The 115,711-nt window shown below is 39.0% G+C and overlaps 1 protein-coding gene across 1 annotated transcript; it reads left to right on the forward strand.

Annotated features, from left to right (window-relative positions):
* The first annotated feature begins 24,495 nt into the window (after positions 1–24,495).
* ENTPD1 (ectonucleoside triphosphate diphosphohydrolase 1) lies at positions 24,496–114,960 on the forward strand. Its single transcript, XM_069460510.1, has 10 exons — positions 24,496–24,543; positions 69,292–69,419; positions 86,248–86,365; positions 88,989–89,139; positions 91,145–91,304; positions 91,975–92,214; positions 93,679–93,939; positions 108,024–108,137; positions 111,917–112,054; positions 114,212–114,960. Exons 1-10 carry the CDS (start codon positions 24,528–24,530, stop codon positions 114,416–114,418), a joined length of 1,533 nt encoding a protein of 510 aa, XP_069316611.1. The 5' UTR covers positions 24,496–24,527; the 3' UTR covers positions 114,419–114,960.
* Positions 114,961–115,711: the final 751 nt, after the last annotated feature.

Below are 115,711 nucleotides of genomic sequence, written 5' to 3' on the forward strand. Positions count from 1 at the left end.
TGGATAGAGTCACTATTGGAATATGTACACCATTGCAAATTCTAATTATCAGTGGCCAAAAGATGGATCCTTTTAAACTAGAAATAAACCTAAATTTAAAAAACAAAAGATTTTAGAGATCTCTCATTTTAAACAATTGCCTTATTTATATTTATAGGAAGATAAAATTATAAGAAAGACACATAATGGCTAGCTTTAGAAATTATCTTAACAAAGTTAAAGAGCAAAATCTGATCCAAAATAAAATTAAAATCCTTTGTATACTCAAACTGTCTGCTTTGAACTCCCTGTGGGATTTATGAAGGAGGCATTCCACCTTGTGGTCTAGTGGCTAAGATTCTGTGCTTTCACAACTGTGGCCTTGGTTTGATTCTATGCCAGGGAACAAGTCCCTGCAAATGTAAGCTCTTAAACTCAAGAGAAGAAACATTATACAAATTGGTTTGATATTTATGTGACTCTCGACTTTTCAGGGTACCCATTTGTTATTGATGGGCAAATGTCAAGAAAAACAGACAGCTTTTGACTTCTTATCTTCTTCCATCTGTGAGGCCTGTTAAGTATTTATTCCCATCACTGTTCATTGATTAGAGCATCCCAAACCTGAGGATCAAGTCTTTTGCTAACAATGATTATCTTGACCTTTATTCAGAGACAGGCTTTCTTTATCTTGAAGTATGACCAATCACATTTGTATGAGTATCTTAAATACATTAACCTAAAATGGCACTTGTTTTTATGAAGAAATAAATTGAAATACTTTTTTCCTTTTGAATACCATTATAAACTTATGATTTTTACAGACTTAAACTGTTCCAATTAATTGTAATTAAAAATTTTTTTGTGTTGTATTTTGAATTGACAAAAGTTTAGGCTGACTTCTTTGTCTTTTTAATGGTACCCTATATGTTTTGAAAGCATCCTAATGCCCATGTTTTTTCTCCTACATTAACCACTCCTCTTTTACTAACTTTAATAATCATATTATATACAATTATACAAAATGATGTTTAAATTATAACAATACAAACTTAAGAAGAAGATAATTTTAAATGTATTAAAATTTTTTTAGTGAGATAATTTCTATAATATATTAATATTAGTCCTTTATAGTTCATTAGGTCTTTAGGAAAAGCCAATATAGTTTATTTTTAGAAGACTATAGCACTCACACAGGAGGAATTGTGTGGTGACAGTATATCTTTCAATTTATTTTTGTTTCAGCTGACTTTAGTGCTGAGTCTTAATTTTTAAAGGACTTTAGTTAAATATAAGCATTTTTGACCTCTACAGCTTAATAATCTAAGTTCCAAAAGTCACTTAAGAATTTCAGAAAATATAACCATATTTATTTGGAACATAATACAATTAAGAATTATTATAGAAATAGTATCCTCATAAATTTTAAGTGGAACATTTTTATAGGATATTTTGATTTTACAGTATTAACTCTCTAGTCTGGCTTATTGTTTGACACTGTTTGTAAAAGACACAAGTTACTTCAATTATAACATTTTAGTAGTTTATCCATTATTACATCACAATTAAAACTGTCAATTACCAATTCACATGGTTAGTTTAAATATGTTATGTATTTAAACCATAATTTTGAAGAATCACTGGAGTCTATGTGTGGACTAGATTGAGAATGTGAAGCTCTTGGGTGTCACAGTTGTAGAAGGGTTCCTACCCATTTGCAGACATTTTGTTTCTAGGAACCCCACAAGTGTCTAGGGAGGAAGGGAGAATCTGGAGAAAGCTCTCTCACCCCTTCCCTGGGTGCTGCCTGAAGGAGGGAAATAGCAGCCACAGTGAAATCTTCCCAAATACGTTTCCCTCGAAGAACGCAGAACGTAAGGCTTTTAATCTTCAAGATGGGGGTAGATAGGGGCTGAGGGCACATTTAAAGTATCATAGGGGGTAAGGAACTCCACCTAGACCTATCCCCATATTCTCACCTAAATTAAACTCCAAAAGCCTTAATCTGTCCTGGGAAAGTCTTCAAGGTCATAGACTGAGATGAGAACACCAGAACAGTGGTGGATAGGACACCTGCTGCAGCAGGAGAAAGAGCAGCAAAGTGAGGGGTGGGTTAGCTCCACCCTGGAGCAGGAGCAGAAAGAAAAAAAATCTATCAACTATCTTTATATCCATCCATCCAGTTAAATAATTTCAGCTATTTTTGCTTTAGGGCATAAATCCAAATTTTTGTATGAATTGAGTTGTAGTAAGTCTATAATTTTTTATAGTCTATAATAATGGCACCATTATCACAGAGGTGAAATATACATATTTTTTTTGAGATGGGGTCTTGCTGTATTACCCAGGCTGGTCTCAAACTATTGAGCTGAAGTCGTCTTTCTACCTCAGCCTGCCCAGTAAGTGGGACTACAGGCAGAAGCCAGCATGCCCAGCTAATTCTTAAAAAGCTGTTTGGAGCTGGGGTCTTGCAATATTGCCCAGGCTAGTCTTGAACTTCTGGGCTCAGTGATCCTCCTGCCTCAGCCACCTGAGTATCTGGCACTACAGGCATGTACCACCATGCCCAGCTAATTAAAAAAAATTTCTTTTTGAGACAGGGTCTCGCTATATTGCCCAGTTTGGTCTCAAACTCCTGGCCTCAGGCAATCCTTCTGCTTCAGCCTCCCAAATAGCTGGGATTACAGGTGCAAGCCACTACTATGTTTGACTGAAACATACATTTTTATTAAAAAGTTAAAGTTTGAAAACCTAATTTACCAGTTTTTAAATTTAATTAGTAAGACATTCCCAAATTAACAATATTAAAATTTGCCTCCCTTAATGACATATTTTATTATTTAATATTAAGTTATATGAATTTTAAATTAAAATATTAATTTTAGAATCACAAAACCGATATTATGTTAAAGAAGAGGCAGTGATTTATACCCTTCTTTTCAGCTTGGAAACAAGTCATAAGCTAATTTTAAAACAGAACAAAACATTTTTTTTTCAGGACTCAGTTTTTGATTATGACTAGTCATTGTTCTCTTTTGGAGGCATATTGCCTTGATAAATGTACTATCCCATGTGTTGCCAATTTGCAGTCTAGCAGCAAAGAAGCTTTTTTTCTTACAAAACATTAAAGGGGTACAAACGTTTTGTTACATGGATATACTCTATAATTCTGAAGTCAGGGCTTTCAGTGTGCGCATCGCCAGGACAGTGTTTAAGTTTTTATCCCTCACCCCCCTCCCACCATCCCCCCTTCTTCGTTTCCAATGTCCTTTATGTGTTTTTGTGCCCATGTGCACTCATTTAGTTCTCACTTAGTGAGAACATGTGTTGTTTGTTTTTCCATTCCTTATTAGATACTTCACTTAGGATAATAGTCTCCAGCTCCATCCCAGTTGCTGCAAATAACATTGTTTCATTCCTTTTTATGGCTGAGTAGTATTCCATGGTGAGTGTGTTCACGTGTGTGTGTGTGTGTGTGTGTATACACACCACATTTTCTTTTTCTGCTCATGTATTGATGGGCACTTAGGTTGATTCCATATCTTTGCAATTGTGAATTATACTGTGATAAACATTCGAGTACATACGTCTTTTTGATAGAATGATTTCTTTGCCTTTGAGTAGAAACCCAGTAGGTCTACTTTTAGCTCTTTGGGTAATCTCCATACTGTTTTCCATAGAGGTTGTACTAATTTGCAGCCCCACGAACAGGGTATTAACATACCTTTCTCTCTGCACCCATACCAGCATCTGTTGTTTTTTGACTTTTTAATGGCCATTCTGACAGGAGAAGGTGGTATCTCATTGTGGTTATAATTTACATTTCCCTGAAGATTTGTGATATTGAACATTTTTTCATTTGTCTTTTGGCCATTTATCTTCTTTGGAAAAATTATGTTCATTTCTTTTGCCCACTTTTGATGGTGTTTTTTGTTTCTTGCTGATTTGAATTCTTTGTAGATTTTAGAAATTAGTACTTTGTTGGATATATAGTTTGTGAATATTTTCTCCCATTCTGTAGGTTGCCTGTTTACTCTATTAATTATTTCCTGTGCAGAAGATTTTTAATTTAATTAAGTTCCATTTATTTGTTTTTATTGATGTATTTGCCTTTGGGGTCTCAGTCACAAATTCTTTGCCTAGGCTTATGTGTAGAAGAGTTTTTCCCGTGTTTTCTTCTAGAATTTATATGGTTACATGCCTTACATTTAAATCTTTAATCCATTTGAATTATTTTTTGTATATGGCCAGAGATATGGGTCTTGTTTCATTCTTCTACCTTTGGCTATCCAATTTTCCCAGCACTATTTATTGAATAGGGTATCCTTTCTCCACTGTATGTTTTTGTCTGCTTTGTCAAAAATCAGTTGCTTGTAGGTGGATGGTTTTATTTCTGGGTTCTCTATTCTGTTCCATTGGTTTATATCTCTACTTTCATACCAGTACCATGCTGTTTTGGTTACTATAGCCTTGTAGTATAATTTGACTCAGGTAATGTGATGCCTCTAGATTTGATCTTTTTGCTTAAGACTGAAGAAGCTATTTTTTTCAGAGCTTAAGATTATGTTGAAAAATAGAATGAATAGTTTAAAATACTTTATGGTATTTTATATGTTATACCTAATGGAACCCATCTTGAAACTAAGTTTACAGTCTCTTAATCTTTGCACTAACATTTTAATTAATTTATTCATTTGTGTATTACTTTACTTCAGGGCAGTAATATATTTATCATTTATTTTTAAAAGAAAAATTTTAAAATTATTTTTTAAGAACATTCAGTCTTTGTAAAACTAAAACAGCAGCAACAGTTTAAGAAATAGATTGACTCATACATTATCAAAAGAATATTTTCAAATCTACTTTCTTATACCTATAAGAATGTACATTCTGAGTACTACCTTACTGTTTCAGTAAGCCTTGGGACTGTTTCCCAAAAGGAGGAAGGGAAAAAGATGAAAAGAATTACTTAGTTTTCATTGGCGACAGTTATTCCACTAGCCTATCCCTGGAATCTGAAAACATTATAGTTTTTATATTTGTGTCAACATTGAAATTATGAAATTTATGACCATGTGTAAATAAAAGGTTTATGCAATCATTCTTGTTATAACTGTTTGATTTCTCCTGGAACTTCACAATATTTATTTTTTGTGTGCATTACTTAAGCAAGAGTCTTTTCAGATGAATGAGTCATACCCTTTGTCTATTTCTCCTTTTAATTCTGTCAGTATTTGCTTCATGTATTTTGGGGCTCTGTTGATAGGTGTTATATGTTTGTAATTGTTATATTTTCCAGATATATTAACCCTTTCATTATTATTAGATGTCCTTCCTTTTATCTGTTAATATTCCTTGTTGTAAAGTCTATTTTGTCTGATATTTGTATAGCCATTCCAACTGTTTCATGGAGGCTGTTTGCATGGTATTCAACCTATTTGTATATTTGAATCTAATGTAACAAATATGTTAGATCTTGTTATTTCTTATACAGCCTGACAATTTTTGTCTTTTGCTTGAAATGTTTGTTTAGTGCATTCACATTCAATATAATTATTGGTATATTTGGATTTGTCTATTTTTCTATTTGTTTTCTATGTCTTATGCCTTGTTTTGTTCCTCTGTCCTTTTTTATTGCCTTCTTTTGTTTTAAATCAATATTTTAATTCATTTATTGAGATATAATTCACATACCATAAAATTCACCCTTTTAAAATGTATAATTTAGTGGTTTTTAGTATATTTACAAAGTTGCATAATCATTACTATCATATTTCAGAGCATTTTAATAACTCCAAAAAGAAATCCTATATTCATAAGCAGTCACTCCCTATTCCCCTCTTCCCTGACAACCAATAAATTTTAAAGTATATTTTTAAAGTTAATTTTTCCATAGGTGCTCTAGAGATTATGATATGCATCTTTAATTTATCAAATCTGCTTCAGGTTCATGGTGATTTACACGTGATAAAATAGAACAACTCTGTACCACTATGGCTTCCTTTGCTTTTGTGTTGGGAGAAGCAGTCCTCAGGGTTCCTAATTGTTCCTGCATTGCTATGGTTTGTCTTCACCAAAACTCATGTTGAGGCTTGGCCCCCAATGTAACGGTTGTGAGAAGTGGTGAGTCAGGAGGGATCTGCTCTCATGAAGGGATTAATGTTGTCTTTTGGGAATGAATTTATTCATCTTCTGATACTGAGCAGTTTCTGTAGTTAGTCATAGTCAACTAAGTTGGTCAAGGTGACCATAATGTGATACTGTGTTACTGTTCACTGCCTGGGGAGAGAGAGAAGAAAAGTGGTTTTGCTGCTTGCTCAAGAAGTGTTGGGCCCTTTGCCCTGGGTTCCTGTCCTATAAAGCAACTTATAAAACAATGGATTTCATTTAACCAAGACTTTAATTTTTGAACATGTTTACAATAACTTCTTGAAATCCCTCCTAAATCTAATATTTGGCCCTTGTCACAGTCTTATACTGACTTCTATGTAAATTAAATTATTTAAGTATCCTTCCCATACAAAAAATTACTTTAGTCCTAATACAAGTTTATTGTGGTTTTAGTTACAAATTGGAGCACTCTTTAACACGCTTGGGACTATAGCTTACTTAGGTTATCTAACTATTGAATTTATTTCATATCACAGTTGACCCTTGAACAATACGGGCATTAGGGGAGCCATCCCCTTTTGCAGTCAAAAATTTGCATGTAACTATTGGCTTCCCTCAAACTTAACTATTGTAGTTTACTGTTGACTAGAGTCCTTACCAATAACATAAACAGTTAATTAACACCTATTTTGTATGTTATATGTATTATATACTGTATTCTTACAATAAGGTAAGCTAGAGAAAAAGAAAATATTACTATTGTCAACAGAAAAGAAGCCAAACTCTGTAAAATAATTTTAGAGGTTTATTCTGAGCCAAATTTGAGGAACATGACCCAAAGTCACGCCCAAGAAGCCTTGAGCAAGTGGACTCACTGTGGTTGGGTTACAGTTTGGTTTTATATAATACATTTCAGGGACAGGGATTATAGGTAAAGTCATAAATCAATAAATGGAAGGCATACATTGGTTTGGCCTAAAAAGGTGAGCCATCTCGAAGTGGGGGCTTACAGGTTATAGGTACGTGTAAAGACTCTTTTGACTTGTAATTGGTTAATTACATGAAGCTTTTGTCTAAAGGCTTGGAATGTCTTAAGATAAGGAGGTCTGTTAATCAGAGACAAGCTACTGGACATATTTGTTGTATAAATTGAAGACCTGCATATTTTTCTTGCATAGCCTTAGGGCTGCTAATGAGTTACAAAGGATATCTCCAAGAAGGGAGGGGAGCATGATGAGACATGTATGATGTCCTTCCTCCTCCTGGCAGGCAATTTAGTTTTAGGATATCCCCTTAGCCAGGAGGGGGTCCATTCAGTCAGCTGGTGAGGGGGAAGGCTTAAGATTTTATTTTAGTTCATACTAAGAAAATGAGGAAGACAAATACATTTACAGCAGTACACTGTATTTATTGATACTGTAAGTTTACATTGTCTGTTTATAAGATGAATCATCTATCTGAAATGGCAGGCAATCACAGCTGCAGACCTCAATCTATGGTACATATCAAGCAATTCACCTTTTTCTTATAATGTCATGAATTTTCTCTGCTTCTTGGGAGCACTTCTAGTATCAACCAGTGGCACTTTGTATGTCCCATAATGTTATTGAAGGTTTACAGTATTGCACTAAACACGATGAAAAATATGTGAGAACCATGAGAAATCACTTTTTACTGTGACACAATTTACTGGAGAGATGAACTATTCATGCAGAGATTAGCATTTCACAGTGTTTTAAGCAGATACTCATAACACTTTTGAGTTCATCACAATAGCTACAGGAGGTGGCTATGAAATTATTACAGTAATACAGTATGTTCTACAGTTAATTTAATGAAGTTATGATTTAATACTGTATCTTTACATTTGTTTACATTTCTATTGACTGCAAATGGCACCATGTATGGTCTATAAGTGTTTATGTGCATAAATCTTAATAAATTTTAACTTTTTATAATAGATTTGTATATATTTTATGGTAGCACATGATAGTATACCATACCAAATAAACTAGTATCTACAGAAATTTTATGCCTTCATGACATATCTTTTTCTGTTTTTTGGATATTTCTAGGCTATATGATGTGTCTGTAAGTTTTTTCAAATGGTCACAAATCTCCAAAAATTTTTTTCAATATATTCATTTTTAAAAGTCTGCAAATAAGTGGACTCTCAAAGTACAAATCCGTGTTATTTAAGGGTCAACTGTACTTGAATTCTCTCCAATCTTTTTCCTTCTTTTTAAACACATCAAATATTCCAGCATTTTAAATGGAGTTTCTACAACAATTACGTCCGGAGAAACACTGTATAAACCATGAAAATTACCTTATGGAAAATGGCTTATCACTTCATAGCGTTACCAAAAACTCAGCCACTTGTCCATAAGGCCGAATCAGAAGAACGAGGACAAGCAGTTTGGGAAAGAAGGAAAGAGTTTACTTTGCAAAAGAGGAAAAACAGTAGACCTTCTCTTCTCAAAATCCCAAATTTCCTGAACATAGGCAGAAATACAGAGCTTTTAAAGGGAGGATCTTAGCTTCAGGAAATTACGGCAGTTAACTATTCTAATCTCTCATCTCTGCCAAAGACAAAGCATGTGAACTCCCCAGCAGCCCACCTGGGGGGGAGCTGGCGCCACCTGGGAGTTTTAACAAAAGACTTAACTTGCTTCAGGGATGCAGGCCTGGCTGCAGTTCCCAAAAAGAGTGGGGGAAGTTTTAAAGAGACAGAAAATCTTTTTTTTTTTTTTTCCCCCCAGGCTATTCCCTATTACAATAGAGATTTTTAAAAAGTAGTTTCCTTTAACCTTACTGGCAAGGGGGCTTATGCAAAAGCTTTCTTTCCTGGAGTAGTCAGTCCTGAGCTGCCATATCTGTTATGCTTCTTACCAAAGTTCAGGAGGGCAACGTCTGTTTCCTCAAGATGGTATGATAATGGGGTGTTTCAGTATTCCTGATGTGAAGCAAAGAAATAACAACTAGGAAACTAATTAAAATAGAGTAGACTTGCTTTAAGGAAAAGGGCAAAGCCCTTTCCTTCCCTGAACTTTTAAATCTTCCTGCTCCCACCCACTGCAAAATCTCAAAACAATAGAGGCAGCAATAAGAATGGCATTCTTTATGTTCACTCTTATGAAATTTCTTATTTTGTTTCTTTAATGACTTTAAATCCCCACCTCTCTCTACCTTGTTGTGGGTGAGTAAGAACTAACAAATGCCTATTTTACCAGTAGTGGTACATTTAAAAACAATCTCCCCTCCCCTAAACTTCCTTTTTGAAAACTTTATTCCAGCCAAATGAATGACTTTACACTTGGTGGGATCTTAAGGCAATAACAGTGTGATAGCCTTAAAGGATATATTGCCTTTTGCTTCATGAATTTCTCTAGATTGGTGATATCCTGATTCCTGATTTTTAACAAGTCAGAAACATTGAAATCTCTAATTAGGAACAATATTAATAATTTTACTAATTGACTGGATTTGGTTATTGCACACAGAAGATATTCTTCCTAGTATTTCTTACTATAATCTAATGATGCCTCCACCATTTGGCTTATATTTCTACATTAAAAGGGAAGTGAAAAGAAAAAGGACAAAGAATCATGGCATAATTACTGAGTCATCAGAAATGTTAAAGCATATAAGCACAAAAGAGGAAGTGGTTGAATGAGTAAAGCACACTGAAAAATAAAAGGAAACAGCTAGAGAAAAAGAAACTGACTATTTATTAGAAACTGATACATAATTAGAATGTGGGGGGTTTTTTTGGTGGGGGATTAGTGGAAAGTAAATAATTGTAAATGATTTGCAATTATAAATACATGTTATTTGTTTATGCCCATTCTTATTTAGAAAAACATATGTGGTGGTAAATATTTATGTAAATGTCTCCTAATTGAAAAACACGGTGAAACAAAATAGTGATATTTCTTTTCTGAATATGTTTAACGATAGGATTGTTTCTTATCTGTCTGGATCAGTGAAGGCATACTAACACTCCACACCTGGATAACCTTTGTAATTATATAGCATTTTCCCATTCTTTCAATTTTCATAATAGCTTCATTAGGTCAATAGGACTGTGTCCTATTGGAAACAGCCTGAACTGTTCTAAGGACTGGCTTAAAATGGCATCATTAATAATTATCAGAACTAGAATGCAAGTCTCCTCTCATTTAGGATTTCTCTTTAACTGCTTAGACACTTAGGTTCAAGATCTTTTCCAGTTTCATTGATTTTAGCTAATATGTAAATAGATCATGATATTTTTATAGTCAAACTCTGCTGTCTTAGATTTTAAATCTTGAAACTTGGAAATGCCTAAAGGCAGATGTGCTGGATATTCTCTGTTCATTCTCCATTCTTCTCCACCCTGCTCTGTGTCCTGGGAGACTGGCCAGAGTGAACTGCATCAAGGGGCTTCTGGTTAGATTCTGCAGGAGATTGGAGGGTAGGATGAGAACATGGTCTGATATTTATTCCTCAGCTCCTTCCCAGCTGTGCCATGGATTGGCAGTGGTTGTATTCTTTAACTGAAGGTATAGCAGACCCTGTGAGTCCCCCGCCCTGCCCCCCCCCATGAATCCTTAGCCCTCACCATTCCTTATTCATGGTGTGACTCCTTCTTTTGAAAATACCTGCCACTTTGTCTGACGGCTTTTTCTGACCATGGAAACATGCTCAGCCCAGGCACAGGGCAGGCCAGAGATGCTGGACAGTTGCTTTCCCCAGGGAACACCCCTTAACCAATGATATATAGAATTGATGGACAAATACCTCCATTTCTGTTCCCCTAAGTTGGGACAACTTTGAGCTATAATCTATACCATCTCCCAGAGGTCAGGAGTAAAAGTTGTAAGATTGATATTTACAGTTGTATTTACAGTTAAAGCGGAGATAAAGGTTAAATTAGCTGTATTGTTGCCACTCTTAGGCTGATAATATAAATATTCTTGAGGAATAAATAATTTGTACACAACCCTCGACATTTGGTAAGATGGAAAAACAAATAGGAGGGTTGCTGGCAGTAAATAGCATGGAATCATTATGTAACCATTCAGTATGTGACATTAATGGTCCTGATGGTGGTAGCCAAACACCACCAGTCCACCCTGTGTCATTAGAAGACAAAGGAGAATCTACATCCCACCATGTAAGCACATGAAATAAAGGTGGATTCAATAAATGACTCCAATAAACTGTAGCACTTGCTGAAGATAGCAATGACCATCCTAAAAGGAATAGAAACCATCGTCCTACCTGTTCAGAATCCTCGCCAAATATGCCAAAAACCGATTTTTTGCTGTTGTGGCAGCCCCAGCCCTTCTCATTATCGTTACCATCTTTTGATCAAGCCTCTCCAATTGTCTCCAGGTCACATCACAAGCTTGTCTTGTCCTGGTCAACATTGTCCTTTGTTGCTCCAGGGTCAGATTCATCATCTGCAAGATGGGGTTGTCCAGTGTTTTCCAGCTCATGGTATAGCTTCACCCTTTTTGTAGGCACCCACTCTGGACCTGTTTGTCAAGAAACACAAACTGCACCTCTACTCCATCTTAATACAGGAAAAGATCCTTGCCATAAATTATTAACCCAGTCTTTAACCAACACTTTCTTTTGATTTAATCGATTAAAATTATGTTTTTCCAATCTACGATCCATAGCAGTATAGCCACCATCTCCAATATTAAGAAAATTCAAAGTAAATAAGGCTTTAGCTATTTGTTCTCTAGGTGATAGTCCCTTGCTCCCCTTTTTTTGTTTTAATAGATAAGTTTTTAAAGTATGGTGTGCACGTTCCACTAATGCTTGTGTGGAAGAATTAAAGGGTATTCCTGTGATATGTTTAATTTTCCAATTTTGAAGGGTAGAATTACATTTTTTTGATAAATAGCAAGGGCCATTGTCCGTTTTGATAATTTTGGGTAATCCTAAAACTGTGTTTCCAGTTAATGTCGGACAGCATGATGGCTAGTTTCCCCTGACAAGGGCGTGGCATGAATGAAACCTGAATATGTATCAATAGTAACACATATGTATTTGAGACTCCCAAAATAAGGTAAATGTGTAATATCAGTTTGCCAAATACCATTCGGCAACTGCCCTCATGGGTTTGTTCTAGGACTCATTGTTATAGAGGACAAAGAGAATTGTTGACAATCAGGGCAAGTTTTAATGATAAATTTTGCTTGAGTTAAAGCAGTGGGATATAGTTTTTTCAATGCCTTAGCATTTTGATGAAAGAAGTCATGATCTAAGCATGCCTGCTGAAAGGCTGTAGTATCTTGGGCAAGGAGACATAATTGGTTAGATACAATATTGTCTACAAAATTATTGCCATCTATAAGTGGTCCAGATAACAAGGTATGTGATCTAATATATGTAATAAATGGATGATGTCATTGAGAAAATAGACCATGTAAATTAATAAATAATTATAACAAAGTTTTGTTAGGTACGTTCTTTTTTTAATTAATTTATTTTTAATTTTTTTGAGACAAAGTCTCACTCTGTTGCCTGGGCTAGAGTGCCATGGCGTCAGCTTAGCTCATAGCAACCTCAAACTCCTGGGCTCAAGCAATCCTACTGCCTCAGCCTCCTGAGTAGCTGGGATTACAGGTATGCACCACCATGCCCGGCTAATTTTTTATATATATATTTCAGTTGTCCAGCTAATTCTTTCTATTTTTTTAGTAGAGACGGGATCTTGCTCTTGCTCAGGCTGGTCTCGAACTCCTGAGCTCAAACAATCCTCCTGCCTCGGCCTCCCAGAGTACTAGGATTACAGGTGCGAGCCACCACACCCGGCCAGGTATGTCCTTAATGAAGGAGCTATCAGGGTTTTGTAGAGCATGTACAGTGTACTGAGAATCACTAATAATATTGATAGGCATGTTAGGAAAGATATTTAGTGCTAGTATTAGTGCTCTTATTTCAGCTTGTTGAGTGGATTGGAAACCTTTCTTATATAAGTAATCCCATTTGGTATCTTTCTAAGCTATGGCTGCTCTGCCTGTTTTGCCAGAGCCATCTGTGAAGATGGTCTTAGCACCTGTGATAGGGGTAGATTGTAAAATATTAGGCAAGGTGACAGGAATAGTTTGAAAAAATTGTAATAATTTGGATGAAGGATAATGAATTAGCAATTGTCCAAGATAATCTGAGAGAGCACTTTGCCAATTTAAGTCTTGCGCTAATAAAGTGTCTAAATTTTTTTGGTTTAAAGGAACATATATGCATGCCAGTCATAACCCGAAAGCTGAGTGCAGTGTGCCCTTCCCTTTTGTATGACATGAGCTAACATGTCTGTAACTTTATTAAAAGTTTTTTTATAAGTGTGACCTAAAAATATCCATTCTAAACAACGTAATTCAGTTATAAACTGCCTTAATAGTACAAATGGACTATGTTTAGTATTAAAGAGAAAAAGATCAATGGGATAAGATGGGTTAATTCTAGATAAGAAACAACCTTGTAATTTTTCCTCCACTAATGATAATTACTGTAAATACTTGTTCAGAGAGAGAGCAAGGGGAATTTAAGTCTGAGTTACCTTTTAAAGTGTTAAATAAATGTGTTAATTCCCCTGTAGTATAGGACGTACCCAATTTATTTACCCTAGCAGTTGTAACGAGTTTAAAGTAAGAGGTTGAGGAATACTTGTTTTAGTAAACTGTGGGTGAATGCTCCTGTGTGTTACAATATAACCTAAATATTTCCATAGAGTAGAAGTCTGAACCTTTACCAGTGCTATATGTAATCCCTGTTCATGAGTAACTTGGGTTACTTTCTTACAGGCTTGTTCAACTTCCTGTGTGGTAGCTGCAGCAGGTAAGATAGCATCCATATAATGAAATATTTTTGTATTTGGAAACATTTGTCTGACAGGCTGTAGGGCCTTATGAACAAAATATTGACAGATGGTGGGGCTATTCATCATTCCCTGAGGCAGAACTTTCCACTGATATCTGGCTACTGATTCTTGATGGTTGATTACAAGTACCCTTTTTCTTTATCATTGGGATGTAGGGAAATAGTAAAGAAACAGTCTTTAAGATCTATGACTATTAATGGTCAATTTTCTGGGATCATCACTGGGGAGGGTAATCCAGGCTGTAAAGGGCCCATAGGTTTCATAACAGCATTAATGGCTCTAAGATCATGTAATAGTCTCCATTTTCCAGACTTTATATGTATAACAAAAATAGGAGTGAGTATTCCAAGGACTATTAGATTCTTCTATTTGATCGGTTTTTAACTGTTCTGAATGAGTTCCTTGAGATGTAAAAGTTTTTCAGCTTTAAAGGGCCACTGCTCAACCCATACCGGTGTATTTGTTTTCCACTGTAGTTTTAAAGGCTGGATTAGAGCAGTGTCCCCTCCTAAAAAGAGGAAATAGAAAGCTGTAGTCCCCACTGTTGGAGTAAATCTCTTCCCCATAAGGAGAAGGGAATATTCATAACAAGAGGTTGGATATTGGCCCATTTGTCTTCTGGCCCTTCACATGTAGAGATGGGGGTTTTACTATGTTGCCCAGGCTGATCTCGAACTTCTGGCCTTAAGAGATCCTCCCGCCTCCGCCTCCCAAAGTGCTGGGATTACAGGCATTAATCACTGTGCCTGGTCCTCCTGGCTATTTTGAGTGGCTATCCAGAAGGCTAAATGAGGAAAACATCTGGTTTACATTTAATATTTTAATGGCAATTTGAGGGAGATCACAATAGCCAATTAAGATCAGCTATTTATTAAGCACTTATGTAAAACACTAGATTAGGTGCCATGGGATAGAAGAGGACTTGGATGGGGTGGAGAAAAAAAGAATTTGCACCCAGACTCAAGAATTTGAAGTCATACTTTGGATTCTATATACAGGCATATAAGCATGGGTCGGAGATGTTGGGGGTTTGGTTCCAGACCACCGTGATAAGCAAATATTGCTATAAAGCAAGTCACATAAATTTTTTGGTTTCCCAGTGCATATGAAAGTCATGTGTATACTATACCGTAGTGTGTTAAGTGTGCAATAGCACTGTGCCTAAAAAACAAAGTACATGTCTTAATTTAAAAATACTTTTTTGTTAAAAAATGCTAACACTCATCAGAACTTTAGGTGAGTTGTAATCTTGCTGGTGAAGGGTCTTGCCTTCATGTTGATGGTGTTGACTGATCAGGGTGGTGGTTGCTGAAGGTCGGAGTGAGTGCCTGTGGCATTTTCTTAAAAGAATAATAAGACATTAGCTTGCCACACTGATTGACTCTTCTTTTCATAGCAGATTTCTCTGTAGCATGAGATGCTATTAGAGAGCATTTTACCCACAGTAGAACGTCCTTCAAAATTGTAGTCTATCCTCCCAAACCCTGCTGCTGCTGTTTGATCAAGTAAGCTTATGTAATATTCTAAATCCTTTGTTGCCATTTCAGCAATGTTCAGTGTCTTCACTGGGAGTAGATTCCATCTCAAGAAAACACTTTCTTTGGTCAACCATAAGAAGTAACTTCGTATCTGTTCAAGTTTTATCATGAAATTGTAGCAATTTAGTCTCATCTTCTGGCTCTACTTCCAAATCTAGTTTTCTTGCTATTCCCACCAAATCTGCAGTTTCTTCCTCCACTGAAGTCTTGAACCCCTCGAAGTCATCCATGAGGGCTGGGCTTGACTTCTTCCAAACTCTTATTAATGTTGATATTTTGACCTCTTCCCGTGAATTACAAATGTTTTCAATGGCATCTAGAATGGGGGAATCCTTTCCAGAAGATTTTCATATTACTTTGCCCAGATTCATCAGACGAATCACTATCTTTGGCAGCTATAGCCTCACAGAAATGTATTTCGTAAATAGTAATACTTTAAAGTAGAAATTACTACTTGATCCATGGGCTTCAGAATGGATGTTGTATTAGCATGCATGGAAACAACATTCATCTTCTTAAGTATCTCCGTCAGTGCTCTTGGGTTACCAGGTGCATTGTCAATGAGTAGTAATATTTTGAAAAGAATCTTTTTATTGGAGCAGTAGGTCTCAACAGTGAACCTAAAATATTAATAAACAATGCTGTAAACATATGTGCTGTCATCCAGGCTTTGGTGTTCCATTTATAGAGCACAGACAGAGTAAATTTAACACAATTCTTAAGGGCCCTAGGATTTTTGGAATGGTCAATGAGCATTGCCTTCAATTTAAAGTCACCAGCTGCATTAACCCTTAACGAGAGAGTCAGCTTGTTCTCTGAGGATTTGAAGTCAGGCATTGACTTCTCTGTAGCTATAAAAGTCCTAGATGGCATCTTATTCTAAGAGAAGGCTGTTTTGTAATATCTACATTGAAAATCAATTGTTTAGTGTAGCCCCCTTCATCAATTATCCTAGCTAGATCTTCTGGATAATGTGCTGGAGCTTCTACATCAGCACTTGCTGCTTCACTTGCACTTTTATGTTATGGAGACGGCTTCTTTCCTTAAACCTCGTGAACCAATTTATGCTAGCTTCCAACTTTCTTCTGTGGTTGTCTCACCTCTCTCAGCCTTCATAGAATTGAAGAGAGTTAGGGCTTTGCTCTGGATTAGGCTTTGGCTTAATCTGGACTACTCTAATCTTCTCCATATCGGCAATAAAGCTGTTTCGCTTTCTTATCATTCATGTGATCACTGGAGTAGCACTTTTAATTTCCTTCAAAACTTTTCCCTTTTTATTCACCACTTGGCCATTTGGCACAAGAGGCCTAGCTTTCGACCTATCTCAGCTTTTAACATGCCTTCCTCATTAAGATTAATCATCTAGCTTTTGTTTTCAAGTGAGAGATGTGCAACTCTTCCTTTCACTTCAACACTTAGAGATCATTGTAGGGTTATTAGTTGACCTAATTTCCATATTGTTATGTCTCAGGGAATAGGGAGGCCTGAAGAGAGGGAGAGAGATGGGGGATTGGCTGGTTGGTGGGGCAGTCAGAGCACACATTTATCATTTAAGATCACTATCTTATTTGGGCACATCTTGAGGCACCCCAAAACAATTACAATAACATCGAAGATCTCTGATCACAGATCACCATAACAGGTATAATAATGAAAACATTTGAAATATTGTAAGATTTATCAAAATGTGACACAGAGACTTGAAGTGAGCACATGCTGTTGGGATAATGGCACTGATAGACTTACTCAATACAGGATTGCCACACACCTTCAATTTGTAAAAAATGTATTATCTGCAAAGCACAATAAAGCAAAGTGCAATGAAATGAGGTATGCCTACATGAAACATATTACACATTGAAAAACTAGCAATGTGAGACATTATGTAAGTGCCATATGGCTTGATATTTGTGAAAGAAGAATTATATTCTTAGATTTGGAGGAGGAAGGGTTACCTGTAAGACTTTAAAGATTTAAGGTTTGAACCAGACCTTGAAAGATGAGCTGAGAGAATCGTCTGAGATAAATAATGATCTCAAGTCTGAAAAATTGCTATTATCTTTTCCTGCTCCCCTATTTCTTCATGCTCAACTGGCCCCCAGAGGATGAAGGGCCTAATGTAAAGGAGAACAGGAAGCCCGATTTTGGCATTGCCTCAAAAGTTTGTCATGCCTGGCTGATTTCTGCAAAGGCGGAGGCATTAACAGCAACATAGGAGCTTCCTGTTATAGCCTGGTCTGGTATTGTGGCACATTATTGCCTTCAAAAGCTGGGTGTGTGAGCCATGCTGATAAGGTCATCAGCGTAAGATTCCAAGAGCCATGTGTTCTTCCAAGATTTCTGCTAACTCTTAGGACCAGCAATGTCCAGAAGTAGAAGACAGAGATTTATGCCCTTTGGAATCTTAATTACCTAGCAAGTACAATCCTGGAGCACTTAAGGTTGGTTAGTGTAGTAAATTTTGCTTAACAACAGCTTTTCTCCTTCAGAGCTACTTTAAGTACTCTGGTAATGTTCTTAAATAAGGGTGACCCTGTCTGGAGAAGCCTAACCCTTTTCCTTCCTTTTATTATTATTTTTTTCAAGTGCTGGCACCAACAGTCGCTACTCCTTCCTGCCCTCTCCCAGCCCCAGAGTTTCAGACGTCTTTTCCCCAGTAACACTTATTTGGAAACTATTTAAGCCAGTAGAAAGTCAGCTTAATAGAGAATTTCCCTCTCCTCTCCTCTCCCCTCCCCTCCCCTCCCCCCCTCCCCTCTCCTCTCCTCTCCATTTTCTTCTCTTTCTTTCTTTCTCTTTTCTTTCCTTTTCTTTCTTTTCTTTCTTCCAATGGAAATACTGTGTATCATGGATAGAAAGATTTGAATGCCATTAATACTATCACATTGAGTTCAATATAACAAGGCTATTTCTATGCCTTGGCACACAACCCACGTTAACTTTGCTTTGCTGGATGTGGCTACAATGCGTTTTGTTTAAACAAGAAAACATGTGTAATAAATGCTTTTGCAAAATCATGTCCATGTAGCAGTACTTCAATAAAGACGTGCTTTAGCAAGAGATTTCAGTACAACAGCTGCATTTAAATACCTATGCAATGTTAACATATTTTTTAAAAAATAAACATATTTATAGAATAACTGAGCTGGTTGTCACCAGTTGTGTAAAATCCACTTTTCATCTCACATCAAAATCCGCTCTTTCAGCTCGTTGCTGAAGATACGATCTTTTATCTAGAAAACCCCAAAGATTCTGCCAAGAGATCCCTAGAATTAATAAATAAATTCAGCAGTCTCAGGTTACAAAATCAATGAAACAAATCAGTAGCATTCTTATACGCCAGCAGCAGTCAAGCTGAGAACCAAATCAAAGACTCAATACCCTTTACAATAGCAACAAAGAAAATAAAATACCTAGGAATATATATAACCAAGGAACTGAACAACCTCTACAGGGAGAACTACAAAACATGAGGAAGGAAATAGCAGAGGATGTAATCAAATGGAAAAACATATCATGCTCATGGATTGGAAGAATCAACATTGTTAAAATATCTATATTACCCGAAGTGATTTATGGATTCAATGCAATCCCCATTAAAATACCAATGTCATTTTTTGCAGATCTAGAAAAAATAATTCTGTGCTTCATATGGAACCAGAAAAGACCTCACATAGCCAAAGCAACCTTAAGCAAAAAGAACAATTCAGAAGGCATCAATTTACCAGACTTCAAGCTATACTACAAGACTATAGTAACCAAAAGAGCATGGTACTCGCACAAGAACAGAGAGATAGACCGATGGATCAGAACAGAGAACCCAGATATAAACCATCCTTATATTGCCATCTGATCTTTGACAAAGCAGACAAAAACATACAATGGGGAACAGAATTCCTAGTGAATAAATGATGCTGGGAAAATTGGATAGCCATATGTAGAACACTGAAACAGGATCCGCACCTCTCACCACTCACAAAAATTAATTCACGATGGATAAAAGACTTAAACCTAAGGCATGAAACTGTAAGAATTCTGGAAGATGTTGGAAAAACTCATAGATATTGGCCTAGGCAAAAAATTTATGAAGAAGACCCCAAAGGCAATCACAGGAACAACAAAAATAAATAAATGGAACCTGATCAAACTATAATAAAAAGGGTTTGCACGTCCAAGGAAACAATCAGTAGAGCAAAAAGACAACCTACAGAATGGCAGAAAATATTCACATGCTATACACCTGATAAAGGGCTAATAACCAGAATCTTTAAAGAACTGAAGCAAAACATCAAGAAAAAATTAAACAGCCCATTAAAAAGCAGGCAAAAGACATGAACAGAAGCTTTTCAAAAGAAGAAATACTAATAGCCAATAAACATGAAAAAATGCTCAATATTTCTTATAACCAAGGAAATGCAATGTGATATCACCTAACTCCAGTGAGAATGGCTTTTATCAAAAAGTCTCAAAGCAACAGATGTTGGCACAGATGCAGAGAGAAAGGAACACTTACATACTGCTGTTGGGAGTGTAAATTAGTACAACCTCTATGGAAAGCAGTATGGAGATACCTCAAAGCACTATAAGTAGACCTACCATTTGATCCAGCAATCCCACTATTGGGCATTTACCCATAGGAAAAAAAGTTATAAAAAAGACACTTGCACTAGAATGTTTATTGCAGCACAATTCACAATCACAAAGATGTGGAATCAACCCAAGTGCCCATCAATACATGAGTAGATTAAGAAAATGTGGTATATGTATACCATGGAGTACTACTCAGCCATAAAAACAATGGGGAACTAATACCTTTTGTAACAACCTAGATGGAACTGGAGACTATTCTTCTAAGTGAAGTATTATCAGAATGGAAAAACAGACACCACATGTACTCACTATTAAACTGGAACTAATTGATCAACAACTTAATGCACATATGGAAGTAAAACTCAATGGAAATCAAGCAGGTGGGGAGGCCAGGAGGGGTTGGGTAAATTCACACCTAATAAATACAATGCACACTATCTAGGTGATGGGCACACTTATAACATTGACTCAAAGTGTACAAAAGTAATACATGTACCCAAAACATTAGTATCCCCATAATACTCTGAAAGAGAAAAAAGCACCATGCCAGATAGTGTCAAGAAAATTTGATATGGTTTCAAAATGTGTTGATAAATGGTTTGCTAATTATGATACACAAACACCAAGTAGTACTCACTTAGTACCTTGGTTTATTGGGAGTATAAACAGATAGACGTTGGGTCTATTGCTGGTGGAGAAAAAAAATTATGAATTCCCAAGATTATATTTGTTAATTGCCATATAACATGTAACATTTTACCCTAATATTTTTAAAGTACTGTGATTTACCACATCTATGGCATCTCTATCAATTATAAAAGCCCATTGTTTTACAGTGTCCTTTTAACCTTGAAACTGATCATGAGCAAGGACTATTTTAAAAATATCAAAAAGACATAACATTTTGAACACTGTGTCAAATATTATGAAGGACATTTTAGTATATTCACATATAATAAAAGCTGAAAGGATAAATACAGGCATTCTTAGAAATGGCAAAGCAAGTCATTTTGTACAATAGTTATCCTGGGCACTTATTTTAAGATGCATAAAACCAGAGTACCTCCTTTCATGAGTTTTATCAATAGACTTCTGTTTTAATGGAGAATTAGAAACAATGTAAAGACCAGAATGCCCATCCTCCACCTTATCCAACCAGCTGCCCCCCTTCTTCCCCGGCCCCCAGTATGACGGAAACTACCGTCACTACTCAGTCCAATCCATGTGGTTTCTGCTTGGTCACTGTTGGGTGTATGGAGAGTGCCCTGAACCACCAGACCACACTGGTAGTTTTATATATGTTGAACCCTCCCTGCATCTCTGGGATGAAGCCCAATTGGTCACAATGGATTATTTTTTTGTTGTGCAGTTGAATTTGGTTTGCTAAGATTTTATTGAGAATTTTTGCATCTATATTCCTAAGGGATATTGTTCTGTACTTTTATTTTTTTGTTATGTCCTTTCCTGGCTTTGTTATCAAGGTGATATTGGCTTTATAAAATGAGTTGGGGAGGATTCTTTCCTTCTTAATGTTATGGAATAATTTCCTCCGTATGGGCACCAATTCTTCTCTGTAAGTCTAATAAAATTTGGCTGTGAAACCATTTTTCATACTTCCTGAGTTCTTGTGCTGATTCCCTCTCATCTGGAGTGACTGCCACTTCCTGCTTTGGGATTTTCTTTTGTTTAGATGGGACTTTCCCCACCTCCCTCACTCTTAAGACATACAACATATATCTGTAACATGTGTTGGGTAAAGACCTTTGGCTTTGCTTCTGGGTACTTTGATGGGGGTCTAGGTTCTGGATGGACACATTTGTTATAGACATCCCTAGTGTGGTGGTTTTCTCAGTTGCTAGTTATTTGTAGGATGTAGTGGTGGTATGTTATGTGTGTGGGCAGATTCCCTGTTTCTTGTTGATGAGGGAAGATGGAGGTCTTTGAAATCCTTTCTTTTTCCCCAGCCCTACTGTCTTCTTAACAGTATGAATTATATTGTGAGTGCCCAGTTTAATCTCTGAGACAGTAGGTGGTGCTTGTGGATAAGAATCAGCCACGACCTGTATGATTGAGTCAGTAAATCTTGTAATGGGCTGTACAAGTTGTCCTCCCTGCCAGTAGGTGGTGATTACAAGAAAGAGCCAGCTGCAGTGGTATTTTTAGGGACCTTTGACTGGCTCTAGTGGATCAGGAGAAGCACTTGGATGCCCCAGGTGGTGGGTGCAGGCCTGGAGCTCCCAGGGGACTCCTTCTTGTACTCCACCACAGCGGAGGCAGATGAAGGAGTGACGCTGGTCAAGGCTGAGTCATATGAGCCTGTGTAGAACACTTTACTCCTGATTGCATCTATCTCTGATGAAATGAAAAGGGAATGAATCAATTGTTCAAAGTAACCTGTAGTCAACAACATCCAAATAGAATATGATAGGAGTTGCTTTGAATTTTAATTTTGTTTAAAATAGAGAACTGTTGCCACAGTGCTGAAAGTGGGGCTATCATTGACATGCTCAGGTATTTGTCTGTTTCTCCTGCCTAACCCATCAGCCATTCTGGATCTTTCCTTTGATCATTCATTTCTCTTTCTAGCTTTGATGGTCTGGTTTTCATTCTGTAGTTCACAGGATATTTTGTGAGCATGTTCTTTTTCAAATTTTTCTTCAAACCAATAGTACAAAAACAGTCACAAACCCATTATAAAGATTGTTGAGTTTTACAAATATCCCATCACATCAGTTAATAACAATTTTACCACAATAGGACAAATATCAAATCAATATTCATTATTAGAGATGTTGTCTAAACTGTCCCTGGAGCAGGCATCATTGGATTTTTCATTTAGTATAATTAGTTGTTATTATAAATGCAAAATCCTGTGACTATGAACCATTTAGTAAGATAATGAAAGTCTTGTTATACAACTTCATATTTATTAAAGCATCAAAAATGTATTGAGCACATACCATTTTCCAGACAGTATGCAAAATAAGTGATGCCTAAACTAAAAAAATCAGCCCTGATCTTATTAAAGTATGACTGAAAGTTTAATGGAGAATATATTTTATTTTATTTTAAATTTATATAGTCAAAAACAATCCTTAGGGCTTACAAACTTAATGATTTATATGCAGAAGAATGTCATATGATATAATTGGTTTTAGACACAAATTCTCATGCTGGAAAGGCAATGTAGAAAAATATAAACTTGAACCAAGAAACCAGATCTATGTTCCTGCTTTGCTGCTATTCATTCATTAATTCAAGTATTTACTGAGAGACCACACTGTGGGAGAAATTGTGTTGAGTACTGGGGAGCATGGCAGCAAATGAGAGAGACCAGCACCCTGTTCTCTGTGTTAACATTAGCAGGTGGCTTAACCTGTCCACAGCTTTAACGTTGGTTAGACTAGATGTCTGAGGTTTCTTTGAAACCTGAAATGCTGAGTTTTGCAACAGTCTAGGGAGAAGCTGCCAAATGGCCTTGGGTCTTGAGGACTTACCTTCCTCTCAGAAGGTTAGCTTTTGTTTTGATTTCAAAATAATTTTGCATACACAGTTTAAAAATAATTTGGTCAGCCTCTCATTTGCATTTGGGTCATCGTGCCAAAGTGTGGGCGTGGCAATTCATGCTCATGAGACTCGCAGGTAGGAAGTCAAAAAAGGGAAATGGTGGATGACTTTCATCAGATCATGGCTACACAGCCCAGTGAACAGCTTCCTTTGTGTTCTCACCGGGCCTTCCAACCAATAACTTGGCTTCTCCTGCAGCAGTGCCCATAGCTTGGGTGACCCGTTGCTCTTTATCTCTAATGAGCCTCAAAAAGGGATTGCTCATTACAGGACCAGAAGTGATCAGCTTTGTGGGGTGGGAAGAACTGTTCTTACCTCTCACAGTTTTTCCTATGAGTGTCAAGGTAACAAGTTTCCTGTTATCTGGCTCCATAATTGCAATAAGTAAATAGCTTTTTTGCTTGCAGCCAAAATGACTTTTTCAAGGGAGAAAAGGGGATTTCTGTAACAGAGAGAGAGAGAGAGAGAGAGAAAGAGACACACACACATGAGAAGGGAATGAGGAAGGGAGGGAGGGAGACAGGAAGGAGAGAGATTTGAACACACATTGCTTCAAGAATATAAAAAGTTACAACCTGGGGAATCCTTCGAGTAACTTTGGGGAAATGAGCTGCTGGACTCCTCGGCCAATCTGTCATTTCTAGTCAATGAAAAAGACAGGGTTTGAGGTTCCTTCCGAAACGGGGGCCGGCTAATTTAGCCCCTCCCACGAGCGCAAGGTTCTGTTATATCTCTGTTCCTTGAGTACCTCTGTCACTGAGACGGACCACAGCAAGCAGAGGCTGGGGGGAAAAAACCCAAAAAATCAAAACAAACAAACAAAAAAAAAAAACAAGGAAAGAGGAAAACAAAGGCTGCTACTTATGGAAGATATAAAGGGTAAGACCAAAATTGATTTGATCCGAATCCTTAAGAGGGGGTAAAAAAAAAAAGAGGGGGGAAAAAAAAAAAGCCCAGACCAAAAGCAAGTACTTGAAAGAGCAAGAGGCAAAAAGCCCTGAATGAACTTTCCCACCCTCTTCCTTCTGCGAAGAGGCAGAGAAAGAACTTTGGGAAACTTTTTAGGAAGCAGAGCCCAGGGTTGTATGTAGTTAAGGGTGGCTCTGGAGCAAGCTGAAGGGCTTATGAATATTCATTATTAATTTGTATTCAGTTCTCGGTTTTTAGATGCAAATGACTTTTTTCAGTTCCCTTGCCGTTTAAGAGGCAGCTGCCTCATCTACAGTCGGGAGTCATCTCGCCTCGGATCTGTACCTCAGTGTGTTTGCTGGAAGATGCTGGGCTCTGTGTGTAGGAGATTTGTTTTGTTCTTGAATTTCCTGCGTGCTTTCCTGTTGTGAAATTAGCAAAGGCTTCTCTGCTGCGAGTTGACAGAGAAGTTAATGTGGCAAGAGGCTGTCACCACAGGACCCCAGAGTATGTCTTTCAAAAAGCTGAAAGTTTCTTAAGATGTGTGTGTGGGGGGGGGAGGGAGTTCATATTAGGGGGGTGGAGGGGGAGCAGGGACGGGTGGAAAGAGGAAAAAGAATAGTTATGTCTTAAAATAGCAGGTCATATCTGGCTGACTACATTTAGATTTTTGTCTAAAACCTACAAGAGCAGCCTAGTTTGCACAGATGGTGTGCAGTCTCTGTCTTTTACCTCTTTTGGGCATTTTCTGCCAGGACGGAGAGCCAGCTGCTTGCCAGCCTGTGGAAACCAGGAAGAATCTCTGCAGCAGTGAGGGAGTGTAGAGTTGCAAACCTTCTTCATCATCTCTAACTTCTAATATGTGCATAGAATGGGGAGGAATAGGATGAGTAGCCAACACATTTCTTAGTGATTATAATAATGATAGCTGTTAACGTTAGAGTCTCTATTCTGTCATGGGAGCTGTACTAAACATATCACACATGGTATTTATTTGTCGCATCAACCTTATGAGATAAGTGCTATCGTTATCATTCCCATTTTCCAGATGACCGAAGAAGTTGAGATACTGAGAGTGTAACTTGCCTTAGGATGTGGGCAGTCTGAGCCTGAGGGCTTTTCCACTCCACTACATTGTTGCTCTGCTTTCTCTGGTGCCCTGACATTGTAGATTCCAGGTTTGCAAATATTTGAAACTCTTGGGGAAATGAAACTGATGAAACCTCAAGTCTGTGAAGGAATTTGTACTTTGCAGTCAAGTTCACGTACATTTTTCTCATTTGGTGTTCATGGCCATTCTCTGTGGTAAAGAAGCAGGTATTATTATGGCCTTTTACAAAAGGGAGAAGCTGAGGCCAGGGTTAGGTGACACAAATCACACAGCTAGTTGTTGAAAGTCTGGAGGAGACCTGCAAAGCAAGCCCAGTCATCTCTGAATTTCTGTTCCCACCCCCAGCTGGGCGTCACTGAGTTGCTTTCAGTTCCCCAAGGTTACTGCTCCTTTCCTCCCTCTCAGACTGCTGCGAGACCCTTTCCTTCCCCTTTAGTCTGGAGCCAACCTGCCTTGGTTTGAATCCTAGCTCCACCATTTTCTCTGTGCCTCAGTTTCCTCATCTGTAAAATGAAATGCATAATAATAACATCTGTCTCATAGGGGTATTGTAGGGACTGAATGAGGGATCCGTGTAAGGTTCTTAGAACAGAACCTGATGTGTAGAATGTGCTGAATAAATCACTCCTTGAAGCCTCATCTTGGGTGTTACTCCCCGCTTTAAGCCTTTTCTGACCCTTCGAGCCTAGATTAGGCCCCATTTTGGATGTTTCTACAATACCTCACCATTTATGCCTAAGGTGGCACTCACAATACTTGTCCACATTCCTGCCCTCCACACCACCCTACCCCCCTCCCCAATTGGAATCACCTTTGGTACTGCAGTGTCTAGTGCAATTTTTCTTCAGTCTTCAGACTCAAGGCAACTTTGTTGTCAGTGTGGGCAGGGTGGTGGGAGAGAGGCCTCAGTCCTGATAGAGGCACAGGAGGCAGCTACAAATGGTGCCCATGTAGCAGTCCCAGAAGGTCTGCTGCCAGTGAGCCATCCAGGGAGTGGACAGATATTAAATACTGAGTCAGGAAGAGCCACACGTCATTTAGTGGCAAGGGGTCAGGGTGGCAGAGTTCCATAAACTTCTCCACAAGGTCTACAAACAGGTCTCCGATGTCCTTATTGTGCGTCAGCTTGACAGCCATATTCACCAGCCCCTGGAACAGGTTTTTGAAGTTGGTGTCTATCTCAGAGAATATGCCAGGTTTTCACCAGAGGGTGGTGAACACCAGGCTCTTGTGCAAGTCCAGAAGGTCCTTGTCAACCACTAGTACCTTGAGCTTCTTAATGGGCATTAAATAAACATTTAGTAACTTCAGTATTACTGTTTTAGCTGATGATCATTCAAGAGTCAGGAGGCTGGTTTAAAAGGGGACCTTTGAGTCTGTAGTAGGCAAATACAGTTCTTTTATGCAATCTGTAAAGACATCCCCCTAAATAGATACACTGAAAAACAAAATGCATCCCTTCTAGGTGGATAATATTCAAAGGTGATGCAATACCCAGGCACCTAGTTTGGTTACCACTCCCTGCTCAGCCAGGGGCCAAACTGGATATTTGGCCTCATAGAACCTCATAGAACAATTTTGCTATCTCTAAACAGAACATCTGTTTCCATAAATAGTGTCTCCCCAGCCCCACTTTATAACAACCTTGCTGTCTGAAACAATGTACTCTGGTAAAGAAAGAAAAACAAACACTACAGAAGTTGGCCCTGGGTAAAATCATAAAGTACATTAAGTTTTCTTTTTCTAGCACCCTCCCTTTCCTCTTCCTGGCATAGCTTCAAACCAATTTGACAAATATTATTGTGTGCCTACCATTTGTATGTCTCTATGACAGATGCTCGGGATATAAACAGTTTGCTGATGGTCTAGTTGGTAGGACAGACATATTCACGACCTACTGTAATTGAAGCCAGATTCTGTGAAGTGCTAATAACAACAGCTAACATTGATTATTTATTATGTGCCTGACACTGTAGTGTTTTATATGCATTGTTTCATAATCTTCACAAAATCTCCATGATACCGCATCTTACAGCTGTGGAAGGAGGTCACTTGGCCAAGGGCACATAGCTAGGAATAGGCATAGGGGAATTTTGACCTGTGTAGTTAGGCTGCAAAGCCTGGGATCCAAATGGATGAGTCTACCTCTCTAAGAGTTGTAATAAAAGTCTACAGAAAGTGCAGTGGCACTGTGGCACGTGCCTGTAGTCCCATCTACTCAGGAGGCTAAAGCAGGAAGATTGCTTGAGTCCAGAAAGTTTGAGGTTGTAGCCCACTACACTACAGCCTGGGCTACATAGTGAGACCCCTCTCAAAAAAAAAAAAAATAATAAAAAGAAAATGCCATGAGAAACAAAATAGGGAATGATGACTTCTGGGAAAACTTCTCAAAGGATGGTGATGGGGTATTTCAGTTGAAACTAGAAAGATGTATAGAGTCTGGTGCCCATGACAAGCTCCTTCCCTGCCAAGCAATGCTTGAAGATCTTTTCTCCCTCTTTTACCAAAACTACAGTCTAGATTTAAGAGTAAAAATCTCCTTCTTCTTTTCCAAGTTCTGAGAAGGCAATCTATTTTCCTGTCCATCCTGGAGATTTGAAGGCAGAAGTCCAGAGTTTATCCTGGACTATGAGTCATGTAACCAAATAAACCTTTACAAAGTAATCAGCACATTAAATGGTTTCTTTAATCATGATTGTCCTGAATGGTGATAATGTACATCTGGTAAACAGCTTTTATACATGATTGTGATTGGCATGCTTTTACTTGGCCAAACCTCATTTTAAGAGTGTTTTCTCCCTTATGTTGTGTTTTTGGTTGCTTCTCTGCTCTTTATAATCAGTAATTGTGCTCAAGGGCAGTAGCATTTAATTCCACCTCTACTGTCCAGCGGTGCTGAGCTCAGCCTGTGTAGAGTGAAGATGAGGCCTGGGGTAAATCGCATAGAGTCTGTTTGAAACATTTTGGAGGGAAGCCAAAATCAAGGGAAGCCCCTTTGGTGAAGAATCATCAAACATCTTGATGGTTCGATGGAATTGTGGAAGAGCCAAGGCACTAGTTTTTGTCTAAGTGTGTGTGTGTATGTGTGTGTGTGTGTTTGTGTGTTCTGAGGCAGTGCTTCTCAAACTTTAACATGCATATTCATCATTGGGAATCTTGTTAAAATGCAGATTCTGATCCAGTAGCTGTGGGGTGAGGCCTGAGATTCTGCATTTCTAACAAGTTTCCAGGTGATGGTAATGCTGCCCTTCCGTAGGCCACACTTTGACTAGCAATCTTAAAGGGTCACTCCATGCTTTGGTTTCAGGGCTTATTTTGGTACCAACTAACCAAGTCCTCCTCCCACACCCCCTACCAAGTTACCACTTTGAGTCATAGTGATCAGCTGTCAGTGCAAGATGATGGGAAGCCTAAATCATTTATTCATTCAGCCAAATACACAATCTAGAAGAGGAAATTGAGGCCCCCAATTTGCCAAATCTTAGAAAAAAATCTGAATCATAAGCGCACACGAACTGTTGTTAGGCAAAATGGCATTTTGTTGGATTTCCTGAATATCTCCACCTTATCTACATAGCTCCAAGTTTCCCTGAGCTTCCCTTATTCTCTGCCACCAACTTGAGAAGTTGGAGCAAAACAGGGAGCTGGGGATAGCAGAGACTTAGGGCTCTGAGATTGGGAGCAGGGAATTGTTCCCTTTCTGCACAGGAGACGTGGGGATCATCCTAGGTGCAAAGGAAGGAAAGTGGGTGCAGAGAGGACTGATGAAATTTCTTTAGGTCTGGAAACTTGAGGGAATTGTGAGGAGAAAAGAAGTTGTTGGAGAAAAGAATCTAGGATAGAAGTTGTCTAACGTGTGTAACTTGCAGTTTTTGTGTTAGAGTATCAAAGTGACTTTAGAGACTCAGGAACAATGGCAGTACTTGCTCTACATAAAGAAGTGTTTTCTTTTGATTCATAGGAAGAATGTGAATAATTAATTCCTTTATGTTCATGATAATATAACTAATATAGCACATCCCTATTAAAGAGAACATGACAATGAAGATTAGGGAAGGGGAGAAAAACAATCGCTTGTGATATTTTGGTGTATTTCCTTGCAGTTTCTTTTTACTGTGCCTGGGTTATTTCTCTCATTGACATTTACTTGAGTAGAACCTTGAAAAATTATGAGATGGCACCATGATCATTAGGCTATATATACAATTTTAAAGCCTGGCTTTTACTGTAGCAGTGAAGCACAAGTATTTTCCATTTTATAGCAATAGTCTTTGTTAGCATAATTGTTATAGTTACATAGTTTATTTAACAATTCCCCTGTTATTGAACATGGAGGTTGTTTCCATTTCCAATAAATGTCTTTGTGCAGGAAGTTTTTTCCATATGTAGGATTGCACTCTGAGGATAGGATCCCAGAAGTAGAATTACTGGATTAAAACTTGTTAATGTTTTTAAAAATCCTTGATTATTATTGCCAAGTTGCATTCCTAAAGAGTGAACCCTTCATGCTTCCACAGACAGTTCCTGATTTGCTGCATCTTTGACAGTTTTGGTGTTTTTGTTTTTAAATAATCTTATCCAATTTTAGATTTTTTTTTAGTTTGTATTTAATTCTAGTAAATTTGACATTTCTCACATGATGTGCTGCTTCTTTTGTATGCTATTTACATCCTTTGCAGGTTTATAACTTACTTGGACTTTATTTAAATTAACTTATGTGAGTTCTTCATCATGTAAGATATTCAGGTTTTTCTGCCATATTTGTAATAGTTTTTCTGAATTTACTCTTAGTGTTTTTTATAAAGACAATTATAGCTATGAATAGATTCAACACATTTTTATATATAGTGTTGTTTTTTTAAGTAACTTGATGTTGCATTTTTATTGCCTCTTTAATCCAGGATAATAATTTTTTAAATTCCCAAATGATTTTTATTTCTGTTTAGATTATTATTTTTTCATTTTATTTCATCATGGTTAGAGTATATAGCTTTATAATTTTTGAGGTCTTCTTATAACTTAGCATTTGGTGGATTTGTAAATCTATAAATACTTGTGAATAAGATATATTGTTCTTAAGATATAAAATTGGATATTTATTAATAAATCCAGGCTTTTCAATTATACAGTAATCTATCCCTAACTGTATTATTCTCCTATGTAAAATTATAGTGTATATACATTTACTTTTGTACACTTTATTGATACCCATGAGAATTTCAGTTCCCAAAAAAAAATGAGTTGAATATTTTTTATTGTGGCTATTTAGTTGGGAATATAAAAGGAAGGTAAAGTAATACAGAGAAGGAGTAATTCCATAAAGACTTGGCAAAGATGAAGGAAGATGAGGTAACATTTTCATATAGTATCTCAGGGAGCTGAGCCTTGTGTGGCTGCATAACTGTAGGTAATATGGAATGGATGCGGCAAAAATTACCAAGCCCCAAGTAAGAGCAGGCCCCAGGAGGCCAGAATCAGAAGGTGGGGTTGGGTATTCAAATCTTTGAGCTATTAAATCAGAATGGTATTGCTCAGACACGTGCACAGAAAGACATCTGAAGAGAAGTGTCATCAGCAAAATAATTTTTTAGGTATTGCACTGAAAAGTCATGGGAGGGAAAGTTTCCAGTGAACAAGTGTGGGTAAATGGAATATTAATAGTTCAGTACTCATATTTTCTAATTTAAGCTTATAAAATGTTGCTACTATCTTTTGCTTAATGTCTTTGCTTTGGTATGCTTAGAAATAATCATAAGATTTTTTTTTCATAGATTCTTCTTTCTTTTTCTTCTTTGTTGGCTAATATAGTAACTGTGGTAGGCTGCAAAGATATTCTAGATCTTAATCACTAGAATTTATGAATGTTACCTTATGTGGAAAAGGGTCTTTGTGGATGTGACTAAGTTAAGGATTTTGAGATAGAGAGATTATCCTGGATTATCCAGGTGGGCAATCACAGTGTCTTTATAAGGGGGAGGAAGAGAGAGATTTAACACAGAAGGCAGTGTGACCACTGAAGCAAGATGCTATGTCACTGGCTTAAAGATGGAGGAAGGGACCGCAAGTCAAGAAATACAAGGAATGCAGCTCTATAGACAGAAAAAGGCAAGGAAATTGATCTCCCCTATAGCTTGGAGGGAGTTAAGCCCATGGACACCTTGATTTCGGTTCAGTGGAATCAGACTCACAGAACTATAAGAGAATAAATGTGTGTTGTCTTAAGCCACTAGGTTTGTGGTAATTTGTTACAGCAGCCATAGTAAACTGATACAGTAAGTATTTAATAAATGGAAGTGGTAGTGGCTTTAGTTAGTTAACATACAGGTTTCTAGTGTGCATTGGGCCATACACTGGTCTAATCACCTTACAGATGTTAATTCAGTTCTCAAACAATCCTATGAGGTTGGCATTATACAATTTACTTTCCCTATCTTACAGATGAGAAACTGAGGAATAGGTAGTTAAGTAGCTTACTTAAAGTCTCACTTCATAAGACTGGGAGGTGTTGAAGTTGAGATTCAAATCCATAGTTGTTGATATTATTATTATTGGGAGAGGTATATTAAATAATTCCCATACCATACAATTCACCCCATACAATTTAGTGGTTTTTGATGTATTCACAGAATTGTGCACCAGCACCACCACGATCAATTTTAGAACATTTTATTATCCCAAAAAGAAACCCTGTACCCATTAACGATCACTCCCCATTTCCTCCTTACCTGCTCCCTACCTTTCTTCTGAATCCTAGCTAGACAAACACCAGTCTACTTTCTGTCTCTACAGTTTGGCTTATTCTGGACATTGATTTCATATCATATATTGTATTAAATGGATATACCGCATTTCATTTGTCATTTATCAGTTGATGGATATTTGTGTTGTTTCTACTTTTTGGCATTATGAATAATGCTGCTATGAACATGCATGTACAAATTTTTGAGTGGACTTATGTTTTTAATTTCTCTTGGGTATATACATAGGAGTGGAATTGCTGGATCACTTTGAATCATTTGAGGAACTGCCAGACTGTTTTCTAAAGTAGCTGTACCCACCAGCAGTGTATGGTGATTCCAATTTCTCCGTATCCTTGCCAACACTTGTTATTATCTATCTGTCTTTGATTATAGCCTTACTAATGAGTATGAAGGTGGTATCTCATTATGGTTTTAATCTGCATTTCCCTGATGGCTGATGGATGGTTTTGAATATCTATTTATGTGCTCAGGGGGCATTTGTGTATCTTTTTTGGAGAAATATCTATTCAGATCCTTTGCCCATTTTTAAGTTGGTTTGTCTTTTGATTATGAGTTGTAATGATTCTTTATGTATCTTTTATATATCTTTTTAAGATATATGATTTCCAAAATTTTTCTCCCATCCTATAGGTTGTCTTTTCACTTTCTTGATGGTGTTTTTTGCAGCACAAAAGTTTTACATTTTGTTGATGTCCAATCTCTCTATATTTTCTTTGGTTGCTTATGTTTTTGTTGTCATATTTAAGAAACCATAGTCTAATCCAAAGTCATGAAGATATATGCCTATATTTTCTTCCAAGAGTTTTATGGTTTCTTTGAAGAGTTTTATAGTCCTTACATTTAGGTTTTTGATTCAATTTGAGTTAATTTTTATATATGTTATGAGGTAGGGATTCAACTTCATTTTTTTTGTAATGTGAATATCCAGTTGTTCCAGCACCATTTGTTGAAAAGACTGTTCTTTTATCCGGAGAATTGTCTTGGCACCCTTGTTGAAAATCAATTTACTATAAATGTGAGGGTTCATTTCTGGACTTTCAGTACTACTATTTTTTTTTCTAATTTTCTCTAGGATGACTTTTTATTTCACTGAGTCATATGAAGTTACAAATTTTCAATCATTTTTGAACCACAAAAATGACAATTTCATAGTTTAACCTAAATCACTTTTTTTTTTTTTTTTTTTTTTGAGACAGAGTCTCACTTTGTTGCCCAGGCTAGAGTGAGTGCCGTGGCGTCAGCCTAGCTCACAGCAACCTCAAACTCCTGAGCTCAAGGGATCCTCCTGTCTCAGCCTCCCGAGTAGTTGGGACTACAGGCATGCACCACCATGCCCGGCTAATTTTTTCGATATATATATTTTTAGCTGTCCATATGATTTCTTTCTATTTTTAGTAGAGACGGGGTCTCGCTCTTGCTCAGGCTGGTCTCGAACTCCTGACCTTGAGCGATCCGCCCACCTCGGCCTCCCAGACTAAATCACTTTTAAAATACACAAATATTTATTCTTTTATCTATTATGGACAGTATCTCTTGAAACTCTTCTTTGAAAAATGAGAATTAATCCATATATCTATCCCTATGTCAGTTCCACACTGTCTTGATTATTATAGTTTTGTAGTAAGTTTTGAAATCAGGAAGTGTGAGCCCTCTGATTTTCTTTTACAGTATTGTTTTGGCTATCATAGGTTCCTTAAATATACAAATAAATTTTAAGATCAGCTTACCAATTTCTGAAAAGAAGCCAGCTGAGATTTTGATGGAGATTTCATCAAATATGTAAATCTGTTTGGAGAATATTGCCATCTTAAAAATATTAAGCATTCCAATCCACGAGTGTGTGATATCTTTCTATTATATTTATTTGGTCTTATTTAATTTTCTTCAAGAATATTTTGTAGTTTTCAGAGTATAAGTTCTATACTTCTTTTATTAAATTTATTTCTAAGTATTTTGGTTTTTTTTTGAAAGAGATATTTATTGGTGCAGTCCCTTTTTGATGCTATTATAAATGTAGTTGTTTTAAAATTTCATTTTTGGCTTGTTATCATAGTTTTACTTTTAATTATGTCAATTACCTCCAACAATATACTCTTCATAGATTCTTTAGCAATGCTTCAAATAATAATGACTTCATGCTGTTAATACAATTAAGGTACATTTAATACAGTACTATCACCTGTTGTCTATTCACCTCTATTCATGTTTTATACAGTGGTTATAGTCCATAGTTTGATGAAATATTAGATAACCCCTTTATCCACTTTGTCTTAAATTCTATTCCTCTTCCCCTTCATTTGGCTGATATATTTCATCCATTTTTACTTTTAATCTCTCTAGACCACTTATTTTAGATGAATCTCTGTAATTGGATTTTAAAATCAAATTTGAGCCTCTGTTTTAATAGAGGAATTTAAAGAGTTCACATTTATTTTATCTGCCATTCTTGTTTTATTCTCCCTGGTATTTAATGTTTTCTCCTATTATGCTTTTTGCTATACAGACACTGGGCTTTTGTTCTTTGTTTTCACATATGTTTCTACAAAGCTATGGATAACAGACATCTTATTTTTAATTCTACCTGTGGAAATCTTAAGTTAAAAGAAAAATAGTCTTTAGCTTAAATTTATCTTAACATCAAAGTGAAAAGGAGTAACTTCTGAACCCTGTTATGAAAGAAGGATTAAGAGCTTTTGCTTCCCTGTGTCCTCCTTTCTTATTTTAAATATTTGGTATGATAATGTTATAAACTCCAATATTGAAAATTCTGTTGTCATTTATTTCACAGGGGCTTTCCTTTTTATTTAGATACTAACAATCAATCTCATCCCTCCATGCCTTTCATAATGATCTAGTAATCATACAAAAATAATTTTTTAGTAAAGGTATCAGTGTGGTAAAACAGTGACAACTTGTCTTAAATATAGCAATCTTTCCCGCTCAAGTCATTGGAGATATTCCTTCACTGTCTTGAGAAGTTTGATGCTGTAAAGAAGTTGTTGTAGTTTGAATGTGTCCCCCCCAAAAGTATGTTTTCAAAACTTAATCCCAATGCAACAGTGTTGGGAAGTGGGGCTTGATGGGAGGTGTTTAAGTAATGAGGGCTTCTCCCTCATGAATGGATTAATTTTAAAGGACTTGAGGCTACAAGGTTGATCTCTTGCTTTCATGCTCTCCTGCCATTGGCCTTCTGCAGTGGGATGATGCTGTAGGAAGACCCTCAACAGTTGCCGGCCCCTCGACCTTGAACTTCCCAGCCTCTGGAACTATAAACCAAGTAAACTTCTATTGTTTATAAATTACTTAGTCTATTATAGCAGCACAAAATGGACTAACAAGTTGAGGACAGCTGTTTTTCAGCCTGAATGGCTTTTGTTCCCTATTCCTGAAATTTATAATTTTGACCGCTGGATATAGACTTCCTTTAGATTTTGCCTGGCAAGTGGTAAAACCCTCTTCATTTCCAAATTCAGGACTTCTTTTGGAGCAAGAAAGATTTCCTCTGTCATGACTGTGATCGATGCTCCTGCTTTGTTTTCTTCTTCTTCAGGGACCTATTATTTGGATCTTTTATCTCTAAACTTCATATTTCTTTTTTTTCTTCTTCCTTCCTTCCTTCCTTTTTTCTTCCCTTCCTATCCTTCATTTATTTTTCACTGTACTCTGAGAATATTTTCCTAAGATTTTCTTCTACATCACTGATTGAATTTTCCTCAATTATCTCCAGTATAAACTTTCATTCGGCTACAGTGTTTTTGGCTTCCATGAAAGCTTTTATCTTAGTCTGTTCTCATAGCAACGTCCTTCTGTATATAGTTAAAAAGACAAACAAAAAAAGATTTCCCTCTCTTTCTTGAATCATATCTATTTTGGAGGCAAGCTTTTCTTTCATTCTTCTTTATACTTTCATGCAAAATTTATTTAATCTAAGGTCTTATCCTTTAAAGAAAGAAATTCCTTTTGTATGTTTGTACAAATGAATGTATGTGCTTTTCACCGTGTTCTAAAAAGGATTTAAAGAAGCATTAGGGTAGAGTCATCTCAGTCTAATGTTAGAAGTGACTGGAATATTTAGTCTGTCCATGGCTCCCTCAGATTCTGTTTGGATCTTAGAAGAATACCATCACCTAATGCTAGATCCCTATCTACGTGTGGAAAGATATCTAAATCTTCTAGGCAGAAAGGCTGACTCAGGTACAGGAAAAAAGGCAAAAGTCCTCTTGTCATATATAGTAGTTATGTTTCAGAGGATAAAGAGACTAGGGCTGTCAGAATTCTGTCTATATCACTGCCCAGAGGCATAAAGGCATTCAGGAAGGACCCATTTTCTTTCTTTTGCTCTTTCCCACAGAGAGGAAATGTCTGTTGAATGGGGGAGTGAATTCCTATTCTACTGCTTAGCACTTTTCCTGAGCCTTTATTGGATAACAATTCTAAGACCTCTTTATACTCATGGAAAACACATGGCTGCCAGTGTGACTATTTCTGGGAAGAACGTTCCAGGCAGAGGGACCAGCAAATACAAAGTCTTGAAGAGAAATTAGGTGTTTAAGGAACAAGAAGGAATACAGTGTGGTTGGAGTGGAAAGAGCAAGGAGGTGAGAGCTGAGAGGGAGGTTTGGCCTAAACAGAATATCTAGGGTCTTGCAAGGCCACTGTAGAGCCTTTGGCTTTTAATTATAGAGCAATGGGAAAGCACTGTGGGTCTTGAGCGGAGGAGTGACCTTATCTAATTTATGTTTTAATAGGGTCACTCTGGCTTTATTGTAGAGAATAGACTTAAATGGGGCATGAGTAGAAGATGAGAGGCCAGTTGTGAAACTACTGCAATAATACAGGTGAGAGATGGTGTCCATTTCTAGGTAGCAGCAGAAGTGGTGAGAAATGATTGGATTTTGGATCTATTTTGAAGATAGAGCCAACAGAATTTCTTTTTTTTTTATTTTATTTTATTTCATCTTATTGTTATGGGGGATACAGAATTGCAGGTTACATACGTTGCCCATGTACCACCTTTCTCCCCAAGTCAGAGCTCCAGGCGTGTCTGTTCCACAGATAGTGCGCGTTGCACCCATCATGTAGGTATATATCCCTCCCTTCCCCACCCCCCCTTCCCGAGTCAGCACCTTCAAGCGTTACCATTCCCCAAAGGGTGCGCAATGCACTCATTGGTAGGCATACACCCATCCCCTCCCCCACCCCCCACCTCAGTCTGATATCCGATTGGTGTCGTTCCCAGATGTGTATTTAGGTGATGATCAGGGAAACCAATTTTCTGGTGAGTACATGTGATGCTTGTTTTTCCATTCTTGGGATACTTCACTTAATATAATGGGTTCCAACTCTCTCCAGGAGAACCATAGAGATGTCGTATCTTCATTATTTCTTATAGCTGAGTAATATTCCATGGTATACATATACCACAGCTTACTAATCCAATCATGTATTGATGGGCATTTGGGTTGTTTCCACATCTTTGCTATTGTGAATTGTGCTGCTATAAACATTCAGGTACATGTGTCTTTGTTACAGAATGACCTTTTTTCCTTTGGGTATATGCCCAATAATGGGATTGCTGGATTGAATGGCAGGTCTACTTGAATCTGTTTAAGATACCTCCATAATGCTTTCCACAGGGGTTGCACTAGTTTGCAGTCCCACCAGCAGTGTATGAGTGTTCCTGTCTCTCCACATCCACGCCAACATGTGTTGTTTTGGGTTTTTTTGATTGGATTGGATGGAAAACAAAGAGAGAGGGAAGCTTGACTCCAAGGTTTTGGGCCTTCCAAGGAGCTAGAAGAATGGAGATGTCTTGGGCTGAGATGAGAAGACTGTAGGAGGAACAGGTTTATATGGGAAGATCAGGATCTCAGTTTTGGATGTGTTAAGTTTCAAATGCGTATTTGACACGGAGATTTCTTTCTTTCTTTTATAAATCATCATTGGAAACATTTATTAAACACAGATCTGGACTAACACCGAGGCCAGTTTTATCCATCTTTCTGGGCTTTATTTGGCCTCTGTTTTTTCTTTGCTTTAAGGTAAGATGTTGTTTTTAGGAGAAATATAAAGACATCTGTCTTCTCTCTTCTCTATTATCTTTCTATGACTGAATTAGCATGCCTCAGAGTTAATTGGCCAAGATCTTTTCACTTAAATAAAGGGACATGTCTCACCAATCATTATTTTTCCATTGAACTGGTTTAGTTTCTCATTTGTTTTCTAATTGAGGGCTAGAAGTTAGGTCACAGCATGGGGATTTTGAATAGAGCAAATGCATATACAAATTTGGAGTTTAGGGGAGAAGAGTGGGCTAGAGATATAAATTTGAGTCATCAGATGGGGTTTAAACTCAGTGACACTGGATTTAAATGTAACAGGACTGAATGACTAAGTGTAGATATAAAAGAAAAAATGATCCAAGGATTGAGCCTTGGGATGCTCCAACTTTAAAGGTTAGGGAAAAGAAGAGACATCATCCAAGAAGACTGAGCAAGTATCTATGTGGGGGTGGGGGGAGAGGAATAAAGTAGGAGAGTATGGTGTCCTGGGAGCGAAGTAGAGAAAAGTATTTCAAGAAGAGGAAGTGGTCATCTGGGTCTAATGCTGCTCATGGGTGAAATAAAGTGAAACTGAGAATTAACCCTGGCATTTAGCACAGTGAAGGTTGTTGGTAACCTTGATAAGACGCTTTTGGTGGAGTTTTGGGTACAAAAGTCTCCCTGAACTTTGTCCCATTACTCTCTCCTCCCCTTGTTTCCAACCCCTTCTCTCTCCCTGAACTAAGGAGGAATCAGTGACATCCAAAGAACATGGTTGAGATGGAGGGAGGTATGGTTCCTTAAAGGAAATTTACAGCCTTTGTACCAGAAAAAGGGGAAATGGACTTTTGGCAGACAATAACAACAAATGTTCACTTCAGCTAGAAATAGCTTGTTTCTGTGCTCTGTATTCTATTTATACCTCTATTATCAGTTACCTGTAAAGTCTTTTAGGAATGGAAACATTTACAGGAAGACGTGTAACTCCCTGGTGCTGACAGACCATCCAGATGCAAACATTTTCCATGAAAGAAAAACCAGAGGCCCTTCAGGACCAGGAAGTGTGGTCTTTTTCAATTGTGTTTTTCTCAAAAAGCTTGTTCCAGGATTCAGATTGCGAAGACAGCCCAAACCTCAGGCCCCTACCTACGATTGCTCTTCCCAGAACTGCATTATGGCTTCAGAGGGCGTATCTGTTTGCAAAATCCAATGGTTTGCAGGACTTTGCACTTTAAGGGAGGATTAGGGCAGGGAGGGGGAGAGTAGAAAATCACATTTCAGATGTGGTCTAGGTATCTATGCACTTGGCATTTTAAAAAGTCCTAATGCATTTTAGTGTTGGCAGGGACTTGAGTATCCTCAAATATCTTAATTAAAATAAAATTAATTACATTTGCTATCTTTTTAAATTACAAAAATAATACAAGTTTATAAGAGAAAATTTGGAATGTGTAAAGAAAAAGTAAAAAATAAAAATTGTATACTCATATCTCTGTCATGTGACTTTCCAGTCTCTCTTATTCCCTCTCTTTGTCCTACATTTTATTGTTACTTATTTTCTACAAATTGAGGGCAATGTTATACATACCAATTGCAGTCTTCTCTTTTACTTTGCAATATGTCATGACAATCAAATGGCTTTTACCATATGATCTCTTAATGGCTGTATATAATGTTTCATCATTTGAACACATATCATATGTTTATTGAACCATTTCCTTTTTTGGAGCATTTGGGAAATTTCCAATTATTTTGTTATTATAAATAACTGTTCATGGATCAATCTCAGTGCACATCTTTGAAAATTTCTTTAGGGTAAATTCCTAAAAGTAGAATTTCCAAATTTCAGCAGTGTATGAGTGACAGAAACACTGAAGTCCTCAGGTGGGAAGGAATGTGCCCAGTTGCACAGCTGATTGGTGGCTGGGTGTGTGCAGTACCCTGCCTTTTTATTAGAAAGTTCTGATCTTTTCCAAGTTGAATTAAATCTTTCTCTTCTGTCTGCCATTAACACCAGTTCTACCTTCTGGACCATAGAGATCCACTCCCATGTCTAAATCTTCCTTAGGAGATAGCTCTGCAGATATTTGAAATGATATTGTCATCACTCCTCCACATCTGCCATTCCCCAGCCTGAAGAGGCCTAGGTCCTACTGTATTTTGCTTCTTTGTCAAACTCTGCTTGGCTAACATTTTTGGAAAGTTTTGGACCATATCCTGGCTATCAAGTTCTCACTTTAAGTGTGTGTCTATAACTTAATACAGGGTCTCCAGGTGTGCTTTGAAAGACTGATCCTTGAATGAGATACTGCTGTTTTGTTGATGCATCCTGCAATTGGTTTAGTTTCAACCTGGGAAGTTTCATGTCTTATAACTTCTTTTCCTAGTAGGTAATAGTTTTGATAATTTTCTCACAAATTACAATTTTTAGGGCCCTGGGCTACTTGCTTCTACTTGATTCCTTTTTAATTAAGGTTATGGGTGTGTTGTCCTTATTGGTTACTGCTTTTACTTCTTAAAGTCTCCTTTTCAAGGCCATTTTTATTTAACCTTAGATATTAACCCCAAATGGAGGTGCTAAGGTCATTTGAAAAATGGAAAGATCTTGTTAATGTAAATCACACAATTAAAAACTATGATATGCATATTTGAGAAGGAAAATACAGTGTAAACAGAGGCTTTCCAGGTACCATGTTAAGCACTTTGTATTATCTCATTTGACCTTTATAATAGCTTTATGAGATGAGAACTACTGTTATTCCCACTTCTGAGATGAGGAACTGAGGCCAGTGCCATACAACTAGGAGGGCCAAAGGTGTAATGTAGACCTAAACATGCCAAACTGAAGACTAATACTGCTGTTACCCAGAGAAATGAAGCTTGTACATTACATTTTATGCCAATTATAGCTGATGTTGTTGATAGAATTTTATAATCTACTCAGGTGTACTGCATATTTCCCTTCTTTAACAGAGTATACCAAACATAAAAGCTTTTATCTGCTAGGTCAAAGTGATGACATTGACATTAGGAACACTAATTTTTGTGGCCCTTTAAATATGAATAAATATGTTGCACTATAAATGTGAATCTTACTCATATTTGTATATCCAGGGCCAAGTATATTATAGGCAATCAAATATTCAAATCAGTGAAAGCATGCATAGTGAATGAATACATGAATGAAAGAATGAAGTCATAAAACAGCAATTACCTCAAGGTCTTTTAAAGTTTTTAGAGCTATTTGCCTCTAACTAAATATTTCAGACTATCTTGCTTTATGAGTTTGTGTGTCTGCTCTTTGTAATTTTTTTCCTTCTTCACTATCATTGTAAGTGGAATATCTATAGATGTGAAACTGATTGAAGCTCTTTGCAAATGGGAGAGAGTAAAAGGAAGTTGCCCTGGACAATTTAGATCATTGTGTCCAAGGCAGAGGAACAAACTTATGTTTGATCCAAGTTATGACCATATTTAAGGGCTTTGATCCTAGGTGTGGGGTCCAGCTGTGGGGGCATCTGGGGAGTACATTCTTGGTCTGTGTCCAAGTCACTGGTCAGGGAGGTCTGTCTCAGTGAGCACCAGGGAGATACTGGAGACTGAATTCAGACCATGTGTGAGAGGAGAGGACTAAAACCACTGAAGGGAGCCAGTCCTTCTATCAATTTGGTCAACATCTGAGGTCAGGCTTTAGTCCTAGGGTAGAAATGAAATGAGGACGAGGACTTTGGTAGCCAGAGAGAAGGTCACACTGTGTATTATATACTCTGGAATGGATTTAGCCAAGGAGGTTTGCCCAGATTCTCCCAAAGGGGAGGTTAAATTCCTTCCAGGACACTTGACCACAAGCATGGGAATAATAGTGGATTTTCAGATGCTTTCCCACTAGAGTGAAGAAGTCTATAATGTACTCCAGGAATTGGGTGGGACTGAGTATCAGGAGTCAAGCCTAATATGTCTTCACTGGGGCAGGGCAGAACTGGAGAGAGGTAAACCGAAAGGGACAAATTGTTGATAGGAGTTCTGAGTAGGAGCTCCTTTCTCTTCTTTGGACCTTCTGCCTTCCAGTTTGTTAATGTCACTCTCAAAATATACAGCTCTGAACTGAAGATAATACTGCAAATATAGTGCCATGAAGACACTGGTTTGCAGTGGTCTATAAAGGACTAATGTTGTGCCAGGCCCTGTACTAAGTGCTTGACTTTCATCACCTTGTTTACCCCTACAACAACACTTTTTACTTCCCTATCAAGATACAGAATGTTTCCATCACTCCAAAGTGTTCCCTTGTGATTCAGGACATATTTATTTATTTTTTGGTTGATTTATTGAGTGAAGAACTGAAAATCACTATATGGGTAGTACATTTCCTTTTTGTATCACATTTGAAGTGAGATATGTACAAATTGGATGGGTATGTCCAGAATGGGGAAGGATTCAGAAACCATGCCATACAAAGAACAAATGTCAAAGGAGGTAGTGAAAATGAACGTGACTGGTGCTGATATGGTAGTTCCAAGAAAAAAAAAAAAAAAGGAACCTTATTCCCAGTCAATAAGGAAGTCTAGTAAAATATTTTAAGAGACTATCACGTGAACCTGATAAAGACAACATAATGTTGGGGGAAAGGGTTAGGGCCATTTGAGGAAGTCTTGTGTCCTAGGATAGGCAGTCATGAACAAGAAGGATATGAAGGAGAAAGAAGAGAGAAATTGCCCCCTTGCCTTAGTGACTCCATCCTGTGTTAGTTCATCTCAGCTCTTCCTGTTGTTTTTTCCCCATACAATCTTTCCGTTCTTTTATCTATTTCTGAATTGATTATCTAAAATCTGTAAGGCTGCTTTTTCCTGTCCTGGTCCTCTGTATCACAAATCCTATTGGTTTCAGGATTCTTGGGTGATAGTGGGATCAGGGCATGGGAGAACTAGGCTGAAAAGACACCGGGCAGAAAGTAGAAGACTTGACTGAATTTTATACTCAATTACATACAGGTTGGGCAAGTTCCCTTGCTCTTTAGCCTCAGTTTTTGCACACCTGTAAAATGGAAGTGCGTGTGTGTGTATGTGTGTGTGTGTGTGTGTTTGTGGATCCTCTGTGTCCTAGGGAGTTTCTTTGAGGATCCAAAAAGAGAGTGGACATAAATGTATTTGTTGAGACTATCAAAATGTAAAGTTTTATAAATAACACTGTTGTCATTGTCACACTTCTATTTGCTGGACCTAGTTTAATTTGGAAGCCTCCTAATTCACAATTATTTGTATAGTGGGGTCATAACTATGTAAGAGCTTTAAATGAAGACTTTGTCCATGATTTCTGAAAGGTCACCCACCCCCGAGTCACATGAAACTAGAAAGAAAATCTTGTTTGTTAATTGGCTTCAAGTACTGTCAGCTTCAAATAGAGGTCTCTAAGGGTCCTTGGCTGGCACATCAAGGGAGCATTTCAAAGGAAATAGGCAAAATCTTGACTAAATTTTAGAGCAAACTTGCCCTCTTCTCTTTGCTACTCTGTTTCTAAAAAAGAGTGTGTGTGAGCATGTGTTATTAGCTTGTACCAATCCTCTTTTCCCAAGCCCTCCTTTGGTTGTCCCATTTTAAAGACAGGATAATCTAACAACCAGGTTTTTATATTATCTTCTGCTTTAGGACTTTCACACTATTCCTAGAAATTTCAGCTATGTAGCATTAGGCCGTCTCTATTTTACAAGTATGCATAAAAAAGTAATAACCGTTTACATTCTTTCTGGCATTTTGATGGTAGGAAAAATATCTGAATTTATTTTTAGGGCATATCACATGACAGAAAGAATAACAAATATTTGTGGTTGCCTGGGGAACTCAGTTTCTAGATATTACTGATTATAGAGAAGAGAAACAGATTTGGAGATAGAACAAATTTGGTGAGAAAGGACAGCAGGAGGCCTGGGAAGAGGTGTGGAAGCAGGTAGAAGATCGATGTAAAAACATAGGTTCCTAGTTAATTTTTTTTCTTTTTGCCTGTTTCTGATTACTTTATCCTTCCTTCCTGAGTGAGGAATATAGTGGGATGCTTTATATAATCAACTCCTTTTCTTGTTCATTTTTTTTTTTAATTGTAGGAAAGATCAGGGTAGCAATTTGATCATTGGCCAAATTGCCTATAAGACAGGGTGGGTATTAAAGATCCAGGGATACTGAAGCCTAGAAATCCAGATTACTGTATTTCTGGATCTTTCTTGCAACAGCTTGTCATGCATGACTTCTAATGATGTAGCACTAGCTGCTGATGAATACAAGGTCCTTAGAATATATAGACTTTATGGGGTCACTAAAAATGTCTTATGTGGCTTGCTGCCAGCATTTCCAGCAATGACTTTCACTGGCAGCTCTTTGCCTTAGCCAACCTCAGGGACATGGGGACTCCTATGAGCTCTGTTTTCTTGTGTAGAGAATGGGCCTAACTGCAGGGTGTGAAGACCTGGGAAAAACATTTTGTCTTTGTTCCCCAGTCATCCCGGGACCTTGGTGGACCCAGGACATGGCAGTTCTAGATGCCAATAGCTATAAGGCCTTCTGAAATACACACTGCCTCTGTCTTGCTGTTCCCTAAGGAAACATTTAATGTACACCCGGTGCACCCAGAGCTTTTTGGAAAACACCTCTAGGCTTCAGTACTCTTCCCCTGGAACTGGCAGACAATGAAGAAAGGGGAAAGAGTTAACCTGTTGGGGGAGGAAGTAAAACTGGGGGCTGAGGTAAGGGCAGGATATAAGCATTAGGGTCTGCAAAGCTCTAAGGCTCTCATCACTCCACTCTATAAGGCCAAGACGATGATGGGGGCTGTTGCAGGGAGTTTAGGCCTAAGAGAGTGTGTATGTGAGGCATAAGGTGACAAGAACAGGGCCCTGTTATCTGAAGTGATGGAGGTTTGACAGGCCCACATGGAGAAGTCAGGAAACACAGGTAACAGGCTCTCCAGCTGCATATCAGAGACTCATGGAGTAGAAATCCCTTTGATGAGGGCAGAGCAGCAGCCCAAATGACCAGATAGCCAGTATGGAAGTCATCCCCTCTCATCACTTTCATTCTCAAAACTCAGCTCTTCTCTGACTCTGTTACGCTGTCTGCATCTCCTACTGCTGTGGCTGGACAACTTCCCTCAGTTGCTACAACATGGATTCAAAAGAGTCTTTTGTTCCAGGCCAACTCCACTGATCTCTCAAAAAGAGGGAGGTAGAGCAGAGTGTTGCAGCATTTGGATAACCTAACTTGCAATCCTAGTTCTACTTCTTACTAGGTGTACAACCTTAGGCAAGTAACTTAACTTATCTGAGTGTTGGTTTTCCCACCTCTAAAGACTGAGTTGATATTAGTACTTAGTTTAAAGCTTTGTTATGAGGATTATATGAGATAATGTAAGTCCAGCCAGTAGTTGACTTTGGCTTAACCTGTAGTTGCTGGAACAATCTATTGTGGCCGAGAACATAAGATTTCAAGACATAAAGTTGGCCACAAAACTAACCTAGCAACTCATGAGGCAGAAACCACCTGTGACAACTTTTCTCAGAAAATGACTGTATAAATTGACCACACTTTGACTGAAGAAAGTGGGTGGGTGTAGGAGGAAGGATTAAATGAGTGTCAGTTCCTTCAAATAACTAAGAGCATAGAATTCCCAAAGTCAGATAGGCTTGTGTTCAAATTCCAGCCCTGTACTTACCATCCGTGTGACCATGAGCACATTACCAAACTTTCTGACCCCTGATTTCCTCAAGTGTAAAATAGGCTAATGTTACCTACAATGTTGTGAAGATTTTATGAACAATGCATGCAGAGTGCTTAGCACAGTGCCTGGGACCCAGAAAGCACATAAGAAATGGTGAGGAGGATGATCTATGAGATTGACAGGGATTTTTCTTGGCCTAGAGTCCTGTGGTACTGCTCTTGTTATCTAAGGAGTTAGGAAGGAGACAGAATGGGTACTTGGGAAAACTGAGTGCTGGTAAAGTAGATGTGATTATCTGAAGGCCTCATTTCTGAGCCTCTCTTCTAACTCCTGACCCACTATGTCCTCCCAGCGTTGCCTTTGCTCCCAACTTCCTAGGATGATTTGCCCCTCCTCTTCCCATAATGACCCCAAACTCCTGTTCTTTCTGTTCAGGTTTGCCATAGCCAGGTTTTGGTGAGAACCACACAGCCTTTTACATTTAAGACCACCAGGGGTATTTCTTTTTAACTTCACCAAATTGGAAATTAGTGGAGTAAGAAGTAATGGAGGATGGAGGGTACTTTGAGCACAGGGATTTCCATATTGCCTTGAAAAGGAGCCTGGAAAATAAGCTTGGAGGAGGGCAGGATCAGCAGGGAAGGGAAGGTGTGCACAGCCCCAGCCTCCCTACTGCATCACCTCCTTTGCCTGAGAAAGTAAACTCTGATTTTAAAACCCTGATTTTAGAGACTAATGTTTTTCCCCGAGGAGGAAGGCAACTCAGGACTGGACCCACCAAGCCAAGCTCAGTCCTAGATTCTGGCTTCCAGTGCCTACTGTCAGCAAAAAAAAAAAAAGCTGGTTCCTAAAACACCAAATCCAGTGAGAAAAATTCTCAGCAAATGTTGACAGAAATCACCTCCCCCAACCTAGACTTTTCTATCATGAAACAAAGATGAAACCTGGAAACTTGGGAAACTTAACATTTTTAACACCATTTATAAACATAAAAAGCCTCTGGTTACTTGGTTATCCCATATTTACATATTTAAATTTATGTATTGATTACAAATGGAGTTTTGGCCTTGTGAAACATCATCATCATCATCATAACCATTGAATTTACATTTCATATGGCAGATTTTTGTACACTATTTGATATATTTTAATCCTCTTAACAACCCTGTCAAGTATGTATTACCATTAATCCTCATTTTACAGCTGAGGAAAACAAAGATAGAAAAAGTGACTTACTCAAGATCCCAAAGCTAGTAACCTCTAGGTTTTGATTTTCTTCTTTTGCTATTGTTTTTTGACTTAGGTAAGGAGCTACCAACACTAGAGTGATGCATAGAAAGGTGCTGGGCTACAGACTTTGCATCTTCCGACGAAGCATCACCCAATGTATTAATTTCCAGAAAAAGATCTGAGGGAGGAAGAAAAGAAGAATAAATATATGATTCATTGATACAACTTTTAGGGAAATTTGGTCAGTCTGGTATTCCAAACTTTATTTTGATCATCTTCATGTTTTTCAAATCAAAGTTTAGCCTATTAAAATAAACGTACTTCTTTTACTCTATGTAAACATGAAGCTTGACATGCTACTAAGGGTTTGGAAGGATGGGCCTCTTAATAGGCAGAGGGCAATGAAGTCTATTTTTTATTTCAATATATAGATGTTTTAGAAGGGGAAGGGAATGTTAAAGGTATTGTTTGCCTGTATAAAAATATAGAGGCATGAAATTGACAGCTCCACAGAGGGGTTTCAGTGAGAATGAAAAGGAGAGAGAGTAAAAAAGACATTGTTGTATGAATATAAGATAAATCACCCCAGTTAAGGGCAGGATCTGGCTGAACTGTTTCTATTACAAATTACAAGGCTGGTACAGAAGCAAAATAGAGTGTTGATGAAGTATTTTAACTAGGGGTGGGATTTACACACTGGATATGCAAATTATGATTATTATTTCAAAGATAGTCTTCTGTCTTGGTCTTGGGGAAGTTGCTTAACTTACATCATTTGCATTTTTTATTTATAAAATGGAGACTAAAATAGTATAGTACTTACCTTATACAATATTTGAGAGTATTAAGTGAAAAGAATTATGTGAAGTGCCTGCAGTGCCTGGCACAAAGATAGCTGCAATGGATATTGGCAACACTGTGTTCTGTCAATCCCCGAAATCCCTTTTGATTGTGAAAATTCTGAAACGCTGTAACTTTATCTAGATATTTATTGGTAATCTAATATTCCAAAAGTAGAACATGTGAAGAATTCTTCATTTTCCTTGCAGATACTTTTTGCAAGTTACAGGAAGGTATTTGTGCCCTTCTTCTTTGATTTAATTCAAAAGAAAGTTATGATAGAGAAGGTAGGAGAAATGATAAGTTCATGTAGGCATTAATAATTTTAAAAGAGGAAAATGTAAGGGAACCAAACGCATGGACTTAATTTTTAAGAAAGCAGATTCAAAAAAAAATCGGAAAAATGATGGATATCTCATAGTCAGATATGCTAAAAAGAATATGGCTCAAAAAAGATAAGAGTCTAAAAAAGAAATAACAAGATGAGAAGTCTGATTATGCAACCATAAAGAATCCTAATGGGTAAGAAAAGTAAAAAGCATTTAAAACATTTGACCAGAGGGACTTCCAGAAGGAGCTCCAAAATTATGGGTGAGTTTAATTTTCTTATGTATACTTTTCTCTATTTTCTAAAAATTTCTATGGTGACCATGACTTTTACAAAATAAAAACTTGCCCCACTCCAAGGATTTGTGCAATAGAGAAAGTAGATGGCAAGTAATTGAGAAGAATATTTAGAAGTTAGGAGAATTCTTTTAAAAGTAGCACCACTTGAGCTAAATATTTGCTGGAGATGAAGCATCCAGGAAAAAATGCTAAAGATAACAAAAGTTATTTTGGTTACAGTTCAGTGCAAGAACACTAACAGGAAGAGGGATGCACAATGATAATGGACGATGAAAGGGAATTGGAATCTTTGAACTTCTATTTTGCTTCCATCTTGAAAAAATGCAGTTCAATCAAGACAAAGTAGTACACACGTAATTAAGAAGTCATCAAAACAGATGAAAAATTATTTAAGAGAGCCCTTGACTTTTCTATGTGAGTTTAAAGAACTTTACAGAGATTCTGCTCCTTAAATTCTTAGAATTCTATATCACAAAAGATGGAAGAGGATGGATTCAGGAAACTCCATATGAGGTTGATATTTGGCAAAATCTTAAAATAAATATGGAAGATTTGTTAGCATCTTGAAAAGACAGCTCCAATCACTTGAAACTGGGATGGATTTTCTAAATCAACTTGTATCAAATTGCTCCAATTTGGAAAATATGTGGGAGGGTGCTAGGATTAAGAAATGTTGGGAGTCTCTCGAATTCATAGACATAGTGTATTTTATTTCAGCAAGAGGTTTTAAATAGTTTTTACTTGTAGAAATTTTCAAATACAAAATGAATAGTATAATAAACCTCTGTATATACATTACCCCTCTTCAACAATTATCAATATTCTGAGATGTTTTATTTCATTTATCATCCCCCCCCATTTTGTTGTTGGTACTAGAAAATTTTAAGCAAATCCAGATATTATATCATTTTACTTGTAGGTACTTCATGAGAAAGATGGATAGCAAATTCTTTTATGATATGCCTAGAGATGAGTTGAAGAAATATGAATTGAATAAGAATGAACTAAGAGGATTGGTACTAGCATGAATCATGGCCAAATCATGTTGATAAATGTTTTGAAATCCACTTTGAATAAAGAATATAGGGGAATACACCACAACATTCTGTCTTTGTCCCTATCTTACATGGCATGTTTTATCAATGATTTTTATGAAACCTTAGAAAGTATGCTTAGAAAATTTGCCAACAATAAAAAACTTTTAGTGAGAGACTGATGTATTTCATTAAAATATCAAGTATAAGGCTGGAAAGATGGGCTGAAACCATAAGGTTGACATTTGAATGATACACACGGGGTGAGATTCCTAACTGGGGGGTAGTTCATGTGAAAAAAATCTGTAGGTTTTACCAGACTGCAATTCTCAATATGAGTGTCTAAAATGACTAGTCATATTAAGCAGTGTTAATGGAAGTTTAGTTTCCAGATAAAGGGATGTAATAATTCCACTATATTTGCTATAGTATCTTCAGTTCAGAGCAGTGTGTTTTGGGAAGGACATTAACAAACTGGAGGGCATCTAGTGGCAGGTAATTAGGGTGACATAAAATCCAGAAATCATGATATGTAAAGAATAGTTAATGGAACTGGGGCTATTTAACCTAGAGAACAGGAGACTTGAAGACCGGGTTTATATACTGGCTACCTTTGAGGATTTGGAAAAAAAAATTTTTTTACAAAGAAGTAAACACATTTTAACTTGCTTTGTATCTTAGAGCTGGGGTCAGTGGATGGAAGTTAGAATGAAACAAAACTTGCATCCAGATAAGAGCCTCCTAACAATTACAGATATCTGGCAATGGCCTGGGCTACATGGAAAGGCACTTCTGTCCCATCAATGGAGAATTTTACTGCAGAGGATAATACTCATCTTTCAAGAATTCTGTAGGAGCAGATTTGCCACTTGGAAGGAGTTGGACTAGGTCAGAGGTTCACAGCCTTGGCTGTACATTAGAATCACCTGGTGAGGGGAATTAGCAATGACTAATGTATGGGCCCCATCCCCAGAGATTCTGATGCAATTGCTCTCGGTAGGACTGGGGAAAGTCCTCAGGTGATTCCCCTGTGCAGTCTGAGCTGGGAATCTCTGGAGTGAGTGAACTCTAAGGATCCCTTCAAGTTTGAGATTTTTTTTTTTGGTCTGAAAAAGATAAATCACATTCATTGAAGTGTTTAAAAAGTCAGAATGGTGGAAAGCCTAAAGATGTCAGTGAAGTCAGGCACATAACTAAGTTCAGGGGAGAAAAGAGAACCGGTTAAGAGAGAGACTAAAAGTAAGTAACTGCAAAGGCTAAAATGTCATACTGACTCTAGCCGTTTAGTCCAGTGATAGTGTCTTGCTTGCCTGCCTAGCATCTTGCCAGGGTGCTGGTCTTGGGCTCAGTATGCTTTCTTTGGGGTGCCGTGGAATTTCTTAACCTCACCACTCCCTCCTAACTCCAGCTGAAATCTCCTAAAGTGATTTTGAAGCTTGTTTCTTTGAAGAGTTCTTAGCAATTTCCTCACTGCTCTTTCAATCCCCTTCCCACCATTGTGTTAAACAATCCCAAAAGTGATTTCATTAAACAGTCTGGGTTTAGGGATGAACAAGAGCTGCCCTTAAAAAGCAGGCTAATGGTGACTGAGGGAATTGCCTAATAAGGAATAGACTGGAGGCGTGCTACCCCCACATACAATATCTTTCTTATAAAAGGAGAAGTATGGATGGGATATGTTGGGTTGTTACAAAAATAGCATAGAGAAATTCCTCTGAAATCATGGGGAAAAGGCTCAAGTTTGCACTTTAAATATAAGGGATAAATTGAGTAGTCTTCACCCACTGTCCCCTGAAAGGCCTCACAACTGCGCTTCTGTCTGTCTCTCTCATATCAGCCATTAACTAGGGGGTAGTTACTGTGCATAATGAACTAAAGCAGTTCTGTTGCTAAAGTGTGGTCCCTGGACCACCAGTGGCAGCATCACCTGGCAACTTGGTGGAAATGCAGCTTTCTCTGGCCTCACCTCAGACTTACTGAATCAGAAACACTGAGGATGGGGTCCAGCAATTTGTGTTTTAACAAGCTTTCCAGGTGATTCTGGTGCAGGTTTATGGTTGAGAAATGGCTTAGAGGAACTATGTCCTCTAAAGGAGAAGTAGTCCAGGGCCTGCCTCTGACACAGGGCTGAACAGGAAAACTGCAAGCAGAAGAAACTTTAGTCCTAACCACTGAGACACTGTGGGGAGTGGGTTTGACACTTACTTGGTAAGATAGGTCATGTGACAGGAGAGAAAAAGTAACAGAGTAAAAACAGAATCAGAATGACATAGCAGTAGTTAATCTGAGTAATTCTTGCCATTACAAAATTAGAAAATCACTATTGAAATGACTGTAATTACTAATATATACCTACATAAAAAGGAATTGTATGATATCAATTGAATTTTTTGATATGCTATATTTTGTTTCATCTTGGAAATATGACTTGTCGCTAAAACATTATGTCTAGTACTTTCTGGTTAACCCTTAATTGAAGCTTTATGTTGACAAGAAAATTAACTCAGTGAATTTTAAAAAGATGATTTGGCTGCTATGGTTTTATTTCTTAGAGTTCTGTGGTAAAGAATCAGAGGCCAAAAATGTGAAAAAAAGTCATATGGCTTAATGATCTTCTTAATCATAATTATGTAGACCACAGCAACAACTGTAACTACAGTTATCATTTATGGAGTGCCTACTCTGTGCAGATGCTGCTGTGTGCTCAGCACTAGGGATAAAGTCTTGGGTAAGCAGACATGGCTCTTGCCCTCCTAACCAGTGGTTCCCAATGCTCACTACATGTTAGGTGCACCAGGGAGCCATTAGAAAATGCCAACCCCCAGGCCCCACCCCCAGTGATTCTGATTTAATTGCTTTGAGGTAGGACCCCAGAGTTATTATTTTTACAAAATTCTCCAGTGAATCTAATGTAAAGCCAGAATTGAGAAGGACTGGTCTAGTGAAAGACTTACGCCTGTAGACAATTCATTATAATACCCTTAAATACTGTGAAGAAAAATTTCAGATTGCTGTGAAGGGCACTAGCTATTAATAGCATGGAGTTCAAAGGAGGGGTTTCTGAGGCATTCTTGAGCAAGTGACTTGGAGCTGGGATCTGAAGGCTGAATAGAAAATAGCTAAGCAATGAGGGTAGGAGGAGAATGTTCCAGACAAAGCAAATAAATTGTGGTAGGGCCCTATGCCAGGAACAGCATGGTGAAGTAAGGGCTGCAGGGGGCAAAGAGCAAAGGAAATATGGGGGGAAGAGAGCCTGGAGACCCAGGAAGGCACCAGAACATGCAGGACCTATGGGCTACATAAACGATTCTGTTCTTTATTCTAAGAGTGATGGGAACCTGTGAAGTGTTCTAAGTAACTGGTGGATGATCATATAAATACTTGGAAAAGATCACTCTGGCTGCAGTAGGAAGGCAGATGGGTGGGAGGCATGAGCGGATACAGGGAGACCGGTTAGGAGCCTGCTGTGGGAGGTGGTGGTGGTTGGAGTAAGAAGGCAGCAGAGTGATGGAGAGGGGTGCATGGGTTTCAGAATCTTTGAGAGCTAGAATCCTAGGACTTGACACAAGGCCTCAGGAACATTTGCTGAGTGAGTGGGTTGCCTGGATGTGAAGGAGGATGGTGAGCAAGGATTAGAGGATGATGTCGCTGTTCTTGGTATCAGTGACTGAGTGAGTGGTGGAGCTTTTCACTGAGCTGTGAATGTTCAGCTGTGGAAAGCTGGAGGAGGAACAGGTGTGGAGGGAAGGGAGAAGCATGAATTCTGTTTGGGCAGAATAGATTTGAAGTGCTTGTGCGGCATCCAAGCTGAAAGGTCAACAGTACATATGTGTGGACTAAATATAGAGTATTTCCCACATGTGGACCATAACTGAGGCCACAGGGCCAGGTGGGATCACTCTAATCACTATTTTCATATAGCACTTACTGCATCCTCACATCAACTTACCAAAGTAAGTGATGTATTTAAAATTTTAGTCTGGAAAATGAAGATTTAGAAAGGTTAAGTAACTTAGCTGGGCACAGTGGCTCATGCCTGAAATCTCAGCTACTCAGGAGGCTGAGGTGGAAGGATCGCTTGGGGCAAGGAGTTCAAGACCAGCCTGGGCAACATAGGGAGACCCTGTATCTAGGGGTAGAAAGAAAGGAGAAACTTTAAGTAACTTGTGTAAGTCACACAACTGGTAAGAGGCAGGGTCAAGATTCCATTTCACAGAAGGAGATGTATTATTACCTAGTCATACTACCTCTCCTTAATCAGAATGACTGATTCTCAGATACAATGTAGAGTTAACCATGTTTGCTAAGGAATGACCAGCTAAGTATTTCCTTCAATTATAAACATGGCATTTGAGTCTGTTATCCTTGGTAATTTGTGAAAAAAAAAAATCCCATGGAGTTTATGACTAAGCTCTGGGATACAGATTTTGGATTTACTGCCCAAACATCTGTCCCCTTGCTTCCTACAAAACATGCAAACTGAAGTTGAGATTGCCTGGAAGCTCACTAAAAATAGAACCAGAGAGTTGAGATGTTAAAACACATTTGAAATAGTGATATAAATCCCTCCCCCCTTGATGGAAAACACTGTGTACTAAAACTTTAAATCAGTCTCACCTATTCAACTCACATATGGAACACCGCTATAGGGCAGACCCTTTATTGGGCTCTGGAGTGGTACACCCTGTTCTCAAGGTTCAGTGGGAGACTTGACACAGGTGGGAGGGATGCTAAAAGAGGGATGCAAAGGAGGGTATTTGGTCCATCATTATAGAAGGGGCAAGAGGCTTTCAGGAAGACTTCATGGAATCAGCGACCCATAAACCTGATTATCCTGAGCCTCAATTTCCTTATAAGGTACAGTTAGATAAAGAAGAGAGTAAAGAAGACTGTTTCAGGTGGAAGAAAGAAGCAGAGACATTTTACAAGGCATGAGGATATGAAAAAGTAGGCCCCATTTAGAAACTAACACCTTATACTACACCTAGATTGTGTGGCTGGATGGTTAGCTTGGCCTTAAAATTGTTCCTAAAGAGTTTGGTTTTTGAGCAGCATGGACATCATTGAAGGAATTCACATTCGTCAGGCCACATGATGAGGTTTGCATATTTAGAATGACCATGTTAGCTTCAAAGTAGATGATGTGTGGAAGGGGAGAAGCCTAGCGGTGGAGAGGCCTCTATAGAAGCTGTTGTAGATGTCTAGGGAAGAAATAAAGAGAAATGAATGGATTTGAGAGATACTGTATAGAATCAATAAAACTTGGAGTTTGGAGGGAGAAGAAGGAATCTAAGGAGACTAGGGGGGAAGATGATAACATTTACTGAGCAGATAATGCAGAAATATTAATTTAGAGAGGGAAAAAGTTAAATTTTAGACTTGGTAAATTTGGCTGTGGGACATCTAAGCAGCAGATATGCCCAGTAGGTGACTAGCATTATGAATCTAGAGCTCAAGAGAAAGGCCTGGGCTGGAAATACAGATCAGGGAATCATGGCCATAAAGACTAGGGGGTTGTCATCGTAGAGATGAGGATGTCAGCCCTACAGAGATTAGGGAGTTATCCTCACAGAGATTAAGAAGTCATCCCAATAGATAATAGGTTAGGGAGTCATCACTATTCAGTTGGGTGTATGTATTTAAAATGGGATGAACCAAGATCCCAAGATGGAGTACTATGGATCATTCATATTTAAAAGGCATGGGGCAAAAGAGGAACTGGTGAAGTAGGGGTCAGAGAAGTCGGAGGGTTCTAGAAGAGCCTGGTGTCATGGGAGGCAAAAAAGGAGAGCGTTTAAGTAGTAAAGTCAAGTGTTAAATTCTACAGGAAGTATAAATACTGAAATGTGTCTGTTGGATTTGGCACTAGGAAGTTTTGGTTATATTTGTGTGAGCAGGTTTCGTGGAATCAGGAGACAGAAACAGATACAGGGAGTTGAGCAAGTGGGTTGTGTGTGGGGCGGTAGAGTTTAAAAATGAACATAGTAAGAGGAGGAAAAAAAAAGTTAGAGGAAGTCAAATTATTAGAACTGGAGTGGCATGGATCAGCTCTCGGGGGATGCTGGAGGGTGAGAACTGAAGGTGAGAGAAGGGAATAAATCATCACTATAAAAAGCTCTAAGAAGAGAGGAAGTAGCTTCACCCCACCCAATCCCGAGAGAATGGATGGAGGGTAGGTTTAATATTGTCTTTGCTAGCTATCCTATCCCTAAAGATGGGTCTACCAAGTCATTCCCAGAGGTCAGCTCTCGGTAACAAAGACTTTCCCAGAAGGTAGAGTAAAGTTTATTTTCCTCTTTAACTCATGTGTTCCCCAGAGTCTTTGGGTTTTTAGGAACTTCTGTAAAGAATTTGAACTATTTTACCACTCATTTTCCAGTACAGTAATACATGTTTTCTTCAGGGTGGTATCCGGAGCTTTTGTTAAAGTAGAGGCAATTTTTCCTTCACTCAGAACATCATTATAATTCCAAATGAGAAAAAGCCTGTGGAATTACTGTTGTCTGCATTGGCCTCGCTTGTGTGGCTGCACCCATCCTAGTTCTGTGAGTCTGAGTAAACGAGAAAGCAGTTGCCTGGGTGTGAGCAAGAAGTACATGGATTGTGCTGTACATGTGGTTCCAGTGGTCTCCATATTGCCTCTGCATTCTATAGGGAGCCCAGGTTTTTTAGGGATAATCTGTTTCACCTCATGGAATAAAAAGAATGAGAATCCTGTGAAACCAAACATGCAAAACATGGGTATATAAGGCATAATACCTATTTATTGATTAACAATGATGAGCTCATTTTTTACCTTGAAAAAAAATTGACATGGCAAGACAGCTTGGTGAACAGGAAACCAGGGTGGAGGAATTAGTGTGCTAAACTTGGAGGGGGCATTATTCATCATTATGGGAAAAGGACTTTCAGGGAAATGGCATATTTGAGTCCACAGGCCAAGACACTTTCTCCCCCTAGACCATGCTGGAGATAACAAGGACAAATTCTTTCAGTTGCCTTTTTTTTTGAGACAGAGTCTTGCTCTGTCTCCTGGGCTAGAGTGCTGTGGCATCAGTCTAGCTCACAGCAACCTCAAACTCTTGGGCACAAGTGATCCTCCTGCCTCAGCCTGCCAAGTAGCTGGGACTACAGGTGTGCGCCACCATGCCGAGCTAATTTTTTCTGTTTTTAGTAGAGACCAAGTCTCTGGTTGGTCTCGAACTCCTGACCTCAAGCGATCCTCCTGCCTCGCCCTTTCAGAATGTTAGGATTACAGGCATGAGCCACCATACCCAACCCTTAGTTGCCTTTTTACTCCAAGTGATCCTACTCCCAACATATTCACATATTCTTCCTTCATTCAGGGTACAAAATTGAGTAGAGCATTACTTGGTCATCTCTGGATTTGAGGAAATACTCAAGCCACAAGACTGAATGCACTTTTTTCCTAAGTGTGGATGGTTTTGGTAAAAGCTACTCTCATCTGTTATATATTGGTCTGTTTTATGTTGGTCTTACTGGCTTTGCTTTTGGAGAAAACTCCTGTCTCCAACGTTCAGGGACCTTTCTCTAACCGCTTCTGCCTTCCTCTTCACTAAATGGGTACAGAAAATATGCTATGAAAGAAATCTAAGGGACCCTTATGTTGGGTCACTGAAATATCAGCCATATCTGTCACATTGTTGATAGGAGTAGATACTAATCAATTTAAGATTAAGTTCTTACATATATCTAAATTGCAGATACTCTGTGTTGATGGTTAAAGAGAGAGCCAACTGTTTAGATACCAGATGATCTGTGACAGTTACCATGAGCATTTACAAGCTTGACCATATCTTATCCAAGAGGAACATTCTCTCTTAAACTGATGCATAGCACCAGAGGTGCCTGAGGTGAGGTGCCAAATAGAGCTATGAATCTACCCAAAGTCTGGCCGAGTAAGACCTTTCAGTTCTGCTTAAAGAGTTCAGAAATGGCACTGATCTGGAAGAAAAGAATACAAAGGTGTCTGCTTGGATTAATCAGCAGAGTGAGTGGCGAGCAGGACGCTAGAGTGGGTGCTAGAGTGGGCAGAGTCATCAAAGTCAACATCAATGCACAACTTCCCATGTACCCAATGCCCACCTTCCCAGCTCCTATCATTGCCACTTTACTACAAACTGGAAACCCTTTGTAAATTTTTCCCCTTCAACTCAAAGCCTTTGGGTTTTCAGAAATTTCTATTAAGGATTTTAAATTGCTTGCTGTGCCTGGATTATTTTTTGCAGGCAGTATGGTTGCTGCTGGGCACCTGTTTGCCTTCTGGGAGTCTGGCACATTGGTGTGTGCTGGGTGGAAGGTGCCTATGTGACTGGCTTCCAGTGAAAGCCCTGGGCATTGGGACTCCTGTGAGCTTCCCTGTTAGACATTTCACACTTGCTGTTACAATTCATTGCTGGAGAAATTAAGCACATCCTGTGTGATTTCACCAGGAGAACACCCTTGGAAGCTTGTGCCTAGGTTCCCTCAGGTCTGATGCATCTCTCATCTTTTTTCTATGAAGTGATTTTGCTTCATATCCTTTCACTGTAATAAATCTTAGCCATGAGCAATGACAAATATGCTGAGTCCTGTGAGTCCTCCTAGTGAATTACCAAACTTGGGGTGGTCTGGTCTTGGGGAACTTTGACACATACTCCCACTATAAAGCCCCAGACCCTTCCTGAAAAGCTACTACTGTTAATAGATTCATCTACATCCTTCCAGAAATGTCTATGTCTTTACCTAATAGGAATATACTGTATACATTGTTCCTTATCTTGCTTTTTACATAATGAAATGTTTCAAAGACAGTTTGCATCAACATTCATAGATCTAGCTCAGCCTTTTTCATGTCTGCATAGTATTATGTATTATCGTTGCTGTAGAACTTATATATCTGGACCTCAATTGATGGACCTTTAGTCATTTTTAGTCTTTTGCTATTACAAGTAATGCTGCACTGAACACCCCATACATGCATCATTTCAGACATTCATGAATGTATCAGCAGGTTAAATTTCTAGATGTAGATTTCTGAAGTCAAAGGACATATATGTGTTACCCTTTGATAGATATTTCTAAATTGTCTCCCAGCAAAGAGGTTGCAAAAATTTTTACTCCCACTAACATACAAGAAATGTCTGTTTTTTCACATCCTTGTCAATATGCATAATTTCTTTATTAAACTTATAGTAAAATTCACCATTTTTAGGCATACAGTTCTATGAACTTTTAACAGATATATAAAGTAATCTAACCACACAACAATCAAGATGTAGAGTATTTCCATCATCTCTAAAAGTTCCCTTGTGGCCCTTTGTAGTCAGTTCTCTGTCCTCACCCAGAGCCTTTGCCCAATGATCTAATTTCTGTTCTCATTTTTGTCTTGTCTAGAATATTATATCAATGAAATCATACAGTATATAGCCTTTGAGTCTGGCTTCTTTCACTTAGAATAATGTTTTTGAGATTTATCAATGTTGGTATATTTATCAATAGTTTATTCCTTTTTAGTTGCTGAGTAGAATTCGATTGTATGGTAGTATCCCAGTCTGTGTACATTCAACAGCTGATGGACATTTGGATTGTTTTGAGTTCTTGGTGATTATGAATAAAGCTGTTAGAAATATTTAGGTACAGATTTTTGGGTGGATGTGGGTCTTCACTTTTTTCAGGTAAATATCTAAGAGTGGGATTACCTGGTGTTATTGTAGGTATATATTTAACTCCGTAAGAAACTGCCAAACACTTTTCCAAAGTGTCTGTGCCATTTTGCATCCCCAGCAACCATGTTCAAGAATTCCAGTTGCTCCACATCCTTACCAACATTTCATAATGTCAGTATTTTAAAAATTTTGGCCATCCCAATAAGCGTATAGTGACTATCATGTACTTATCAGATGTTTAAAAACTTTGCTATCCTGATAAGTGATAAAAGGAATCTCATCATTTTGTCATTTACATTTCTTTAAGGGTAGTTAGAATATATTTAATATGTTGGGAATACATCTTTCTTTTTCATTGAATTGCTTATTCATATTCTTTGCCTATTTTCCTATTAGATGAGTTGATCATGTTCTTAATGATTTTTAATGACTCATATATTAGGGAAACCAACTTTCATAGTTATTATAAACATTTTTCCCAGTTTGTCATTTTTTACTTTGTTTGTAGCATATTTTTCTACAGTAATATTTTTATGTAGCTTCCAAATTTTATACCTCAATGGCACAAAAATGAGGAGGTAGAAATGATTTAATTAATGCAAGATATAGAAGGTAGGGGATTATAAGGCTTTCCACCCTTGAGTCAGTTCATCCCACTTCCTCTACTACCCCACATTATAATGCATGGCCAGTACAGATTTTCTCAGTCTTTCTCGCCATCTGCAAATAACCAAGGCGTGTTGACAAATGCAGCTGCTCTGAGAAAGGGTAGAGTCCCCAGAGCACAATTCTTCAATTTCAGATGTGGAAGGGGATTCACTTAGTGGAAGCAATGTGCTTATTGCAGAGACCATCAATACACCAGATTGTTAATGCCTTTTGGCTAGGACACAGGGAATTCCTGTCTGCAGTCTCAGTGACATCACTTTGCCGGAAATACCCCTCCTCCCTGCCAACCCTACCCTTAAACATGGGATTCCACTCTGACCACAAAGGCCTATTATGCTCAATGCAATCTATGGGCAAAAGAATTCAGGGGAGGCCAGAAGGGCTGTGGGTGAAGAGTGTGTGGATAGTGTTGTGGGAGGAAGTAAGGAGAAAAGCAAGGGAAGGGGACTCCTTTGCTTCCTCATTCCCACACACAGAGCCTCTGTTGGCATTTGATTTTTGCAATCATTAACATTTTTAGAGTCAGGCGCAACCAAGTGCAAAGTCAGTTATGTGCTACTAGCCTGAGAAGAGCACACTGCACAAAAAGTACTGTGCATGGGGAGCCTGGGGTTAACAGAATCTGATTTGTAGAAAGAGCTTGTTGTGTACCCCAAACCCCATCTCCACTGTTTGGACCCAAACCTGAGCCTCAGAGGGGTCCACTCAGTATCAGGCTACTTTGTTAAGATAAATGTACTCCTTTTCTAGCTAAAAAGCTGTGAACTGAGAATAATTAATTAATATTTCAAAAAGTTTTTTTCCCCAATTATTCTAAATTTTACTTTCTTTCAATTTGTAACCATTAATATGATACTATTGACATTGTAGATATTTTTCTTTTAGCCATGTAAAGCCTTTTTATTGCTGCATAATTAAAATTTTAACCATTCATATATGTTGAATTTTATCACATAGTTTTATATACTTGTTGAAGTGATTATTGATTTTCTCCTTTAATCTCCTATTGTGATTAATCATACAGATAAAGTTTACATTAAATTCACCTTGCATATTTAAAAATTCTCTTGATCTGTTGGTTGAATCTTTTTACATAATGTAGAATTCATATTTAAAATTATTTTGTATCAACAATTTTTCACAAGATTCATGACATAAATAGTCTTATCATCAGACTTTTCATAAAATCTATATTACATTTTTGTCCTCAAGGTTGTGCTAACCTGATCATGTGGTTAATAAAATGCTATTTTTACTTTTCAATACAATGTGGTTTGTACATATATTTCATATGTAGTGTATTTGGCAAACTTCATCCTTGCAGCATTCTTTGAATTTTCCCTGTGGAATGATTTTGGGCACTATTCACTTTCATCATGGGGTGCATTAAACATTTATGACTTTCCACAATTCTAATATCTTTTGTGGCAGGTTAAGTCTTCTAGAAATTTTCCCGTGTTCCCTAACCTTCCAAATTTATTGGCATAGGTAATCACAATGTCATCGTTTTGAAAATATATCCAGCTCTTGATTGCTCTCTCTTTAACATTTGAATCCTGATATTTTTGGTGCCTTCTCTTGGGCAGTGGTACAGTCTCACCAAAGGTTTATTCATTTTATTCTTCTTTACAGGAACTCACTTTGGACTCTGTTTTTCCCATCCATTTTGGGTTGTTTTCTAGTATTCTGATTTTCCTTGTATCAATTCCTTTTATTTTTATTTTTTGAAAACTGTTTTATTTTATTCTGTATAAGTGTGGTACATGGTGTAAAAATTCTGTCCTCTAACTACTAAATTATTTTGTTAATTTACAGCTGTATCATGATTTATAATGTCAATAAAAACAGCCCAACACAAGCACTCTCAAACACACTAACACTTATACCTAAAAGACTGCCAAAGTTGGTCATTCCCTTGGCTGAGGTTTCAGTCTTACTTTTTTTTTTTTTTTTTTGGAAATAAAAGATAATTTTAAAAAAGCCAATAACTTCTTCTGAGATCTGTGGTTTAAGAGATCAGTGGAACAGGACATGGGTTATTTACTCAATTACCTTGTCTCTCTACCTCTCTTTCTGTTCTCACCCACACCCTTTCCCTTCCATCTTATTCCCTGGCTCTATCTTCTTGCCTATGTCTCCCAACCCAATGTCCATCTTATTGTCTTATTTTCCTTCCTTCTTCCTTTGCCTTTTAACTAACCGGTCATCACTGAAGCCCTGTAGTTCATCTTTAACATTTGTGTTTTTACTGACATTTGTACTGACTTCAGACAGTACAAACACAGGCAGGAAAAAAAAAAAAAAACACTAAATTAAACTGCTTTATCCTCCAACTTTGACCCTGGATTGATTGGAGAGATATGAAGAGTTATGAAATAGAATAAGACCTTTCCATTTGAATAGAATTTTGGACAAATTCTTTTGCATTGGATCAACTAAGAAAGAATGGAGCTGAGTAATTTCTATACATCTCTAATGTAGGGCAGTGGTTGAAGGCATGGGAGTGGAGTTGAGAGACTTGGATCAAATCCCTCCCCTGCTGTTTGGAAGGTGTATGACTTTGTTTTTTGGTTTTTGGTTTTTGGTTTTTTTTTGAGACAGAGTCTGGCTCTGTTGCCTGGGCTAGAGTGCCGTGGCATCAGCCTAGCTCACAGCAACCTCAAACTCCTGAGCTCAAGGGATCCTCCTGCCTCAGCCTCCCAAGTAGCTGGGACTACAGGCATGTGCCACCATACCCAGCTAATTTTTTGTATATATATTTTTAGTTGTCCAGCTAATTCCTCTCTATTTTTAGTAGAGACGGGGTCTCGCTCTTGCTCAGGCTGGTCTCGAACTCCTGAGTTCAAAAGATCCACCACCTAGGCCTCCCAGAGTGCTAGGATTGCAGGTGTGAGCCACCGCACCCGGCCAGGTGTATGACTTTGGACAAGTCCCTTAACCTTCCTGAGAATCAAAATCTCAGACTTCAGCCAGTTAACTTTAAGCTTAGGGGATCGGGAATCAAAGACTCCGGTGAGAATAGTCCACACAACTCCAGCCAAATCCTCATTGTCAGTCACTTTTTATTTCTGGCTTCCACATACAGTATTAGTACCATGCTCCAGGCACTGTATAAGCCTCAGTTGTGTGGTGTAGGGTAGGATGCTGGCTAAAAGCCTCAGCTCTAACTACTCAGACATAAAAAAAAAAAAAAAAAAAATGGTGATCTAGCACCTCTTGTATTATCCTGGTTAGAGCTGGAGCCCATTCTTCTAAGTGAAGTATCACAAGAATGGAAAAACAAGCACCCCATGTACTCGCCATTAAATTGGTACTAATTGATCAACATGCACATAGGGAAGGAACATTCACTGGGTGTTGAGTGGGTTGGGAGGGAGGGAGGGGATGGGCAAATTCACACCTAATGGGTGCGGGGTGCATGCTGTCTGGGGGATGGGCATGCCTGTAGCTCTGACTCAGGTAGTGCAAAGGCAATTTATGTAACCAAAGGGTTTGTACTCCTGTAATATTCTGAAAAAAAAAAAGTGTAAATAAAACAAGATTTAATAAAGCTGACAATTAAAAAAAAATTAATAAAAAAAGCCTGGACTCTAGGGCCAGAATTCCTGTGTTTAATTCCTAGCCCAATATTTGTATGTGTAACTTTGGGCAAGTTACTTAACCTATCTGTGTCTCAGTTTACCTGTGAATGTGACTTTATTTGGAAATACAGTAGGGTCTTTGCAGATGTAATTTAGTTAAGGATCTTGAGATGAAACCATCCTGGATTTAGGGTAGCCGCAAAATCCAATTACTGGTTCCTTGTAAGAGAAAGAAGGAAATTTGACACACACAGACACAGGGGAAAAGGTCATGTGACGACAGAGGCAGAAATTGGAGTGATGCAGCCACAACTCAAGGAATGCTAAGAGCCATCAGAAGCTAGAAAAGGCAAGAAAGGAATCTCTTCTAGGGCCTTTGAAGGGAGCATGGCCTCACCAACACCTTTATTTTTAGACTTCTGGCCTCCAGAACTATGAAAGAATAAGTTTCTGTTGTTTTAAGCCATCAAGTTTATGGTTATTTCTTGTGACAGCCCTAGGAAATTGATACAGATTTTATACAGATGATAATATTACATCTACCTCACAGGATTGTAATGAGGGTTAAATTAGTGACTATATTTAAAGTACTAAGAGTAGAATCTGGAATACAGTAAGAGCTCTGCAAGTATAGCCCATTAGGTATCGTTAGCTCATTGAAACTTACATAGCAACCCTGTGAAGTAGGTACTATTATGAATCACATTTTGAACATGAAGAAATGGAGGCTTAAAGAGACTAAGCAAAGGTAAGATTGTCTGGACTCTGCTCTCCTTTGAACCATCCCCCAGATGTCTGTGGAGTTTGGCTTTCTGCTGATGGATCCTGGTAACTGTTGGCTCGGTGACCTTTCCTGATGATGCTCTTTCATCAGAGACTCTCCAGTGGTGAGCCACCAAGAAGTCCAGAAGGTATTGAGAAGATCACCTCATGTGACTGTGTTTACTCTTCCTGGATGCATCTGCTTATCCCTGTTTTGGCCCAAGCTCTGCTCTGATGGAGCCAGGCTCTGTCCCCACTTGGCTGTGTGGTCTGATGTCACTGGAGGAGCCTCAGCACCTCATCACCACAAGAGGCAGGAGTGTGCTGCCCTAAAAGGCCACAGGCTCACTCTCCAGGGACTTCAACAATGAAGAGGAAGGATGGGGTGATTAGGAAGGGCCTCTCTGAGAAGGTGATCTTTATAACAATCTAGGGAGCAGGGAGAAAGGATGCATACCTCTGAGGCAAGAGCACTTAAGGCATCTGGAACTGCACATGGAAAGGCCCTGCAGTGGGACAGTGCCTGGCCAGGAGGCCAGTGTGGCAGGAAGGGTGATGAGGGGAGAGTAGTAAGAGATGGTCAGAGGAGTTACAGGGTGCCTTGCTCAAAAGGCCTTGAAGGTCCTAGTGAGGGCTTTGCCTTAGTCTGAGTGATCATAAAGCACAGCTCCCTCTCCAACAACTATAGAACTCCCAAACTGAAATGATTCAAACTATTAAATGTCTAGAGGTAGCAAAGGTAGAAAGGACTACTGGAATAATTGAGCTTTGATGAATAGGGAGTGGAACATAGCCTCCTATTGAGCTTGATTTTGAAGAAGACAAAGAAAAAGACTTGATGGAGAATGAGAGGATTGGAATTCCAAGTAGAGGAAATCTCACATAGAAAAAAACTCAGGGAATCCAAAATTCATTCATTCATTCAACATGGGATATAGCAATGGACAAGACAAAAAAAAGTCCCAGCACTCAGGGAGCCTACATTTTAGTGGTGATAATGTCAGACATTCTGATCTTGGACACAAACAGATCTGCTTATTAGAGTAGTGAGGTGGGAAGGGCTGGGAGGTCTAGGTAGACCAATATAGCTTTCATCTGACAGGCAGCAGGAAGCTACTGTAGGTTCTTAATCAGGAAGAGCCTTAGGAATGTCAATTAGGGAAGATTGCTGCAACTACATGAAGGATAGGTTTAGCTAGGGAAAAGAATTAGGAAGGGTAGGAGTCAACAGAAAGGACTGTTGAAGATCAGATATGAGTAGGAATGACTGGAACAGAGGGTTGGATATCACTGTAAAAGAGGGTGAGTCTAAAGGGCCTGGGATGAAGCAGTTAAGATAGGATCTTAAGACTCCTGAGTGTGAGAACAACTTAAATATGTGTCCCCAAGAACTCCATGATGGAGAGCAAGGAAGGTGGCAGAGATGGTGTGGAGACTTTGACAGTAGGGCAATGGCAAAGTCTAATTAGGACAAATCTCCTGAGTTAGCTTCAGTGATTATTCCGTCACTGGGCTGTGTAAACATAGGAAGGACCACGGAGCTCCTCCAATGTTTACTCGCCAGTGCTTGTCCACATTTGCTGTTTTGTTCAGTATAAGGCAAGCCAAGCTTAGTCCGGATGTGACCCATCAGAAATTAGAAACAATTTGAATCTAGTCAGTTGCACTGGATCTGCAAAGCAAAACTTTGTTATTTTTGCCTGAAATTCACCATGTCTGTCAATACCCCAAATGTGTTTATTATTGCAGTAAAGTTTTAAGATAATATAGTTTTGGTATCATGAAGTAGAGATGCTGGGATTTCTCTGTAGAGCAGGATTCTAAGGACAAAATTAAACAATTTTGATTTTCACTTTGATAGGATTCTAATCGGACGTCATAATGGCTGTTTCTATGAGAATCGAAGAGCCAGATTTTTTTTTTTTTTGCTTCTAACATAGCTAATTGGCTTGAAATCAGTCTGTGTTTACTCAAAGCTTGAGTTTCCTTCAGTTTTGTCTCTCTGTCAAGTGAAGAGTTGAAATTACTACCTGGCTCTCTCACTTTAAACAGAAAAGCCCTCTCACTTATCACATGAAAAGAAAAAAATGGGAAGGAAGTGGCAGTCTTAAATTCTTCCGTATAGTGAGCCAATTCAAACGGAAGAAAGAAAAACACTTTGCCATTGTATATTTTTGGTAAACTTGTTTCTTAAAATTGTTTTTTGAAATAACATTTCATATTCTATTATAGAAACCACACTTCTGTTATCCATGAGGCAAACGAAGGGCTTTTCAGGGGGAAAACTGTCAGTGTGCATTTTCCATAATAGAACATGACTGTAGCAATCATGAGATCTGAAAGAACTCTTGGAGCCCAAGTAGAGGGGGCAGTTACTGAAGCAGTTCTCTTTTTGTGAGCACATCCTGAAGATGTCAACCTGGACACCCCACCTCTAGCACCACTTCCTGAGACGAGTCCCCCTCCCTGCATATGATTAGGGCTGTTGAAAACTACCTGTCATGTAGTCCATGGACAAAGCATTTTAATTACTGCTGTCTGGGTAATCTAGTTAATTACATGAAAAACAAACAGCCTTTTTTTTTTTGGTAATAAACCTTTTGAAAATACTATATGGAAAATTCCTAAACTTTCTCTCTGGTGTAAGTTCTTTTTCTTATCATATCTTTAATAAGAAATAATATGAGAGGCTTTAATATATTCTAGTAGTGTGAATGTCATTGCAAAAGTTGGGCAAATGTGGAAAAGTATACATCCAACTCTTCAGTGAAAATAAGGAGTTAGTAAATATTCTCATTAGGAAAAGCAAGGAACAGTTATAGTCACATCAAACTGGTTCCCACCTCAGGGCTTTTGCAGTTTCTGTTTCTTCTTCCTGGAACTTACTGTTCTCCTTCTCCTAGCTGGTGTTTTCTTCTCATCTGGGTTTCCAATCAAATGTTGTTACCTTCCCAGAGATGATTTCTCGACCCTCAATCTAGTACCCTTCCCTTCATCCCCAACTCAGCTGTAAGTCACCCTACCATCTTCTTTGGTTTTAATTTCTTCTTGGCACCTATCATTCATGACCTGAAATCACTTATTTATGTACTTCTTTTCTTTTCTCCCCTAAGCTTGGGGGAGATTCAGGCATCTGAACAAAATGGAGGTTCTTTTGGGAAGGAAGGAGGGTGGAAGTGCAATAGATAATGGTATTGCTAAAACTCTTTCTTGTAAGTTTTGTACTGTTTGGTCTGATGGGTAAAAACTGGTTCAAGATTCTAGGGGTTTAGGCAGACTAGAGACCTATATACAGTTACAGTCCTTTAGATTGTCTAAGCTTCTGCTCAAGAGCTTGAGGAGGAGCTCCCATTTCAGTGCCCAGTAAGCTGCTACTGACCAAGAGGGAAAGAGAAGGGAGGGCCTTGGACTCCTCTTTCAGCTGCTTTGATATCCGCCCCCCGCCCCAGGCCAGCCCTCATCATTAGAGAAGTGGGAATTACTCTGAAAAACCCATCTCATTTCCATATGCTTGTTTGTTACTTTCTCATATCCTTCCTCCACAAAGCCTAAGTAAAAAGTTTGGGAATAGTTTGGAGAGTTGAGAGAGGAAGAAGACATTGAGTTGTCAGAGTGGAGGGGATGGTGCAATAATTTTGTTTCCTGCTTACCTCCTCTCTATATTCTGTTTACATATGATCAAAGCAACTTTTGCCTTTTATATAATTCTGTTATTGGAGCTTTTTTATGTCCCATGACAGAGTAAGACTAAGGACAGGATAGATAAGATAATGTGAATAATGATCTGAAATGTTCAAAACTCTTCAGCCTCTAGGCTACTACTAGTTGCTTACTATATAAGGGTGATTGAAATGCAAGGGGTATGTCAAGCCAGGAAATTTAATGGTGTGGTAGGATTTGATGTTTGATGATATATTCTTTTTTTTTTTTTTTTTTTTTGAGACAGAGTCTCACTTTGTTGCCCAGGCTAGAGTGAGTGCCGTGGCGTCAGCCTAGCTCACAGCAACCTCAAACTCCTGGGCTCAAGCGATCCTCCTGCCTCAGCCTCCCGAGTAGCTGGGACTACAGGCATGCGCCACCATGCCCGGCTAATTTTTCTATATATATATATATTTTTTTTTAGTTGTCCATATAATTTCTTTCTATTTTTGGTAGAGATGGGGTCTCGCTCTTGCTCAGGCTGGTCTCGAACTCCTGACCTTGAGCAATCCACCCGCCTCGGCCTCCCAGAGTGCTAGGATTACAGGCGTGAGCCACCGCGCCCGGCCTGATGATATATTCTTAATACTTTTTAACATCTTAAACATTTTGTGGTAGATTTTAAAAATGAGGATGGTTATCTTTGTTTTTTGTTATTTGTTACTTGTCCCTTGGAAGATCTATATGACCTATTAAATAAACTGCCAATTTGGGACTCTTCCATCTCCTCATTCCATATCTGATCACTGACCTAGTTTTGTCCATTTTCCTTGCCATAGCCACTAACTCAGCCTTGGCCTTGTCACAATACAGACAAATCCTTTTGTTCTTGAATTATTTCCCAATTACTTTGCAAGTGCATCATTAATAAAGGTTGGTATTTATCTCTCTGATGTTTTCAGATACCCTTTACAAGACCAGACAGAAAGGTGAGGAAAATTAGTGTTTGTTGATGTCTTGTTGATATTTTCTCTTCTGCTTTTGGTTTTAGGTTCTGAGGGGAAGAGATTTTGTTCCCGAAATATATTGGCCATCCTTGGCTTCTCTTTTATCATGTCTGTGATAGCTTTGCTTGCTGTGGGGCTGACCCAGAATAAACCATTGCCAGAAAATGTTAAGGTAAGTCAAATACTTGTGTGTGTGTGTGTAAGAAAGGGTCTGAGTGGGGCAGGAGAAGGAGGGTGGAGGTAAACTAGAACATACAGGTGGAGTCGAGGTTCTAGCAGCCCAGGAACAAGTCAATATCCACTGGATTAGGGAAGTAAAATGGAAAAGGATACTCATTCTGCAAGAGGGAATGCCTTGAATCAATTAGTGGTAGGAAGATAATTGAATTTATAATTATTCAGCAAACTCATTAAATTAGAGTATATGTTGATACTCTAACAGAGATGAATGCTTTATTTACCTCATCTAGATCTGTGTTATACTATGTCAGTATTCTATGTTCTACTGCTATATGTACTTCTTATTCATTGTTTCACCATGGGTGAAACATTGCACTCTTTGTTCTTTTTACTCCAATATTATCACTATCATCAAAATAATAAAATTTATTATACAGTTCTATACAAAGCACTTTAGAAGTCAAAGATTGTAGAGCAGACATGTTTCTTATCTCCTAAAATATTAAAAAAGCAACAAAATCTATAAAAAAGAACCAGAGAACATATACATGTGTCAAGTATAGTCATTTAAAATGAGTTCATGGAAGGGCAGATTTCTTGTGAAGTTTTTACATTTGAAAAACTAATCAATATCATTAAATATCATCAAGATCATTACCTTTCTATGATATATTTCTGCTTTCTTTCCAATTCTTCAAAGTAAAATTTCAGACATGAATAGCTCACAAATATCTTGTAATATGGTTATTATTTTATCTAAACTGTTAATTAAAAAGCATATAGTAAATATAAATTTATATTATAAATATACCATTTTTTGGGTGCTCAGGTTGTGGAGGGGGCTGTGCCAAAAGGCCTTGTGGGGGTGGGTGTTAAAAAAAATATATACCATTTTTAGCACCACATGTACTCACCAGCAAACTGGTTTCCCTGAGTGCACATTTGGGATTAACACCAATTGGGTATCGGACAGAGGTCGGGGCTGGGCGGAAGGGATGGGTGTATACCTACCTGATGAGTGCGATGCGCACTGCCTGGGGAATGGACACGATTGAAGTTCTGACTAGGGGGGAGGGGATGGGGGGAGGGGAGGAGTGCACACCTACATGATGAGTGTGATGTGCACTGTCTAGGGAATGGACACAACTGAAGCTCAGACTCGGGGGGATGGGGAGGCATGGGCAATGTATATAGCCTGATCTTTTGTACCCTCTTAATGAGCTGAAAAACAAACAAAAAATAAAAAAATATATATACTATTTTAAACTTTCACTGAAATTACAGTAAACGAATCTACAAGGGCCCAGATGATACCAATATGCTAATGAGCACATATGTACACGTGGGCAGTGACAGATCCAGAGGTTAACTTGGCCACAGAGGCCCTGGAATATATGTGTAGAAGTATATTCTCTTGTATTTGAAGATGGTGAGCTGTGAGCCTGGAAAGATGCATGCAAATGCCAGGCCTCTGAAGCTTTTGCCATCCACCCAAATCATTTACTGTGTAGTGGAGGCGTGGGTAGTATCCTTTTGTCAAGTTCAACTCAGTGGGGCTGTGTACAACAGCCCCTTTGTCAGAGCAGATGCTGATGCTATCTTATTGTCAATGGTCTCTTGCCTTTTAATGTTGAGTAACGTTTATTCTTTTGGCAAAACTTCACTCACAGTTGATATCTTGATTCTGCTATTTGTTTACTGGCTCCAAAAATACATGATTTCCTTCTTGCTTTGACCTTTTTACATGTTCAGTATTGCATCATTGGAGAGGGCGACTGCCTAGGAGGCAAAATCCATGACACACTTGAGCTCTGTGTTCCCAGTGAATTCTTGTGGTCATAGATGACCTTCCCTCATTCACAGTGGTCTTCTTCAAGTCTGTTGTGCTTCTGTGTTGTTATATTGGCCTGGCACAATGGAGCAAGGTCTTTGGCATTCCTTTTTTATTTTTATTTTTTTGAGACAGAGTCTTGCTCTGTTGCCACAGCTAGAGCACAATGGCATCATCATAGCTCACTGCAACCTCAAACTCCTGGGCTCAAGAGATCTTCTTGCTTCGGCCTCCTGAGTAGCCATGCACCACCATGCTCAGCTTTTTTTTTTTTTCTATTTTTAGCAGAGACGGGGTCTCACTCTTGCTCAGGCTGGTCTCAAACTCCTGACCTCAAGCGATCCTCCTGCCTCAACCTCCCAGAGTGCTAGGATTACAGGTGTGAGCCCCTGCGCCCAGCCAGTCTTTGGCATTCTTTAAATGAAAAGTATGAGTATTTCAAGAATAGTCACTGGCTTCTGAAGTGAATCTTTATAATACTATTGATTTATTTTACACAAAGATAATTTTTTATGTGCAAACTGCCATTTGTTGAAGTTATATACTAATTTTAATAAGATTCCTAGCACATACTGGGGGCAGAATATTTTAGGAACTTGTCATCTGGTGATGCCTTTAAGCTGTGCTATCCATTTAACAGCCACTAGCCAAATGCTACTCTTAAATTGAGGTTAATTATAATTAAATAAAATTAAAAATTTTGTCCCTCAGTTGCACTAGCCATATTTCAAGTGCTCAATACCCACATGTGGCTGATGTCTACTCTATTGGACAACGTAGACACAGAGCATTTCCTTTGCTGCAGAAAGTTCTATTGGGCATTGCTGCTTTAGAGCATACTCTTTGATAATAACTCTGAAATCATTCAAAACTAAGTGTAATGAATAAAGTGTATGATAAAACATTTTATAAAATCTAGAATAAGGAACAAAAAAATGATAATTTTTTTTGCATAGTTATAAACTAGTACCAGGTTCATGCCAAATATCATAAGGCTACCAAACTGTTTTGAGTAGTTTGTTGGAATAAACATATTTGCTTCCAAAAATAACCATTTAAAAGATATACCTACTTGCATATTTGTACCTGGTACATTTGTTTTAGAAACACATACTGATACCACTTTACGATCATGCCTCATTCAGTAGTTCTTCATTCATTTTTCATAAATTTATGTATCAACAACTATTTATTAAATGTCTGTGTTAGTCACTGGTCTACCCAATTGGGAAGCCAATATATTAATTGATATGGTTGAGCTTACTGTCTGGGGAAGGAAACACAGTTAATAGATAATATAAATTATTAATTATAATTGTGATAAAGTGCCACCAAATGAAAGTTTTGGGGGCCAGGAAAGTCTTCTCTGAAAAAAATGACATTAACAATAATATCTGAAGGACAATTGGAAGTTAGTTGGGGAAGTTATGGGTAAAGAGTATTCCAGGTAGAAGGAAAGCAAGTGCAAGAGTCTTGAAGCAGGAAGTAGTTGGACACCAACTGGAAACTGGTTGGAGAGCAGGAGTGGGCTGTGTGTTAGATAAAGATTGTGAGGTAGATGGTGTAGGCAGAGCCTTGCAAGATAGATTGAGAATTTTAGTTTTAATCCTAAGAGTAGTGGAAAGCTAGTGACATGATCAGATTTGTGTTTTGCAAAGATCACTCTGGCTTCAATGAATTAGAGGGGTATAAGAGCACATGTAGGAAGAGACCAATAAGAGGCTCCAACAGAAGTTTGGAAGGAGGAGAAGATTTTGAGTTCAATTTTTGAACAATTGTTGAGAGTATTGGACATCCAAAGGGAAATGTCAAGAAAGCAGTTTGGTAATCAGATCTGGACATCTCTTTTCCAAGCAGATATCTACTGCACTGCCCGATAGAATATAATGCAATTAAAACAGCAACTCAAAGTACTGTTAAAAAAAAGAAAAAGAAATATAATATAAGCCACATGTTAAATTTTCTAAAAGCCACATTAAGAAAAGTAGAAGGAAAGAAATAAAATTAATTTTAATAGTATATTTTATGTAACCCAATATATCCAAAATATTATTTCAACATTTCATCAATATAAGGAATTATTAGTGAGATATTTTATATTCCTTGTTCATACTATCTTCAAATTCCAGTGCCATTTTAAACTTACAGAATATCTCAATTCATACGAGCCACATTTTAAGTATTCAATAGCCAGCTACTGGTTACCTATAAGAAAGCACAGGTCTAGATTAAAGATGTCTCTGATGGCATTGATGTACTAAAGCCTTAGAAATGGATGAGGTCATCCAGTATGGGGTTATACAGTGAGAAGAGGGTCAAGGACTGAGTCCTGAGGAGCTCTATCATTTAAAGGGTGAATAGTGAAGTAATGCCTCCTAGAGCATAATGATAACATTACTTAATATAGTGCTTTGCAATTATAAATAATTTCCACACACATTTCCATTTTTCCCCCATGAGTGCTATGAGGAATGGAAGGTTATTCCTGTTTTATACATAACAAAATCAGAGTTTTAGAGGTTCTGTTGCCCAAAGTGGAGGTAGAACTAAAACTAGAACCCAGTTTTCTGACACAATGATTAAATTCTTTCCATTTGTCTTAGTGAGTTTTTCGAAACAACACACCCTAATAACAAGAATTGCATGCAGTGAAATTTTGTGAAGCATCCCAAGGAAACAGAAGGAAGGAAAGCTACCCCAAGAGGGAGTTGGGAGCAAATCACTACATTGGAAACTGAGACGTGATTCTGCCAGGGACCCTCTGAAGAGCTGTGGAAAATGAACTTCAGAATTTTCTGCCCTGGGGACTTATCCACTGGTTCTCATTTCCTGCTGGTCAAGGGTCGCCCCCATCGGGTGTTAAATCCCTAGCACTTCCAGGTTGGCACATGTGTCCATGTGTCAGAGGGCCTATGTGGATCCCACAGATGACCTACTAGGCAGCAAGAGAGAAGCCTCTGGGTAGAAATAAAGAGATAAGGAGATACAGCTGGGGCTGGAGTAAAAAGTTGGCCAAGAAGATGTGAAGTGGCCACAGAGGTATCTGAAGTGTCAGTGCACCTATTGCTTTTTATGGGATGAGGTTGTTTGTACAAATAATTTCAATACAATAGAGACATATTAATACAGAGATAGGTAGACAGTGCTGTGGAAGCTCAGAGAATGAAGCCACCAATTGTGTCTGATCACAGGAAGACTTCACTGAGGAGGTGGCCTTGGAGCTGAGTCTTAAGGGTCAGTGCTATGATTTAAATGTTTGTCCCCTCCAAAACTCATGTTGAAACTTAATCCCCAATGTAACAGTATTAATAGGTGGGACCTTAAAGAGATGATTGGGTCATGAGGGCTCTGTCCTCATAAATGGATTAATCTGTTACCAAAAGCTTAGCACTTGTTCTGGAGGCCACATCAGAAGAATGAGAACAAGTGGTTTGAGGAGAAGGAAAGAGAAATTTATTGCTTTGCTGACAAAGGAGGAAAAGTGGCAGACTATCATATCAAAATCCAAATTCCTGAACATAAGCAGAAATACAGAGCTTTTAAAGGGAGGGCCCTCAGTTCTAGGCTATTGTCCTTAATGATTCTAATAGTCTCATCTCTGCCTAAGACAAAGCCTGTGACCACTGCTCACCTGGGAGGCCTACCCAGGCCTCTGCTGGCCAGGCACCAGGCATGGGCTGGAGCCAGCAGTTCAGCTGAGCTATTTTCTGTAACACAAAGAACAAAAGATATTCCCCTGCCCCTCTGACCACCTGCCCCCAAGTCAGGGATGCAGGCCTCAGTTTCCAAAAAGAGTGGGGGAAGTTTTAAAGAGAGAAAACATGTTTTGCCATTTTTGTAGGCCATTCCCTCTGTTACAAATCCATTTATGGATTAATGTGTTATCACAGGTGTGCGCTAGTTATCATGAGAGTAGGTCTATTAATATAAAGGCCAGTTTGGCTCTCAGCATGCCCCCTTTGCCTTGTGATGCACTGTGCCACCTCAGGACTCTGCATAGAGTCTCCACTAGAAAGAAGGCCCTCACCAGATGTGGACCCTTGACCTTGGACGTCCCAGCTGCCAGAACTGTAAGAATAAATTTCTTTTTTTAAAAAAATAAATTACCTAGTCTCAGGTATTCAGTTATTGCAACAGAAAATGAACTAAGATAAATGGTAAAGAGTTTTCCAAAAGGTGAGGTAGGACACATTCCAGACAGAGGTCATATTGTGTATTGAAGAGTGGCAGCTTGAAAGTGCAAGCAATGCCTAGGGGATCAACAGCCATCAGTATGGCTAGAATGATGGAAGGAAGGAATTGTGGGAGAGGAGCTCCAAGTCTGAGCTTAGTATACCTGGCTCAAAAGTGGGCACCATTGAACTACAGTGGTGCTCAAGCTTGGTTTCATATTAAAAGCACCTGGGGAGCTTAAAAATACTGATGTCTGGGTTCTGCTTCCAAAATGGCAGCATAGAAGCAAGCTGGCTTCACTTCTCCCAACAGAAAACCAAAAACAAATATATAGCACCAAGATTATCACTATAAATATGCCAGATAAACCAGTTCCTGGGGTGACAAGGAAGTGAAAAAACCCCAAGTAAATGATAAAAGAATCAGACTTCTACATCTGAGACACTCCTCCCCCATTTTGCTTGGCACCAAGAGCATGGAAAATTCCCCCCACTCACTGTTTCTACACTGGAAAAAGTGAGCTAGAGGTGTACAAATAGCATCCCCACCATCTTGGATTCCCTGGCAGGAGACCTGTCCCCGCCTTAACCCACAGGAAGTATTGTGAGTACCTTAAGGGAGAAATATCCCTGATAACAGGCAGAGACAAAGGGATAAAGTGAGATTACTATCTCCAGCCTGAGAAACTCTGCTCTGTAACTCTACCAGAGGAGATGCCAAATTAGAGTGGCTGTTCAGCAGCATCATGCTATTGGAGGTTCATCTCACAGATCCCCTGGGCATGGACCCCTCATCAGCCTTCCCACATTGCCAGGATATCCCCTTTGTGACCTCCCCCATTTGGGAAGGGCAGATTTCTGATCATTTACTAGAGCCAAGACCTGGGCTTAAGGTGATACTTAGAGCCAAAAAGGAGGCAGTGGCCTACCAGTAAAAAACTTCTAAGCAAATATATACAATCAAAACCAAAACAAGCCAGTCAGAGACGACTGGAATAAATAACTAATCCTTCAATGCAAAGAAATATACATACTTCTGTAAGAAACAACAGCAAACAGGGAACCATGATCTCCCCAAATAAACAAATCAAGGAGCCAGTAACTGACCATATCTAGATGGTGACATGTGAGCTCTCTGACCAAGAATTCAACATAGTAATTTTAAGGAAACTCAGGGATCTCCAAGATAGCACAGAAAAACAGTTCAGAAATTTATCAGAGAAATTTAACAAAGAGATTGAAATAATTGAAAAAAAATAGAAATCTTGGAACCGAGAAATACATTTGCTGAACTGAAAAATTCATTAAAGGCTCTCAGCAGCAGAATGGATCAAGCAGACGAAAGTATCAGTGAGTTCAAAGACAGGTTATATAAAAATACACAGTGAGAAGAGAACGAAGAAAAAAGAATGAAAAGCAATGAAGATTGCCTACAAGATATAGAAAATTACCTCAAAAGACCAAATTCAAGAATTACTGGTGTTCAAAAGGGAGTTGAGCAAGAGCAAAGGCATAAAGCTTATTCAAAGAAATAATAACAGAAGACTTTTCAAAACTTGAGAAAGATATAAATATCTAGGTACAGGAAGGTCATTGAAAATGAAACAGATTTGATCCAAATAAGACTAAGGCATATAATAATAAAACTTTCAAAGGTCGAGAATAAAGAAAGAATCCTAAAAGCATCAGGAGAAAAGAAGCAAATAGCATATAAAGAAACTATTCATGGAAACTATACAGGCCAGGAGAGTGTGGAATGACATTTTGAAATGATGAAAGAAAAAATCGCCATCCCCAAATACTGTATTTAGCAAAGTTATTCTTCAAATATGAAGGAGAGATAGAGTCTTTCCCATACTAAAAAAAGCTGAGAGAATTCACCACCACCAGACCTGTCTGACAAGAAATGTCAAAGGGAGTTCTTCAATCTGAAAGAAAAAAAACACTAATGTGCAAAAAACAATCAAACATACAAACAATTAAAACATTTGAAGGTATAAAACCCACTGGTAAAATTAAGTACATAGACAACCCCAGAATACTCTGATACTGTAATTGTGGTGTACAATCTATTCTTTCCTCTAGTGTAAAGCCCAAAAGACAAATCTATTGAAAAACAGCTACAGCAACCTGTTAAAAGATAGGTAATGTAAAAATTTGTAAATTGAAAGAACTAAAAGTAAAAATATGGAGAAGGAGTGAAGTTAAAATGTAGAAGTTTTAAAAAAAATTTTTCTTTGGTTCTATTATTTTCTTTCTGATCTAAGATAAGTTGTCATCTGTTTAAAATAACTTGTTATATTAAGATATTTTGTACATTTCATCATAACCACAATGCAAAAACCTGTAATAGATTCACTAAAAATAAAAAGCAATAAATTAAAACATACAGCCAGAGAAAATCACTCAACCACAAAGGAAGACAGGAAGAAAGGAAGAGAGGAGTTACAAAACAACCAGAAAACAAGCAACAAAATGGCAGTAGTTAAGTCCTTACTTATCAATAATAACACTGAATGTAAATCGACTCAGTTGTCCAATAAAAAGGCGTACAGTGGCTAGATAGATGAAGAAACAAGACCCTACTATACACTGCCATCTAAAAAGATACACATAGACTGAAATTGAAAAGGGTGGAAAAACATATTTCATGCAACTAGAAGCCAAAAAAGATCAGGAATAGCTATACTTATATCAGATAAAATAGACTACAAATAAAAGACAGTAAAAAGAGACAAAGAAGATCACTATATAATGATAAAGGGGTCAGTTAAGTAATATCTAGGCATGCAGCACCAGAGCTCCCAAGTATAGAAAGCAAACATTAATAGATGTAAAGGGAGAGATAGACTGCAATACAATAATAGTAGGGGACTTTAACACCTCACTGTCAGTAATAGATCATCCAGACAGGAAATCAATAGAGAAACATCGGAGTTAAACTACATGCTAGACTTAATAGGCCTAAGTGACATTTATGGAACATTTCAGTCAACTGCTGCAGAATACACATTCTTTTCATCAGCACATGGAACACTCTCCAGAATAGATCATATCTTAGGCTGCAAAACAAGTCTGAACAAATTCAAAACAGTAGAAATTACATCAAGTGTCTTTTCTGACCACAATGGAATAAAGCTAGAAATTGATGACAAGAGAATCCGTGGAAACTTCACAGACACATAGAAATTAAACAACATGCTTCTCAATGACCAATGAGTCAAAGAAGAAATTAAGAAGGAAATTTAAAAATTTCTCAAAACAAATGAAAACAGAAATAAAACATAACAAAATCTATGGGATACATAAGAAGCAGTACTAAGAGGGAAGTTTATAACAATAAACTCTTATGTCAAAAAAGTAGAAAGACTTCAAATAATCAACCTAATGATATACCCTAAGCAACTAGAAAAGCAAGAACAAATCAAACCCAAAATTAGTAGAAAGAAAGCAATAATAAAGGTCACAGCAGAGATAAATTAAATTGAGGCTAGAAAAAACAATATAAAAGATCAATGAAATGAAAAGTTGTTTTTTGGAAATGGTAAACAAAATCAACAAACCTTTACCTAGGGTAAGAAAAAAGGAAAAAAGACCCAAATAAATAACATTAGAGATGAAAAAGGAGACATAACAACTGAGACCTCAGAAACACAAAGAATCATTAGAGACTATTATGAACAATAAAATCCACAAATTGGAAAGCCTAGAAGAAGTGGATAAACTTCTGGACACATACAACCTACCAAAATTGAACAATGAAGAAATAGAAAACCTCAATAAACCAATAATGAGTAATAAGATCAAAGACATAATAAAAAGTCTCCCGTCAAAGAAAAGCCTAGGACCCGATGCCTTCACTGCTAAATTCTACTAAACATTTAAAGAACTAATACCAATTCTACTCAAACTCTTCAAAAACATTAAAGAGGAAGGAATATTTCCAAACTCATTCTATAAGGCTAACATTACTCTGATACCAAAACCAGACCAAGGACATAATGAAAAAAGGAAAGTATAAGCCACTATCAATGATGAACATAAATATAAAAATCCTTAGCAAAATACTAGCAAAATGAATTCAATGACACGTTAAAAAGATCATTCACTTGAAGCCGAAATAGCTCAGTTGGGAGAGAGTTAGACTGAAAAAGATCATTTACCATGATGAAGCAGTATTTGTCCCAGGGATAAAAGAGTGGTTCAAAATAAGCAAATCAATAAATGTGATATATCATAAACAGAACCAAGAACAAAAACAATATGATTATTTCAATAGATGCTAAGAAAGCATTTTGTAAAATTCAACATCCATTTATGATAAAAGCCCTCATCAAACTGGGTGTAGAAGGAACATACTTCAAAATAATAAGGGCCATATATGACAAAACCACAGCTAACATTATACTGAACAGAGAAAAACCGAATGCCTTTCCTCTAAGATCTGGAATAAGACAAGAGTGTCCACTTCTACCACTTTTATTCAATATATATTCAATCCATGCTCATGAATTGGAAGAATTATCAATAATGTCATTAAAATGACAATACTACCTAAAGCAATTTACAGATTCAATGCAATCCCTATCAAAATACCAATGACATTCTTCACAGAAGCAGAAAAAAAGTCCTAAGACTCATGGTAGCCACAAGCGTTTCACGGTGCAACTTCAGCTGTCCTTCTAACCGCTCCTTCTGATTCATCATCCCAGTCTTCTTGCAGGAATAATTATTCTGCCTGCCCAGGGTACAATACAACATGGGCCATAGACTCACACTGCCTTGAATTTGAACCCCAGCTCTGCTCTTAGAATCGCAGGACTTAACTCTCTGAGCCTGTTTCTCCACTTTGTAAGATGGAGCTAATAATTCTCATCTTGTAGGATTGCTGTGAGAATTAAATGGTATAAAGTATATGCAAATGTGAGGTGCCGAGCAGGAGGCCTGGCCTACTGTGGACACTTAATGATTGATAGCTCATGTATTATCCTCTTGACAGCTAGTCTGCCATAGTGACAAACTGACAGTTATTTTATTTTATTCCTGTTTCTCCCCATCTGACTTTCCCTCATCTAGCTCAGCTCAGGTCAGCCACAAGTGCTGCCAGTCCAGTCTAGTCATTTTCCTGCCTGACCCAGTTTGGGTTCAGCCTTGCTGGGGAGGTGGTGGCCTCATGCCTGGGCCACATCTGGCACAGCACAGCAATAACTCTTTGTTGTACTGATGCGTTTACTTGCCCAGCTACCTACTAGGTTGTAAGGCATATTGAGGACAGGAACTGGGTTTCATTTGTCTTTGCATATGTTGTATTTATTCATTCACTCAATGAATGAATTAATTCATTTAACAAATTGTTATTGAACATCTACTCTATTTTAGGCCTTGGGGATATAGCAGTGAGCAAGACTGGCAAAGTTCTTACTCTCTTTGAACATATGGTCTAGTAGGGAGATAATCATTAATGAAATAATCACAAAATAAATGTGAAAGTTAGAACCAGCACAGCATCTTTCTTGGGTAGTTGCTCCATAGAAATTTGCTGATTCAGTGAATAGACAGAGCATCTTGAACCGATAAAAATACTCTCTCCTTGGATGTGAAGGTCACAGGACTAGCCTGATAGCAGATGGTGTCAGTGTGGGAGGGAGAATCCTGCCTGAGGATCCTCTAGAGATCCTGGTTCCGCACTCTTAGCCCCAGAGCCTTCCCAGTCTGAACCTCCAGAGTGCAGGGCCTGGGAATCTGCACGTGTAACAAGGCATCCTGGGACATTCTCATGTCACTGGAGTCTGTGTATCACTGTCTGTAGATATTAATAGTAGGGACACAATGATCACTCAAACACAGACCTTAATGAATGGAAGAGTCATTAGCTGTACCTAAGTCTCCCCTAGGCAAGTGCCTTCATCCTGGTGGACCTAGGTGTGGAGGTAGCTTTGAGGTCTGCTTTGTTCACCACTTCCTTAATTGCCTGCTCACCACTGAACACTGGCAGTTAGTGAGTCGTCAGATATTCCTTTTAGCGCAAACATTCCATGTTTTGGCACACACTGAGGCTCTCACACAGGAATCAGACTGACCCAATACCAAACCACATGCCTTCATTAAATGCTGCCACTTCTGTGGAATGTAGGCTGAGGGAGCAGACTGCTTTGATTTCAATCCCGCATCTGCTACTTTCTATCTGAGACTCTGGGCAAATGAATTCTTCCCTCTATGCCTCAGTTTCCTTATATGTAAAATGGAGATATTAATAGTACCTACTTGGAAGATGATTGTGAGGATTAAATGGAATGATACAAGTGACTTACTTGTCAAAGTGCCCAACATATCAGAAACTTTCAGTGGATGCCCCCTGTCAACACTGATTAATGAAGATGTGTTCTGTGGAAGGAAGGCCCTTAGTTGTTAGCGTGTTATGGGCACTGGACCAGCACCCTACAGGATTTTCAACTACTGCCTTTCTCTATGCATCTGCTTTTTCAAAATGAACTAAAATACTGTTCTTAGATAATAAGCATTTGTGATTTTATCTTTTTATGGAGAATTTGGACGGATTTGCTCTGATTTCCAACTTCAAATACTCTTGGAAAATATTTGTATTATTTTTACTCTACTGGATTTTAACATTGGTTTTAAAAACAACATCTGGAGATGGGTGGATTGTGATGGTTGCATAACAATGTGAATATCCTTAATACTACAAAACTGTATACTTAAAATGATTAAAATGGTAAATTTTACGTTATGTATTAATATATATTACCACTATTAAGAAAACTGGTTTGTATTAAAGATCTAGTAACTCTAATTTAAAGAAAGGAAAGGAAGAAAATGGTTTCTAAATATTTATAGGTCCTGCTAACATCTCTGTAGCTAACCTGATTTGTTTGTAGATTACTAGAGTTACATTCAAATGGATAAGCTTTGTTTATAAATCCAAACTCACTGAGACAGACTGATGAGGCTGTTGAAGTTACCATTTAAGCTGCAGGAACTTTTAAGAAAGTTTTTGAAGAACGAGTATATCTGAAGGGACCACCAGAAGTTAATGATTACACTGTTGCCTGTGTTACCTGGTGTCTCAGTCTATTTTTGTGCTGCTGAAACAGAATACCACAGACTGGGTGATTCATAAAGAACATAAATTAATTTTCTCACAGTTCTGAAGGTTGGAAAGTCCAAGATCAAAGTTGTAGTGTCTAGTGTCTGGTAATAGCCTGGTCTCTGCTTCCAAGATGTTGCCTTGAATTCTGCATCCTCTGGAGGCAAGGAACATTGTTCCTCACATGGCAGAAGTACAGAAGATAGTGAACCCTTCTCTGTGCCTAATATATAGTAGGATATACCATAGTGAATACTGGATATACATGGTAAGCAAAGTAGACCTGCCCTCAGGTAGCTTACAATCTAATAGGAAAGACAGACATTAATCAAATACCCACAAAATATATAATTATACTATGTGGTCCGTGCTGTCTTTAGAGGAAACATACAGGCATTCTGATCAGGGGAGTAGGATCTAATCCAAGGAGATTAGGAAGGCTGGGATGTCAAGTGAAGGGCTTTGTGGGCACAGGCCCCAGAACAGAATCCACATAGCCTGCGGGTACCTGCAGGCAGGCCAGTTCCATGGCATGTATTTTCTGGATGATGAGACTCAGAGGAGAGTGTTAAACGTCCTACTTCTGCAGAACCAGGAAGCAAGCCATCCGATACTCTAGTTTTCTCTTTCCGCATCTAAGGTGACTTACCCAGAAGTCCAAAACTATGACACTTGTGCAGGTAGAATTATTTCCACCCTAAGGAGGGGTCTGCCACACCTCTACATTGCCTTCAGGCTCAATGAGCTCAGGGTCTGTTACTGCCTACATTTACAGGTCTTCACCAGGGCCCGTGCAATGGTGTTTCTGTGAACCAAGCAAGGTCATTTCTGCTGTCCCTCTTTCCAGACCGCTGCTTCTGTTCATGCAGCCTAGCTCATGAAGATCAGTTATGATCACTAAAACCATGTGCATGATAAAAAGCTAGCTTAGTACAAAATTGCATGCACAGTAAGATTACTACTATATAAAAATGCTATGCATTTTTAAAAGAACAGAAAGAAATAAAAATAACTGATATCTAGTTGGTGGAATCTTAAATGTCTCTTTTTTTCTTTTTTCCTTTTTCAAGGTGATATTTAATAAACTTTTAGTACTGTTAAAGTAGAAAATAAGATTGAAGTAATAATATTAAGGGAGTGTCAGATTTTCTTCCTTACCACCCCATATCTTGGATTTTTTTTCTTTAATGTGAAAGACATACTCATAAGGGCTTTTGGAAATGTTTTAAATATGAGCTACAGAGAAACACTGGGTTTCTCCACTGTCAGACTTCTCTGAGGCATTCACTAGCTAATGGGTTTGTAAACCCATATGCAGGAGCATTCCCCAAATTTCTGAGAAGCTTAATTTGCCAAGACCTTTGCAGGCCTTGTGCTCTCGGGAACATGCATTGGAAAATGCTGCTGTGGTGGAAAGAGAACAGAAAGTGGTGGCTACCTGGGCTCTGATGAACATTGGAACAAAGAAAGGCCAACTCCTAAAGTGCTCAAACTAAGAACTTGCAGACAATCAAGCTTTCTCGCTCTCTCAAGCTGCAAGCAATGCCAGTTTTTTATTCTGCAAACCGTTTTAGTAAAAGGCAAAACATTTGGCACAGTTCAACAGGTTAGCATTCTAGTGTACTGTATACATAAAGTGAAATGTCTTCAATTCCTGTGTTAAAATATACTCTACCCCTTTCTCAAACATTTGCCACACGAAATGTATTAATAGTAAAAGCTTTTGTTTCTCAACTACCTCAGTGTGTAAGGCCTTAGAGAAACAAGCTGACAGAAGCAAGGCTGGTTCCTTGGCTCTACTAGAAGAGTGACTTTCATGTTAACAAAGTTAGACAGAATAGAACATCCTGATTCCAGATAAAGGCTGCTTGTTGCTGCTGCCTCGCCAGCTATTATCATATGTTGCTGTGGTTGGAACATTTTCTGGCAGGAAGAATTCATGGGCTCTGCTAGGGACAACAGAATTTTCTACTCTGCAACCCCTGAGCCTCTTTCTCCATCTGGGGAGGTTTCCCCCAGGTCCAAAGGCCCCAGAACTCAGCATTCCTTTCTGCCCACAATGCTCACCACCTAAGCCATTTTTTTGAATTCCATTCACTGCAGGCCTAGCTGCAGAGGAGTCTGTCCAGCTGGCTTCTTTGCTGTGCCCAAAGCCAGTACACAGGCCCTTTTCTTTCTGAGGGCATGACGCTAATTAGTAGAGGGAATCCCTGCTGTGTGTAACAAGGCAGAGGACACTGTGAAGGTTATGGAGGGTCAAGGATCTTCATGAAGTCTGCACAGTGATACTCCCTGGTCTGTAGTGAAATGGAATGAAGTTTGACATTCAGTAGGCTCTACTAGGGAGCCTTCTGGGGCTAGAAAATATTCTGTATCTTGATCTTGGTAGTGCTTATATGGCTGTGCACATATGCAAAAATTCATTGAAGTGTACACCTAAGATTTGCATACTTTGCTGTAATTGTCCCTCATTTCATGTCCTTAAAAGGATGCACCAGTCTGAAAACTGTTGCTCAGCCCTTGCTCCTATGTTTCTGTGTACAAGGAGCATAAGGTCTTGAGTCTGAGCCTGATTCAAATCCTCCCTAATGATCCAGGGTGGTCTCTTGAATCCTCATTCTTATCTTCTTTTTTCCTTGGAAGAGGTTCTTAGGTTCTTATCAGGTGACAAGACAATATGAGGGTATAGAAATATACATATATATTGAGTAGATTACTTAAGCTCTTTGTACTTCAGTTTCTCACTTATATAGAAGGGACAAAAATAGTAGCTATTTTATAGCACTGTTCTAAGAAGTCAGATAATTCATATAAGATGCTTCGTGCAACACCTGCCTGATAACATTTAATACACTCATGAAATATAATATGGTGACTCTGTTCTTTCCCTTTCTCCTCTGACCATCTAGTTATTCCTCATGCTTTTTTCCCCTCTTCCCGCTAGTTTATTCTTCCTTTCATCTCCCCCTACTTTTAAGAGCTAAAAGCATGATGTTTAAGTGCATATATTTTAAAATGTATTAAATACAATTTTATAGCTATATTTACAATTAAGAAGAAAGTGCACTTAGTATTTTCTACATCTCTGTTTAAGACAAACTCTACATTTCTTGAACTAAAATTAGATTAAGATATTTACTATGTCTGTGTGGCCCTCGATGGATTAACTGTTTCCCAACTTGTCGATACATTAGAATCACCTGGGATCTCATACAAATTCCAAAAACCAGTCCACATAGCAGACCAATTAAATCACACTATCTGGGGCTAGGACACAGGCATCAGTAGCCCTTGAAGCTTTCCAGGTGATTCTAATATTATTCCAAGATGTAGACAGGTTTGGGAACTACAGATTAATGGCTTTCTATTCCTTCCATAGAGTCTCAGCCACTTCAGCACGTGGTTCTGAATCTTGGCTGCACATTAGAATCACCTAGGAAGCTTCTAAACAATATTGCTGCTCGGGCCTACCCTAAGGCCTGACTGTTTCTAATGTGTAACCAGCACGCAGAGCCCTGTTATAGACAGATTGGTGTCCTCGTGGATCTTGTGATCAGGGTAACTCCAGCCCCAAACCCAGTCCTCCTCTCAAATTAAAATACATTCTCCTCATGTTTTTGAAAACTCCTATCGTTATCCCCTTTCTGTTGTAAGCTGAATATGGAGATGAATGATGTGATACTCTTAAGTTTTTGGTTTGTTTTGCTTTCAGTTTGGGATTGTGCTGGATGCGGGCTCTTCTCACACAAGCTTATATATCTATAAGTGGCCGGCAGAAAAGGAGAATGACACAGGGGTGGTGCATCAGATAGAAGAATGCAAGGTAAAAGGTAAGATGAAGAAAAGGGAAGGGGAGACAGTGGGACATGAGAACATGAGGGTGTATGGCAAGTAGAACACAAAAGTAAATTGAGCCCCAAGCAGGGGAAGCCAAGTGAAGAACACAGTGGAGCTCCTATTGTTGTTATCTTATTATCATTATAAAAATAATATTGAAATCAGTCCTTAATGACCAAGCCCTTGAAGAATAAGCCCATTTAAAAATAACTGAGTAATAGTGGCTTTCATAAACGGCACTTCTGCATGCCATGCACTAAGTACTGAGCATGTGTTATTTCAGTTCATCATCACAGTTTTCCGTTGAAGTATGTGTTATTATTCCCATTTTTAAATGAGGCCATTGAGGTTGAGAGAGGTTATATCACTTGTTTTAAGGTTACTTGGACCAGTAAGTAATGAAGCTGGGGTTCAAACTAAGCTCTGCCCAACATCAAACCCATGTCTTAGCCAGTGGTTCTCAAACTTGAAACTGTATCAGAACCACCTGGAGGGCTTGCTAAAACACAGATGCTGGGCCCCACCCCCAGAGTTTCTCAGCAGAGCTGGGATGAAGCCTGAGAATTTGCATTTCTAACAAGTTCAACGTGATGCTGATGCTGCTGGTCCAAGGAATTACTGCTCTCTTAATCCTTGTACCCTAATCTGCAGCTTAGAAGATGTTTTTGAAAGCCTTTGACCCCTGTATAGGCAGGAAAGCCCAAATCATAGACTTTTAGGGCTGGGCAAAAGACCTTGTGGATCATTTAAATCTTGTGAGAAGGATACAAAAACCTGGAGGATTAGTGCCTTGTAAACAGCAACAGAACCAGGACAAGAATCTAGGTCTCCTAACTGTACTCCAGGCTTCCTGCTCCTTTGAACTATGCATTACATATTGATTTTTTATTTCTAGTTATTTTTCTTTTAAGGTCACAATACAAGTTAAAGCGGTTGACAGTTCAGTTCTCTCCACTTCTTCCAAACATCACATTGCACCGTAATTTCTTTGACCTTTATCTCTTGGCTTTATGGGCCAGGAACCCACTGTTTATTTTTAGTCAGCTAGGTAACCTAGATCCCAGAAGATAATTGATTTTTAGTTTGATAGCCTGTGGAGTCCACTAATTTTTGTAGTTTGTCAAAAAAGTAGTACAGAGGAGATGTTTCCAAGGAAGCAAGCCATTCTACTCAATAGCTTGATATCCTGAGCCTTTGGCACCATCAATACTGAGACAGTACTTCTAGTATTTCTTAAAGCCCAAATCCCTCATTTTTTGGCTTTTATTTAATTCACTGGCTTCCATTTTTAAAAGTTTTTTTTTTTTTAATCTAGCAGATGTCTTTCTTCTGAGACTCATCCCATGAGCATTTGGCTTAACAAATGCAGTATATTCCTTTCTCAAAAGAGAGTTGTCTAGTTAATCAAATATTTAACACCAGATTTTCTGAATCAAAACAGCTAGCTGATAACTTAGAGCTGATTGTCTCATGATTAAGTAAACAGGCTATTTAAAAACCTATGAATGATCTAGGTAAATTATTTGAATAATTATCTTTAAAGCAAATAGTGTAAGTATTTATCTTAATGTGAGATGAAAATGTTGTGTGTTAACTTCAAAAAGCTTAAGGAGGCCGGGCGCGGTGGCTCACGCCTGTAATCCTAGCACTCTGGGAGGCCGAGGTGGGCGGATCGTTTGAGCTCAGGAGTTCGAGACCAGCCTGAGCAAGAGCGAGACCCCATCTCTACTAAAAATAGAAAGAAATTATATGGACAGCTAAAAATATATATATAGAAAAAATTAGCCGGGCATGGTGGTGCATGCCTGTAGTCCCAGCTACTCGGGAGGCTGAGACAGGAGGATCGCTTGAGCTCAGGAGTTTGAGGTTGCTGTGAGCTAGGCTGACGCCACGGCACTCACTCTAGCCTGGGCAACAGAGTGAGACTCTGTCTCAAAAAAAAAAAAAAAAAAAAAAAAAAAAAGCTTAAGGAATCTTGGCTCCAAATCCTCTCCATAGCAACAGTTAGTTTTGATCTAAAACTGGAAAAACAGTTTTACTGGAGAGGCAGGGTACTGGAGTTGAAAAGTCGCTAAGGATACGTGAATTTTATTTCTGTTTCGTCTAACAAAGGAAGAAACTCCACCTCAGAAATTTTAGGGCACTGGCCATGATCAACATAGCTAGTTAGTAGCTGCTTCTTTTTTTTTTTTTTTTTTTCAGTAAAAGCCAGTGTGTCTGGTGCTTATTTTAACTTTGATTCTAAATATCACATTTATTTAGTTCTTCCATAAATTAGTGTTGTTTATTAGAACTTTATGGAAGAAACATCAAAAAGCAGTTAATAGAGTAGCTATGTATAAGATCCCCATTAAAATCTGGGAATGTTATGCAATTGTAAAATTGCGCCATCCAGTGGCAAAATTATTGAACACCGGATAGACCCAACTCGAGGTTTGAAAATTAACCAAGGCTAGGTCCAGTGAGTTACCCTCTAATTACAACAACCTAACATATACCACATCAGGAAATTGTTTTCTTGTGTTTTTTCAGATGACACCATATTTTGCTTTAATATTGTCAAGGTATGTTTTATACTTTTTTAAAAAAGGTTATCTTTGACATCTTTACTTATAGGTCCTGGAATCTCAAAATATGTTCAGAAAATAACTGACGTAGGCATTCACCTGTCTGAATGCATGGAAAGAGCCAAGGAAGTGATTCCACAGTCCCAGCACCAAGAAACACCTGTTTACCTGGGAGCCACAGCAGGCATGCGTTTGCTCAGGTATAGCAGCATGTAGGGACCAAGAATGTCTGGAAGTTAGGCTTGGCAGTGAAAAGCCTCTGAAGTTATGTGAGAGGGCTACACTTCACCAATAACTCAAATTCTACACACCCCAAAGTCCATTTCTAAGAAAGAAAATTTCAATAATTGAGTAAAACTTCCAAATTTCTAGTAGGATGTATACTATTATTGTAGGATTTTAAGTATGTAAAAAAAGACCTCTTGCCCATCTCCCCACAGGGAATTCAAGGTAGAAGGGGACACAGGGAGAGAAAGATTGATCCTATATACTCTGGGATTTGGGGTTACAGATTTAGCCATTCAGTATCTAGGAGAAGGAGGATCAAGGGAGACTCATAGATGTCCCGAGACACAGATAATCACAACTAACACATCTTTATTGGCTACCACCTGGTAGCTGTGTGTATTATTTGTTCACTTGTTCATTCCTTCATTCATTCATTCCACATATATTTAGTACTTACTCTGTCTAGAATATGGAAATATGTGTCTCAGCCCTCAAGGAAATCAGTTTTGATACAGGATGATCAATTCTCTAATAAAGGAGTGATCAGAACTGCTATGGGAGTACATTTGGCCCTGCCCGGGATGAAAGGAGGTCAGGAAGACTTGCCAGAGGAGGGGTTACATGAGCTGAATCACAAAAAATGAGTTGGGGGTGGAGGAAGGGCATTACTGGCAGAGCAGACAGCATGCATCGGTAACCAACGTTTATGCAGCACCTATCATTTGTCAGGCACTGTTGTAAGTGCTGGGGATACAGCAGCGAACAGGACAAAGTCGCTGACTTTGTGGAGCTTGTGTTCTAATGGATATGCAAATGGAGGGAAGTGTGAAAGACCAGGGCATATTCAGAGAACTATAAGTAGTTTTGCATAGATAGAAGATAGGGTGAAATGTTGCAAAATAATAGAAATAGTAATAATAATAATAATAGCAGTTCATATGTCTTCAGTTCTTGCTATTCTTAGCACTATGCTAAGAATTTAACATACATTGTTTAATTTAATCATCATAACTCTATGAAGAGATGTTGTTACCTATTATTAACCTGATTAAGAAGCTGTGACTTACAAATGGAAGTAACTCACCCAAGGTCACACTTGTGGTAAGTGGTAGAGCCAGGGTTCCAAATGGGATTCTGAGAAGATGCGGTCCAGATCACAAAGTGCCTTGTGGGCCGTGCTAGGAAGTTTGGAGTTTATCTTGAAGATAGTGGGAAGCCATTACAGGACCTTACACAACTGGTGACACTAGTGGAGAAGATGGTTTCGAGGGGAGGAAAGCTAGGGATAAAAGAAAAGCGGTTCGTAGGTATGGATGAGAGATTACAGGGGCCAGCTGGAAGGCAGCATCCTCTCACCCAGAGGCTCTCAGTGTGGCATAGACTAGATCTTGGAAGCAATTGCATCCCATGTTCATTATGACAACCCTGGAAGACTCCTTCTTTAGGTCTCAAGGTCTCAAACAGACCCAAGAAGTGAAGGATAATATGAGGAAGATTTTTCCCAGTCTGGCAGCAGGGTCGTTTGCCACCTGGTTTGTATTAAAGCCTTAATTTAAAACTGCGAGCAGAGTCTGGCTATGTAACCCCCTAGGAGCCACCAGTAATGGCTAATGTAGCACACATTAGCTCCAGGTATGGTGATCAAACAATACCCAGCTATCAACACCACAGTAATTTTAAAAGTCTTGATAATTTTTTATTGATCCAGGGAAAAACAGAACGAAAATGGTATTTTAGGAAAACCAACCGATGCAAGGATTGAAAGGATTTGAATTTGGAGAGGGGGCCCAAAAGATTAGTTCTGCCTCATCCAAAAAGAGGGTTCCTCTGACAGCCATGTGCAGGTATCCCTTTCTCTCTGTTTATTCCAGTGTGTTATGATCTACTTCTTAGGAGTATTGCGTGGAATCTCTAGCTGAAATGGATAGGTGTAGTTATTAAAACAAAAATGATAACCTCAATTCTTCCTTTGTGTAGGATGCAAAGTGAGCAGTTGGCGGACAGGGTCCTGGGTGTGGTGACAAAGAGCCTCAGCAGCTACCCCTTTGACTTCCAGGGCGCCAGGATCATCACTGGCCAAGAGGAAGGTGCCTATGGCTGGATTACTGTCAACTATCTGCTGGGCAAATTTGCTCAGGTGAATACCTCACAGCACCCACAGAGATGGCTCCCTAAGGGCCAATGCCATTGCTATCTCAGGCAGTACTTGGGTGACTAGCCAGAATGAATGATAGATGAATGAATTAATGAATGAATGAATTTACTACCACATCTGTAAGGCTTACTGGAAGTATAATTCTCTTAAACCACATCTTGACCTTAGGAAGACACAGAGGAAATTAAAAAGCTATCATTAAAATAAGAATAGCTAATATTTGCCTAGTGCTATGTGTCTTGTGCTATGCTAAGCACTTTGCATGCACTGATTTCATTCTCTGAATAACACAGTGAGGTATTATTATTCCCATTTTAGAGCCCCAAATTGATGCCTAAAGAGTGTCCTTGTTCTGCCCATAGCTGCACAGCTAATGACTGACTGAGTGGGGACTTGAACTTGAGTCCATCTGGCCCTAGTCCCCTTGTTTGTAAACACTAGTCACACTGCTTCTGTGTTGTTGCAGTCTGAGCTGTCTTTGAAGCCTCTGTTTTCTTGATGTTGATCTGCTGCAGATCAGGAACCTCCAGTGAGCTTTGCCTCACCTGTATGTCCCTGCTTTTTTGCCTTAGGAAGTCCCTGGGTCCAAGAAATAATATTGAAAGCAGGATGTCGAGAGACTTCTAGCATTGGTCATTATACTCTCTTTCAGAAATCGAGTTGGTTAGACCTAATTTCTTATGAAAGCAAAGATGAGGGAACCTTTGGAGCTTTGGACCTTGGGGGAGCCTCTACACAAATCACTTTTGTGCCCCAAAACAATATTCCTGGGACCGCAGACAACTATCTGCAATTTCGCCTCTATGGCAAGGACTACAGTGTATACACACATAGCTTTTTGTGCTATGGGAAGGATCAAGCGCTCTGGCAGAAACTGGCCAAGGACATTCAGGCAAGTATAACCGAATCCAGACCTGCCCGCCCCACCTCTGGGCCTCCAGCCCCCACATCCTGTTATTTTCTTTTTCTAATTCAGTAATTGGTCTGAAGTTGGTTATCGTACTTTCCAAACCTTTCAGGCAGGATATTTTATGACATCTGGTCGACCCCTGTGAATTGTTCCATCCAGACATCACCTTTTATGTTTGTTTACTGCATTATCTCCAAGGATGTGACTTGGATCCTTTCTTAGGAAATAATTTCTCACCCTTGTGGGGATGATAATGAAGATTACATGGTAGAGTGTTGTTTGGGGTGTGGATTGCAGTTTATAAGTACTTCTAGACCACTTTTTAATCTCCCTTTCCTACAAACTACAGAAAACAGTTGTTAGAAATAACCTGAAGAGGAGGAGAAAAAAAAAAAACACAAAGTTTATCAATCAGTGCTTCAAATCTTGTCCCCAGATGCTTTCTGCATTTTGAAGGCAAGAAAAGTTAAACACACTCAACATCATGCTAGTACCAGGCACACCCTGACAAATAAACACAGAGGAAGGATATCACATCCAGCTGTTCCCTGTCTCCACTGAAAGGACAACCAGTTCTCTGCTCTCCTCCAAGACTCTCTCTCCAATTCTCAAGACCACTATCAAAAAGATAATCACCATAGGAGCCATTACTCTTCTCATCTACCACAATCCCCTTTCTCCTCTTATAGGTTGTGGGTAAGAAATCCTTTTGATACTACTGGCTTGACACATTGACTGCCACACTAGAAAAAAAATTGTTTTTCCCTGGGGCCGTGGTGTTTTATGAAAACAAAATGATCCTTTCTAATTTGTTCTTTTTTTTTTTTTTATTGTTTTCTATGTGTGAGTTATATGCAATGCAATCCACATTTTTTAGAATTAAATTGTCAATATTAATTGTAACAATAAAAACATCAACAAGGAAGATTTTCATGAACCAACTGCAGGATTTTGCTTCACGAGGCCCTGGGTTCAAAACTAGCCTCAGTTAAATACAACTCCATGGCAGTCAATGTGTTAAATGACCTAAAGAATCTTGGAGCTTCTGATTCTCTGACAGGAGAAGTGGTGGGGGTCTAGGGGTGGTATGCAGACTCCTAGAGAACTACCCCTAGACCCCAAATTTAGAGAGCCTTCAAAGTTTTCCTTGTGAATCTACTCCTGACCTATGTGATTAGCACTAAGTGTTCAGAGTCATTCCAAACTAATAGCATTTTGGACCCAGCTTTAACTATATCAGCATTCTATAAATAGCCAAATACATTTACATCTGATAACACATCTGGTGCCTGTTATACAAATCTATTTTTTTAACTTAATCCCAAGGGCAGGGCAGGGACATAGAGCTGGGATGTAGTATAATGCTTACACATTGATGAAGTCAGACTGTGTCCTTTGTATCCAAAGCATTAACACATGGTGCCTTCAAGTGATTTTTCCATTCAGGTTGCAAATAATGGAATTCTCAAGGACCCATGCTTTCACTCTGGATATGAGAAGACAGTGAATGTAAGTGATCTTTACAAGACCCCCTGCACCAAGAAATTTGAGATGACCCTTCCGTTTGAGCAGTTTGAAATCCAGGGTACTGGAGACTATCAACAATGCCACCAAAGCATCCTAGGGCTCTTCAACACCAGTTACTGCCCTTATTCCCAGTGTGCTTTCAATGGGATTTTCTTGCCACCACTCCAAGGGAATTTTGGGGTAAGTGAAATGATGAGGCATATCAGTTAGGATGATTTTGTTTGCAAGTTATGGAATATGTGCCTACAAAGGATTTAAATAATAAGATTTATTTTTCTCTCATATAATAACGTCTTGAGGTAGATAATTCAGGGTGAGTTCTTTGGCTCAACAATGTCAGGACTTGGGATCAGCTTCTCCATTATCTTCTTGACCTTGTGGTGTTAAGATGGCAGTTACTGCTCTAAGCATCATATCTTCACATGCAAAGGCAAAGCAGGAAAGAATTTTAGAGGTTCTCTCGCACACATCTCTCTCCTATTTTGCAGAAGTGCCAACAGACATCTTTCTAGATCCTGGTGGCCAAAACTTGGTACAGTACACACCTCTAAATCAATCTGTGATAAGGAGCAATGGATTACATGGTTGGTTTAGACTAACCATTGTTCATCGCTTGGGGGAGTCTTCCCTGAGCATATTGCTTCCCTCTACCTGGGTTAAATCCATAGGCACGGAAGGAGGGGGCTGGCTGTGGCGTATGCACACATCTGAGTCTGCCACAGGTGGCTTCTCAAATGTCAGAGGAGAAGAAGCAGCAGTTAGATGACTGGGCTGAGAGTTTTCCTCTCTAAAGACATTTAGGAGGTAGAAACTGAGGAAATCTCAAGGAAATATTGAAGATAGCATCATTGTCATTACATTTTGAAGAGTTGCAGAATTATTTGAATGCCAGCTCCAAATTCCTTCTTTTCTTAATTATACCAGAAAAAAGATAAAATATTTGAGCAGAGGCAGAAGAGATACTCCTTAATCTTATTCAAATTCCATATTTTGGTCTTGGAGACCAAGCATTATTATAATCATAGTTTAGTAGTATATTGCACAATTAGCTACCATCTATCAAGTGCCAATTACTGACTAAGCACCATATGTACATTATCTCATTTATTTTTTCAAGATAACATTCAGAGAAACAAGGGCTTTTCATACTCTTTCTCCCTTTTCAGAAAACAGATCATCGTGTGAGGAGGGAAGTTCAACTCCCCTCTAGGACTCCAGCTAGAGAATTTCTTGCAAGGTCTCCTAGCTTCATCCAGTGTCACAGAAAGAACTCTATGGAGAGAGTACAGGCCCCATGATACTCAGACCTGATTTAACTTCTGGATTACTGTAAACTGTATGAGCTCTTCATTATTTTGGTCTCTGAGAAAACAATAATAGGTAGTGCTGTGGATCCAGACTTGCTTTAACCATGGCCCAAGCCACAGCATCCCCTCCCCTCCAACTCTTGAGGGAAATATTAATACATGACAGGACTATGACTGGCAGAGTAATACTTGGTTATTAGTTGACTGCAAACCCAAATTCAGAACAAACTAGAACCTCACTTGGGTGCCCTATAGCTAAGTTGGCACTGGCTGCTCACCTTGGGCTTTTTTGGGCTAGGGCCCTTGCTTTGAGTCAAACTCCTCGAAGAGGAAGGAGGGTGCTACTATAGGGAGGCCATCTACCAAGGGCCTTTTCCATTCCAGTCACTGCTAGGAAGTAAAATATGAAGGAAAATGAACATATCCTTGTGTGTTGACTTTGTAACTTCTCTGAAAGCTTTGCCTGCTGGGAAACATGATCCAATTCCTGCCCTCACGCTTGACTAATCCCTTCCTCCTTGGGAGGATGGAATTTTTTTGCCTCTGAATGTGACTCATTCAACCAAAGTAGGGAGAGATAGGGGTTGGAAAAGGGTGGAGGAGCCTCATGCTCCCTCTGGTGGTATTTCTGTTTGGTTCGTTAGTCCCTCATTGAAACTGTTCTCACAGCCTTCTGAACTTCAATTTGGCAGTTCCTTAAATTAGCGCATTTCGTTCCTCTGAATAGGATCTTTCTCCTCTGGATACAGCCCTCAGAGTTAGCACTGCCCTATACGTATTGCTGCTTTGGCAGTTTCTTTTCTGCTTTATATTTTTTGTTGGTTGCCTCTGTAATGTTTCCTTAAAGCCTAAGTTTTTTTTTTTTTTTTGGTCTGTTTTCTCATCTATAAAATAGAGACAGTAATACCTATCTCATTGGAAGGTTGTTGTGAGCCAGACAAGCAGTGATGGGCTGGTAAATGTTTAACAACCAGGTCTCTGGGAATGGAGAGCTGATTTGTAGTATTTGCCAATTTCTATGGTATAAATATTCCCAACACAGCCTATTTCAAGCTATTAACATGGTATCAACTGACTCACAAAAATCCTGAAATTTTAACAGTCAGCGCTCATGAATACGTAAGAGTCAGCTCTAGCACACTACTGCAAATAGCAAAAAGCTAACATATTCTGGCACCAGGTGGGCCTTTAAAAAGGTTCTTTCTCCTAGTAGTCTTTATTCTATGCGGTCCTTCATGCAGGAAGTTCCCATTTCCAAGTCCTGCCTCTTGAAGCATAACTATTTACAACACAAAAATCCAGTCGCGTTCCCATTAGTTATAGAACCAGTTAGCCGGGGTGTTCTCAAGGCACAGAGAATTTGTGGGGAGGGAATTTTCTGCCATAATTACATTCAGCACTGATGATCGAATTCTTAGTCTATGAGTATAGTGTTAAAAGCCCTCGGAGTCTAGCTATACTATGGCCTTGGTTGCTAGACAGAATCCAGTGTTGTGGGCAAATTAGAAACACCAGTAAGAAAAGAGGGAACATCTGTAGGGAATTACTTATGAGGTAATTGAGAAATTATTTTTTAAGAACACATTTTGCTGTTTATATAAACAAGAAAGGGTAGCAACAAATTCAATAGGGAACTGGAATTAAAGAACATTAAAAATGTATTTGTTTACATACATAAACGTGTGTGTGTGTGTGTGTGTGTGTGTGTTTGTATTTAGCTCTGAGTTTCTCCATCATAGATGAAACTTAGTTTTGCAGGGTAAGGAATTCTAGGTTGACCATTATTCTGTTTTAGAAGATTGAGGATGGGTGTCCAGTTACTTCTAGCTTGTAAGGTTCCAGTTGAGAAGTTGGCAGTTAGTCTGATAGGTGTTCCTTTGTAGGTTATCTGCTGTTTTCGTCTTACTGCTCAAAGGATTGCCTCTTTCGTGTTTACTTTGGCTGGCCTAATAACTTTGGCCAGCCTAATGTGATATGGTGATTGCCTTTTCACATCAAGTTTCCGAGGAGTTCTGTGTGCTTCTTGTACCTGGATATCTAGATTTCTGGCCAGGTAGATTTTCCTCCATTATTCTAAGAAATAGATTTTCCAGCCCTTGTGTATTTTCTTCTTCTCTCCGGGATGTTTGTAATTCTTATGTTTGGTTTCTTTGCATAATTCCACATTTCTTGTATGTTTTGTTCATATCTCTTGCTTCTGTGTTCTTTTTCTTATCTGATTTGTTTTCTTATCTGATGACGTAGGCATCATCTTCAAGCTCTGAGATTCTTTCCTCTGATTTTTCCGTCTTATTCTTAAGGCTTTCCACTGTGTTTTGTGGTTCCTTGAATGCTTCTTTCATTTCCAGTATTTCTGTTTAGTTCTTTTGTAATATTTCAATTTCTTTAGAGAATTTTTCATTCATTTCCTGTTATTGTTCTTGTGTCTTCTTTGTGTTGGGTTTCTATTTTCTCTTCAATTCCATTGAGTTTTCTTACAATCCATATTCGGAATTCTTCCTCTGACATTGTAATCATTTCGTTTAAGTTGGTATCCGTTGTTCAGGATCTAATGATTTCTTTTGGGGTGACTTTTCTCTCTGATCTTACATGTTTCCTGTGTTCTTTTCCTGATTCTTTCTCATCAGGCTATTTGGTTGAGAACTGGGGGTGCTAGGACTGTTTTATGGTCCTATCTCTATGTCCCCAAGGGTTGTTCCTTGACAGTGCTGGGGAGAGGTGCACTGGTCCTGTATTGCCTTAGGTACTTCTGACCTGTTGTTTTCACCTCTTGCCGATGGAGACTAGTGAGTTCAGCCCCCTAGCTTAAGCTCCCAGCTGGTGGATCGTACTATGACTCCACTGCCCTCTAATAGCTTGAGATGGAAGGCACTGTGTTAAGCTATGGGGTTTCCCTCTCTGGCATTGATTGTAGTTTGCATGGAGGGGCCAGTTATTGAGGTAATCTGATGTCTCTGTGTTAGGCTTTTGTCCCCCGGATGGAGTATACAATGCCCCAATCTTTGGGAGGGGACTTGCCACTCCTGAGAATTACTTGGACCCTATTCTCCTTTAAGGTGAAGTTAAGGGCAAGGTAGATTGCAGTTCGTGCCTGCAGGCCTAGGGGCAGTGTGCTTCTATGGCTGCTTGATCTGCGGCTAGGGGGAGCCGCTAATGTGTTATTCAGGGTTCTTTCAGGTAAGGCTGCTCCTGATGAGAGGGATCAATTGGTGCACTTGCTGAGGTCTTTGGCCAGGTTTTTCCTTTCCTGTCTACAATCCTCAATGCTGGCAGCTGTCCAGATGCAGAGAGAAAGCCCTGGAGTTAAGATCTTATTAGATGACCTAAGCTGGTTCAGTGGGCTGAATCAACAGGCCACCGACTATTTTTCAGTGCCAGAGCCCCGCAGATTCCTGCCAGTCACACAGAGAAAGTGGCTTTTCTCACTTCTCCCCACCTCCAGGTGCGGAGCCCGGCGCCCGGCGCGGAAGTCCCCAGGCTGGGAGAGGGGTGTTGCCTGAAACTGCTGGAAACTGCTGCATGCCGCAGCATCTCCGGGCTGGGGACCCCACAGATGGCGGCTGCCCGCCCCTGGAGAACTAGCGTTTTGGGGGGCGCACTCAAGATTTGTCTGTCGACACTGGCCTGGTGAGCTGAATCAACATGTCACCGATTATTTTTCTGCATCAAAGTCGTGTAGATTCATGCCAGCTGTACAGAGAACACGACTTTTCTCACTTCTCCCCACCTCCAAGGGCTGAGCCTGCCGTCCACAGAAAAAGTCCCTGGGCAGGGGGAGGGGTGTTACCCAAAACCGCTGCATGCCGCAGCGACTCTGGGCTGTGGAGCCCCCAAAATGGCGGCCACCTGGCCCTGGAGAGCTAGTGCTGGGTGCAACCACTCCGGAGTTGGCAGATGCTGGTCCAGCGAGCTGAATCAACACCACCAGCTGTCCCCTCTGCATCACAGTCCCACAGTCTCACTTCTGCGTAGCAGAGTGTCCTGCTCTTTCTGTCCCACCCTGAGCAAGCCAAATCATCAGCTGTTTCTAGGGGGCAGAGCACCCTTTTCAGCATTTACCTCCTGTACTGTGGTCCCACTGACCACCAGAGGTGAGGTGCCTGTCTCTAAAGTCCCTCGCGCCAGTCACGGTTGCGGGGAAATAACCACTCAGATCAGTCCCTCCCCAGCTCAGTGTGGACCCAGCACAGAGCACTGAGAGTTCAAAATGTTTCCCGCTATTGTCTCCTCTTCACAGAGCCTGTCCTCTCGTGCCACGACTTTGCCCCACCTTCAGGCATATCCCTTCTGAATGGGTGTGGAGGTCTGTAGTGGAGCCAGGCATCCTCCTGTGGGTCAGAGAGATCACACTGCGCTGGCTGGCTGGGAGAACACAGCCCTCCGGCCCTCTGTTTCCTATTGTGTATCTCATACTCTCCAGTCTTTTACACTCTTATCTCCCTTTCACCTTTTTTTCCCCTTGCACTGTGTGTTCCACGCTGTTTCTCTGCAGATTCACAGAACTGTTCTTGCGGGGGCGGGGGGAGTGATCCACTGGTGTGTAGCTGTCCGAGTTCTTCACTTTTCTCTGGGAGCAGTGAGCCAGGAGATCACCACTAATCTGCCATTTCCCCCCGCTCAATTACCATGTATTTGTATGGTTTCTAAAATTCCTCTTGATAATGACTTCTAGTTTTATTCCACTGTGGTCTGAGAAAATACTTGATATAATTTGTGTTTTTGAAAATTGATTGACACTTGTTTTGTGGCCTAACTTACGATCTGTCTTGGAGAATGTTCCACATGCTAATGAGTTGAACTCCAGGCCTCAAACAATCCTCCCGCCTTAGACTCTCAAAGTGCTGGAATTACAGGCATGAGCCACTCACTGCATCCGGCCAACATGTGTTAATGAGAAGAATGTATATTCTGTAGTTGTTGGGTAGAATGTTCCATAAATGTCTGTTAAGACCATTTGTTTAGGCCGGGCGCGGTGGCTCACGCCTGTAATCCTAGCTCTCTGGGAGGCCGAGGTGGGCGGATCGTTTGAGCTCAGGAGTTCGAGACCAGCCTGAGCAAGAGCGAGACCCCACCTCTACTAAAAATAGAAAGAATTATATGGACAGCTAAAAATATATATAGAAAAAATTAGCCGGGCATGGTGGCGCATGCCTGTAGTCCCAGCTACTCGGGAGGCTGAGACAGGAGGATCGCTTGAGCCCAGGAGTTTGAGGTTGCTGTGAGCTAGGCTGACGCCACGGCACTCACTCTAGCCCGGGCAACAGAGTGAGACTCTGTCTCAAAAAAAAAAAAAAAAAAAAGACCATTTGTTTAAAGTACAATTTAAGTCCAATGTTTCTTTGCTGATTTTCTGTCTCAATGTTTTGTCTAATGCTGTGTGTGGGTTGTTGAAGCCCCTCACTATAGTTGTATTGCTGTCTATATCTTTCCTTAGATCTGGTAATATTTATTTTATGAATCTGGATGCCTCAGTGCTGGGTGCATATATATTTAGGATTGTTATATCCTTTTGCTGAATTGATCCCTTTATCATTATATAATTACCTTCATCTTTTTTTTTATTGTTTTTGATTTAAAGTCTGTGTTGTCTGATGTAAGTATAGCTATTTCTGCTTGCTTTTGGTTTGTGTTTGCATGGAGTATCTTTTTCTACCCTTTTACTTTCAGTCTATATGTATCTTTGTAGGTAAATTGAGTTCTGTACTCAGCACAGTTACATCATACTTTTCTATCCATTCCGCCAATCTATACCTTTTAAGTGGAGCATTTAATCCATTTACCTTCAAGGTTAATATTGATATGTGAGGTTTTGTTCCTGTCATATTGTTCATTATTATCTAGTTGTTTTATAATTCTTTATTTTGTTTTTCTCTGTTTATCTCTGTGGTTTGTTGGAGTTCTGTTGTGTTGCCATTTTATTCCTTTCTCTTCCCCCTGTGTGTAATTATTTCATAAGATCTGTGAGTTTTATACTTTAGTGTGTTTTTATGATAGTGAATATTAGCCTTTTGTTTTCATGTTTAGGACTCTTTCAACATTTCTTGTAAAGCTGATGTAGTGGTGACAAATTCCCTCAGGGCTTGCTTGTCTGAGAAAGACTTTATTTCTCCTACATATATGATGCTTATTCTAGCTGGAGATAAAAATTCTTGGTTGATAGGTTTTTTTTTTTTCTTTTAGTACTTTCAAATAGCATCTCATGCTCTTCAGGCCCGTAAGCTTTCTGCCGAGAAGTCCACTTAGTCTGATGGGGTTTCCTTTATGGGTGACTAGATGCTATCCTCTTGCTGTGTATTATATTTCTATGAAAGCTAAGAGTGGCAGAAGTATGGGTGGCAAGAATGGGTATTGTCATTATAGGTTCATATGTCTGTTTCCCTCACAATATCCTGAGGCCTGGAACTCAGGGTTTGTCTTTTTCATCTTTCCTTTTCTAGGTCAGCCACTGTGCCTGGAACATTGTATTAACACATGCTCAGTAAAAGAAATTTAGTATTTTGAATATTCTAGGGAAAGGACCAACATGCACAGAAACTTGGAGATGGGAAAGAATGAAGTGCATTCAGAGACCTGCAAGTACATCAATGGGTTCCCAGGTGGGCCAGGAAGGAGACTTGCCCTTGGTATTCTAGAAGGCAAAAGTGGAACCAAACCATAAGAGTGTGGGTCCCAGCCCCCAAACCGCTTACTAATAGAAGCACATTTACTCATGTATTTTTTGTTCACACCATCACCCAGAGCATATTTTGCATAAAGCGTAGTACCCTTTTCTGACATGGGCTCTGTGTCCTCAAGATATGGTTTATTAGTAAGCCTAAAGTGTCAGCAGCTGTTCTGACATATTTCTTCTGTTTTCTCCTGAATTTCGTTTCATTACTATTTAAAAAGCAAATGTCTTTCCAGCCTCCACTTCACCTCTCTGTAAGATCTTGGCAGTTTCAAGTATATGATGATCTGGAAATGGGATATTTCTGGCTTTCTTTCATTTTCAGCTTAGATTTTTCAGGCAGTTCTGATATTTCAAGTCATCCTGTGATCTCCCTTTTGGTATCAGCATCTTGAAAAAAGTCACAAATTTATTCTCCACCAGTTGACTCACAGGTTTTAGATTAACTGTGGGAGCTATCAAGCGATTCACACGCTTTTTTTGTGGGGGTAGAAGTACAGGGACTCGCACTGTTGCCTGGGCTAGAGGGCAGTGGTGTGATCATAGATCACTGAAACCTCAAATTCCTGGGCTCAAGGGATCCTCCTGCCTCAACCTCCTAAGTACCTGGGACTGCAGATGTGTACCACCATGTCCAGATATTTTTTTTAAATTTTTTTGTATGGATGAGATCTTGCTCAGGCTTCTCTCGAACTCCTGGGCTCAAGGGACCCTCCTGTCTCAGCCTCCCAAAGTGCTGGGATTACAGGGATAAGCCACCATGCCTGGCTAATTCACACACTTTTGTAAGCTGCTCTAATAAAGTCTCAGCAACTCAGAAGTCATTCTGTTTTATTATCTTTATCAACACTAATAGAGTCTGCATTAATCTGTCTTTGGCCACAGCTGAACTCTTAAATTATAGAATCTTAGTGTTGGAAGAATCTTTAGTACATATGCAATCTAACCTCATGTCTCATGCAGAAATACCTTCTATTCTACTGTTTCTCCACATAGAAGATCTCTCAACCAGTTGAGATATCTATGACAGGAAGCACATTATATCATAAAACCTTCCATTTTTTCTTAGAATGATTTTAATTTTTAGGACATAACTTTTATTGGACTGTAACTTTCTAAAATTTCAAATTTCAAATTTTGGTTATGTTTCAAATTTAAAAATTTTGACTATACATCAGTTTTTTTAATCTATCCAAAATAAAATTAAACCCTCCCTTTTAACTATTGAATCTGAATCCATTTCTTTATACTCATTAGTATTGAGAACTTCAGTTGCCTTAGCATCTTTAAAAAAATTATTTGTATATTTTGTTTTTGGAAGTGGCTGATGGCTGCTTTCCCAAGCTGAAAGATCATCTTTTTGATCTTTAGATGGCTTAGTCTGAGGTTTATGATCCATAAACTTGGGTTTCTATAGTACAGGAAAATGGTGACTTTAGGAGGATTGAAGATAGAAGAGATGGCTACAGCGGTCTGGAAAGAAAAATTTTCCAGGCTCTGGAGCAAATGAATAGTCTGTTTAGGGTGCATACAGAAGGCAATTTCTGGGACTCATAGAAAATGGAACATATTTTAGGCTCTAAGGTAAAAAAAAAAAAAGCTATCTCCAATAGTTTTAAAGTGATCCAATCTTTTTGAAAGAGGATCTGACAAGATGTATATAGATATTTACTATATGGTTACCTCTGTTTTTTAAATTCAAGTCTAACATACCTGCAGTAAAGTGTACACATTTTAAGGGCACAGCTTGATAGTTTTTAAGGTGTACACCCATGAGTCCATCATCTAGACATAGAACAGTTCCAGCACCCCCAGAAGGCTCCCTTGTCCTTCCTCCCATTTGATAATTCTCCCTCCAAAGGTAACCACTATTCTGACATCTATCACCATAGCTTAGTATTACCAGTTCTTGAAATTATGTGTTGTATATTCTTTTGCATCTGGCTTCTTTCACTCAGTGTTGTCTGAGATTTCTCTGTGTTGTTGCAGGTAATCGTTGTTTACTTTTTCACTGCACTGTATTATTTCTTTGTAGGAATACACCAAAATTTACCCACTCTACAGTTGGTGGACATTTGGATTGTTTCTAGTTTTGGACTATTATGAATTGGTATATGGACATTTTTGATCATGTCTTTTAGGTGGATATCTGTACTCATATTTACCTTCTAACCAAACATTTTACCCCGAGGAAATTATCCTCAAGAATGAATAGGCAAAGGTCCAAAAAAGAAAGCACATTGTAGCATTGTTTATGGTAGTAAGATATTAGAAAGCCTAAAAGGAGATTAAGTAAATTGTGATATGTCCATACAAAGAACCTATGATAGTCATTAAATGAGTAAGGTAAATCTACATGGAAATTTGTCTGTGCTGTATTATTATTAAGTAAAACAAAGCAGGATTATAAAACATTGTGTCTAGTATGATCACATTTAGGTAAAAATATATACATTTATTTTACTATTTTAAAAGTATATTTGCTATATGTATTAAATAGTAAATTGTTAAAAGTGTTTATCTCTAGGGGATGATTAGATTAAGGAGAGACTTTCATTTTTAACTTGTAGTTAATTCTAGATAATAAATGTATTACTTTTGAATAATTCAGAATTTTGAAGACATTTCTATTTTGAAGAAAAAGAAATGAAGAGGGTAACTTTCATGTGTTGAGAAATAAATAAAAGCAGGATTCTGAGATGCCAAAGGGAGGCTTCTGAAGGTCAGGGGGAAGTTTTCAAGAGCCCATGCATGTAGAGTTTTTGGGGGGTCAGGGATGACATGGACCAAGAGGCCCTGCTGACTTGATTGCTGTGTTTCCCACTGAAGGCTCAATATCTTGCTGAGTCTACCTCATAGAAAGTTTCTGTTTGTTCATCCGTTTTTTTATAATTTTTATTTACTTTAAAAAGCAAATGTCACACCTTAGCAAAAGCAAGAGAATTTCTAGGTGCTTAACTCATTAAGCCTTTTGCTAGTAGAATGAGCTCTAGGACTAATTTCAGAAGGTCTTTTGAAATGTAACAGTTTAAGGAATATTTATTATTTCTTTATTTCATACTAATTATAAAAAAATCAAACTGTACAAAATATTTAAAGTAAAAACTAAAAAGTTCTCCTCTCCCTCCCACCTGACCATCAGTTCACTAGAGGGAAAATAACTCTTAATAGTTGTAATTAATAGAAGGAAATCTTCTAGGCATTAGTTATGCAAATCCAAGCATATAGAAATTTATCTAGTCTGTCAGTTGACAGAGGTTTACTGAATGTTTCTTTCATTCTAGGCAGTGCCCTAGGAACTAGAGAGAGAGCAGTTTTCTGCCACTTCCTCATTACAGCACTCTCACATGTGCCGAGTGCCCTGCTAGTGGGGCAGGTTCAGCCAAGGAGAGGCAGATTCCATCCCTGCCATCACAGAGTTGTCATTCTAGAGGGAAGGCAGACATGAGACTAGAAACACACAGAAAAGCAAATCAGACTGTGGCAACTACTTGGAAGAAAGAAACAGGGTCCCATGAAAGGGAATAACAGAGGTTCCTAGTCTAGGCTAGTGGTCAGAGACCTCTCTGGAGGAGATGTGGAAGGCCAGGATTTCCAGCAGAGGGAATAGCAAGTGTGCAGTCCCTGAAGGAGGAAAAGCCTGGCAGTGATTGAAGGACAGGGTGGCTGTGGTGTGGTGGGCAAGGTGGGCAGGGGTATGAGATGATATTGGTGAGGTTAGCAGGATTAGAACATGCCCTGCCCTGAGGGAGCTGGTAGAATTTGGACTTTATTCTAAGTATAATTAAGAGGCACTGAAGGCTTTAAGCAGGGAAATAATATGATCAAATTTGTTTTTAAAAGATTCCTATAACTTCTGTTTGAAAGGTAATGTGAAAACCAATTAAGAGGCTATTGCAGTGTCCACACAAAGATGATAATATCTTTGGTTAAAATCGCAGAAATAGCACCAAACCAAGATTTTTTTCCTGCAACTGGCAATGATGTTTAAAGTGCTAGCATTCCTGAGTTCAGGGAATATAAAGGCTGCCTTTCAGAGTTCCCAGGAAGCTCAGCTTCCCAAAGGAATGAGCACACCAGTTCAGAGGGTAAACGTGCAGAGGTATTTGTAGCAACATTGCTCATAAGGGAAAATGTTGGAAATCAAGAGAATATCTACCAGTAGGGAGTCGTTGAATGAATTAAGATATTAATACATCCATACCATAGATACGCTTATGTAACCATTAGAGTATCACCAGTTGACTCAGAGGGATTTCTACAAAGGATTGTTGAGTAAGAAAAGCAAGACGAAGAATATGTTTAAAATTTCATTTATAAAACAAACCCTTTATACATGTGTGTTTGTATATGATTATATGAGCCTGGGGGCAAAACGGAAGGCTTTATATTAAGTTGTTAATATGGGCTCCTGTTGGGACTGGAAGTGGAAGAAAAATAATCAAGCTAGAAAAAAGAAAATTTATGAAAAGGACTAATATGCTTATACCTAATTTTTGTTAAATTAGATATGTTATATACATATAAGAATATTTTTTTTAAATGCAACTTTTAAGAAGCTGGCATTGGGTTTATGTTAGCTGGAATTGAAGTATCAGGTCTGTCTGCAGCAGGAAGTTGCAGGTAGAGGGCACCTTCCATCTTCTGAGCTGCAGTGAGCCCCCAGTGGGATCTCTGCTACCTCCTGTTTCTTTGCCACCAAACTTTGTTTCTTTGCCTAGGAGAATTATGTAAGATTGTTGCTTGGCTTGTTTGGGAATGACATTTCCTTTCTTTGTTCAATTCTGGCTTAGTAGTTTTATAGAATGCAAATTATAATCCCTAATCCAAACCATTCTAGCACAGGGACAACTTTTTGCTTCCCTCGAATAATCACAGTAAACTTTCTGACTCAGCCCAGTGCCTAGCATAAAAAGTTCAGAGTGTTTGTTGAATGAACAAATGATGTGTTCCTATAACCTCAAAAATGATTTCCCCTAAAAAGTAGCACCCTTTGGGGAGGAGAGAGAAAAAGCACTAGAGCTGGGGTTTGAATTGCCTTATATAACAAGCTCTGCTCAATTATTTTTCCCTTTTAAATCATACTTGATTAAAAGAGGCAGTTTTAGGATGGTATAAAGTATCATAAAAGTTTATGTGTATATTATTATAGATTGGGAAAAAAATGACTAGAAGACTATATCCCATATTTAATAGCAGTTGTCACTAAGTAGTAGAATTTGGGGTCATTTTAATAAAATGCTTTCTTTTTTACTAATTTGTACTTTTAACTTTTTCTGTAGTTCTCATGTATAATAATAATGATTTTTTAAAACTTTTCATTTGTGTCTAGAATAGTGCCTAGCTCAAAGTAGACCTATAATAAATATTTGTTGAATAGGTTGGGTTTTTATTAAGAAAGCAGTATATGTTCATTATAGAAGATAAGCAAATAGTCTATGGTCATACCACACTGAACGTGCCTGATCTTGTCTGATCTCATGAAGCTAAGTAGGGTTGGGCCTGGTTAGTACTTGGATGGGAGAAAATAGGCAAACAAAAAGAACAAAGGGAAAAAAACTTATAATTTTGCCATTCAGAGATAACTTTTAATACCATTGGGTAAAAGTTTCCAGATTTATTTATTAAACATTCATATATAATACACAGTTTTTTTGTTTTTGTTTTTGTTTTTGAGACAGAGTCTTGCTCTGTTGCCCTGGCTAGAGTGCCGTGGTGTCAGCCTAGCTCACAGCAACCTCAAACTCCTGGGCTCAAGAAATCCTTCTGCCTCAGTCTCCTGAGTAGCTGGGACTACAGGCATGCACCACCATGCCGGGCTAATTTTTTTTCTGTATATTTTTAGTTGTCCAGCTAATTTCTTTCTATTTTTTTTTTTAGTAGAGACGGGGTCTCACTTTTGCTCAGGCTGGTCTCGAACTCCTGACCTTGAGCAATCCTCCCACCTTGGCCTCTCAGAGTGCTAGGATTATAGGCATGAGCCACAGCGCCCAGCCACACAGTATTTTTAAATGGGATTTTTGCAACCCCTTCCTCTCTCTCCTCTTAACCACTTTCTCCATCTTTCTTTCTCCCTGACTTTCCCACTACAAACGCAGAGAAAAGTAACTTTCAAGTGGCTTAGAAATGTGTGTCAGCAGCAAAGTGTCCCCTCTTCCAGGAAGGAAACAGCTCTGGGACCTGCAATATCACTTGGTGTGTTAATTTACCCTACGGAGACACCTGTGCTAGGGATATGGCCTTAAGCCAAGCAAGCTGACATCCCTCTCTGTTGGAATTTTCTCTTGTAGGCATTTTCAGCTTTTTACTTTGTGATGAATTTTTTAAACTTGACATCAGAAGAACTCTCTCAGGAAAATGTGATTGAGATGATGAGAAATTTCTGCTCCAGGCCTTGGGAGGAGGTAAGTGACTAGAAACAGCAGCTATCACAATTGCCCTGTGCCCTCAACAGAGTGGAGGAGTTAAGTCTGCTCTTAAACTTGTGGCTGGTTTGACCAAGATCCAGCAAATGTGTTAGAGAAGGACAGATGGTGGACTCAGTAATGAATTCATCAGCATTCCTTGATAACTTGACATACAGCAGCTTAAATAAGATCTGATTTTTCTCACCTAATACAAATTCGGCCAGTAGACAGCTTCTGGCATGGGGTCAGCAGCTCAATTCTCTCTCAGCCATTGCTGCTTCAGTTCTGTTGTGCCTGTTTCCTCGTAGACACAAGATGGTTGCTGTGGCTTCAAGCATCACAGCCATGTTCAAGGTCTGAAGAAGAACAGAACCAGATACATTTGTTCCTTTTTATAGGAAAGCGAAAAGCTATCCCAGGAGTCCCTCAGCAGTCTTCCCCTTATATCTCATTGGCCAAGATTGACTGGGAAAGCAACATGCAGGATTTCATGATTGGCTTAGACCCATGGTGAGCTGCTGCCTGGTGCTGGGCACATTGTGGCTCACTCTCCTTCCTCAGCCCCTGAGGGGACCATTCTGATTATAAAAGACAGATAGATCACCTAGGGGTAGCTCAAAACAGCAGCTGTTTGTAAGCTGATACAGTTGCAAAAGTGAATGGTAGTTTCATTCTTAAGAAATCCCATTAATTTAAAAAGGATGCTTGTCCTCATCTGCACTGACAGAGGGGGACTGCAGAAGAAAAGCTGTGCCTGGAGGTTTGGCATTCTCTCCAAGTGTTCTGAGTTAGAACATGAAAGAAGTGTGGTCAAAGCCTTCAGCAAGAGCTGCTCAAATATGCCTCAGCACTTTACAGTTTAGAAAATACTTTGGGGAGGTTTTGTGCAGCAGGTGGTGATCTGTGGAGGAAGATAAGCATCTTGGAGTAAAGGCAACTTGAGACCAGGCCGACATGTGGCTGCTGAGGAAGTAGACTTAAGCTGCTCTTTGAAAAAAAATTAATTCTGGTTCAGAGTGAAAGTTCTGTCAGATTTCCTTTCTTTTCCACATCTAATTTTTTACATCATCAGATTGTTAGTCTGGGAACATGCATATGCAGACCTGTAGGTCTGCTCAGGTAAGCCACACGGGGAATTGCTCAGCGGCCCAAGAAGTAAGCTTAGAAAGGCCTGCATTTGCGAGAAATCTTGAAACATTTTTTTTGGGGGGGGATGGATTGCAGGATGAGACCCACATCCTTACCCAGAGCCTAGAATGGTGAGGGGGGTTATGACCCAGGGTTCATTTTCCCCAACTACATTGTCTATCCATGTGGGAAGCATTGTTTTGTCAAGTACACTTAGAAGGTGACTCTTCTTTTCCTCCTAACTTCACCATGAGGAAGGACTGCTACTCCAATATGGCTGTGTTTGGAAATGTTCCTTCTAACACCTTTGGCAGAGAAAAAACTAACAATTGTTAAGCATATATTATATGCTGAAAGGTAGGCTAGATACTTTATATGTGTCGTATCATGCTGCCTGTTTCTGCTTTGGCAGGGGAAATAAAATGTAAACTACACCTAATGTTCAGTAGGATGCCCCAAATCATTGGGTCCCTGAGGTGGACAGACTATAAAAGTGAGTGAAAGAGACACTCCCTGTTATATTCTGGTAGGTTAATTAGAGGGCTGGTAGAATCTTTCAGCAGTCAGAATACAGCCACTTGTTCCCTACTCTGAAAGTCTGGTCATCCAAGAGAACAATGCTATGAGATTCTATGTGTCCTAATTACTAGGTATTTCTCAGTTTGCTCTGGATACTGACATTCAACCCCATGAATTTTTAGCCCTTCTAGGGAAATGCATCCCATTCTTGAAGATGATCTACCTACCAATGCCCTTTATATGCGGGGAGTAAGTGGATATTGGTGAGGGACAGAGAACTTGGTACTGTTCCACTGGCCTGGGAATAGAAAAAAGAGAGGAGAGAGGGGGAGGTGAGAAAGAGAGAAGACTGGAGCCCCTCCCCCCATTTGGAAAACACATAGTAATGAATCTGCAAACATTAGCATGATCAGTTCTCGAGTGATAAACTAGATGGATGCCTTTGGCTTCTATATTGTTGGCTACTGTCATAACCCCCAGGAGCTCAGACTTCATAGCTAATGTACAACTTTCCAGAAGGAAGGGAGGGATAGGAATATTGAAGAATTCAGGGAAATTAGGCCAAAATGACATACCTCTCCAGGGATAAGCCAGCCTTCGAGAACCTACGGGGAGGGGGGCGGGGAGGAGGGGCAGGCAGTTTCAAGTTGGGCCTAAGTGGATTATTGGAATTCCGTATCCCACAGGTGTTCTTTGATAGGTCCACCAAGACTATATCAAATGGGGGAGGAGGTCTTTCCACAAAGGAAAAGCAGAATGCAGTTACTGAAGGGAAGAGGTAGGGATCTGGACAGGCAGTGTCAGTTGATGTCCACACCACGGTCTCAGGAGAATGTTACATACATAGAGGAGTCAATCAACAGGTATTTTTCAGAACTGTGTTGGAAAGACAGTTCCAAGCTGGGTCATACTAAGAGTTCCGTCAGAGCAGAGCAAGGCAGGCTAGGTATGGACTTATCCTTCTGGAAACTGAGGGAAGGCAGGAACCAAGTGAGAAACAGTCCCCAGCCAGCAGGTAGGGTTTATAAGATGCGAGAGAAATCTGGGAAAAATGGGGGTGGTTCAGGCAGCCAGGAGATACTACATATAAAACATCTGCTGTAGTTCTTGATACATAATATATGCTTAACAACTGTTAGTTCTCTCTCTGCCCAGGGTGTCCAGGAGGAAATACCTATCTCAAGGGCTGAGGAGCAGGGAAGGGCTACAGATGAACTCCGGCTGAACTAGAGATGCCCTGGCCTGTGGGAACAGAGTAGACTGTGGGCATCTGGGTTTATATTCACAACAGCTAGGACAGGTAAGGGCAAGTGGTGACAGGTGACTCTTAGTATCTTCAGTAGGAGTAGGATGAGTAAACACATGAAAGACTCAAGGGAGCAACCACTTTGCATGACCCAGATTAAAAAAAAAGAAAAAAGAGGTTAAGTAAAGACAAGATAGAAAGTGAGGTATTGGTACTTTTAGCAGTCCTTAGCAAAATGCTTCCTAAACTCTGCTCCAGATATGTTTTATCAAGCTTTACTGTGCACATTAATCACCTGGGAATCATATTAAAATGCAGATTCTGAGTTGGTAGTTCTGGGGTGAGGACTAACAAGCTCCCAAGAGATGCTGATGCTGCCAGTCCAAGGACTAAACTGAGTTGTAAGGCTTTTCATGACACTATTGTCCTCATATGCTGACAGAGGCTCTGAGCCAAAGACTCTAGTCGAGGGCATATAGAAAACTCTGATTAAAGAAAGGTGAATGGATTTCTTTCATGCAGCCATTTTTTACAGCTTTTAATATGCTAACGTGATTGTGAAACTCCAAGTTTAGGGGATGAAAGGGATTCTAAAACTTAGTGTTTCTCAACCTACTGGCCCACAGGAACTACGTTTTCCCTAGAGGACCTATTAGTATAGAATCCTGTGGAGGAAAAGCTTCCTTAAGAGACCCTAAACTGTAAACCCCTGCACCCACTGAAGGAGTGCAGCACCACTCCACAGCTTCCTGGGAGAGGCCAACCTTCAGGCCCGTCTGAACTAAGGGCTCTCTCCTTTCTTCATCAGGTCTAGTAGTGAAAAAGAGATCCATGGAGAGGTGCTTGCTGTACAAGTATGATATTTCCTTCACTTCACTTCTAGGTAAAGGCATCTTTTGTTGGAGTAAAGGAGAAATACCTGAGTGAATACTGCTTTTCTGGTACTTATATCCTCTCCCTCCTCCTGCAAGGCTATCATTTCACAGCCGATTCCTGGAAGCATATTCATTTCATTGGCAAGGTAATTTGGGTAACTTTTGGGTCGGGGGGAGGTTAGGTTTGGGTGTTAGTGATTGAAGCAGCTTTGGGCTTGAAAGAAGTGGGAGTCAACTTGATTTAAGTTTTGGCCTGATGTTCTGTTCTACCATTCCTCCTCTAACCAAGCTGGCGCTCTGTGTCAAGCCCTCCTGGGTATGCCAGCCAGCTGCGGGCATCCTCTTTAAGGAGAGCTACCTTCATTCTCAGTTGCACCTTCCTTCCCACATAACAGTGGCTAATTCCTTACAAAACAAAAAAGTGAAATATTAAAATAACAGCATTTCAGTAGTCACAGTAATTCTGTGTGCTGACTTCAACAACACTCTCAAAGGCCCCTTTCACGATCTGGGCAAGGATAATCATGGTTTCATCATCCTTTTTGGTTGTTACTTTAAGGTTGACCAATCTGAAAGCTCTGTGTGAGGAGGGGGACTGAGTGGCTATAAATGATGGGACCATTGTTCAGAAGCCAGGCTTAGCGTGAGCCCTGAAGCAACCTCACTGCTGTGCTTTGTCATAGCGCCACCTGCAGGAATAGAGACACATTTACATCAGTTTAGCAACTCGTGCTTTATGAAAAACATTGACAGCAGTGTTTCTCCACCTTTTTAAACCCATGCTCACTAATGGCAAAAACATTTATCCCTGTATTAAATATGGTGATTTCAAGCAAAACAAATCACTGAGGCAGAGGGCTGTAGCAGCCCTGAGGATAGTAGTTTCATTACACTCTTGTCAGTACTGCCCTTGCTATTTCAAACTCAAATCTTTTCCTTGTTTTCATATCCGAGACAACCTTCCATTCCATCACAGTTTATTTGGTTTGAGGGATATGTCTATGTCAAATTCAGGACTGACACACAGGCAGTACTGAGCTATTCTTTGAACTCTTCCAAAGCATGATTGAGCATTTCTAAGCCCTAGGTGATAATTCCTTTAGCTCTGGATCCTTGACAGGGGCAGTAGATAAGGTTCCCATCCTCCAGAGGGGAGTGGATCTTTTACAGATTATTAATCCCCAGTATTGGTAAGGGTTTAAAGGAGAGGGAACTTCCATGTGATATTTGTTGGAGTGTAAACTGGCACAACTTTTTGAGAGACTGTTTTCATAATATGTGCTAAGGACCTTTACAAATGTGCACATCATGTTGTCTAATCTCTGTTTCTAGAATTTATGATAATTGGATAAAGTGAGTAAAAGTGAATGTATTAGGCAGTTCATGCCAGTGAGGATGTAGAAATATCTTGAGACACAGGATGATGTTCACAAGGTATTGTTAAGTGAATTATTCTATATACAATTTAATTCCATTTTTGGTAAGAAAAAACGTGCAAAGAGAACTGGAAGAATATGTCACAAAATGATAACAGCAGCAACTTCTGCATGGTGAAGTATGGATGGTTTTTATTTTCTTCTTTAGGTTTTATCTGTACTTCCTAATTTTTCTACCATGACCATGCACAGTTCATGCAATAAAAAAATTTCCAAAATTATTTATTATCCACAGACCACCTATATTCCAATATGTTTTAAGGTAACTGGAAAATATTCCTAGGAAGATGGGAAGGTCAGAGCATGTTTTATCATTTAATAAAAATCCATTCTCATGCATATGCATAGTCTTCCAACTTCCATAAATTAAGATTGACTTGCTGGGATTATTCCCTAATTTTTCCCTAGTTGACAAGTCCTGGTTTTGTATGGATGAGTTTCCTGGGCCTCATGAAGATGTAAAAGGCCAGCGACAATCATTATTCCCTTATCCTTTGATCTGCTTCCTGTCACCCCTCGCCACTCCTCCTCCCCCAAATTCACACAAACAAAAAAGAAATGCAAAGCTTCAAAGGTCTATTTAAATTAAGTTCTTCTAGGCAGGAAAATTGGGAAGTCATTCACCAGATTCCTTTCTGAATTTTGGGAATATAGTAGTGAGGCTCCAAATTATCTTTCTTAATCACTTGTTCCTACTCTCTATTTTCCCTAAAACCATCCTCCCAGTTTGCATATAAAATTAATCCATTTAGAGAACCAAATGTGGTCTTTCCACCTATTGGGTGCTCAGTGTTATGGATGGGGTTGCATGAAAGCTACAGATTATCTCTTTGAACCACAAACAACAACTTTCCCCACTGTTTGCAGATCCACAGCAGCGATGCCGGCTGGACTTTGGGCTACATGCTGAACCTGACCAACATGATCCCAGCTGAGAAGCCTATATCCTTACCTCTCCCCCACTCCACATATGTCTTTCTCATGGTTCTCTTCTCCCTGATCCTTGTTGCAGTGGTCATCACAGGCTTGTTTATCTTTCATAAGCCTTCATTTTTCCGGAAAGAAGTGGTATAGCAAGAAGAGCTGGAATCTGCTGGCTGGAGTGAGGGGGAAAAAAACTTGCCCAGGGAGCAATTTCCTACACGGTGGTGTACAAGGTCATTCTTCCCTGCTTGCCAGGGCCAGTCTTGACCAGCATGAAGCATCCTTGGCTTTTGCTGAAGTCCTTCTTTGGGAGGTATTCACCACCCTCTGCCACAAGGACTTCCGGTAGACACTCTTTTGTGAGTCTTTCTTAGCTACCCCTTTGTCCTTTGTACTGTGTGCCTGTGTTGGTTGTGAAGACCTGCCACTTTTCATGATCTTTGCTTTATAAAAGAACAATACTGACTTTGCCTAGAAAAACTGAGAGTCCTGAGTCCTGTGCCTGGAAGTTGAGCTGGTTAAAAGAAGAATCTCAGGAACTGGTTCAATTGTACTCTTTAAGAATTTCTCTCTCTTGCTTTCCATTCATTAATAAAGCCATATAATGCCTTTGGAGAGGGAAGACACACATCCCATTCCCAGGCTGCCCTTTGGTTAAGAAAATTTTGTAGAATAGACAAATATGTGCTAAAGCCAAAGAGTTTTACAAGGGAATCTATGTACTCATGAGGTTAATACAATTATTATTATTAATCCCATCCAAAACAGGGATGTGAATGAGTCACATATTCTTGGGTGATGCCAAAATGCTACAGAGAGGAACACTCAGAGCAGAGATTTTTAAAAAAGCAGATGTACATACAGGCATTGAAATATCAGGGCTTACTATACAGTAGACATATACATGTCAGGAAGAAAATATAGTTACAACTCAGGGGCAGGAAAATACATCCTCCAATGCATCTTATGAGGTTTTGTTTTTATTATGGTAAAATATACATGAATAAAACTCACCATTTTAGTATTCAATTCAGTACTAATCAGTGGCATTTAGTACATTCACAATGTTTTGCAACCATCCCCACTATTTAGTTCCAGAACATTTTCATCATCAAGAAATTGTCTGGAGATAAGACCATCCTGGGTAGGCACAAACCACAAACCTTTCAGTTAACAACTGCACCTGCAAAGATGACTGAGTTTTAAAGCTGTGCCACATCTCATTGTCACAGGGTTTAATATAGTGAGAGGGTGGCATTAGTCTGGAGTGGCATGCTTTTGCCCTTCATGGTGTTTATACATCTAAATGTGCCAGGAACCAAGTCTGCACCACCCTTGTCACTCAGTGTGGGCTTTATTTACTTATTCCATGGAAGCAGCATACAAAGATGGAAAGATGAAGAGACCCTATGTCCCTTTTCCTTAAGTATTGCTGCAAGAGTT

The sequence above is a fragment of the Eulemur rufifrons genome, chromosome 28 (assembly GCF_041146395.1).
Source record: "Eulemur rufifrons isolate Redbay chromosome 28, OSU_ERuf_1, whole genome shotgun sequence".
NCBI classification, from domain to species: Eukaryota; Metazoa; Chordata; class Mammalia; order Primates; family Lemuridae; genus Eulemur; species Eulemur rufifrons.

Excerpts from the sequence above, each read along its gene's own strand:
- ENTPD1 (XM_069460510.1), top strand. Across the intron at positions 92,215-93,678 it reads AACTGGCCAAGGACATTCAG|GTTGCAAATAATGGAATTCT; the intron begins GCAAGTATAACC and ends TTTTCCATTCAG. Across the intron at positions 93,940-108,023 it reads CACTCCAAGGGAATTTTGGG|GCATTTTCAGCTTTTTACTT; the intron begins GTAAGTGAAATG and ends TTTCTCTTGTAG.